This window comes from Lupinus angustifolius, chromosome LG12 (assembly GCF_001865875.1).
Source record: "Lupinus angustifolius cultivar Tanjil chromosome LG12, LupAngTanjil_v1.0, whole genome shotgun sequence".
Lineage (NCBI taxonomy): Eukaryota > Viridiplantae > Streptophyta > Magnoliopsida > Fabales > Fabaceae > Lupinus > Lupinus angustifolius.
In genome coordinates, this window is record NC_032020.1 from 2,541 (window position 1) to 116,439 (window position 113,899).

The 113,899-nt window shown below is 33.8% G+C and overlaps 12 protein-coding genes and 1 long non-coding RNA gene across 17 annotated transcripts; 6 read left to right on the forward strand and 7 right to left on the reverse strand.

Moving 5' to 3' along the window:
• LOC109362080 lies at window positions 2,530–3,314 on the reverse strand. The gene has a single exon (XM_019607648.1). It carries the CDS (start codon window positions 3,256–3,258, stop codon window positions 2,677–2,679), a length of 582 nt encoding a protein of 193 aa, XP_019463193.1. The 5' UTR covers window positions 3,259–3,314; the 3' UTR covers window positions 2,530–2,676.
• Window positions 6,081–8,051, forward strand: LOC109361679 (UPF0161 protein At3g09310). 2 transcript variants are annotated; one of them, XM_019607197.1, is made up of 5 exons: window positions 6,081–6,298; window positions 6,380–6,439; window positions 6,999–7,139; window positions 7,580–7,671; window positions 7,872–8,051. In XM_019607197.1, exons 1-4 carry the CDS (start codon window positions 6,109–6,111, stop codon window positions 7,645–7,647), a joined length of 459 nt encoding a protein of 152 aa, XP_019462742.1. In that variant the 5' UTR covers window positions 6,081–6,108; the 3' UTR covers window positions 7,648–7,671; window positions 7,872–8,051. The 2 variants fall into 2 exon arrangements, with proteins under 2 accessions (XP_019462742.1, XP_019462743.1); XM_019607198.1 differs by lacking the exons at window positions 6,380–6,439; window positions 7,872–8,051.
• On the reverse strand, window positions 9,897–18,037 carry LOC109363092 (delta-1-pyrroline-5-carboxylate synthase-like). Its single transcript, XM_019609273.1, has 20 exons — window positions 17,840–18,037; window positions 17,585–17,656; window positions 16,987–17,090; window positions 16,589–16,691; window positions 16,300–16,461; window positions 15,549–15,826; window positions 14,797–14,947; window positions 14,486–14,650; window positions 14,241–14,318; window positions 13,826–13,915; window positions 13,499–13,585; window positions 13,282–13,368; window positions 13,112–13,208; window positions 12,933–13,036; window positions 12,561–12,636; window positions 11,706–11,856; window positions 11,547–11,615; window positions 10,880–10,946; window positions 10,719–10,789; window positions 9,897–9,986 (listed from the first exon to the last, which is right to left on the reverse strand). Exons 1-20 carry the CDS (start codon window positions 17,984–17,986, stop codon window positions 9,905–9,907), a joined length of 2,241 nt encoding a protein of 746 aa, XP_019464818.1. The 5' UTR covers window positions 17,987–18,037; the 3' UTR covers window positions 9,897–9,904.
• LOC109361690 (RHOMBOID-like protein 1) lies at window positions 29,693–35,866 on the forward strand. Of its 2 annotated transcripts, XM_019607211.1 has the most exons (7): window positions 29,693–30,204; window positions 31,247–31,410; window positions 32,260–32,423; window positions 32,528–32,793; window positions 34,599–34,725; window positions 35,461–35,598; window positions 35,818–35,866. In XM_019607211.1, exons 1-6 carry the CDS (start codon window positions 29,873–29,875, stop codon window positions 35,581–35,583), a joined length of 1,176 nt encoding a protein of 391 aa, XP_019462756.1. In that variant the 5' UTR covers window positions 29,693–29,872; the 3' UTR covers window positions 35,584–35,598; window positions 35,818–35,866. The 2 variants fall into 2 exon arrangements, with proteins under 2 accessions (XP_019462756.1, XP_019462755.1); XM_019607210.1 differs by lacking the exon at window positions 35,818–35,866 and having other exon boundaries at window positions 35,461–35,802.
• Window positions 37,623–51,425, forward strand: LOC109362938 (ribonuclease II, chloroplastic/mitochondrial-like). The gene is made up of 13 exons (XM_019609036.1): window positions 37,623–38,107; window positions 38,241–38,354; window positions 38,440–38,517; window positions 38,587–38,718; window positions 39,530–39,751; window positions 40,184–40,366; window positions 42,033–42,095; window positions 42,177–42,283; window positions 42,362–42,511; window positions 43,510–43,669; window positions 46,881–47,276; window positions 49,460–49,684; window positions 51,184–51,425. The coding sequence occupies exons 1-13, from the start codon at window positions 37,676–37,678 to the stop codon at window positions 51,307–51,309; spliced, it is 2,388 nt and encodes a 795-aa protein (XP_019464581.1). The 5' UTR covers window positions 37,623–37,675; the 3' UTR covers window positions 51,310–51,425.
• Window positions 55,945–57,471, reverse strand: LOC109362384 (BTB/POZ domain-containing protein At3g09030). The gene has a single exon (XM_019608128.1). The coding sequence runs from the start codon at window positions 57,402–57,404 to the stop codon at window positions 55,998–56,000; it is 1,407 nt and encodes a 468-aa protein (XP_019463673.1). The 5' UTR covers window positions 57,405–57,471; the 3' UTR covers window positions 55,945–55,997.
• Window positions 61,351–63,480, reverse strand: LOC109362383. The gene is made up of 2 exons (XM_019608127.1): window positions 62,369–63,480; window positions 61,351–62,227 (listed from the first exon to the last, which is right to left on the reverse strand). Exons 1-2 carry the CDS (start codon window positions 63,471–63,473, stop codon window positions 61,599–61,601), a joined length of 1,734 nt encoding a protein of 577 aa, XP_019463672.1. The 5' UTR covers window positions 63,474–63,480; the 3' UTR covers window positions 61,351–61,598.
• On the reverse strand, window positions 66,347–69,311 carry LOC109362385 (putative E3 ubiquitin-protein ligase XBAT31). 3 transcript variants are annotated; one of them, XM_019608129.1, is made up of 9 exons: window positions 69,064–69,309; window positions 68,886–68,945; window positions 68,697–68,768; window positions 68,387–68,508; window positions 68,159–68,299; window positions 67,965–68,072; window positions 67,465–67,731; window positions 67,140–67,145; window positions 66,347–67,004 (listed from the first exon to the last, which is right to left on the reverse strand). In XM_019608129.1, exons 1-9 carry the CDS (start codon window positions 69,244–69,246, stop codon window positions 66,635–66,637), a joined length of 1,329 nt encoding a protein of 442 aa, XP_019463674.1. In that variant the 5' UTR covers window positions 69,247–69,309; the 3' UTR covers window positions 66,347–66,634. The 3 variants fall into 3 exon arrangements, with proteins under 3 accessions (XP_019463674.1, XP_019463676.1, XP_019463675.1); XM_019608131.1 differs by lacking the exon at window positions 68,886–68,945 and having other exon boundaries at window positions 69,064–69,311; XM_019608130.1 differs by lacking the exon at window positions 67,140–67,145 and having other exon boundaries at window positions 66,347–67,003; window positions 67,470–67,731; window positions 69,064–69,306.
• LOC109362387 (probable pectate lyase 20) lies at window positions 70,697–77,625 on the reverse strand. Its single transcript, XM_019608132.1, has 7 exons — window positions 77,415–77,625; window positions 77,256–77,312; window positions 76,628–76,696; window positions 72,434–73,076; window positions 71,921–72,024; window positions 71,564–71,702; window positions 70,697–71,373 (listed from the first exon to the last, which is right to left on the reverse strand). The coding sequence occupies exons 1-7, from the start codon at window positions 77,498–77,500 to the stop codon at window positions 71,155–71,157; spliced, it is 1,317 nt and encodes a 438-aa protein (XP_019463677.1). The 5' UTR covers window positions 77,501–77,625; the 3' UTR covers window positions 70,697–71,154.
• On the forward strand, window positions 73,067–75,201 carry LOC109362388. Its single transcript, XR_002109402.1, has 3 exons — window positions 73,067–73,193; window positions 74,153–74,154; window positions 75,191–75,201. It is a non-coding gene; the product is annotated as an uncharacterized LOC109362388 (long non-coding RNA).
• LOC109362607 (tetratricopeptide repeat protein 1-like) lies at window positions 83,253–86,986 on the forward strand. Its single transcript, XM_019608523.1, has 5 exons — window positions 83,253–83,459; window positions 83,763–83,942; window positions 85,268–85,394; window positions 85,697–85,810; window positions 86,684–86,986. Exons 1-5 carry the CDS (start codon window positions 83,268–83,270, stop codon window positions 86,797–86,799), a joined length of 729 nt encoding a protein of 242 aa, XP_019464068.1. The 5' UTR covers window positions 83,253–83,267; the 3' UTR covers window positions 86,800–86,986.
• On the reverse strand, window positions 88,596–99,430 carry LOC109362606 (sterol 3-beta-glucosyltransferase UGT80A2-like). The gene is made up of 14 exons (XM_019608522.1): window positions 99,159–99,430; window positions 96,066–96,247; window positions 93,914–94,150; window positions 93,216–93,327; window positions 92,750–92,920; window positions 92,548–92,611; window positions 92,330–92,387; window positions 92,061–92,238; window positions 91,465–91,595; window positions 90,417–90,519; window positions 90,259–90,335; window positions 89,996–90,043; window positions 89,762–89,911; window positions 88,596–88,832 (listed from the first exon to the last, which is right to left on the reverse strand). Exons 1-14 carry the CDS (start codon window positions 99,313–99,315, stop codon window positions 88,665–88,667), a joined length of 1,836 nt encoding a protein of 611 aa, XP_019464067.1. The 5' UTR covers window positions 99,316–99,430; the 3' UTR covers window positions 88,596–88,664.
• LOC109362414 lies at window positions 102,674–113,658 on the forward strand. The gene is given in 10 exon segments (XM_019608188.1): window positions 102,674–102,944; window positions 103,029–106,130; window positions 106,209–106,295; window positions 106,913–107,065; window positions 107,509–107,672; window positions 107,751–107,898; window positions 109,412–109,534; window positions 109,632–109,719; window positions 113,192–113,357; window positions 113,359–113,658. Coding segments are annotated over 9 exon segments (3,840 nt in total). The 5' UTR covers window positions 102,674–102,944; window positions 103,029–103,268; the 3' UTR covers window positions 113,408–113,658.

The window sequence follows — 113,899 nt, forward strand, 5'->3', positions numbered from 1 at the left end:
TGCTGGATACTCTTAAAGCTTTTAGTTTCAACCAAGTCTTCATCCACTAGATTGAGGTGATATTGAAGTCTGCAATGCTCTCTATTAATATCAATGGCAGAAGTGTTGGCTTTTTTCAGTGCAAGAGAGGGGTTAGGCAGGGTGATCCTTTATCCCCTTTGTTATTTTGTATTGCTGAAGATGCTCTGAGTAGAGGAATTTCCAACCTGGTCAGAGAAGGAAAATTTTCTACAATTTCGGGTCCCAAGGGTCTTCAAACTCCTAGCCATATTCTTTATGCTGATGATATCTTACTCTTCTGTAAAGGTAAGAAAGCTGAATTGTTTGAGCTCAAGAAGTTGATTAAAGACTATGCTGAGGCTTCTGGTCAGCATGTCAACCATTCTAAGTGTCAGTTCTATACTGCTTCATCTAGTCCTTCAAAAATGGCTTCCCTGACTTCCTATCTTGGTTTTTCTGTGGGCTCTCTGCCTGTTCATTATTTAGGCATCCCTCTGTTTAAGGGTAGGCCTAAGAAGATTCATCTTCAACCAATAGCTGACAGAATTTTGGCTAAGCTTGCCACTTGGAAGGGTTCCACTTTGTCCATCATGGGCAGAGTTGAACTTGTTAGATCCATAATACAAAGTATGCTTGTCTATAGTTTCAAAATTTATAAGTGGCCTGAAAACTTGTTGAAAATGGTTGACAAAGGAATGAGAAACTTTATTTGGTCTGGTGATATTGGAGTAAGGAAGTTGGTCATTGTTGCTTGGAACAAAGTCTGTGCTCCCCTAAAGGAAGGAGGGCTTGGTATTAGATCCACCAAAAATTTGAACAAGGCTGGTCTCCTAAAGCTAGCATGGGAGTTAAAAGCCTCTGATCAGATTTGGGCTTGCTTCTGTAGGCAGAGGTTTGGCTCAACAAACTCTGCTGCTAATAGACAATTTCAGTCCTCTATATGGATTGGAATCAAGATCAATTGGATAGAGGTGGTGGAGAACTCTTTATGGTTAGTAGGGGATGGCACAAAGATTAATTTCTAGACTGATAACTGGACTGGGACAACTATGGTAGACTCTCTGCAAATTCCTTTGAACTTGCACTCTAAGCTAAAGGCCAAAGTGGCTAATTTTGTCATGGACTCAAAGTGGTTAATCCCTGCCCCTATGATTAGAACTTTCCCTACTGTGGTCTCTAGCATCTCTCATATCTTGAGGCATAATGGTTTGGACAGATTGGTCTGGAGGAATTCTTGTGAGGGTGATCTTCACTCCAAGATTGCTTATGATCATGTTTCAACCAAGCAGCCTCTTATTGAATGGTGCAATTTAATCTGGTCTCCAAACATCCCTCCCTCTCAATCGTTCATCACTTGGAGACTTATGCTTGGTAAATTGCCAACTGATGAAAATCTCAAATTGAGAGGATTGGTCTTAGTCTCTAAGTGCAATTTATGCAATGAGTTCCAGGAGGACATGGATCATCTCTTCTTTAATTGCAAGTTTGCTTTGGCTATTTGGGACTGGTTTTTCTTCACCTTTGGTACTCATACAGCAAACCAGACTCTTCCTCAATTAATTTGTAATGAAAGTAGGAAATTCTCTAGCCAAACCAGGGAAATTTTTATTGCTTGTGTGGTGCACATAATTGCCACCATCTGGTACTGCAGAAACCAAACCAGATTCAATGACCACATCATTCCTATCAATCAGGCTATTGCTAAGATAAAAAGAGCATCTTCCTTTTCTGGCATATGCTCTAAGTCTACTTCCCTTTCTTGCTCTGTTGCTGAATTATTGATTCTCAGGAATTTCCAAACTCCCTTAAGGATAAGCAAGGCACCTCGAATTGTTGAAGTAGTTTGGGAAAGGCCTAGGGAGGGATGGATAAAAGTTAACACCGACGGGGCTGCTAAAGGTTTCCCTGGTTTGGCTGGTGTTGGTGGAATTTTTAGAAACAATCATGGGGAGTGTATAGCCTGTTTTGCTGAGTTTATTGATTATCAATCTGCTCTATATGCTGAAATCTTTGCTGTGATACAAGCTGTGAAATTAGCCTGCAACAATGGTTGGAACCAATTGTGGATTGAATGTGATTCAACAACCGTGGTGGAAATCTACAACAACAACACTAAAGTCCCCTGGAAGATCAGCACTGATTGGGAAATTTGCAAATCAAAGTTGTTATCTATGAATTGCCTTATTTCGCACATTTTTAGGGAGGGAAACTCTTGTGCCGATAAACTTGCAAACTACGCTATTCTTTCTAGGCACAAGTCCTCTTGGACCAACTATCCTTCCTTCATAAAGGATGAGTTCAATAGAAATAGATTAGGCCTTCCTAACTATAGGTTCATTAACATGTAATTTGATCCTCTTGACTAATTTATTCTGGGTGTAGTTGCACCTTTGCTTAAAAAAAAAAACCCTAATTATTCTTATTAATTTTTGTACTCTCATTAAAAAATTTGTGAACTGAACAAATAAACTTTATCCATTTTATTCAAAATGCTTTTGTTTCTTCTGTTCTTTGATTTGGACCTCTTAACTTGCACCACATTGACTTAGTGTTCATATTCATCTTCATTAAACTTTTATAAAAATAAAATTATTACAAAGATACTAAAACAACCCAAATTATACGAAGATACCAAACCAACTCAAATTACTACAAAAGGAATGAAATGCCATAAGTCTAAATTTTGTTAGAGGGATGATCCTTTGAATATAAGTCAATAGCAGCAGTTGAAATATCACTCATGAAAGCCATAAGTTCGTTCATATTTGAAATTGTACCATAGGCAGCATCATCTAACTTCTCTTTATCTAGCATACTACCGCAATTTTCAATCCCAACCCTAGCAAGTGTTGCCTCATTAAATGCACCTTCAGTATCTGCATCCAAAGCTCCTAGTGCACTTCTATAATGTGAAATAGTGGAAGGATAATCAACATTTGAACACTCAGCAATGGCTTTAGAATCAGTATGGTTATTTGCAAGTTCATTGAAGGTATTCTGATCTTCCAACCCTTTATCTATTGCATACTGCATGATGAACTTTGAGAGATCATGAAAATCAGCTGATTGGTATTTAGGGTCTGAGTTCAGAAACTTTAAGCAATCATCTTTGGTATGTCCATTGGTAAATCCAGTACTCTCCACTGCATTACATAGATCTTCAATGTCGACTTCATCCGAAGATGCAAAAGGGGCATGAGAAATGAGAATGATGGAAAGGGTATATAGTATCAAGATTGAAACTTTTGAGGAACACATTCTCTTTTGTTGAGGAGGGATGAATCAGATATATTGGCAAGAATAACTAGGTTAATTATGTTATGACGTTTGTAATATTTCAATAAAGCATTGGTATTATTTATAGATAATAATAAATATGTTAAAAATCACATCATAAATTATTTACATAATCATATTAAATTGAACTAAATCATTTGTAATCCAATAATATCTAAATTATTTATAAATGATATATTTTAAAGATCATGTATTTTAGTGATTTATTTTTGTGAAATAATGTATCTTTCTAACTTCAGTATATTTTTATTACCTAATCAAAATTGATTAACTAAAAGGCTAAATCAATCGGACTCCAAGAATATCTTAATTGTTTCTAAATATTATATTTTTTTATAAATCAATCAGACTCCAAGAATATCTCAATTGTTTCTAAATATTATATTTTTTTATAAAATAACTTTTACCTTTTCTTTTTGGTGAAATGATAGCCGGTGGTGCATCCTTCTTACATTATTATACTCTTGTTACCTTACCAAATTAGATTAAACTAAATAACAATCCAATATACTTAAATTGTTTCTAAATCATATATTTTTAAGAATGATGGGTTTTAGTTTTTTCTTTTGGAAAATCATAGCAAATGGTGCATCCTTCGAACTTATACTCTTATTTGCAATTCAAATTAGAATAATCTAAATCAGTCACAATGCAATAATATTAAAATAGTTCTAAATCATATATTTTTAATCATGATGACTTTTAGTTATTCTCTTGTTATGGTGATGTGAGCCGATTAGAACCTAATGTTAAGAAATCATACAAAGTTTTGAAGGCCCTATGACTAGGATAAGGGCAAAAAAGGCACAACAAGCATTTGACCATTTAGTTGAACTTCTTATGAATGCAAGCTCAAAATTAATGCATGAAGATTTCAAGTTAACAAATTACATTTGCCAACCAATGAGATGACATTCCAATTTATCAGCTTTTGAATCAAATTTTCTTAAAGCTCGTTTTCCATTGTTTAAAATAATACACTTGCATCCAAAGGCATGAAGATGAGATATATTAGGTTTTCGGCCTCTCAATAACTCCTTAGGAGTTTTTAAGAATTTTAGCCTAAGAAGTACTCGATTATGACATAGCAGACCCTATGTACAACTTCGACCCAAGAGTATTTCGGCACTTTGCTATCATTAAGCATGGTCTTGGCCAACTTCTCTAATACGTGATTGTTTTTCTCAACAACTCCATTTTGTTGAGGAGTTATAGGAGCCAAGTATTGGTGCAAGATACCATGTTTATCGCAAAACTTTTCGAATAGGTGGTTCTCAAACTCACCACCATGGTCACTTTGTATATATATAATTTCTAGGTTAAGTTGATTTTGGATTTGCTTGGCAAGACTTTTAAAAGATTTGAATGCGTTGCTTTTGGTATAAAGGAACATGGTCCATGTAAACCTAGAGAAATCATCTACGATTACCAATGTATAATAGCTACCTCTGAAACTCATGATTTGCTTGGTCCAAATAAGTCCATATGGAGAAGCTCCAAAGGCCTTGTTGTGGAGATAACATTTTTAGACGCAAATGAAGTATGAGACACGTGTCTTAGTTATTGAGTACAGGATAGGTAAACCTATATGCAAATCTCATAAGTTCTAAAAACTATCATATCATTTACATGAGACATGTCATCTAGATATTATATGTTCATGCATTAATCATACATGTTATTTGTACATTTTAGGCATAACATAATGGTAAAACATGTATAGTTGATAAACATAACATATATGTAGTTTACCATTTAATCTCTTAACTAAAAATATGTCAGCTAATCGATTAAGCAAGGCTTTAATCGATTAACGTGAAAACAATTTTAATCAGTTTTAACAGATAACTGAAAAACAGAATTCAGTTATTCTAAACAACCCGTTAATCGATTAAAAATGCACTTAGTCAATTAACTGAGCATAAAACAACTTTTTTTATATAAACTGTAATTTTACATCATGCTTCAAACATTCATTCATTCATTTTTAGAATTGTTAAGTTGCATATTTTGGTGCTCATTGTATGTCATATAGGCAGAGAGAATTGCATGTGAGAATAGTGAGACATAGTATCATGCTTAGGGATTAAAATGTCATACATCGGATGTGATTAAATATGTTAATCATTCTATCTTTTCTTGCATGATTCTTTCATTTCTTTTAGATATTTCGTATGGTAGAAACTACATGTTTCTTCATGATTCTGGTCTTATACATATTCTTGATATTTTGTGACATTTGTATAGGGTTTATAGTTTGTTCTTAATTGTAATTTCACATTACTCTGTTTTTTGTGTTGTTTTTATAACAAGGAAAGTCGTCCCTTGGTGTCGTACCACCAACGAGATACAAAGAGTCTTCACCGAGACTTGGAGGTCTTGAGTTTAGAACATACTATTGACTGGGGCGGGATCATAGGAAAGGCTTTCCTAGGCGATAAGTGTGTTCAAACTAAGATAGGGGGTCTGAGAATTCAAGAAGGTAACATTCGAAGTATTGTAATTGGAAGTGTGTATGTAATATACATTAGTTTCAGTTTCAGTGAAGAAAATCTCTCAAGATGGGGAGGACTAAATGTAGTTTTATAGTGAACCACAAAATGAACCAGTATAAAAATCTTATTGCACACTATTTTTTACCCTTATCTCTTTATTTCTGTTCATCAAATATATATGTCGTAAATTAAAAACATGATAGAAGCAAAAATAAATGCATTTAAAATTTTAAGCCTTGATTTTATAATATCTATAAATTGTAACCAAAAAAATCTATAATAGCTAAGGAAAGGATTACAGCCTTGAGCATGAGCCATGGCCACTATTCCTCTTCTTGTTCCTCTCAACTCAAATTGTTCTCTCCCTTCCTTTCCAATTTCCTTCAAACTTCAAAATCATAATCTCTCTTCTCTAAAAATCAACACCAATCCATGCCACACTTCCACGCTTCGCACCTCAATCGTTCATGCTTTGGATAGCGATTCACGCCCTGAACCAGTGCAAGGTTCTCTCTCTCTCTCTTTATTTCTCTCTCTGCGTGTGTATACTCTAAGCTAATTAACTTGTCAACGAATTTGTTTTTTAGATGGCGAGGTCAACAATTTAGGAGTTAAAGCTGCGCTTGCCATGTTGAGATTCTACAAAAGTAAGTAATCATTATTATCCTTTCCTTTTTATTTGTTAAATTAAAGTATCATCTCGGACGAGAATGATTTAAGTATTCGTCGTCGAGTTAGCTTTTGGAGATGAGTTAGGTATAAAAGTCTGATTCTCCTAATAGGCCACGCGTAGATGCCTAGTTTTGCAAACTTCAGGCTCCAGATGTCCTTTGCTGAGTGTGAGGAGGTGTTCCAAGATAGGTCCCACATTGAAAAGAGAATATGGTCAAGTCTATACTTACCTCTTACCCTATGGGATGACGTGTACAAAATGTCGAATGTTCGATTCCTAGGAGAGACAACCACATTTAATATAAGATGAAGGATACCCTTGGGTCAGTCTAATTACAATGAGTAACTCTGTTGAAGTGAGTTTAACTTTTGAAATGAAAGTGGTACTGATTGTAACATCATGATTTCCCCCCGAATTTCTGTTTAAACTTTTCTATTTCCGGGAGTTCGTATGATTTTCATAAGTCTTATCACTTTTGGTTGATGTTTGTTATTTTATTTTCTGGACTTGGTTTCCTTCGTACATAAATGAAGGGGAAATCTCACCAATCTTGCCAAAGAGCTGTCGTTACATTCCAACTTGCAGTGAGTATTCTATGGAAGCTTATAAAAGATATGGAGTTATGAAGGGTACAGTCTTGACTACATGGCGTATCTGTAGATGCAATCCCCTAGGTATTGACAATTAACTTCCATATGTGTTCTGATTTACTTATAGTAATGGTTCTAAATTACGGCAGCAATTGCATTATGGTCACAATATCGCCTATGCAATGACAATTGTGGTTGCATGAAACTGCATTTTCCTATCAACAAGGCGTTGGTTTAGTGTTATAGGCCACACTAAATCCTTAGAAAGACCAAAATGTCAAGGATTAGGCTCCTGAGAGCGACACTTGTTGGAAGGGACAATTACGCTCTCCAAAATGGTTTAGTTTCTTACACATAAGGTAAGGGGATAACCTTGGTAGTACAAAAAAAACTGCATTTTCCTGCAATTTGTCGCAACATGTCCACAACTGTGGCTGCAATTAGAATTTAGAACCATGCTTTAACTTTTAGTTGTGAATTTAAGATATATTATTTTGATGTTACAATTATACTCCTTGTACAAGGTGGCAATGGATATGATCCTCCTAGATGGTTTGGTGAGATTAGTCCAAGTGAAGATATTGATGACTGATAATCTCAGTTTGCTGATTTTAAGGTAATTATTGCTTTTTTGTAGCTTAAAATAATCACTACGTACTTAACTATTGCTATTTGGTACTAATGTGTGCTTGTAGTGATTTTAATGACTACAAGCACACATTTGGAGTTGATTGATGTGCATTTGTTTTATGTTCTAATGTGTGCTTGTAGTGATTTTAATGACTTTGTTTTTTGTTTGACTTAGTAATAATGCAAAAGAAGTGCTATTCTTACAAGGTAAAAGAAATAACAATATGATTTATACTATTTCGTTTTCAAACCAGAGTTACATTCAATCCTTAGTATACAACAAAGATTTGATTCACTACCAAAGATTTTCACTGTAATTTTTTGTACAGTCTCTGCTGGCTTTAATACTTAAGTATTTTTCACTCAGATTCTTCAGATTAACACTTTTCTGAAGTATTTTTACATATCATGTTTTCACACAGATTACAATAGAGATTGATTTTGTATATCATAAACACTCAATTGATCTAGCAGGATCAACTCAATGAATAAGCAGTTTTAACATCTTCATAGTTGTTGATTGTTTTTAGGATTCGCATCTCGAACAATTGAGATTTCTTTGTCCACACTCTAAACACTTAAATAGATCAGGAGACACACTCATTTGGTTCATTCACTAAATCATCATTAGTTGTTGTAAACATGAAGACATGGGGTGCAAAATACTTATATGGGTGTATTAAGACTTAACAAACTAGCTCTGTTCTTAAATCCAAATAATTGCATTCTCTTCTATTTATCTTTTTGCAATCAATCTCCAAGAAGGAGGCTTTGACCTTTGTCAAGGTTTGTTGTCACTTGGATTTTTTTAAATTTATTTTAATGGTATATTATTTTTAAATGATTTCTAAAATGGATATTAACATATGATAACTTTACTTGAATAGAGGAACCTCTAACAGTGCAATTGGTTTTGAACATTTGATGAAGACAACCTATGATGGACACAGGGTACACGCAAACCCAACTACAATATGACAAGAAGACTAGTCTATAAACAAGTATCAGCACAGTACATTTGTTCTTATTGCAATTTACATTTTGTTTAGGTCTAACGTGCTTGAGATTTTACCTTTTAGTCTTATTGCAATTACATTTTGTCCCATAAATTGTATAACTTCATATATCGTTGTATGTGATTAGTTGAAAAATGTATATAAGTTAAAATATTAATGATTAAACATTTTTGTGACCAATCATAAGTAATAGTACATGGAGTGATATATTTCTTGGGAGAGAAACTGTCCACCCAGTTACAATATGAGAAAAATCTCAAAAATAAATGATGCATAGTCAAGTTTGTAAAAGGTAATTGTTTTTAAAATGAAATAAAGGAGTATTTAATTTATTTTCCAAGTTTTAGATAAGCTTTACAACAGAACAATTCAAAGGATTGATCAAAAGTAACTAATTTTTCTTTATCTCAATTATTTAATCGATTAACTCGTCCGTTTTTCAAAAAAAAAATTAGATAACTGTTTCTTAGGATAATAAAATAGTTTAGACAATGTATGAGAAAAAGGTTTTAAGTTCTTGGTAGCCCAGAATAAAAACTCCACTAATTAAAAACAATTATATAAACTTAAGTGAAATTGAGTTTATAGATAGAGAATTGAAATATCTATTTATAATGGTTTATCCAACGTGTTAGGTTACATCTAGTTTCTTGACTGTGCCAAAATTCTACTATAACTTCAGTATTATTTGTACCTAGTCTCCCAAACTTAACGTTAAATAATGATTTGTGTTAAAGTAAGTTTTATAATTTTGAAAAGTCTTTTAATCTCACTCAAAAAGTGAAATAAATATGAAAGATAAAGATTGTGAATTTAATAGTTATTGTGATGTGATTATCAGTGTATAGTTGGTTACATGACATAGGAAGAGGTGGGAAGGGAAATTGTGTTGCTGGAGATATTTGAATTCAGGTGTTCACAAATTATTCTCACCGACCAAGTGAATCAAGTCTTGGGAAAACAAGAAGAGTAACTTGAGAATTATTCAACCTCATGGATGTAGTGAATAAATTTATAACTGTCGCAGCATTGCTGTTTTACAATCTCAGGAAATGATACTTTATGAAAGTGCAAAGTCAAATAAAATGACATACATATAATTATTTTCTCCCCTTAATTTACTACTTTAGAAAGGGGTAAATGATAATTAATAATTATACATGACAAGAGATGAGTATATTAGCTTAATCCCATGGATGCAAATTATGCTTTTAGTGGCAGTTCTGTGTGAGTATAATTGATGCCTCTATCACCATCTACCACTTGCCCATTACCTCTGAGTATCCTGCATTATAATCCAGAAAATATAAATATAGGTGAAAACATGATCTTTAAATAGTATAGTATAGCATACCATAAAAAACGAAATCACCCGAAAGGGTTTTTTTTTGTGACATGCAAATTTGATGATACAATTATAATCAAAGCCTTAATTCTACTAGAGAGAAAATAAAAAGTGGTGCAAGAATGGTAGACGGATGGAAATCAACAGTACTGTGAAACCAATAATGTTAAATCTGTAAAATCATCAGCATCAGGTGGAGCAAGCACCATTACATTTGTACAATCAAAGATTCAACAAAAAAAAACGTTCTTGATTCTCACTTGAGCAGACACTGTTGTATATAACAAAATCAATAATGTTTGTTTGAGAAAGTATAGTTGAATGTTCACTTTCTGTAGCAAGCATTGTTGAATGTCCACTTGTTAGAGAAAGTGTCGTTAAATGTACACTTTCCGCAGCGCTCACTTGAGAAGACACTGTTGAATGTTCATTTTCTACAGTGTTTTGAAATGTTATAGAATCTAACCCTACATTCTATCATTCTCTTATAGACAACATCCGAAAATGCTGTCAAATGCCAATTTTAAACATTGATGTCTTGCAATGGCATAGTGAATGGTGCGTTGATGAAGTCTAAACAGGAAACATAGCAAAAACCCCAAAAAATAATCAATGGTTGCATATGTGTTCAATGTAAGTTGTATTTTGTTTAATATAAGCAGAATTCAATACCATTTGTTTGTCAACAACCCCTCAACTCCCACAGGACCTCTAGCATGAATTCGACTTGTACTTATCCCAACCTGTTCAACAATTAATAGAATCAAGAACAAATGAGAACATAAAATAAATCAAGAAAAAACGACAGAAAGGCTTTCCAAAAAATACACTACCTCTGCACCAAGCCCGAAGCGTGCTCCATCACAAAACCGCGTGCTCGCATTGTGAAATACAGCAGCACTGTTTGTGCGCCAAGCAAATATGCATATGTTGCACAATCAACAACATCATGTGAGCAACAAGATTTATTCACATTGAAATTGTGAACAGAAACTCATCGAGAAATGAACGCTATTTAAGGTATAACTATGACGATAATGACAACAGAGTTTTTTCCCACTAGGTAGGGAGTAACTGATAACAGACTAAATAAAGTGGGTCAGAAAATCAGCCCTTTTTTGCTGAATTAGGAAAAATTCTAAACCATCACTCATGGGCAAATAAATCTAACAAGTTACAAATAAAAAAAACATTTAGGTAGTTCAACATCTAAAACTTTCTTTTCTCACCTTTATACTACCAACTTGATGGTATAACCAAAATTTAATCAAATTATATATGTGGAACTAAAGAAAGTATAACTGTAAATATTTGCATGATTGGATGGATGTTATGCCGCGATATTGACAAAAACGTATCAAACTTTGGGAACTAATTAGAGATTCCGAAAAATTAAGGAAATCTTCTGAAGTAACCTAATATGTGATCATGCTACATTAATATCCGTTGGAATCGAAGGATCTAACAAAGTTGCTGACCAAGAAAAATACTAACTCACACCTGTCAACTTGTCGTAAGAAAGTTTCAGCAACTTCACTGTCTTCTGTAACAATGCATTCAGTATGAGCGCTGCAGAAACCGCAAGGAAAATAGGAAATTTTAGAAAAAATAATGCTAATACTATCCATAATTAAAATGAAAATTATGCAGAAATCATGCCTTCCATGTTGATTTATGTGGTCAATGGCAGCAAATACATCTTCTACAATTTCAATTGTGCAAGCAAGTGAGCTATACTCATGGTGAAAAGAGCTTGATTCAGGAATTTTTAGTAAGGAACTGGCTCTAGGACCACCAAACAGTTGAACACCTGCAAGCCATATTTTCACTGTTTATACAAGTTTTCGATTTTTGAAAGCAACTGCAATGGACAACAGTGCTTGCACCATCAATATCCGAATAGTAAGTACATCAAATGCCAAACGTAATGACACTCTAAAAAAGGGCTGCTCAGTGCACGAGTCTCCCGCTTAGTAGGGTTTGGGGAGAGTAGATGTAAGCAGTCTTATCCCGCAAGCAGAAAAACTGTTTATAGGATTTGAACTCGTAACCTCATGGTCACTAAGTAATGATGACACTATAACAGACAGATGGCTTTCAATTTGTTTTTATGAATGTGGATCAACATTTTTCTCTTTAAAAGAAATTCTCTTTAAACACAATGCATGATTATTTTCTTTCGAAAGCTTTTCTCCATATAAAAATCATTTTTCTTCTTTCTTTTGAATAATCACTTCCAGAATCCAGTGGACTGATTATCTTGAATTCACTAAACATGCACATTTTAGTACTTCTTAGTTTCTCAGGAAAAGAGAAAAAAACAAATTTGAAACTACTTCAGTGTACAAATATCACACTCTTACTTGTGACAATAAAAAGAAGGAAAACAAATTTATATTGTAAACTGATATATCAAAATCTTTTCTAATACCATAACAGGGATTAACAAAAGAACAAAAAAATAATTGGAATCAGTCATCTTCATTATAAATTCACTAGCAAGTAAGGTCAAACCTTCGCGTTGGAGTTCAATGATAAGCTCATCAAGTCCACTGTTACTTGACAGATCCTTGTGTACAAGAAGAGTTTCCTAATAATATCATGACACATTATTTTAATGAGTACAATCAATAGTTTCTATTCACATCAGGTTCCTTTCCGGTATTGGAAAATGAGGAGAAAGAAGAATTTCTTTATTTTAGAGTTCTTTTATTAAAGAATAACTTAAAATCATGTCCGTTAAAAATCAAATTTCGTCATGTGTCAAAATCTCATTCAGTACTGGACTCTCCGGTACTTGAGAGTTGAGAGGATCTAAATTCGATAGATGGATGTAGATGAACATATTTTAGTGAGAGCATTGAAGAGGATGTAAATGATAATTACCATTGCATTGCATGCTGCAGGATAATCAGTTTTTGCATCCCTAACAATCTGCTTTGCCATATCAATGTTAGCAGCCTTGTCAAGATACACATGACAAATTCCATCTGCATAACAAAAATAACAACTTCAGCAAAATCCCTAGTCATTAACTACAAATACGAAGTTCATACGTGTATTACCAGCGTGACCAAGAACAGGAATTTTTGTTGATTCTTTAATCTGGGAAACAAGCTTGTTACTGCCTCTAGGAATCACAAGATCTATCACACCATCAAGCTGTGGAAAATTATGATTAGTGGAAAATCAGCACAACCAAACAAATATAAGGATTTTAACTCGTAATATGCACCTTGAGCAGATCTGGAATTTCTTCTCTTGAAGTTATAAGCCCAATGATTCGATCTCCGACAGTATCTGGCATGACTGAAGTAATGACCTACAATAAAGAAGAAATATTGAAAGATGGAAACATAATAAAAAATAAAATGAAGTTACATAAAAAGGTTCAATTATGGTTCAGATTAGTCTTATAGAACAGCATCCTCAACTAAAATAAATTGTTAAACCTTGTGTAAGACTGCATTTGATCGTCTTGCTTCCTTCCCACCTTTAAGCAATAAACCGTTACCACTTCGAATTGCCAATGCAGCTATCTATTAGTCCATTTCAACAAAAAGTTAACATCAATGTTCAAAACAACTAAGCCTATTCAAACAACATACTTGATCTGTAAAAGTAGAGCCATAAGATTGCACAGAAAGGACAGGCCGAGATTCGACAATACAGTGAAACAATTATCGGACGTGTTACAAAATGATAATTTGTAATCATGCTCATATATTTGCCATGATAGTAGCTTATTGAAAGAAGGAAGAGGGATATTTTAAATTCACCTGAACAAGGGCATCAGGTCGAGATTCAAATATAACCAGGAGGACACCCAAAGGACTTGATATTTTCTCCAGGATAAGATTATCAGCTAACTGGACAGACAGTAGCAACCAGAACTGTCAAAGTGAGTGTTGAACAGTAGGATGTGTAGATAATAACATCATTGATTGTTCATTTTTTCGTCAGAAAAAGTGAGTGACAATATATTTTTTTTCTTATATTAGTATTGGTGAACAAAAGTTAGAGAGCCCATTCCAGAAATTGTTACTATGTACAAAAGAAAATAGTGGAAACATATTACATACTCTTCAAAGTTCAAACAAGTTTAAAGGAAATGTGGATATTCCAGTATCACATGTTACTTTTCAGAATAAACTAAGATAAATAAGATGATTAAAAAGAGTTAGGGGTCTTAACCTCAGTTCTCTTTAAAATTTGACCAACTGGTTCTTCCATGTCTGCCAGCATGCGTACGGACTTTACAAGGCCGGAAATCTGTCAAGTACAATATTCTCAAGGTCAGGCAAAAACATGCTCACAGAGAAAACTTCAAATGAATAAGCTATAGAAAGTGAGAAAACATTCCGACAATGACAACAATGGAACGCTGGGCAAGTCATCCTACAAGATTTAACTCTAGTATGGAAACAATGAAGTCTTACCTTCTCAGGCTTCAGGGTTAAACGTGATATCAGAGATTTTTCGTATCCAGCTGTCTCAGCATCAGCAACATCAGCCTTATTCTCAAGTGTTATCGTACTTGTGTTTTTTTCCAATGCATCAGCCATTGCCAGCAATATTTTCTTCCTTTCTTCAGAACTTAGGACCTGAAACCAAAAACATCAATATAGTACAAATGATTACTTATTTCAATTCATTGTGTTGGCCTGTACGGAACAACAAAAAAGCAAAGAATGAGGCCAATGGAAGTAAGGCAGGCCAACAGAACTCGTAAATATGTAACTGTGCTTACCTGAAGTTGTCTAGAACCATCACGTGCTGCAACTGCCATTTCATGTGCGCTCACTTCCTTTATGTTGATCCACAAATGTGCATCTTTATGAAAGACAGTACCTATTCTCTCCCCCTGAAGCACTCGCATGATGTTGTTTGTAGCAAAGCCACTTCAAAGGAAGTTGAAATACAATCCAAAGTCATTATTAATGCAAAATATACAGCATGTTCAAATTATTGCTCACAAAATAAATCACAATCTTCTTTTTATCAGTTTGACAATTATCAATGCCACAAGACAAAAGTTCCATCTTTATTCTTCTTCTTTTCTCTGTGTTATATGCACCATGAGCTACTATGATAAAAGTGAGCATTATATTTATTTTAAACTGTTGTTGAACATAAGAGACACACTCGTATTTATTAATGGAACACCCGCACTCCATTGTCAGATCACTTTCATAAACAACTTTTAAGAGATGTTCTAAAAAGGGGGAGGAATAGGTGCACATCCCTGATACAATTTCACAACATATAAGAAGAACATTTGTGAACCAGTTCATAAGAGAACCTCAGTCATTACAGTCTTCCCTGTTTCTTTGTTTACAATTTCACAATTCAGGGTGAGTGCATGACTCCCTCGATGGTCAACCCGAAAATTTATTAATTAAAACAATTTCTCTATTATATAAAACTGAAACAAAAAAAATAGTTATCTTGTGTGCAAACACTTGCTGTATCATTAAAAGCACAACACAGAATGTAATTTACCTTGTTATAACCACAGGGATGCCAGCATAAGCAGCACAAACTGCAGCATTAACTTTTGCAGTCATACCCCCTCTGCCCAATCTAGACTTGTCTCCGAAAGTAATTTCTCCTTGATGTTTCTCTTTTATATATGTATGAATTAACCTTGAGTTTGGGTCACTTGGAGGACCATTGTAAAGGCCTTCAACATCACTCAATAAAACAAGGAGGTCGGCCTTAAGTTCAAGAGCTAATAGACCAGCCAAACTGTCATTGTCCCAGAAAATACCAGAAGAATCCTGCAGATAGAGCTTACAATCAAAGGTAGTTACATAATACAAAGCCACCATGTAGCAGATATGTTTTATTTTATTTTGATTAGTAGGATATGTTTCTTTTGTTTTTGTTGGTGTGTTTATCACAAAGCCAATAAAATCGAAGTAAAATATTGTTGGTGTAAACAGGAGTTTTTATTGGACCAGATCACGACCAGAGAGCCTCCCAACCACCAGAGGGTTCCATTGTTACCGGTATGGAAAGAGTGAAGAGTCGCAAGTGAGACATCATTCTTGAACCAAAACCTTAAGGCAATGGTTCATTGGGCATTTTGCATTTATAAACTCTTTCACTATTCCCCTCATATTCAATGTGAGACTTCACACTTGAATAAACCCAATAATTTTGACTAAGGCAATTTCATTATACAATGACAACAAACTAATGAAAGATAGTTATCAATTCAAATGAAACATTGCAATAAAAATGACCATACCTCATATGGAGCCTTCCTAGTACTAACAGCATCATTTTCATTGAAAATGGGAATAACCCTTAAATCTAATAATGAGCTCACTGTGTCGGAAAGCTGTTTTCTAAAACCTGCATCCCTAAAAAACCCATCATTCACAAGAAGTTGTGAAGAAGTCACATCAAGCTGCAACAGGAAATCCGATATCAGTATCAATATGCAGGAAACAATAACGGTGCCCGCTAATGTACAAGGGTAAAACAAACACATCGGATTCCGAGCATAAATGACAAGCAACTTAGGATTTATCCACCTGACTGAACATGGTATCATAGAGAGCCATGAGACAGCTCTGCCCGACAGCTGCGCATGCTTTTCCATCAAGCTCATTTTGTGGGTTTTGAAGATCAGAAAAGCTGCATAACAAGTAAACACTTTCTTTCAGGGTCATCATTCTAGCTCACTGTATATCTCAAATTAACAAAAAATGAAATTTGCATGAACTCCTTCAATCCTATACCAGTTTAAAACTAATTAAACAAAGATCAAAGGGCAAACATGCTTTGAATTAGGGATGAAAAAATACAAGTATCTTCAGTTTTGTTAACAATTTCATTTTGTTCAACACTGCATGCAAAACTCATACTTTTCTGGAGCTTTCATCAGTTTTCTCAAATTAAGGTAATGAAAAACTATGAACTCTTTCCATACCTGCTATTGGCCAATCTGCGATATCTAAGTCTTTGTCTGCCAAGACCAACAGCACCTGAAGTCACCAATATAACTTCATACCCTTGAGTATTTAGTTCTTTAAGCTGCCAACAATTTCATTACAAAAACAAATTTAAGTGAGCCAATAATAACTTATATAAGTGTGTTGGACCTATTAATGGTTGTTGTCACGATTACTGTCACGGTCACTGCATTGTGATGTAGAATGTCATTATTGCAGTGTGAATTTTTTGTGATTAGAAAATTATTTTTGAATTGATTGTCGTCTAATGCTGCTTGATACAGACCAAATGTGGTTGCGTTGTGGCTCAATACAATGAAATCATTATAATTCGGTATCAAACTGCAATTACGGTGTAATGTGGTTATGGTGGTCACCACAACCACAATGTTGTGACCACGCAATCCAAAATTTAAACCAATGGATGCTACGGTTATTGAATCAAACATCACATAAACGAAAAAAACTAAATACACACAGCTCTTTATATTTTCATAGACAGTTTTTTTACGTAGAAATTGAGCAAAGCCAATATATAATATATAAAGACACACACTATATAGTTATTATATGAACCTGCTCACAGAGAGCTCCTATTCTGCCCACTGCTAATCTTCCATCACTTCGAGTAACAACAGCAGTTCCAACCTTCAATAAAAAATCAACATTCAACATATAAATAAATGTGTTAGTTCCTAAACAAAATAAAAAACAAAAACACAACAACAACTGAGCCAGCATGTTTAAACTAGATCTAGAGTATGTCATATTAATTCTCGGAAAAAAGATTAAAAAAATGCATGATGATGATGATGATGATGATGGGAGTACCTTAACTACGAGACGCTTGACGTTTCCGACAAAAGCACGAGAAGGATCAACGTTGCACCAATCCTCATTTTCAGAAATGGAGTTAAGGTGATGAACTATACCATTCAAGTTAGGCAAAAGGTTAAGACCATTTTTCAAAGGTTCCATAACTTCTGCTATTGGGACAAGAACAAGAATGAATGAAGCTAACTTATAACAACTTTCTCTTCAAATGCTGCTTTTAAAGAGACTTTGAATTTCAGGATTTTATTACTTTTTATTTTCTATAAACAACCTTTCTTGTTTTATTTTTGCTTTCCTTTTAAACATCAAAGTGGGAAAATTATTAGTTTATGGGTTAGGAATAAAAATCATATCCCAAAATAATGTCATCATGTTTGTGTCAATCAATTTCATCCCGTAACATAAAATGTTAATTTATGTTTTTATAATTTTTTTTTTTAATTCAGTGACACTTTTGTATTGGACTGAGATAGAAAATTGGAACAGATAATCTATATTCATAGGTTAGGATCATTTTATTATGAGTTTAAAAGTTGTCTAATGATCGTAAAGTTTTTTACACTCACAGTCTATTATCCATTATTAATTTGTAATATTTTTGTTTGAAAGTTTATAATAACTAATATATTATATATGAATATGATGATTTATTAGAAGATTAGATAAAATTATTTTTCTAATAGACTAAAAGCACTTATTGATATTTTTAGTAAAATTATAATCTGTTATTTTCATTCATAATATCTTATTTTCAACCATATAATAACGTTTAATTTGAAAGAGTTTTCTTGCCACCTTCTGCACGTAACAATTATTCTCTGCTTGGCATCTTCTGCACGTGATAGTCAAGTGCCACTACATAAATTATCTTCTTTTTAAACAATGCAAATCGAGTATTGGAATTGTAACTATGTGTTTTTGAAACAATGCAAATCGAGTATTGGAATTGTAACTATGTGTTTTTGAAATATAATTTTGGTTTTGTGTCTAAAAGTTTTTTTTAGAAGAGAATGTAGAAAAATAAAAGACTTGGGAGTAATAAATATGTAGTTATAAAATATTTTGTAGTCTTCTATTTTCCTTTATTTTTCTCTAAAACTCAACTCAAAAACATATTTCTTATATTTTCTATGTGTAAAATAATTTACTTTGTTTTAAAAAAAGACCGGAGAAATAATTTTTAACTTATGCAGACAAAATCCTAAAATCCTGGTTAATATTCATTCTCTTAATAATAATTTTATTAAAAAGGTCTCCTAAAAATTTCTTCTCACTTATTACCTTGTTATTAATTAACTATGTATGTCATAATATTAAAAAACGTTTAATCTTTTCATTTTCAAAGGTAGAAATAAATTGAAAAAAAAAATTATCTCCTAATCTGTAAAATTATTTAATTTTCTCCCGAAATATTCATCTATTTTGAAATACTAAGTCGTGAATTATATAAGTTTACCCAAGGCGATGTTAAGCGTTTATTAACAATTCAAAAATTACGTCAATGAATTACTAAGTCGTGAATTACATTTATATTGGTAAATGGTGCATTAACTCAATATTTTAAAATTTTAAATATTTTATCTTCCAATATAAATTATATTCTCATCGCGCATAGAAATAAAGTAAAATTATTTAAGGTTACCGCAAAGGAATTTTGACCACATAAAAGAGAGATTTTTTAAAATAAATCTACTATACAATTCATAATTACATTTATCTAAAGTGTTATTATTTTCTTTTCAAAATCTTTCATTCTAAATTTCACAAACCATAACAACTACTCTTACAAGTAATTTAATTTTAAATTTTAATCATAATCAATTTGCTTACTTTATATATTATTATATAGAGAAGGGAAAAGTGTATATAATCCTCTCAAACTTGGCATATTTTGCAAATAAGAATCATCAACTTTATTAAATTATTAAATTATTTAATTTTAAATTTTAATCATAATCAATTTGCTTACTTTATAGGATATATTATTATATAGAGAAGGGAAAAGTGTATATAATCCTCTCAAACTTTGCACATTTTGCAAATAAGAATCATCAACTTTAATTTCATCATAATCAAACCTTAAACTTATTTTATTCATAAAATAGATCGTTCTGATAAGTCTTTGTTAAATTATTTAATGGTAAAAATATGAGCTTTCAATTTTTTTAAATTATAATAAAAAATAATAATAGTGAGAAACTATTATTCTTCACTACACTATTCCCTGTTTCACTTCTCTGGTTCCACTTCCCACATTCCAGTATCCATGGAGAAAATGAAACCAACCCAATCATGAAAGAGAACCCAACAAAATCCTAAAGGAAAATGACTCATCTACAAAGGCTAAAAGTGGTGTATTATATACTTTTACACTACTCTAAACATTTCTGTATATGCTTAACCCTTCTCCAATATCAAAGTGGTGGATCTGGATTAAAAATTAAGAGGGACAACAATATTTAATTATTATTTACGATTAAAATTAATTCAGTAATAATAAAATATAAAAAACATATATAATTATTTTGAAGTTTTAAAATAACATAATAATTATCAATAACATTAATTAACAACTAAGAATGTTAAAGAAAAATGTACATTCATTTAAAGTGTCGCTCTTCGTTCTTTTAAAGACGTAAACTCGTCAATGATTGAATCAGATGTAAATGTTTCAGCTATTTCTTTTTCAATATAAATCATCATGTTGTCTGCAAGAAATTCATCTTCCATCTTACTACGTAATCTTGTTTTGATTATCTTCATTGCTATGATCTTTTTGTAGTAGCTGTAGAAACCGAAAGAGTTAAGATAAGACGGATAACTTGATCAAGTAAGTAATATGCATTCACCTTCTCTGTTTTTGTCAAAGCTACACTTAATTCAGAGATGATTGAGATGTTCTTCAAATCTGAATGACTAACATCATCAAGAATAAAATGTTGAAGTTGATATCTCAAGTTAATCTTTTCCCGGTCATTGAAATCCATAGGATAAAATTTTTGCACAAGAATACATATATTATCAATATTAAATGTTTTATAAACATCATTAGGATCCAAAATAGTGCTCAAAGTTAAAAGCTCCATTGTTTGCTCACTGAACCTGCGATTCAACTCTTGTAATTGCTTGTCAATTGTAGTTAGAAATATGTTCACCCTAGATGATGCTCAAATGTGATGTGATCCTTTTGATGACAAGCACGCCCTTCACGTGCTATATAAGCGTTATTAAAATTAGGAATATAAATGTTATGTTGCTCACAAAATAATGTAACAGTTTATAATAAACTTTGTCGACCACTATCTCTCAACTTTTGAATAAGTTCTTTTGTAGTACGAACTAGATGCATGACATTAACTATATCTTGGGATTTTAGCTGCAAAGCTTGACAAAGGGAATCTATGATCCCATAATCTCTTTCATCATGTGTAAAATCAATATGAACTCAATTTTTTTATGCTTAGACATTGTACGTTTTTAGGTAATTTCATTAACCTGAAATTAATCGTATAGTGAATCATTAGAAAATCAAATTATTAGAGAATCTGAGTGTGGCTATAAAAAACATTGTGTTTGTCATAAATGTATCAACAATGTCAATAATTATGCCCCAATATGGAGTAATGATATTGCAATATTAATCATCAATTGAGGAAATATGAATATAACATAAAGAAAGTATTGGTGAAAAAACGCACCTGCAAATTATTGTTGTTATGGACTGTTCCTGTACAGCTTTTGCTATAGCATGAATAGTGATGAACATTAAGTAGGATAGTGAAATGTTGGATCTATATTGTGTTGCTGTGTGAATACTGAATAGAATAATGATAAAAGTGATAATGTGTGGCTTTTGTAGATATCTTGTGTGTCGTCCCTTAACAACTAGACCAACACATTATTAATATATGTACGTATAAATTTAGAGAAATCTTTTATACTTATTAATATATGTACCATTCAAATTTTCAATAATAAGAAATCACTATTTTATTAAAAATTATGCTAACTTGTTTCTAATGGAAGCGAAATTATATATTTTTATTGAGATGATTTTTTCTGATTCGTAAGAAAAGAATACGGAATATCTCTGTTGTAAAAAAAGAGCATAGGGTCCAAAGAAGTTGGTGACATAAACAACTAAAGAGAAGTTGTTGTTGAACCAAAATTACATCCGAACTCATTTGGAATATGTTGAAGGCGAGGAAAATAACATGTTCAATATTCTCAACTACTAAAATGCAAACAATTATTAGTTAATAATTTTTAACTTATTGAATCCATCAACGTCAATACTAAAAGTGATTTGAAATTTTACCATTTAATAGTTTCAATTGAACTATGTGAATATTTCTTCCATGTGCAGGTTGATTTGCAAATTGAAATTCATGATTTTTCTTTCTAATAAAAGACCAAGCCTTGGGACCCATCAAGAAATTGCGATTGGAATTTGCAAATAAATACGCATAGAATTTGCAAAGAAGTGACGTGATGGGTTTTGAGATCAAGTGAAGTTGATTAATTAATTTATGTTAATGACAATGTATCATGTATGATAGTGGGATTGAAAAATAGATCAATTTGCTAATTGTAATAACTGTAATGATAAAGAGAGAAATACACAATATTCCGTGATAAGGAGAAACAGGGCCAGCTTAAAAGTAAGAAAATACATAAAATGAACTCAATAAAATAAATTAATGGGGAGATTGTTTACCTTTTATTTGAAAAAAAATTAAATGTATCCTTGGAAAAATCCAAATAATTCATATATTTAAAGGGAAAAAAGACAGCAGAAATGAATGGGGATTAATAATGATGAAAGAACAACAATTATAACTAGTTCCCAAGCTGTGTGTTACACAAGTTAAGTTGTGGATCATCATGCAAAATTTACAGATATAACATTATTTAATTACAGTTTATAATTAAGATTAGTAAAAAATGTAAGGAGTGTCACAATTTTTCCAAAATATTCCAAAATAACATATTAATTTTAAGTAGAATAATTAATAATTAAAGATGTTAAAAGAAAAATATTCATTCATTTAAAGTATGTTAAAGTCATGATGATTGAATTAGAGGAAAAAATTTCAAGTTATTTCTTTTTCAATATAAATTACTATGTTCCAATAAATTTATCTTCTATCTTACAATATATATTTTTGGTTATCTTCGTTACTGAAAATTTTGTAGTACCTAAACCATTATAGTTAAGGTAAGAGATCAACTCAATCAAATAAATAATATACATTTACTTTCCTCATATTGTCAAAGTTACACTTATTTTCGAGAGATGGTTGGAAGTTTTTCAAACATGAGTGACGAACGACATCAACAAAAAAATATTGGAATTGACATATCAAGTTAATCTTATGAGTGTAAAATACATAGAGTACACAATACATATGTTATCAACCTTAAATAATTTATAAAAATCCTTATAATCTTATGACTTTTGCTACAAAGTTTGATAAAGGCAAACACCGATTCTCATAATCTATTTTATAAGTGTAAAATCATTACGAACTCAAACAAAATCATAGTATTAGAAGCAATATTAATATTCACACATGTAAGAAATCTTATTCGTTATTTATAATTTTTAGAAGTACCACACATAAATTATACTATACATATTTATTAAGTTACAAATTGAAGAGAAATGTATGAGCTCCAATGAGTATTTTCATGATCACATCATTTGAGTATAGTTAAAAAGATAAAAAAATAATATTTTAATAAAATTGATAAATAAATTTCAGGGAGACGATTGCTATTCTTCAAAGTGATAGTATTTAATATGCCCAATTAGCCGAGATTTGTAAATTAAGATGAGTGTCCAATGTCCAGCCTCTTGAGCTTTATTTGGGAATTACGAGGAAAAAGAATGAGAGTAATCAAATGACTAAGAAAGGAATGAAAAGAAAGGGCGGGTAAATACAAAATTTTCCATTATTTAGGAGTATGAAATTTAGATAGAGCGGGTAAACAAATGATAATATCAGAATATTTTTTACTTTTCTTTCTTATAAAGACCAAGTCATGAGACATTATTAAATTCGGATCGGTCAATGACTCGGTTAGGGCACTGAGTCAATGAGTCACTAGTTGGACTAGTGAGTAAATAATTATATCGGTTGCCTCAATTTATATTAACAAATATATAAAATTCATAATATTAGCTAACATTATTTCATAATTCTATATTCCAAATTTAAAAACATTATCATACCTTATTAAATAATTAACAAAAAATATTTCACTATTATGATATGTCACAAATAAGTTGAAAACATCGTCAAACAACATATAAATTATGCTTAAATTGCAAAAAAAAGTGCACATAAGTTTAAAATGTAATTAAACAACGAAAATTTTGCTATAACATAAGTTAAAAATGATAAATATAACTAAAAATAAGTTAAAATTATTTGATTTTTTATCTCAAAATGACATCATTTTAGTTGTTTTTAAAAAAAATATTTTCATTGACTCAGTCGGTTCAACTATTCGAATTACTAATTTTAGACTTAAACTAACTAAGTTGAATTGAGTCAATTCGAATTTGATATAAAATTGGTTAGATGAAAGGGTCAGGCGAAACCAAATTTATAACACTGCGTGATGGGTTTTAATATCAAGTGAAGTTGATTTTTATTTTGGAATAAGACAAAATATTTTGCAAGCATCAAATGAAGTACGGGTAAATTAGGTTATTTGATATAGAATATTGGATTGTTGATTTGTAAATATGAATAGTGCATGTGAAACATTTTATTGATTTTACGAATGACAAAAATATACTTACTCGTTGTACTCGTAATAATAAGACATAGCTAGGCAATGACATCTATAATAATATCTTCCATGCAAGTATTGGCATACTTATAAATATATATTTTAATTAAACATTTTATATTATATTTTTATTACATTAACATCATAATTATTATTTTATAATAAATTTTAGTAATTAAGCAACAGTGACAAATTTATCATATAGATATATTATTATTCATGTAATAATTGTATATAAATATATATATTGTGAAGAAGATCTAGGTCCTCACATTGATCAGGGTAATCGATTACACCCTTTTGAGTAACCGATTATACAATATGGTAAACAATTATTTTATTGAACATAATATTTAGGTAATCGATTATAACCTGTGAGTAATCGATTACAGCTTGTGAAAATCAATTACTTAGTTGGACAGACTATTTGGGTAATCGATTATGTCGATTAGGTAATCGATTACTAGAGTTGTTGCACCAGTTTTCAGATCAAACTACACAACTTTCACCTAAACGAAATAATTTTATTCCAATCAATTCCTGCCTTTTCATAGACATGTTATGGCTGATTGAAAATCCTATTTAAATGCATTGAAACTCATAATTCAAAAATATAACTCATATACACAATCTAAACTTTTCAGAAATACTTGTTCTGCATTTTTTGCAACGTGTTCTTAACTTTCAGATTATATTTTCTGAAGTTGCTTCAAGTGTGGTTTTTCAAAGATATTCAAACATTTTGAGCATTATTATTAAGTGTATATAAAAGGTTATTGGATTGCAAGAGTTAGTTTCAAATCTTGTAAAGGCAATCCTTGCCATAGTTAAAGTTTTCTTCGTTCAATTTGTTGAATTACTTTCTTTCACAAGAGTGTGATAAGAAAATGGATATAATCACTTGGAAAGGTTGTTTTACAAAGAGTGATTTAGGTATTAGATAGTGAGTAAGGTACAAGAAAATTTCGGAGTGAGAATTTGTAATTGCTACTCTTAATATCTAGTGAAGAAATCTCTTGTGCTGCAAGAGTACTAGACGTCGCCTTCGGTGGACAAGAAGGTGAATCAATATAAAATCTCTGAGTACTCTCTTCTCCTTTAACTCCTTAAATTTATTTGATATTTTCTACATATTTTTTTCGCTACTATTAACTCTTGAATTTTGCAGAAAAATCTGTCATTGTTTTTTAAATAACTAATTCACCTCCCTTTTAGTTGTCATCTCAGCCTTACAATTGACACCATAGCTTTTTTGAGTAAATTATTCTTAAAACCGATCATGTATCTAAGATGGCTGCGAGATCATTTATAGGAGAAGGTTCCAACATCAATCGCTCTCTTAGCTTTATTGGAAAATGCTATGACTTCTGAAAAATTAGAATGAAAATCTTTATAGAATCTCAAGATCTGGACATTTGGAACGTGATTGAGGAATGATCCTATGAACCTTTCACAATTTTCAATAGTATAAGGGAAGTAAAGTCAAAATTTTCATGGAATGATGAAGACAAAAAAAAGGTGCAATACGATCTTAAAGCGAAGAACATCCTTACTTCAACACTTGGTATCAATGAATTCTTTAAAGTATCAAACTGCAAATCTGCTAAAGAAATGCGGGTACTCTAGAGACTACACACGAAAGAACTGAGGAAGTCAAAAGGTTGAGACTGAACATACTCTCCCAAGAATATGAAATTTTTTGTATGAAGCCTATAGAGAACATACTAGATTTATAAAAGAGATTTACTTACATTACAAATCATCTTATTGTACTTGGAAAAATTTCTCCTGGCGAGAGGATTGGGTGTAGTTTACAAGTGGACCCACAAATGAACTAGGATAAATTTCTCATGCTTCTTCTTCTCTTCCCTTATCTCGTCTATTTTACGTCTATACATTCTTTAAAAAAATTTCTAGATTAGTTTTATTAATTTATCACTTGCTCATTAATTGATAACTGCATGGAGCATTCTGTGAAACTAATATGTTTCTGTGAAGAATTATTTTATGAGATATCGACTATGAAATAAATGTTTTCAGGAATATCAATAACTACCAGGATAATCGATTAGAATTGCCATTAATCGATTATGACATTACTATCTTTAATCAATCAAAAACCTTGATAATCAATTATACTTGATATTTTTCAGAAAATAAAATTAACCGGTAAAAATGGTAACTTTGTAGCGCGACACCTATTCACGTCCCATCTAGATGTGTTTATACTCTGATAATATCCAACAAAAATGATGTCATCCAAGGGCACCCAAATTTTCCTAAAGCTCTCACGACCAATATTATGTGAGGAAGTGTGTAAACTTGACCGTATATCAAACTTCCTATTGTGGATGCATATTCAATCTTTTGAATATAATTTATTTCAAAGTCATTTTTGAGGCACTATTCGAGACTAAACTTGTCTCTCTTAGCTCTGGGGTACCTCCTAGCTTTATCTTTCATGTCCAATCTATCCAAAATTTTATCAATATAGCTCTCATGTTAAACCCTTAGGATACTTTGAGACGATCTTTTAGTAGTTAAATATTAACACATCAAAATTTCCCGAAGATTTTCATTTCGAAATTCTTCATTAGAAATCTTATTGGTTTCATGAAATAGTCTCAAATCATTGTTGTCATGCAATATATCATCCCACACATAATACCAAGAATATAAATTTACTCCTATTATTGTTTTGTTCTGGAATATTGCTAGGAACAATAGTCTGGACATCAATGACAGATCTTGACATAAAGTTTAAGAAAGACGACAATGTTTAATTACAATTTATTAAGATAACTAATAGAGTAATAAAAAAATACAAAGAAATATATACAATTATTTTAAAGTGTCAAAATTACATATTAATTCTAAATAACAATAATTAAAAATTAAAGAAATCAAAGAAAAATTTACATTCATTTAAAGTGAGTAAAATATTCAACTATTTTCTTTATCTGTGAGAAATTCATCTTTTATCTTACTACATAAATTTGTTTCGTTGTCTTGGTTGCTAAAAATAATATCTATACAATATGCATTCACTTTCCCCGTATAATTCAATCAATAATAACTTAGTCAGACATATAATATGTACTCACTTTCGTCGCATTGTCAAAAGTTGCGCTTAATTCAAATTTTAGTGAGAGTTTTCAAACATGAATGATTAATGATATCAACAATAAAATGTTGAAATTGACATCTAAAATTAACTTTATCTTATCAGTGAAATTCATATGATAACATTTTTTCACAAAAATATATATTATCAATATTAAATGAATTATAAAAAATTCTTACGATCTTATGACTGTTGCAGCAAAGTTTGACAAATACAATTTATGATCTCACAATTTATTTTATGTGTGTAAAGTCATTTTAAAATAATAGTATAAGCAATATGAACATATACACTTATAAAACAACTCGATTTATTATCTATAACTTTTAGAAGAATCACACAAGTACATGAGGTAAAAAAATATTTGAAAAAATGTTTAAAGAAATAATATAATAATTTTTATAAAAGAATTCAGGGGGTAGCCCCTACCCGTCCTCACCATCTTCTGCCCCTGCTGGACATTATCTTCTATTATCAGAGTTGTATCTTGAACAATAATAGATACAAGAACTCTCACATATATCTTTAAATTTATGTATGTACCACATGAATGTTTTGTACTATTATATTTATATTATTCGAACTAATAACATCGAACATGTATATATTTTAATTAAAAAACAATAACAAACAACATTTGAGTTTTGGTAAATATTTATTATTTTAAGAAGAATAAGAAAAAAAACCACATTTGTACAATTAGAAAATACTAATTAAATTATGTATAAAAGACGACATAAAAGTTCGAATAGCTTCTAGTGCAACCCTTGGGTGAATTACCAATCATTTAAAGATCTTGAATTTCGTGAATCTCACATAATAAAATAAGAATATAAATAGTTATATATCCAGATTCATGTTCTTGATCTTTTATTGGTATGACTCAAAAGTATTGGTATGATGCAATCATATCATGGAGTACCTCATGAGGCTACATGTTTTTTCTCTGATGGGCGAAGAGAAAACTATTTTATGATTTTGTATGGTATGGATCATAACTATTCCAAATGTGTTAACAAATAGAGTTTCAATTATCCACTATGGATTAACACTTGTATCAACTTATTAAGCTTATATCAATTTCCAAAAGTTATATGTATTATCAAAATTAGACTACAATATTTTATATCCTTTAAATAAAAAATATAATTATACATGTACAAATATAATTAGACTGTTATTTCTTCCTTTAAACATGGTAATGTAATGAAGATGCATGTAATGAATATGTCATCCTCTTGAGATGGCTCATTCCTGACTGATATTGCTGCGTGTTAAGGAGTTACTAGAGACCAAATGTGCATTTATATTTATCTCCTCATCAATGTGATTTTTTAGTCACCTTATGAAACATAGATTATGCTATTTGGAAATCCAATTTTCATTTTTACTTAGGTAACACTTCCTTAGCATCTCCTTGTGTGTTTCAACATATGGCTCAACCTCGTCGGCATTATGTAAAACATATAAGTGCATTTGCTCCAATTCGGTTCTTATTATAGTCAATTTTTCATTCCTAATAATACATTCACCAAATGTTTTTTTTGCATATTGAGAGGCTTTGGAATGCCCATGAAATCACCATCAGTAAGATATCTGGTACAAAAATAAAAAATTTCTTCAATAACATTTCAAGCTCACACAAAGTCAAAATAATTTGTCTTTGCAATGCAGGTAATATTTCTCAGGGTTAATCACTTTGCTACAAATTGCCTTGAAGAAGAAGCATAACCTAATTATGGTTTCTCGAACTTTTTTAAGTAGAAGTGGCCGCATTCTAATAGGCAAGAAATGCTCCATAACTACATTAAAATAAGTTACATTCATCTTATACTATGAGACAAGAAATATATATCCGTTTTATATATTATTGCATTATTCATTATTTATGTTTTTTTATCATAAAATAGTTAAATAATTAAAAATGGAGTTTGAACAAAATATAGTTTAGTGTTCCCGAAGGGCCAAGTCCAAGCAAAGTTGGTGAACAAAACTCATCTTCCTCTGACTCTCTCTCTGATCAAACATCAAATTCCTCTTCAAAACATAAAGCAAAAAGAAACTCCAACAATATATAATTCTCTAGTGTTAAGTATTAACTATCCATGGCTACTGTAGATTCTTCACCTTCATCAGAGATACCTCTTAGCATCAGGGTCAACTCTAGAAGAAGCAACAACACTGTGCACCCATTTGAGATAACCTTAAACCAAACAAAAACAAGAACAAATGAATATAGGAAAGTGAAGAAGCATTACAAGAAATGGTTTCCTTGGTTGATACCATTCTTTGTTGTTGCTAATATCATTGTTTTTGTGATTACTATGTATGTTAATGATTGTCCTAAGAATTCTGTTTCATGCATTGCTCGTTTCCTTCATCGTTTCTCCTTTCAGCCTTTCAAAGAAAATCCACTCCTTGGGCCTTCTTCATTGACGTGAGTTTCTTTTTATTTTTGGAATTTTTGTTTTTGCTAAAAATCCATTTTATGGTGTATTTGTTGTGGACTTGTGGCTTATTTTAGGGGAAATAGTCACTTATTTTTAATATGTTTTTGTTAACGAACAAAGGGCATTGGTCTAGTAGTGTAAGATTCACTACGAGAAAGACCGAAATGGTCTACCACTACTAGAGAGGGATATTCTTGGTAGTACAAAAAAAATGTTTTTGTTGATACTGAAAGAGTAATCGACAAATACTTAAAGCATGTTGTGAAGAATGAGGTAGATGAAGTGAAACTTATTTCTTGATTTCAGAGTCCATATGGTTAGGCTTAAAAATAGTGCTCTCCCAAAAACATATTCTGTGAGAAGCTAAAAAATTCTGGTTGAATTTCGGTTTCAGCTACATTACTTTTAATCAGAAAACATTTTTAACCACTTCAGGTTCAAGTTTTATCTTACAAGTTTATTATTATGATCTTTAAGCTTCAAATTTTCAACCAAATAAGTTAATCCAATTACACACTCTAACTTGAAATCTAGGATCTGTTTGGATAGACTTAAAAAAAGTGATTCTTCTGTAATAAAATTTGAGAAGCTAGAATATTTGGGATGAATTTCATTTTCAGCTTTCTTTATTTTTTCAGTTAACATTTTTAGTCCCTTAAGCTTCAAATTTTATCCTACAAGTTTATTAGTTTGATCCTTAAGCTTCAAATTCTCTATATTTTAGCCCCTTCATACAATAATGAAGTTGAATGATGTGCCCACTAAACTTTATCACGCTACAAAAATACTTCGGATTTGAAGTTAGAGAAATGAAATTTCATGAAATTAATCTGTTAGAAGCTTTAATTGGTAACTAGCATATGGTCTTCTAAGGGCTAAAATATGGTTTTACTCTTTTGGTTTTTTTATGTAGCAATGAAAAGTTAAGGACATTGATGTTGTTATAGTGGATTTTCTTTAACTGACACAATTTAAATTATGAATTGATCGTTACTGTGATTAAACAATTGAGGCTTGTTTGTTGCTCAGGTTACAGAAGATGGGGGCTCTTGATGTAAACAAAGTGATTCATAGACACCAGGGGTGGCGCCTCATCACTTGTATGTGGCTACATGGTGGGGTTTTCCATCTGCTGGCAAATATGTTGGGCATTCTAGTCATCGGAACTCGGCTTGAGAAAGAATTCGGGTTTGGTATGTATGTTATTCTCAAAACTAATACCTTGTTTCTCATTTGGAAAATATGTTTTCTATGTACCTTGCAATTATATATTTCTTTCAGAGTTAATGCATTTGAAAACTTTATGATAATTGTTATATAATAACATATACCAATGACAGAAATAGAAGTTTTTGGTTCTTCTCTTAAGTCTTGTCTTCTACTATTCTATATTACTCAAAGTTCTTTTACTCTTAACATGGTTCTGAGTAGAAAAGTAAATCAGTTAAACTAACTAGATAGTAAGCATGATGTCAGAGATTCGATCCCAAATCCTTGTCGTGTGTAGGGAAAAAGGCTTTGTTGGTAGAGACAAAATCCACGTCAGTGATCCTTATGACTCAAAAGAATTTAGTCTCTCGCTATTTGTTAAAGGATACCTTGGTGCACACCAAAAACCAAAACACAAATACTCTATTAATTTTAGATGGAGAGCCTTGGAACAACAATAAGGTTGTTGCCTTGTGACCCAGAGATTAAGGGTTCAAGTCCTAGAAAATGCCTCTTCACTTGCGGGGTATGATTGTGTACATTTATCCTCTCTACCAGGTGGGAGCCTCATTACTAGGTCGCCCTTTAAACAATAAGAAGATTAACACTTCAATCTTAAAATTTAGCCACAAAAGTGGAAGCATTCAAAAGTTTAATTCAGGAATAATATTAGCTATACTGTTTTTTATCTATGAGCAGAAGTACAGAACAAAATGTTACTAAAGATAATACCTTTTTTAGTGTATATCTTTGAAGCTATGATTTTCTGATTTCATCTTATTATTTTCACTAGTGTTGAAGTCTTGACTAATTCTACTAAACTCATCTTACAGTGCTTGTTGGACTGCTATTTCTCATTTCTGGATTTGGGGGAAGTTTGCTTTCTGCTCTTTTCATTCAGTCAAACATCTCTGTTGGTGCTTCTGGTGCACTTTTCGGCTTGCTGGGAGGCATGCTTTCGGAACTTATTACTAACTGGTCAATATATGATAATAAGGTTGTCCTTAAATTTCTCATATTAGAACTGAATATATCTCAAAAGCAATGATTCTACTCCTCGAAACATACTACTGACAATCGAGATTTTCTTTTCAAGTGCAGCTAGCAGCACTCTTCATCCTTGTCGTCATCATTGTTATCAATCTAGCAGTCGGGATTCTCCCGCACGTGGACAATTTTGCTCATATTGGAGGCTTTCTCACAGGATTTCTTCTTGGATTTGTGTTTTTCATACGGCCGCAGTTCGGATGGGTTAACCAACAATACGCTCCAGTCGAGTATTCTCCATCACAATCACAAGCCAAGCCAAAATTCAAGAAATATCAATGCATCTTGTTGGTCCTTTCCCTCATCATTGTAATTGTTGGGTAAGCATCTAAAGCGTCTCTTTTTCTAAGAATAGACTATCCTAGGTAAAATATATGACGGGTAGACTTGATCATTATTAACCCTGTTGAAATATAGCATCTAAAGTGCATTATTAACCCTATTGACACGGGTTTACCTCAAGAACATGGCGTAGATACAACTTTGGGTAAGGGTCTGTTTGCGAGTTGGATTTTAGAGGGGAAGGAAAAGGGAAGGCTTGGGAGCCATGAAATACACTAATGAGATGACTCTTAAGCATTCTATTTCTCTTCCTTCTCCTCCAAAACTCAACTCGCAAATGGGCCTTGACAGAAAAATACATGTAACATCAAACACAAGTTTTGTTAAGGCAAAATCTAAAAACATATCATACCCATCAAAATATTGTGACATTTTAAAACTCATTTTCACTATACTAATACTAATTACTTAAGTTTTACAATTGTTTTTCAAATCAGTTGTTTGAGACTATTAATAAGATAAATATTCATATGCTTTCAAGGCAAGTTATATAAACAATGAAAAGAGTGGTACAAAAAGTAGGATTCTTAAAGATAATGATAGTAAGGGGGAGTGATATTTTGTTTTGAAAGAACTACTGTGATTTCATTTCGAGTCTCTGCAGGGTGAAGAAAACTCAAACTTGTGATTGAAAGTGGCACAAATGAAATAAGTTACTTGGAAATTTTGACCTATTAGCTACAAGTGGTAGATCATCAATTTTTGGAAACAAAACCATATAACTCTCTAAAACAGATACAAGCAAGAACCATAAACTGATACTTTGTCCTTTCTTGTAAAGTTTACTGTCTTCTATTTTTGCACATGGAAATTATGTTATGAGACATTACTGAATGCCATATTAGAGCCTCCCGAATAATGTGACAACATTTTCATATTTGTACTAGGCAGTGTTTTAAATTGCGGTTGCAGTCGTGATTGCGGTTACTACGATTGTGGTCATTGCGATGCGGATTGCGGCCGTTGCAGTGAGAATTATTTTGTGATTAAAAAAACTATTTTTAAATTCGATGCGGCCTGATATGGTCAAATGCGGCCCGATGCGGTTGTGTTGCGGCCCGATGCGGCCATATCATTGTGATTCGAAATCACACCGCAATATTGTGGCCACATCACAATATTGCGGCCACAATTTAAATAACTGGTACTACGTAACTGCTGCTTACAGCAGCAGAAGTGATATAGAAGATGGAAACTTCCAAAATATCACCAATCATATCAGCAAATATTGTCTTAATTAATAAAGGATCCTTGGCCTAATTCTAGTAGTCATATGCCTTATATATAGGAAGCATGAATGCACTCGATAAATTCAAAATATGCACTTTAGATTGATTACTTGAGCAAATGATTGCTAGGTTGCTCAAATAACTTTCAAGTATAGGAGGAATTCTCAGCTGAATTAGTTGCGCAAATTTTGACATATGTGACAATTATTTAGTGTTAGTTTCTCATCACGCTAAAGTAAATCTCGCTCGAATAATTGTTTACACTTTATAGTGGGATGAGGACTTACCAGGCACTACGATAGCCCGATTCTCTTGAAACATTTTAATGTTTATCCTTGGCCCCCATGAAACAAAGCAACACAAGGTTGATACAAGGTAGACTTACCTTATACTAATGTAAGTTTGCATGTATTTAAGAAATTTAGTTTTCTTTATGATTGGATTGCTATTTGTCCCAGACCGATCAGCCTTATTTGTATTTACGATTTTGTTTCTTTTCATTCTGTAATTCGAATTTCAATTCTGTTTATTTATGCAAATTGTCTATTTGAAAGGCTTTCTGTTGGCCTGGTTGCGCTTCTCCGCGGTGTGGATGCAAATGATCACTGCTCCTGGTGCCATTATCTGTCTTGTGTCCCAACTTCAAAATGGAGCTGCCATACTGAGGCTGCATATTGTTTGGTAAGCATTTAGTCAAATGAAATGAAATGCATTACATTTTTAAGTTGTAGGAGAGCTCTATGTGTATCATTAACCACTTTCTTGTATTATAATTTCAAAACCTATTTGCTGATCTCTAAAAGTAAAAAACATATAGCTCTTACCATTAGCTATACCAATTTTTTTATTACACGTTAATTTTTTATGATCACAGAGGCCATGTACTATCAACCAATGTTGTGAGGACCCACCAAATTAGGTGGTTCGACCGGTTTGATTGTTGGCTGGATTGGAAAAACGACTTTGGTTTGCAATCTTAACTTAATGAAGGATTGAATTGCTTTGAACTAGGAAAATCCTGGTCCAGCCATATTAAACACGATTAAACCAAAATAACACTGAAGTGAACCGAACAATTTAGTTAAAATTTATATATAAAAAAGCAACACCATAATTTTTTGTTTTATTCTATCACAAAAAAAATGAAAAAATGTTACTTCAATGTAATTACACATAATTACTAATTATATAAAATTTTGCATTTATAGATAATTATTCTGACCGGACAGTTTAACTGGTTAAATTTAATACATGAATTCTTCTGGTTTAATGTCCTATCTGGGTTTCACAATATTGTCGCCAACCATTGAAAAAATATTTTTATAATTCTCAATTCCTGATATTTATGCAGTCCTAAGTTGTGTTTGTGTTTTTTTGTTTCTGGATGTTAATGTTGCTGAAATACCATAACTGCAGTCCAATGAGCTTGGGAACCAGCTGAACATAACATGCTCAAGCAATGGTAAATCAAATATATACTACATTCAAGATCCAACCAATTCTCAGATTCAGCAATTGTGTACTCAGCTTTGCGCTTGAGTTTCGACCAAAAAGGTTATCATTGGAATGAGATCTTAGTTTGTTCATATTAATGTTCCAGGCTTTCTTGAAACACCATAGTGCATTTTAAGTTATATCTTATACATTTGCATTATTCAGGATAAGAAAGATAGTTTACATCTGATTGTTGTAGTTTTGTTTATCTCCTTTTGTGTGTATTAATATTGATAGGTTTTCATTTGTTGTTGTTGTTGCTACTTATTTTGTGCACAGAATCAAAGTTACACTTGCAGATGATTTATCTTGTAAAATAAAATTGAGTGTGATATCATGCACCGTTAGAGGAAAGATTCTTCCATTTCGATTTTTTCGTTTAAGAGTTAATGATAATTATATATGAAAGGCGGATAATACAATGACAATTTATAAAATTCATAATAATTTTTTTTTTCTCAATAAAATTTGGGTTCAATTTGCGTGATACCTAAACATTCTTATGTGTTCTTATAAGTTTGTGTAATTATAGCTACTGAGATTAATTAAAAAACAAACATATTTTTTTATTTATCTTATTGTTAGCTTTCAATTTTGTGTGAATATTTTTTAGACTATCAAGAACTCATCCAACATTAATATCTTAACTACTATTAACTTTCCGGACAGTTTCTTTATTAATACCACATTTATCAACCAAGTGGTGTAAGTGATTTCCCAAATGAACCCGACCTGTAAGAGTTTTGTTATTTTTTGGGAGACTTGTTCTTTTCTTTCGGCCCTCATCTTTCTTCTTTATTGGGCTACTCGCTTCGCCCCCGGGTTGGTTGTTAATCGGTGACACATTACCGAAAGATTAATACCCGACATGCCTATATCGTTGTCCATGCAAAGAGATCTTTGTTGGCCCTCAGCCATGCTACCAACTTTAGTCTTTGGACTTCAAGGAATGTGTTTCCCATTTAGACGAGGTTATTGGCAAGTTGCCCGAGCTACAAGGAGGTTTTTCCCCATATTGGTTGTGGGCATAAGTCTCCTTCATCAGCTCGAGCATCGAGCTCCACCATGTGTATACATTTTTTCCTTTTTGTTGGCAGTGGTCTTCTCTCTGGTGTCCGGCTAGTGTAGAGGCTCATCTGATAACAACTCTAGGCATTATGTTGATCTCCCTTCAGTGTACAAACTTAGAGATTGGAGGATAAAAACTTCATGCATAGATGTCGTATAGAAACCACTGCTTCGAGGTGGTTGAGAGTTGGGCGACCTAGAATGACATTATAGGCCGAATTGCAATCAAAGACCATAAACTTGATCTTGATTGTTCTGCATAGTGGTTGGTCACCAACGGTCAACCAAACTTCCATGTAACCCCATGGAGTTTTATCTTTGCTAGTGAACCTACCAATTGCCCATCATATGTAGTAGATTGGAACATAGTTAGGAAGTTATCTACATTAACCATTGATAACTGCACTACAGATTACCGAATAATTGAGTTATGTTGTGTATGATTTCGAGTAGATGATATATTTTGGGTGGGTAGTTGTTTCACATGCATTATTGTGCTCATATATTGAATTTGATTGTGGAGGATGTATTGTCCATTATCTCTAATGTTGTAGAGAGGGTTAGAAATAATGTTAGCTTTTGGACGGCAACGCCAAAAAGATAGAAGAAATTTGAGGAGACATTTAAACATTCAATATGATAAAAAGTTAGAACTTGATTGCAAAACTAGGTAGAACTCTACATTCTTGATGTTCAATGTTGCACTAATATATAGAGACATCTTACAAATATTGTTACTAAGATAAAATCAAAATAAAACATTGTCGATTGAAGATAAATGATAGAAGGCCAATGAAATTTGTAAAAAGTTGAAGTTATTTTATAATTTGACATTATTATTTTCTAGTACTTTTTTATCCAAATGTGAATATCCTTTTTAAAAAAAAAAATTGTGAAATTAAATTGACATTATTTGATTGATTTCAATCTACTAACCTTGTTATTCACCAAATGGATAAAACAATGTATGCCAAATTTGATAAGTATTGGGGAGATATAAGTGTTTTGATGGTTGTTGATGTGTGACCAGGATTGATATAATATTAAGGTAATGTTGAACATATGAATTATGAACTCATTCATGGCTGTTCGTGCCTTCAACCCTCGCTACTCCCTCTTATCTTCACCCCTCCGCCCCTCCTCCTTCCTCCACCACCGCCACACCATTCCCCGCTGCTTCCACTCCCTCCCGTTCCCTTCTCATACGCCGTTCTTCTCCGACTACGGTCGTCAAAGTCGCTCCGTTCATAGCCTCTTTGAGAGCGTCATGGAGGAGCTCCAGGCCATGCGCAAACGCAGGAAAACAGTTTCCAACGCTTCCAATTCCAAGTACCTTTATCTGAACATGGGATTGTTGAATGAAGAACTTGTGGAAGATAGGGTTGTCAACCATTCATTGCAAAAAGGGTTGCTTTTGGAGTTCAAGGGGGATTCTGATAGAATATTGTTAGCGGTTTCTCAAAGACCTGATGGCAAGAAGAAGTGGATGGTTTCTGATCAGGTTCTAGTAGAAACAACATAATCGGCATGTTTAATAGGTTGCTAGGTGTCAGAATTTCTTGTGTTTTTCTAAATGCTAAATATTGCTACATTTTATGTACTCTGATTATTCATTGTTTTTTATCGGGCTGAAGAATGGTGTCACTTCTTCCATTAAGCCACAACAAGTAACCTACATTGTTCCTGGTATTCACAATTTTGACCCAGCAGATATCGCAGATTTTGCTCAGAAAGCTCAGGACAACATGGTCAGTTTCAGAATAGGATGTTAATAGATATGCCAATTTTATAAGTTATTTATGTCAATAAGAAAAATTGGATGATATGATGCAGGATTTGTCACTACTTGAATTTGCTTGGGCTGAGCTCCTTGAAAAGAATAAATCTGTGACAGTTGAAGAGTTAGCAGAGGTAATTAGATTGCTGGACTAGATGTCTAAGTATGCTTTCTTTATCCTTACAAAAATATTTGTTTGGCAGATGATTTTTGGCAGTGCTGAGCCTCTTGAGAGCTATTCTGCTCACGCGTTGCTGTCAAAAGATGAAGTATACTTCACTGTGCTTGAGACTAAAGGACCTTGTTCCATCTATGGACCTCGACCAAGTAAGCAGGTAGACATATTACTTTCAGATTTAAGTATCTTTATCCGCAAAAAGCATGCATTGTGGCACTGGTTCTTGGATACGCTCAGTGAGCATAGCCAAGACCAACATAAATAAGTAGAGGCTCAATGTTGACCCTTAGTGGAGTTCTATGGCAATAGGAAAGTCCTGTAAGACTACGTTTTTTGTTCTCACACTTATCTTGACCCCATCATACATATCCTTAATTACCTGAATGTACAAAATTTGAACACCTTTCTTCTCTAGAGCTTTTCGCAAAACCTCTCTAGGCACCTTATTGTACGCATTCTCCAAATCAATTAAGACCATTTGCAAGTCCCTTTGGTTCGTCTTTTGTCTCAACCTCTACTCAATTATTCTCTTCCATTGCTTCATAATATGACTCATGAGCTTAATCTTCCAATAATGAGGGATTTGGCAGCTAAGCTACTTTATGGTTTCTTCTTTCTTCCTTGATTTTATTTTCCACTTTGGTTAAGGAGGACCCATTATCCTCCAAAGTTTGTTGTAATTTTCTTCCATTATTGTCATAGTAAAATAGGATAAGTTACATTTAGGTAGTTAAGGAGATGAATTGAGAGGTATGGGCTGGTGGGAATTATTTTTTTTTGCTTGTGATTTAGTTATCATTTGTAGTACAAATTCATTAATTGTTAATTGGATAGCCACAAAAGTGTAGGACTTTCTAGTTTATGGAGCTGTGTTTTTTGTTTGTTTTGCTTTTCTTGTTATATTGAGATGTCTAACAATGTTATAAAAAAGAAATATATATCTAAAAATATTCTTTTTGAAAAGGAAGGTTGAGGAGCTTATTCTTAGGAAGCTTGCAAAGGAAGCTTATGAGAAAGAATTTCAGGAATTTATTGAATTGCTGTCATCTGCAAAATCAATGCCTTCACAAGATAAACCTCCTAAATCTTCCTGGATGGATGAGGAGAAAATTCGGAGTAGAATTGAGTCACTTGAAGCATATGCTATCGATGCATGTAAAAATGACGAACAAAGGAAAACAGCTGGGATGGTATCTTCTTCCCCTAAAACCTTAGTTTTTTTTGGACTTAATGTAGCATTGCATCAAATAGTGATTTTCTCCATGTTGGGAAAATGGGGAAGAGTGGAAACAATATGACTGAAATAATTTAGTTAGAGTCCTTGTATATGTCTTTATCATATTAATGAATTGGATGTAGTACAAGTGTATTACAACTGGGGAAAAGCCTGCCTCAATAGCATTTGTCACTTACAGAAAGTGCTACTTTCTTAAAGTGTGAAATGCCAATCTTGGTATTCAGTTGTCACTTTTCTCGGAAGTTTTGAAGATAATCTTACAGTAATTATGTGCCAAAGGATTTTTTTATAATAAAATGTGTGTTTAAACTCATTAATAATTTTATTTATGTAATCAGAGTTGACTTGTTCTTCTACTAAGTTCTTCTTTTTGTGCCACAAGTAGATACTTAAGGATATTGGGCTGGCAAAAACAGCATCTTCAGCTGTGAATCTCCTGGCAGATATTGGGTATTTTCCTGTACACGTCAATCTTGATTTGTTGAAGTTGGGTATTCCCACTGATCATTCAGAAGAAAACATATCAGTTGCTCAAAGTCTTCTATCAAACTCATATGATCAAGATGAGGTGTGTTTCCTTTGCATTGCAACATTGCCAAAATTCAATGTGTCATATGTGTTCTTATGGATCGATTCTCTAGAATGATACTTTCAATTGCATACAATTAATATGATGAAAAATTGATATTGTTAATATATACCTTTACATTTCTTTCCATCAAAACCAAATATCACATGTACATGGTATAAAAGTAATGGTAATGCTTATGGGTGAAGGAGAAATTGTGTCTCAATTATACCATAACTAACTGAATTTGTATTAATCTAATACAATAATTTTGGTCATTGAATCTAGAAAAAGAGACTTGAATCAAGTGAAATACATTAAGGATGAAAATGAAAAAGTCTTGGTGAATGACAAAAATATTAAAGAAAGATGAAAGAATTACTTTCACAAGATTTTCAATAAGGGACATGATTTCTTGCTTTCGAATAGACTAAACATGAAAGAGAAGATAAAAATTAACTTTTTATCGTAGAATTCAAAAGTGGAAGTAAAAGAAGTTTTGAAAAAGATGGAAAATAACAAAACGATTGGATACACCTATCGAGGCTTGGAAGGTTCTAGGAGAGCAAAACATTAGTTAACAAAAAAATTTGTTTAATGAGATTATGAGGTCTAAGAATATCCTAGACAAGTGGAGAGGAAACATTTTAATCTCTATTTATAAAAACAAAGGCAACATATAAAATTATGCAAATTATAGAGGGATTAAGCTCATGAGCCATATTATGAAGTTATGAGAGAGGATAATTGAGCAGAGGTTGAGACAAGAGACACATATCATTGAAAGTCAATTTGGTTTATGCAAGGAGATCGACCATGAAGACTATATACTTATTACGACGATTGATGAAGATATACCTAATGAACCAAATGGACTTGTAGATGGTCTACACTGATTTGGAGAAGACATATATAAGGTGCCTAGAGAGGCTTTGTGGAAAACTCTAGAGAAAAAAGGTGTTTGGATTGCATACATTCGAGCAATCAAGGATACGTATAATGTGGTCAAGATCAATATAAGAACACAAGATGAGGTTTCAAAAAATTTTCCTATTGCCATATGACTATACCAAAGGTTAACATTGAGCCCCACTAGTTTATATTGGTCTTAGATGTGCTCATGAGCATATTCGAGCAATCAATGATATATATGATGGGGTCAAGATTAGTGTGAGAACACAAGACGAGGCCTCAGAAGATTTTCCTATTGCCATAGGACTATACCAAAGGTCAACATTGAGCCCCACTTGTTTATATTAGTCTTAGATGTGTTTATTGAGCATATCCAAGAACTAGTGCTACAATGTAGGTTTTTTGTAGATGATATGATCTTAGTGGATGACTCAAGAGAGGAATTTAATGGGAAGTTAGAAATAATTAGATAAGCTTTAGAAGTACATGACTTTCTTATAAGTCAAAGTAAGATAGAGTATATGAACTCTAAGTTTTGCAAAAGGTAGACAAATATAACTATGCAAGTAAAGATTGAGGATCATATCATACCATAAGTCAATAGAAATTTGACATGATTAACAAAGGCATCACTCAAGAATGCCTAGAGATTTGACATGATTAACAATTCCATACCCAAACAATTTATGCCTTCTATAATCTTTACTCTATATTTTGGTTGTTAGATACTTATATTGTGTTTTATTATTGTCAGATCAATAGGAAGAATCTTACTGATTTAAAGGTTTATGCCATTGATGTTGATGAGGCTGATGAGGTAAGCACTCAACCGTTTTTAATTGTTTGCAACATCTAATTTTCGGAGACTATAATTTTATTAACTAACCAATAAATGTAGCTTGATGATGCTCTGAGTGCAAAGAAGTTGCAAGATGGTCGAATTAAAGTTTGGATACATGTAGCAGACCCAACTAGATATGTTGAACCTGGGAGCATAGTGGACAGGTAGCTGGTTGAGATTCAATTCGACATATTAATAAATCTCTGCTGTTATGCCTCCTTATAATACTTCAATGCATGCAGGGAGGCTATGAGAAGAGGAACTTCTGTTTTCTTACCCACTGCCACATATCCTATGTTTCCAGAAAAGCTTGCAATGAGGGGTATGAGTTTGCGACAAGGAGAGCTTTGCAATGCTGTTACTGTATCAGTTGTGCTGCATAATGATGGCAGGTAAGTTCAATTTCACTGATTGCACGCTGTGGTAAACTCACCTGATGACAAACTAGTTATAGAAACATGAGATTAAGGGGAGTAAGGAAACCTGTTAGCACCAGTCCTGAAGTGGGGCTGTGAATAAGAGTGGGTCTGCTTACTCTATTCTAGCTTGGATATATTCTCTTATAGTTTATGTTTGATTTTGTGCTCTTTGATTGAGTATTTTACACTTGAAATTTGGATAAATGATGAATGCTAGACTTATTAGGATACTGGGTTGTATTTCAAAGCTTGTTGTTCTTCACCCATTGTGTAAGTCTGAAGCATTTTAGGGCTATTTCTAGTTAAGTCACTGAATCACATGGAGGTGGACTGTTTACAAGTCTCTGTTCTGCTGCCCGTGCATTTTACGGCTTCCAGCATCCTGGCCAAGCCCACTCCTTTACACAGCTTTTGTTGGCACTTGGGTTGGAAGTCCTCTGTTTCCCACCATCTGTTTGGAGGTCCTCTTTTTTTAGGAAGCTTCTCCGGCCTATGCTTAGCAAGATTCTTCTCTCCAATCTCTGTTATTGACTTATTGTTATCAATGTTCCTTGGGTGAGTGGTGATTGAGTTTTAAATTGTTACTCTTGAGTACTAATGATGATAATGTTAAATTGCTACTCTTGAGTACTAATGATGATAATGTTTGACATTCTCAGTACCTTTTTTAGTTGAGCATCTATCTATTGTTGTGTACTTTCCCATTTACTTGCTGCGATCCAGGATTAATTTCCATGGTGGTAGGAGTAGTTAATAGTATTCAGCAGTATTAAAGGCAGTTGCACTATGTTGGGTTTACTGCAATTGTGGAAAATGGGCCTCAATTGCGGTCGCGATGCCGGCATGAAGTACAATTTAAAACACTTAAGTAATGATGATGATAATAATAATATAATACAATAATAAAATTGACAACATGTTGATTGTTGAAGATGGCCTTCTGTTAATAATGTTCTATGCGGGTGTAACAGCATTGCAGAATGTTCAGTGGTTAACTCAGTGATTAAACCAACATACATGCTGACATATGAGAGTGCATCTGAGCTACTGCATTTGAACCTGGAGGAGGAGGGCGAACTCAGAATTTTGTCTGAGGCTGCAAACCGTCGTTTAAATTGGCGCCGTCAACAGGTTTATTTTTTATTTTTTCTCTACTCACTCATTTTTTCTGTTTCAAGGAGTTACGTTTTATTCTTGAACACTTCTAACAAAAGTATTTGATTTTGTTCATACTATCTTAGATCATGTAATGTGGTGCAGCTTGTAACTTGGTAGTTGAAATTGAAACTAATTGAAAAATTACACACTGTAATCACATTTATGGAAAAAATTTCAAACTTCACTGATTTTCTTGGCTTTACAGGTTTCTATTTTACTAAGTAGTCAATAGCGTGCTATAGCGCTGGGATAGCGGCATCACAGTTGTTGTTGCCCCTTCCACACGACAGAAAGGTGTGTAGTGGCGCGAATGGCTGTCGCGCCTGTCCTAGGTCAAGGAGCAACACTTCATGGGCCAAATCGCAGGATAGAACCTGCTACAAAAAGGCTGTGCGTGAAACCCTAATTTTTAAAGGGGAAAAGCCCTTTTGCCCTTACTTTTTAATACATGACATGTTTTTTAGGATTTTGGGAAATTTACCCTACCCTCTTCTATAAACATGTGAGCAGTGCCTGAAACCCTAAAATAAAACACATAAAACACTCTGCAGCAGTAACTGCAAAACATGTGAAACACTCTTCCCCTTCTTTCCCTCTCTATATGAGCAGTAACTACAAAACATGTGAAACTCTCTTCCCCTTCTTTTCCTCTCTATGCAGCAGTGAATAAGCTCTGCAATTTTAGCCACTTACTCATCTCAACCTCCCACATACATATTTCTAGGGCAAAACTTCTTTCCCTCACTTCCCTTCTCACATACCCACTTCTTTCACAACCATGGTCTCATCTCAACCTCCCACTACGACACCATTTTAGTATTTTAGGTGTATTTTCCCCTAGCTGTAGCGGTTATCCCGCCACCTGCTATCTCGCTATGATGTTTTATGGGTCGACCACTATACTCGGCTATCCACAATTGACTACCTAACTACTATATCTAAATGAATCATCACTTTTTGTTTATATACATTTTTATAAGCCCAAACAAATTTTACGCGAATCAGTGTATTTATATTATTTTTTAGATAAAAGAATATGTCGTAATGTAAATATTTTGTGTATCATTAGGAGAAAAAATAGCGGTTCAGTACATGATGCTCCCACCTAGTGGAGTCCGAGAAGAGTATATGTACACAATCTTACTCTCATAAGCGGAGAGGGTGTTTCCGATTTTAGTATAATTAGGAGAATCAGATAAATTAGAGAGATTATTTTCCCTTTTCTCTCTTTTTAAATCTCTGTATTATATTTTTTATTATCTTCTCATCAATGAGACAAGATGTTCAGTTTTTCCATATTTTCTTACATTGTATCTGAGCTCTAGGTTCGTTCCTAGGGTCTCTGAATATTCGAGCAGCCTTCATTGCGGCACATTTCTTTGTTTTTTCATCCCAGTGTGATTGAGATATCATCTTCATCATTCCTTCTTACTACAAAGATTTCTTTCTGCCAATGTATGCATTTATGAAATTGAAGGACCTGAAACCACTATCAGCATAATCCTAATAATGTCATAAGTAATTCTAGTTCACAAGCAATCCTAGTCGACATGAACAATCCAATACTTCCCAAAAATTGAAGATGTGCAGAATATTTGAGTCTCCTGTAGACTCAATGGGAAGAACTACTTGAAGTGTTTGCAACTCGTCTGCACATATCTCAATGGTGAAGTGCAACTTGACCACCTTCTTGGACATGGATCAAAAAAGAGTGATCCGACATTTGAAGCATGGGATGAAGAGGACTCCATGATAATATGTCTTGGTTGTGGGGCTTTACGAATCCCATGATTAGCGACACTTACCCTTACCCTTAAAAATGCTACGACAGAAGAGATCAATGCTCTCCATGTCCCAAATCATCTGCAAACCTTGTTTCCATTAAAAAAACTCATCCATGATCTTAAATGTTATGCTACCTTCTATCCATCATATTGTGTTTTTCAGAAACATGACTCAGGGAGGGGGATTGGTCTTACTAAAGAAAGAAGCAGTCTTTACCTCCTTGAATCATCTCAAAACCTTGGGAGAAATCTACCTTTCTCTTTTCCCTGATCCTCAAATAAAGATACCATTTGGTTTTATCACTTATGCACAACTCATCCATTAGTATTTTAAAAATTATTTTCTCCAACTGTTTCAAGGGATATGGCTAAGTTTCAGTGTGATATTTGTGAATTGGCTAAACATGCTTCCATATCTTTCCCTATAAGCAATAAAAGAAGTTCTCATCCTTTCATTTGATTCATAATGATGTTTGGGACCCCTCTACTGTACCTAATATTTCTAGGGCTTGTTGGTTTGTTTCCTTAATTGATGATTGCAGACGTTTTATATGGAACTTTTTCCTTAAACAAAAGTCTGATGATGTTAGGACTATTATTCATAACTTCCACTTAATTCAAATTGGGGAAAAATAAAATGCTTTAGGACAAACAATGGTAGGGACCACTTCAATCACACCTTGTCATCCTAATTTATATAACAAGGTATTATCCGCCAGTCATCAATGGTTTATACCCCTCAACAAAATGAGGTATTCAAGAGGGATAATGGTCATTTACTCAACACCACCCAAGCCTTACTCTTTCAAGGGAATGTTGCTTAAAGCTATTGGGGAGAGATTGTTCTTATTGGCTCATACACCATAAATAGACTGCCCTCACTTGTGTTGGGCAACAAAAGTCCTATGGAGATCCTTAACAACTTCTACGTTAACTTTAGAATCTCTAATGGCCTTATGCCTTAAGTCTTTGGGTGTATTGCCTTTGTTTATGTCCACAATCAACATGGAGGTAAGTTCGTCCTGTGCAATCATGTGTGTCTTCCTTGGTTGTTCATCCACTCAAAAGGGATACAAATATTATCATTCATCAATAGTTGTGTATACGGTTCCGGTTTAAACTGTGAAACCAGTGGGATGGAACAAAAACGTGATTCAATTCGATTTCTCGGTTCAATTCTTTTTTAAGGAACATTTAAGACCGGTTCAGTTCGCGGTTCCAGGGATTCAGGAATAGCTCGAACATTCAGATGCATTGGGTATAAGCAAAGCCATGGCCATCACACTCTCTTTAGAAAAAATTTAGATGCATGCAGTGTGACTGTTCTTTTTATCTATGTTGATGACATTTTATTTTGAATTATTCTGATACAAAAATTTCCATTCTTTGTCTTTGTTCAGGGTGCTGTTGACACAGCAACATTAGATGCTCGCATTAAAGTGTCTAATGCCGAGAGTCGAGAGCCATCAATAAATATTTATGTGGAAAACCAGGCAGGCCCTGCAATGCGAATGGTCTCTGAAATGATGATACTGTGTGGCGAAGCCATGGCCACATTTGGGTCCCGTAATGACATTCCTTTACCCTACAGGGGACAGCCCCAATCATATATTAATGTTTCTGAATTTGCACACCTTCCAGAAGGGCCTGTTAGGAGCCATGCCCTGGTCAAAGTAATGCGTGCTGCACAAATTGATTTCAGGAAGCCAGTACGCCATGGGGTTTTGGGAATTCCTGGTTATGTTCAATTTACATCTCCCATCCGTAGATATTTGGATCTTCTTGCTCACTATCAGGTAAGTTGTTTCCAATTTTATAATTTACATGAATAATAAATTGCATACTTTGATGCACACCTGCTATTAAGTTTTGATTTATGAAATCGGCAAGTATCAATAAAGTGGAAAGAAGCAAGAGACACAGAATGCAGAAAATACCACTCTGCCTACTTGAATTGTCTACCTGTGCTGGGTGGAATATAACTATACAAAATATAGCTGTTACATTCCCTGTTTTATAAAATTCTCATGTTGTGTTTGGATGCAATTAAATTCCCCTAATTTGTAAGATTTATTGTGTGGATGGTACTTGTGCAATTAAATTTTAAATATAATATCAACCAAGCGTTAGTCCTGTTTGGTGGGGTCAGTTACACGAATCGAACGACGTCATAATGCTATACAATAAATCATGTCCATCTAAAAAGCATTGATCTCTAAATCTTTCCTATTTGGCTACCTCTAAAAAGCATTGATCTCTAAATCTTGGCCTACCTCTACCTCTAAAAATTTGGCTAACCTCCATTTGATCTAATCTCCTTGGGGCTTCTAACAGTCTCCTCCACACATCCACAAACCTCCCGAAGTGCAATTCTATCATCTTTTCTACAATAGGAGCTATCTGAACTTTTTCTCTAATGCATTTATTCCTAATCCAATCTTGTCTAATGTGTCCAATCATCCAACACAATATTCTCATATCTACTACGTTAAGTTTATTCTCTTGTTGACATTTTATCACCTAACATGGAATATATTAGTTGATATTTATTATGTTTTGAAAACATAATAAGTTTCAAATGATTATTTTTAAGGAAAAACTAAAAAAATGAAACTCTTAAAGTATTAGAGTTTCAACTTCTTTTATAAAAAAATTCATCTCATTTTATACTGAAATATAAAATTAAACTTAGAAATCTTGGACAAGCCTCATATCTTGTAGAGCTACCAGAGCTACTTTGGTTGGCCCCAGTGCCCACCATGGAAAACCCAGTCACTCACCTGTGTCTGCTGCTGTCAGCAGCTAGAACAAGAAAGGGAGCAGGTGTTACAAACCTAACAACTGGAAAGTTACAAACAACCTGCTCATACGTTGTTTATAATTGTTCCATTGAAACCAATGACATCACGTTGCTTATCTCATGGGCTGTGGCACCAGTAATGTTGTCACCGTTGACGGAGTTTCTGTTTCTGGTTGCAAATGAGGAGGGGGTCGAATGAAATGACGACATAGTGAAGGGGAATGAGTGTAAGATTTTCGGAGTCCACTCAATTTGGTGGGATTTCAAATTCTTTGTTGAATCATAAACTACCCAGTAAAAGTACTCTAGAAATTTAAAAATTATTTATTATTAATTATTCAAACTGTACATCACTACATCCTATAATATGGCATTTCAAATCTTTCAAGCAAAATGTATAGCTTTCTTAAAATTCATCTGAACATGCTCTTTAGGGATATATTTGAGGGAGATCTGTGGGTGAAACCAAGGAAGCTAGTTTTTTGTCAGTTTCAGTTCTTAGTGTATTTGGTATGGGTGGCATGCCTCCTTACTTGTAGCTTGTGGTGAGATATGATTGTGTTTATGACTTCACTCTGGTGCTCTGTTCATGGTTGTCTTCACTTTTGAAGTTTAAATTTCTGATAATCAGAGACTGGACAGCTTTGTTGAGTTTCTTATTGTCTTTGTTGCTGTTTTTCTATATCTTCACTTTCTTCTGTTTTTGAGGACTTATGATTTTATCCATCCCAATATTATACTTCAATTCTTTTATCTTGACTTCTCTACTCAGTATGAGGGTGGCTTTGTTCTACCTTATAAACATATTTCCTTTAAGAATTGTTGTTTAGTTATTCCCCATTAGCTTCCTTCAATGAGGCATTTATTGATGTCCTGTGAAACTCATGTACTTGTAACATTAAGTAGATTCATTAATGCAAAAAGTTAAACACTCGAAGACTTGATTCTATAGCTTCAGAAAATCCTGTTTTAGTCTTTATGGATATATTGGTCATCATACCATCATGAGTTTAGCAATATTGAATGTGCAATGTGTTACTGTCGTAATGTTTAAGTTGTGGTCTTTGCTCCCTAACTACCTTCATAAGAATTTTATTCTATATGTATAACTGTAGTTGGTATTTATGCCACATCTTGGTATTTTTTTTCTAGGGTTTTTAAATATGTTCTGTTTTTTAGGTAAAGGCATTCCTTAGAGGTGAGCCTCCACCCTTTTCACCTGGTAAGCTTGAAGGGATAGCAGCAGTTGTAAATATGAAATTTAGAGCTGTGAGGAAGCTCTGCAGCAGTAGTCTTCGATACTGGATATTGGAATATTTACGAAGACAACCAAAAGAGAAAGTATATCGAGCATTGGTACTTAGATTTATTAAAGATCGAATTGCAGCTCTATTGTTGGTTGAGGTAAGCAGCTAATGAACCTATTAGATAATCTGTTTTGAAGTGCATGTCATTTGTTGATTGTCTCACTGGGAAATCACAGCATTGTATTAAACATGTAGATGGGATAGCTGCCTTAAAAGAGCAGCATTTCTGATTAATTGGGGATGACTTAATTTTTGAGATGAATAGTGAAACATGCCGAAGTGGAGCCTAAGTGCTACGATTTAAATTGTTGCCATGTGACTAGGAGGTTCATAGGTTCGAATCTGGAATCTGTCTCTTGCGAATGCGAGGTAAGGCTGTCGGATTCCAGATTCAAACCTATGAACCTCCTAGTCACATGTTGGGGAGCATTATAGCACTACATTTAGGGGCAGAAATGAGATGAGTCAAACTTGGCTCAACTCAGCTCGACTCGTTAAGGATTGGCTTGAGTCGAGTGTCGATCCGAGTTTGATGTCAAACTATTTTCTCAGCTCACGTTTGGCTCACAAAGAAGCTTGAAGAACTAGCATTTCGTTCCAACCAAATGCTCTACTGAACCACAAAGTGAGCAGATTGCCAAAATTTTAGGTTCCTGCTAGAGATAACGCCCCTAAACTTGATCCTCAGGAGCATCTTTAAATCTATGAGGCAAACCCACTCTTTACCAAAAACACCAACACCTTATTCCGAAGAAAGGATGCCACTAAGCAATGAAAAAACAAATGAGAACCAGTTTCCAAACTATATTTAGGAGACAAAGTAGTGGGAGGTCTTAGTACAAATCATTTTCTGTTAAGAAGAACTGTCCAGACAAACTATTTGCCCATAGGGGGGAATATAGGATGCAGGCACCTCTATAAAGCCTTTGAGTCCCAGTAGAGGCAACCCCGCTACGTTGTTTTTGGTGTCAGCTGCTCCGCAGGATTGACTACATCTCTAGTGTCTCGGCGTCCTATATTTTTTACATTGTCTATATCCGAGTGTGTGTTGTACCTGGTGTTCATGTTGGAGTCCATGCTTGATTTCTATATAAACTTATTCAAAAGGAAAGGACGTTAACCGTCCCACCTATTGGAGTGCAAATCATACTTACTATGCATACTTCCATGCTTGACCATTTTACTTAGTTTTTTTTCCCGTGAAAAGCTTACTATTAGAATCAACTGTTCTCAGAATCATTAGTTACGCTTACGCCAATTGCCCAATACCCAATTTTCCCAATGTTGTTTTGTTTGGGAGGAAATTGAATTTTGTATAGCTTGATCAAAATGTTTTCCCTGATACCAAGGTGCATATTGAATAACTGAGCACCTGGTAAAATTAGAAATATGTTTCTTATATGTAATTGAAAAGAATGACATTGTCAAACCAGTACAAAAATTACAATGATGTTATAATATTCTAGTCTTGTTTTACATGAATGTATTTATAGATGCTCTTCCCTCAGAGGTATTGCTTTTACTAGTGTTTTCAGTCCATATTTAATGTAGTTAAAAAGGTGCAACTTTGATACCTGGTTGATTCTCATTTTGCAGGTTGGATTTCAAGCTTCGACATGGGTTTCTGTTGGAACTCACATAGGGGATGAAATATTAGTTAAGGTGGAAGAAGCACATCCTCGTGATGATATTATTTTTCTGAAGGAGGTCATAAAAGGTTGACTTAAGAGTTAAGAAATGTTTTTGTCAACGACAGCGAACCAAACCATTCTCACTCAGCTTGGCTGCTAGGATGCTCCCTCATCTTTTGGCATCTTAGAAACATCACACTTCACTGGTCAAATTTTGTAGTACCATTCTGGCTGAGAATTTCAGAATAGTTCTAGCCAGCATTCCAGCCTTCATCACTCCGGCAGTGTACGGTCGTTCCCATTGTCTCCAACCATACAGCGGCGTAAAGTTGGCAGGTTTTCTCCCTCATAAACGAGTAAGCTTTGTCTTGATCTGGTAAGTATTTCCTTGACATGAGCTAGTTACAGTAATATGTCACCTTTTCTTCTTTAGAATTCATGGTTGAGATTTTATTCATTAATTTACATTCTTATATAGTTTTGTAACTTTAATAAATATGTAATTGAGTTTCATTATTGTAATCTTACACGCTTTGTGCCAAAAGATATAAGGATCTGACTTCCAATACAGGGTCATATGAAGAGACGTTTATAACTATGGAGACAACAGTTATGACCTGATCTTTAACATGACACACACCTAGAATGAGATTAATTTTTTACCTATAAAATGAAAGAATATCTTAGTTATAAAAAGAATACAAATCAAATCAAAAAAAGTTGTTCATTTCACATTAATGGTTTAGTTCATTTTTTTTCAAACTTATTCAATACAGATGGTTCTACAGTTTCACAATTTATGAAACCTTTGAAACCCAACAGAAGCATATAAACTATGTTTTATTTTTATTATTCTACTGTGTTTATTTGCGTTTCGTATTGTTTGTAATGTGTAATCTACATACTATAAATGACAAAATAGTAAATAGTTTTAAATATTGTAATTTGTAGTTAAATATAATTCAATGGAGTTAATTGTTCATTCTTATTTTTTTAAAATTGAATATTCAAATAATTGAATCACTCACAATTGTCTTTGTTAGTAAAATATATAATTAGGGCATAATTATAATAAAATTATTAAGTTTAAAATATAATATGTAAGATTGTCATTAAATGTTTGTCAATGATATTCTTATTTTGTAATAATGGTAGTTGTTGTGATAAATTGAGTAATGATTTTTATTTGATGTGATGAAATTGATAAACAAATATATTTTATTTTTAAAGTATTGTTATTGTGTTTTTATCCTCAATTACCTCCAATTAGCTTTTTCACTTTGCATATAAATCAATAGTATGAAAAAAGGCCCTTTAAATTTTTTTATTCAAAATGAGATGGATGGGGTAAGTTTTGGAGTTACATTACCGAACAACCTATATTATTATTATTTCTTTCTTTCTTTTGGACTATGCCTTTTTGGAGTAAGTTTAAATTTTGTTTTTCAGTGTTATATTTTGTATTTATATAATAGTAAGGTATGATAGGAATATAGAAGAAATTATGTCAATTCAATTACTTAATTATCCTTTAAGCATGTTTTGCTTTTACATAATAGTATAGATTATGACATTTTTTTATGGTGATTCACTATTCAAACTATATGATTGCAAGTTTACAAAATACAACCTAATTAAAATATTTGAAAAGAGATCATGAACACTCAGTTTTGTTATAAATTTCACAAAAATCGAATAGGCGAACGAAAAAAAGACAAATAAAAAATATACATCAAACGAAATTTATTAATTAAGTTGGAAAATAATCTAAATTTTTAATATGTACTTCTGTATGGAGAGTGAGAATGGGAAAATGTGCAATTATTAACTGAGTTGACTCTTGGTAGAAAATCTATTATTTTAAGATTAAAGTGAGTAATCCATTGAGCAATATTTTAAATTATAGTTATATATCCTTATAGTTTTTGTTATAAAAAATATGAATTTCCAAACAAACAAAAAATTCCAAGAAATTAATGTCATGACTTAATTTCGTGAAGATCCAAGCCATGTATTTCTGATTTTAAAGATTATATTTAGAGGCTATAAATTAGATTTTTGTCGTTAAAATAAGATCCACGTAGTATATAAGTTAATATGAATAAATATTACTTGTAGCTTGTAGACAAGATCAAACATGATTACAGTATGAAATCAATAGCAGTGCCTCTGAGTTTTCTCTTTGATTCTAAGATGCATCCATGATCCATGTGCTTTCAACATTTTCTTCTTAAAGCAATTTTCTAAAGATATAGCAAATCTGGAATTGATTTTAATAAAGTTTTGTAGGATGTAGCTCGTTAATCAGAATATCAACACGTTGTTGGTCTAGTTGTGTAAAGCCCAATTAAATCTCCATGAAGACCAAAAGGTCAAGGGTTCTATTCCTAGAAGTGACACTTATTAGGAGGAGCGGTCATGCATCCCGGGAAGGATTAGTTCATTACCCAAAAAGATGAGGAAATACTTTTGGTAGTACAAAAAAACTTAATGACCAACAACAATTTGCAGTTTGAGAACACCCTTTATCAATAGTAAATGATGGAACAACATGATTACCTAACAATCTAACAAGAATAGACAATGCCAAGTTACAGATAGCAATTATAATTCATAACCATTTCAACACAGAGACAGAACATGAATAGAAAAAGCGAATAAGAAACAGGACATAAAAGGTAACATTTAGCATATAAGCACAAGTAAAGGTAGACTGTTAAGAAATCAAAATACATACAAAAATATTCATTAAAATGGTCACAAAACAGTTTACTACATATATGTAGTGTTTTGCCAGGTTATTTATTTGACAGGCCATGTTGTGGCCAAAACTTAATTCCTCATGCAACTAAAATGTCTAAATCTCAACATTTTCATTATTTGCCAAGATTCATCAACATTTCTTTCTGCGCCTAAATAATTTCCTAGCCAACTAAACTCATCAATGGTACCTTATGGCAAGCTTTTGAGTTTAGACTTCGGATAAGGAGCATAAAAGAAAGCACATAAAATGCTAGTTCCTTATATCTTCACCATATCAACAAACAAAGGCTTTTGACAGGAAATACAAAACTATATATAAGATATAAAAGAAATATGCCATTTTTCAAGATTTGAACTCAACCTCCACATTAAAGGGCAAACGACCTTACCCTTACACCGACAAAACACAAAAGTATATCTAAGATATATGACCAAAATATCTTGGAAGAGAAATAATGAAATAATGGAGCTGAAAACAACTACCTGTAGTCATCCCATCCTAAAAAAAGTATAGCAAATCCTAAGTGGATAACATACAAAATAGGCAGATTTTCAATGTATTGCTTAGGGACTAGGTTGATCAACGAATTCAAATATTAAAGTGGTTTATGAATGATGATCAACAAATATAGACAAGGTACCAGTAATTATATATGTGACAGAAGAGTACCTGAAACTTGAAATTCTGGGAACAAAAGTAGGATTCAAAATTTCGCAATCAGTCAAAAAGCCAAGAACCTGAGGCTTCCATCTCATAGTTTTTGGCAGGGGCAAAGTAGAAGGGAATGCAGGACAGTATGGACAGAGGAAGGGAACCTTTCTTCCAGAAGAGGAAGATCGAACAGTATATGTATACTTACATACAAATGTATTAAAACACAAAATTGTTAAAAACATTACCACAAATAACAATGTTTTTTGTTGTTACAATTACAATAATAAACAGAGCAAGTGAAAATAACTAGCAACATTTCCATATAGGTTTATTGCTGATAAAAGATGATGTTTAACATAAGCACACACATTCATTGGGTACTTCATCATCCTTCACAAATGGTAATTGTCTGCCCTTAATATTAATATCGTATAGACTTGACCCTTAAACGTGACTACAATAGAAGAGAAAGGAAGCTCAGTAAAGCATCTATTATTAATATTAATATTGTATAAACTTGACCCTTAAACTTAATCAAAGAAAGGTTAACTAATTGAACATTAACAGTATAATAACCTCATTTCAGGACCATTGTTGTTTATTCACGAGGTCAGAGCTTTAACTATAAAAAATGTAATGGAAATGGAAGCAAAATAATAAAACTAAAATGACAAAGTATAAACATGGCAATCCATGTCCTAATAGGAAAGTGCATCAAATTTTCATGTAGTGCTGACAAATAAGCTTTAACTAATTTCACAGTTTTCATTGAAGAAGAAGAGTTTTACAATATTATATAAATATTCAAATTTGTACCTGCCAAAAAACAGGGCCCAATTCAGATCCTAAGAAAAGAAACTTAGTTTTGGTCCCTAAAAATCCCAAATGCTAGACAAATTAGCCCTTTACAAAACATATTTTGTGGACACATTAGACCTCCTTATCCGGGACTGTATTTTTACTGGCATATCATCTGAGATTTTTATTACCCTGTTTGTGGGTTGGTTTTGGAGAGGAAATGACAGAAAGGATCAAACAAATCTTTTCTCTTCCTCTCTGCGCACCAATTTTCAAACAAAGCTTAAGAGTTTGTTTGCGAGTTCATTTTGGAGGAGAATAAAGGGCTGGGAAGGCTTGAGAGTCATCTCACAACTACAGTTGCCAAGTACTTCCATTCCTTTTATTACCCTCCAAAAACCAACTCACAAACAGATCTTAAAGGATCCAGTTCAGAGCTAAAGGATCAAAATAGAGGTCGCATTCTTTCTTGGGGGTGAGCAAATCACAATTCCTATTCTTGGATTACAAACAAATCCTACCTAAAACTCACCCATGAGTCCATCACAATTCCTATTCCTGGATTACAAAACAGAAATGGCTCCAGCAGAATGTGAGCTCTCCCAAACTTCAATACCTTCAACATCTTCTCTACTAACGAACAACCTATCCCCACCACCTTCGATCTTCCTAATCGCCCCTCTCTCCGAATCCTCTCTTTTATCCACAAAATTCCTCCTAAACAATCCATCACCCTCACTGCCTCTCTCAACATTTGTCGCCTCTTCTTGCACCCTCGACCAAACCTCCAATCCTCCACCTCTCCCTACAAACACCTGCCCCTTGTAACAACTTACGACCATACTACTCCCTTCTTCACCATTCATCACCAAGCTAGGGTTCTTCTCCTTCAAATAAATCCAAGGATCATCCCTTAAACTTCTCATATCTGCCATAGCTAAATCCCCTGACTTAGAACACAATTTAAACAATGCCAACCCTTCCACATCAACATCAATTGCAGCAAATGAATCTCCAAACCTACTGCTTCGGCCCGCACCGGGTTCACTCGTCTCCCAAACCACCTCCCCTGATCGCGGATCCCACAACCGGATATAACCGGAATATCCAAATGCTCCACCAGTAACCGCGCTCCCAACGAGAATGCCGGTTGCTGGCACAAATGTAAGCTTTCCTGGAACTATGTTCTTCGCCTGGTTCCCGGATTGACGCCCTAACTGCGAAACCACCTGAATCTTCGTCTTATCCACTTGAAGGATGCAATTCTCGCGGTGCAGGCAATCGAACGAGGCGAAAACGGAACTATCCGATGCGGTTATCGCGTTGACTCGCGCCTTGAAAATTCGAGGATCCGTTGGATCATTCCACTGGACTGATCCAACGTGGCGGCTACCGGAAAAATCGTAGAAGTGAAGTCCGGCATCGGAAAGAGATCCAACCGCCGCGATCTCCGGCCAGACTCTGCAGATGGAGTCAATATCGTCGAGGTGAGTACGAAACGTTCCGGTGTGGAGAAAATTCCAGTCGTAGCTGGAAACCTGTCCGCCATGAGCAATCCAAACGGAACCGTTATCGGCGGCAGTGAACGCGGAAGGAAGGCCTTCGGAAGCAGGACGGATGGATCCGACGATAGATGCATCGATGCCGGAGAAGGGCGGAGGCGCGGTGGCAGAACGGAGGTGAGAGTCGACGCCATAGTAGAGAGCTTCATCGGCGAGTTCTTGTTTGGAAAAGCGGAGAGAGGTTGAAGGAAGGTGGTTTGTACGGAGAAGAGAGAGGAGAACTGAAAATATTTCAGGATCCCGGTCTATGAAAACCGGGTTCGGGTCATTGGAATTCCGGTTGGAGAGAGCGAAGAGGAGAGAGTCTGGACCGCCGGTTCGGATTGTTGAAAGTGTTGTTTCGAAGAGCTTACCGCCAACGTTCAGTTTTATGCGATCGGTTGACTGTGAACTGCTCTCTTCCTCCATCAATTCAATCTACTTCACCTTCACCTGCTTCTTCTTTTCATTCCTTTATCTATTTTACTTCTTTTTTTAACTAATAAAAAACATATATCCTTTTAATGATAAATTAAATATATCCTTAGCCCATCGTCGTAGGGTTGTGATCTTTTTTACTATCCAAAACCTTGTAAGTGTACCTTATTTAGGGCACAAGAAGCATGACCTAAATTTTGATCATCGTCATCCTAAAATGGGAGCATTTGTACCTTAAAAAGTGTCCATTCTTTAGTGTTTGGAGAATGTCATTACACCTCGATATCCATGTGCCACAAGGATGGCTAATTTCTATTTTTTATTCCCTTCGATGGGCTTAATCATATGGGTGAATTAACTCATGTGCACATTAATAATACACCATCGTATCACCAACATTCCATTTATTCATATATTTTATATCCAAACATGTAATATGCATTTCATGATCCAATGACAAGAGTGCTCATGAGTTAAAATTGATTTTTAAAGGTGATATTATTGGACTTGACTAAAATGATCCAAAAAGAGAAAATAAATCAGTAGCCTAGATTGATGCACCATAATTTTAAGAGGATTTACGGTTTTCTCTTCATATGGAGCTCCCAGTTGACAAAGACAACCTCAACCTCTCTATCACTCCTCAGGATCGAGAGGAAATAAATGACATAGAGAAAATAATTGGAGCTATTGAAGAAGCCAACTCATATGGTTTGAAAGATGTAAGTGACATATGGTTAGTCTCGGGATTGGTTGTGCCACCAAAGTTCAAAGTGCTAGCGATTAACAAGTATCAAGGAACATCTTGTCCTAAAGACCACCTGACTATATATACTAGGAAAATGACTCCCTATATCAGAGATGACAAGTTGTTGGTCCATTTCTTTCAAGAAAGTCTAACGGGAGCTTCCACCACTTGGTACTTGTGACTTGAACGCTCACAAATTCAAGGTTTCAAGTATATATGTGATGCCTTTGTCAAGCAACATGGTAACAACATTTAATATAGCTCCCGATAAGCCACAACTCAAAAATATGGTCAAGAGAGATGATGAGACTTTCAGTGAATATGACCAAAGATGGGCAGAGGTCGCTCAAGTGAAGTCCAAACTATCTAATGAAGATATTGTTTTAATGTTCATTGACACTCTCCAACCACCATTCTATGGTACGATGTTGGGATGTGTATATTTAGGATTCCATCAAATGATGACATAGGGGAAAGATAGAAAGTCACATGAAAAGTGGTAGAGGTGTGAAAGATCCAACTCACACATAACCCGAGATGAAAATGCATGTGAAGGGATGGAAGGTGATGCATCATTCATCGAAACCTTCAAACAACCTCAACGGTATCATCATCTCCAACAATATTATCCTTCTACTCACAATCAAGAAAGACCATCTCGAAAACGAAATAGAAAAAAGTCTTTATGATGTGGTCCCCATGTCTTACTTTGAGTTGCTGCTACAATTTGTTCAGGTGGGTTTGTTAACTCCCATTCCCTTTTAAGGAGGTGGAGCCTTCATATCCAAATGTCTTCAACCCAAATGCTCGTTATATGTATCATGGAGGGATAGTAGGACATCCGACAGAGAGTTGCAATAAACTAAAGGGCAAGGTACGAGACCTGATTAATGAATGGGTGATCAATTTTCAAGGAGATATTTTGAAAAGGATATAAGTATTAATGCTCAAAATCATGTATGCATGCTAAATGCTTCCTAAGTCATGTTATGTATGAAATATCTCTTTTATGAAATATGTTAATATTCTAATTACGTGAAATTTATCAAAAGGTTCATCCAACTTAGATTTTACTCATTCAAAGCATCTTAGGATCCAAAAATAAAATAATTACTCTTAATTTTGATGATTATGTCTTGAAACTTGAATATGATTCCTTGTTGTTGTTGTTGATATGTCCTTGTCTTTAAGTTTTAGGCTTTGTCTTCATCAAAATCATGTTCTTGCATGCTAGCATTCACATTACTAACATTTCACTTTTTAGTAAGATGACTTGGAACATGATCATTAATAATGATAAGTTGTAGTATAGAGTCCTGGAGGATAAGTATCTAGAGGGAATTCTATGTTGTTTGCTCCACCTAAAGCGACAACGTCCTACACCGAAGAAGTATAGTGAAGGCTACTCAATATCTCAATGAAGGTTTCACTTTGCATCTAGGAAGCAGGGATAGGTCCTTATGGTATAGTAATTGGACAGGTTTGGCAAGTTATGCAACTATGTCATTTATGTCAACATTTCCAATTCACAACTCCAAGTGCAAGATCTTTGGAATGAAGCCCACTAAGACTATAATATTCTATACAATATGGTTTCTTATGAGGATAAAGATCTCATTTGAAATAAATATTCACCTTTTTATATTGAGGAAGATGGGTGAATTTGGGATGACCATGCTATGGGAAATTATACTACAAAGTCATGTTATTATTGGCTTAACTACTTTGTGGAGGATTGTAACTCTACATCAGATGTTTGGAGGATGGTGTGGCGAGTAAGGACTCCTGAGAAAGTTAAATTAATGTTTTGGCATGGTTTTTATGAGGTTTTACCTTCAAATGATTTACACTTCGAAAGGAATGTGGCCACAAATCCAAATTGTATTTGATGTCTTGCGGGTGTTTAGAATGTTATGCATATCTTCAGGGTCTGTCCGGAATCCTCTATGTTATAGACAAGACTTGGTTTGACTTCTCCTTCCTTCTAGGTCCCCCAGTCCTTTTGGAGTTGGTTGTTGGAGAACTATAAGCACCACGATGGGCTTCTCGTTGTTTGGTGGGTGTGAAGATGGAGGAATACCTCCATTTTTTGCGACATTACTTGGGACATTAATTTAGTTACACGTACTACGCATCAAGATTATTGGGAATGGCGCCATATGGGGCAGTGTTACCTTGGAGGATGATCTTCCCCTGGTTCACTAGTGTTGCCCATAATAAGGTAAGATCAAACTTAATGTTGATGCTAGCTATAGTAGAGGTTCCAATATTATGGGAAGGATGGTGTTATTCAAGTCCATGCAAGTCGGTGGTTGCGAGGGTTTTCTGTTAACTTCAGTGAAGACCTAACTATCTTGTCAAAACTGTTGGTTATGGAGCAGGGGTTGACTTCAACTTGGAATTTGGGTTTCAAAAAGATTATTCTAGAAAGTGTTGTATTTCTGAAGGAGATCAAATTTGTTTTTATCACATTTTGAGTGTTGTGACTCATGTCTGCACATGGCTAGCTCATGACTGAGTCGTTGAGATCAAGTTTGTTGTTAGAGAGGTTAATAAGATAGCTTATTTTATGACTAAACTAAGATAACACTCTTCTGCTCAGCTCAAGAGCTGAACCATGGTTCCAGTTGTTTGTCAACCCTATGTTGACATGGATCTCCATCCTTTGTTGTAGTCTTTGTTTTTTCTTTGTTTCGAATGTACCAAAAAATTCATTAAAACTAAGTCAACTATATGCTCAAACTACTTTTAAGACATATGTTTGTATACATATATTTTTCAGTGTTAATTAACACTCTAATAGGGAACAAATTCCTCATATCAAGAAATTAAGCTATAATTATTCTACTCCTAAGGAAAGTAATAAAACTAAAAGATAATGTTCATATTTTATTGATTGCTTCTCATTATGGATGACAAAACACTATTTAAAGAAAATAAAGAAACTCTAAGATGATGATGACCATATAAGTGTCATCATCTCACAACACTAGAACATTCTAAAATACTAATATAATATCAAATATTAAATTTAAATAATCAACTATCATATTTTTAATGAACCACGTAATAATACATATCCTATCACACTCTTAACCTAATGTTCCAATGGACAAATAGGGAAATGAGAGATTTTACAATAAAGAGAATGAACTATTACACCAAATAAATTTTCTGTTCATTGTTATCTAATCAACTCAAGTGGGTTACACAGTTACACCCTCTACTTACAAGGTCAAGAACACAGTTATATGTATCTCCATAACAAAATATAATAAACAAGGATATATATTAACATTACATAATATGTATTTTCTAGTACTCTTGTAATTATGGTAACTCTAGGATAATATATATATTTACAAGAAAATGGCACTTTCTAAGAAAATAACATAGGCTAGAAATTGTTAAGAATGCCCTCATTATTTCAACAATAACTACCTTAAGTCCCTCATAATATCCTCCATGAGATCATGAAAAACCAAGTCTTCAACTTCCAAACCTACAAGCTCAGCAGATAACTGAAGATTCATCCACCCATCATTCTTTGCTAGATCTCTACTTACATGAAAATCTGTGGTTTGGTTAGACTTGGATTTCAAGTTCAATGACTGGCTCATATGATTCCACACTTCATGGAGAATGTGATTCCCTTTTGGCATTGGATGAATGTATGAAAGATATGATAATTGTTTTGGATAGTAGCAGCAACAACTTCCATAAATTTCCAACAATGATTCATTAATTAAATCAAACAACACATGGTGATTACAATTGTTGCTATGTTCATAGCTACAGAAATCAGGGTCACTTTCCATTTCTTCATAAAGTAATGGATCAAGTGGTTGTTCACTAGAATGCCATGCTGAGATTGATTCATTACTTGTTAGTCCTGATATCTCAAGTACATATTTCACATAATTAAACTCAGCTTTGTATCTTGTGTCCACATGAAATTGAGGAATCTCATAGTTTAAGTGCTTCTTCAGAATCTCACTCACTTTGTTAGCCTCTTGTTCAACCACATTTTCCAATCTGTCAATGGGTCCAGACTTTGATTTTGAATCTATGGCATTAACATATGCAATGCAAGTTAGTAACTTCATCTGAAATTATTTACACATTTAGTATCACTATTTCTATTATATTCACATTTTATATAAGATAGTTATAAGTTCATGCTTATAGAGTTTGGTTGAGATCAAACCTGATGCTGCTAGTGCAGTCTTGTCTTCATATTTTAGTCCTACATCTTGGTCATTAAAAGTGCCACCATTTTTCAAAATACTGTCTCCAAAATCGTCAATTATCACGCCCACCTTGCTATTAATCTCACTTATAGAATCTGATCTTGATCCTTCAATGTTAGTACTAATCAATGCATCATTTTCACCTACACCTACATTAAGGCCAACCCTCCTTTTCGGATAACCGATACTTTCCGAACCCATAGTTCCATCCATAGAAGTAAGGATTGGTTTAGTAAGAGATAGGACATGAGAAAAGTCCCCATTAGGATAAGAATAGTAAAAGGATTGGAGATCAGGTAATGAAAGAATTCTTTTAATGGGTTTCGGCACGATCAATGGTGAAGTTGCTTCTTTTGTTGTTAAATTTAGTTGCTGAAAGAGATGGGAATAAGTATCTAGTGGTTCTTCAAGAGAGGAGGTTCTTCTTATTGGGTGCTTAGTAAAGGAATGAGTCCTAGTCCTCCCATTAAAACTTGCGCAACGGTTTTCAACTTTTGTAGAAGCAATAGGATCTATCAGTTTCTTTAGAATTTCCTTCTTCAAATCATCTGAAATCCCATGGCCTTGAGGAATTTTATCAATCACAGAATCAAGAGTAACACGAAGCTTTTCTTTCTCTTTCTCCTTCTCATTCTCATTCTCATTCTCATTCTCTCCCGTTATAGGCACTATTTTCTGTTTGAGATTCTTAATTTTTTTCATTCCCTTCTGATTCCGACCCTTAGCAGATCCTGAAGATTGAACATCTCTTACAATCATTCCATCATTCATATCTAGATTTCCATGTAATCTCCATTCAAATAGAGCACCCTTTTGTGTTTTATTGCAAAAGTGTAATCTTCCTACCACTTTCGGTAGAGAACCATTGCCTGATATATTTTTCATGGATATGGAAGCCTTAGATGAATGAGGTAAAGGAAATGACACAGACCTAGTCAATGTCAAAGCCTCTTGTTTATTGAAGTGATAGGCCATAGGACAAACCGGGTCTTGCATATATGTTAATAGAATCTCCTTCTTCATGTTCATTGGATCCAAACTCTTAACAGATGTTGGTTTCATTGAATGTCTTAACTTATCTTCGAGATTTGTCTGCTCCAAATCACGAGCCGGAGGAGGACAAGTGGAACTCCTATGATGTCTACTCCTCTTCTTCGGTATCCCTTTGATAATAAGTGCTTTTATCTGGCTTCTTACTGTGTTTTTTGGTACTGAACAACACATTCTTACATTTTCTTCTACCTGACAAGCTTCAAATTAGAAACAACCTTAATTTATGTCTCAGTAAATGAGTACACTCATTCTGAATTAGTAAGAAAGCAACACATGCAAAAGGTGAGAATGTACATATGAGTTTGTTGTCCGAGAAAGGTTGTGTCCTCCCTTCCTTTTGTTAGATGAGAAGCCATAATCTCTTCCTTCAGGTATGGTTCCTGCATGATGAGATGAAGTGTTATACATTCACATATACTATTACAATTTACAAAGAGGAGAAAAGTACACATACCTGGACCATTTCTTTCTCCACCATCCTTCCTATGTCCAAGTCTTTTCATGAAATGACGCAGAGGATGGTGCTTAATAATATGAAAAAGGCTGCTACCACAATCTCCATCATTATTATTTTCCCAAAATGAATCCATATGTTTCTCCTGCTTCTTCTTCTGTCTTCCCATCATTCACCTTTTAAACCTCTTTGATTGATTTTGATTTTATAATAATGCAGCTACAAACTTGTTAAACCTGATACAAGTAACAAAATATATATATGTATATCAATCTTCAATGAATGAACAACTCAACACCCAGATACGAACAATTCTCACATTTACTCCATAATAAAGCTATAAACTTCTAATAAGAAATTTAAAACAAAGAACATTGTTCATTGCATGCAAACATGACAAAATCTACGTAAATTTTATTTTCTAACAACATGGATTATTTTGATTGTTGATTGCATGTTACTAATATAGAAAAAAAAGCCTACCCAGTAAATTAAATATGAGTATGAAGGTTTGAAAGATATAGAATAAGAGAGGGTATAAATTAATGTTACCACCTTTTTGAAGAGAATTGTATATGGCACCATATTCCATGCAGTTATTCATGAAAAGAAAAAGGTGACAAAGGAAGTTGTTGATTATTGCTTTGTTTTGGTTGTATTTGACTATTGATTTGTTTATAATTCTAGTGGAACATAAAGTGGAGGTGGATAAAGGATAAATAAAGATTGAAGCGTTTTACCAACAACAAAAGTCAAAAACAGAAACATTCAACCACACTTCTCGGATTGTTATCTCTTTGGTTTGTTATGTCCTATTTTTATATTTTTTTAAATTAAAATTTTATTATTATTGGAAATTGGAAAGTAAATTTGTAGAAATAAGAGAGAAAACCATATTCACCATTGTTATTAATATCTTATCAATGTGTATCAATATCTATGATAGTTCAACTAGTGGCTAAATGATTAAATTGTATACTAGTGAAGTTAGATATACATACATATTATACTAACATTAATGTTAAAAAATTAATAACTACTTTTATTTATATTATTTGTTAGAATAAAATGTATCACTTTGTGGTAGATCACATTTTATAAGTATAAAAGATATAACAATAGTTGTGTATTGGATCTTTCATACCAATATCTTCGTAAACTATTAAGTCATTTAATTAAAAAATAATTTTAAATAAAAACTATTATATAGTTTCGAATGATATAATTGCATGACCAGAATAATTGTTGTATCATGCAAATATTAAGATTAATTCAACGATTTTTCGGTTAAATCAATCGGCACAAACCAATTTTTACAACACTAACTTAAATAATTAAATATGTAGCCAGCAAATCGTTAAGATGACTATTTGATTTACAAATTGAATCAAGGTCCAATAAAAGTCGAAGAACATATCTATATAGTGACTTACAAGGGAAGACACCCCCTAGAGACAAGAAAGCGTATAAGGGTCGCTATAGACTTAAATATGAGTTTGTCAAACTGACTAATTGAAAGGGCAAGAGCATGGCATCAACCATGCGTCACTTGACCTTTATTCGGTGTAAGGTAAGCTCAACTCACTTAGTACAAACAGAGGAGACCATTTATATAACAAGTATCTTCATCTCTTTCACTTCACTTTATCTTAACTTTCTTGCATACACTTGCACTCTATATATACTGACTTAAACGTCAGAGTCCCTTTTCAAGTATACACCTAAGGTGGACCATGATCGGACCTCCACCCCTTTCGGTAACGTTAAGGAACTCAGGGTCCTTCCTTAACTTGAATCAAGGTCAATTTAGTCAACTCAAAGTTGGCTTCATCCCGGTTTAACCTAGAGACACCACTGCCACATCATCCTTCTCACATCATGGTAACCATATGTCTCATTGATAGAGCATAAAAAATGTAACATCTTCCCATAATGATCCATCAAAACACCAAATATCACACATTTAACCCTTTGAAGGTAACTGAACTCTTTTGGTTAAGAGCACCACCACTCGCTCTTCGAAACACTCATACACCCTCCAACTAGGAGCTTGTGGCATGGTTACAACAATGAAAATTGATACAAAAAGAAGCTATACTTTTGTCTCAAATACAACAATCCCTAATAGTTTGACCCTACCTACATACCTCATATAACTTGTTCATACATCTGGAAACTACTCAAAGAGTTGAAACCAAAGGTGAATCATGAGCTATGTCTTGTAGTAATCCCACATATAAACATCGACCTAGATAAGAACATTGCCCAACCTTTGGAGTGTAGGGAAAAACATTCATTCATGGTTGATATAATGTCCTTACAATTAAGAAAGATTTAGATATCAATGTTTTGTCAATTGACATGTTTATAATAAAGCATTATGGAGTCGTTTGATCCATGTAACCGACCCTAGACTTTGATGTCGTAGTATCATGAATGCTATATATAGTAGACATTTTGTAACAAAAAGAGCCAAATATCTTTGCCATTCCAACAGACTGACAATCAGATTACAAAGACTAAACAAACCATTTAAGAATATAGCTCACCAATTGATCTTGGTGATCCTTCAGACAACTTGAAAAAATGAATTCAAATAACATACTGATGCAACTAGCTACTCCACAGAAAGTGTAGAACTGCCATTCATAACAGTTTCCTTCTGTTTCGGAAGCAAAAAGTCGAAAAACAATTATCAAGTCTTAAAAAACCCTCATTATTTCTCAGTGCCAACCTTTCCTGAATTGCAGCCTGCAATCCTTCCGAGTGAGCCCATGGCTGACAAGCCCTTAAAGCTGCTGCTCCCTTCACTGAAACTTGATTTTCTCGATTTCCTTGGCTCTGTAGGGCTGGATTCCGCTTCATCTGTATCACTGCTAGTCTTAATCTTGGCTACAATTAATTGAAGAATAGCACCTCGGCAAAATGGACAAACTGGTTCGGCAGCACAAGCAGTGGCAGGATCAGGTTTCTGATGGCAGCATAGAGCTAGGGTGCAAAGAGCACACATTTGATGACCACAAGGTCTGACCTCGATTGTGCACACTTGTTCGAAGCATATACAGCATAGCTCCATATCACTGTCCTATACGCCGAGAAATAATGACCAAATAAGTAATGCATTAATTTTAGGGGAAACACATAATCATGCTCAAGCAATCTATTATGTCATGAAAGCTATTGCATTCAGACAGCCTCTGATTATCCACGCCTAAGGGAAGGATTTACTTTTAATGACAAGGAATGAATTTATACTAAAATTGGGATCCTTGGAAAATCTACAATCAAGATCCAAATTTAATGGTTATGCATGAGTGAACCAAACAATATCCACTATAAGGTTCTGTCATAGTCAAACACTTAGCACTTACTAGTAGAATACAAACGTCTTAAACAAGTAAATTGCCTAAAGATTACATTGCATTTTCAGATGACATAATTTTCATGGACACCAAAAAACATTGTCAAGGTCTCTACCAAATTGTGATATTTAACCTAACCCAAGATAAAACTTACATATTTATATAAGTCGGATAAAGAAGACACTGTACCTCAGACTCGGAGGCAATATCATCGTCTTTGCTTGCAGGGTGTAGTGGAGATGGAGGCATGTCAGCCTCCATTAGTAGGGTATTTTCTCTCTCCATGTTAGCTTCTAGCAAGGCTTTTTCTAATAAGGCTTTTGTTTCCTGATTGAGCTCACTGATGACCTTCAATGGGGATGGCCAAACAAGCATTGATGCGTATGAAGGATCAAGCAGGGCAGCACATGCCTTATGCTTGTATTTAAGAGCAACAGAGAATGGTATTCTCCTACAAAGAATCGGTTACAACACAATTTTAAACCAGATCTTAACAAGTTGGTTTTAATTCTTTTGTTATGCATAAAGTGAAATTAATAAAACATTCAAAATTACAATGACTATCAACTTGGCATCTATACAGTAATTAGTCACTGATCATCAGTGTTTTCCTCGTTTTCAGTACACAGCAATTTTAGAATAATCACATGGTTTTAGAAAGAGTTGAACAAGATTATTACTTACCCATAGGGATCTAATTGAAGCCTATCTGCTCCCGAAGCAAGCAACATCCGGACACATTCCACAGAACCACCATGAGCAGCCATATGAAGTGGTGTGCTTCCATGATAACTGCCAATGGTGTACTTTGGGTCAATCTAAATGAAAAACCAACAATATTCACCTAAGAATGTCTAATATATTCCGAAGGCAATTACCCATATCCACCAGTGGTGGCACAAACAAGAGCCCCACGGTCTAAAAGGAAATGAAGACACTCGGTCTGTCTTTGACGAGCAGCAAGATGCAGCGGGGTTTCACCATTTATATCTCTTATGTTCACAAATCTTGAAAACCCCCTGGCAATATCATTGAATGATTCGGAATTAGTATGTTTTTGTACTTGCATCAATGTGAAATTTGAGTTGTAGGAGAGAGAATCTAACCAAGAATCTGCAACCCGTGTGGAATGAGCAGTGGAAAGAATAGCCTTAAGGCAACCTAAATGACCATAATAAGCAGCATAGTGCAAGCAGGTCCTTCGACTTAAAGAATCAAACATCAATATCTGAAACATTATCATTCCCCAATCTGGTTAATCTATCATCAAAAACTCTCAAGAACAAACTCTGCCCGGAAAATAATAATTGAAAGCAAAATAAGCTGATCCAAACCATAGTTATTAGGTTCCATCAATAATCTTGTATAGTTGCATACTGTGTACTAGATTCAACTATCAGCATAAGATAAACATACATTAGCTCCGGCTTGAATAAGCTTTTCCATGCAACCAGTCTTTCCATGCATCACAGCTAACATTAATGGAGTCTTAAAAAAAGACACAAATAAGTAACATAGAACAAAACAAGGATGCAAAGTGCAAAGTACAACAACCAAAATTCACAAAGATTTACAGCTAAGAAAGACATAAGAAACAAAACAAACCTGTCTATGTTGATTCACGATATCCACGTTAACATTGTGTTCCAACAACATACAAAGCATCTAACCAAGATAGAGAAAAAGAACACCATAAATAAAACACAATGTAGCAATAAACACATAACAAATGAGTCCTATAGTGAGCTCAGTCGAAAAAGAACACCATAAAAGAAAAAACAACCTCGATCCGACCATTGGAAGCTGCTACATGAAGTGGAGAAAGCGAAGCACGAGCAGTGGCATGTTCCAAAACAGTTGGGTGAATTTTCACTATGGCTTCAACCATTTCCAACTCTCCATTGGCAACTGCACTCAACAGATCATTCTTCTCATGGTTTTTCCTGCAACTTACTTTCTGACCCATTGCACCTCACGCGCCGCCTTGCACGGTGGTGGTTGTGATGGTTGGTACCAGTGAGGTTGTTTAAATCAAGACTTGTCTATTTCTATGTTCTATGTTCATACTTCCACATTCAAAGTTGTTAGAGGAAAATATTAGTTTAATTATTCTAACTTTTTGACCAAAGATATCTCCAACTATGTAGCTTCTCGTGAGATTCCTAATTATCAGGACATTACAGATATATGATGCTTGGCTCAGCTGAAAACTGAAAGAATAAAAGATAAAAAGATAAAAGAGGAATCAAAACAATATTTTTCAAAGTTTCATAGCATATAATAGATATCATCCTAGTTAGGGGTGACAAAATTATTCATTTCATCTAAATTCATCCAAATTAAATCATCTAAATTCATTCGTCGTTAAAATTAATGAATTCAAATTGATATAATCTAATGGATAATATTAATAATGGATTGATTTAAACTAGCATTGGTAGGTTATGTCAAACACTTTTAGAAGTGTGAAATCATCATTTTTGGAGACACCTTTTTCTTTTCCTTAAATTATGCCACTAAAAATTTGTTAAAACTTTCCTTTATCAAACATTAGAGCATATCCGGCAGAAAATAATGTTTTCATTTTTGTCTAAGTCTCATACATTATTTTATAATTTATTACTTTTTTTCCACAATAACAAATATCATTTAATTTTTATTTTGGTCTTCCAACTTACCCAGATTTTTATATTTTACAATAAATATAACAAATTATTAAAAATAATAACTCCTATATTTATTAATAAATTAAAAATCGCTATAATATAACTAAAAATATAATTTTTGTTGTAAATTACAAAAATAAAATAAGTGGGTACAAATAAATAAAACAAAATATTGCATTAATTAAAATAAATTAAATGTAATTTTAAAATATAATAGAAATTACAACATAGTAAATTAAAATATAAATAAAATACATAAAACAGATAAAATATATCATAACACATAAAAACATATCTCCTCACCAAGAATTGTTCTTATTTACCAAGAACTTTTTTTATTTAAGAATAAAACTCAATAAATAAAAATGTAACATTGGAGAGTAAAAATGTTCACGAATATTTTAAATTCAAGTTTAATACTTCCAACAATTTCTTACCATTTAAGATATTGATAGTTTTCTATTACTAGCTTTTTTATCTAGAGAGTTGAAAGTTTATAAATTTGGTGTCAAAAACATTTTAAAAGTTTATATCAAGTATCCACTAGGTATTTTATTTGTGTGAGTTGGTCTTAGGGGATTTGCTCTATCTATCTTCAACTTAATGTTGTTCATTGTTGGGCTACAAATAAAACCTTCCCAATATCTATCCAAAGTCCAAATACATCTTTTTTAGTAAGTCCAAATAGATGGTTTTATACATGTAAAGCTGAATAATAAAAACATTTAAAAAAGAAATGAACACAAAGAGAAGAAATTGACAACTGTTTAACTAATACATTGTTTATGCCCATTCATTAGGGACAAATCATTGAATGACATACAAACAGATTCAGAGGGTACTACTAGTAGACAAGGCCAAAGTCTAGGCATAGTTTGGAAGAAGAAGAAAAAAAGAAGCTACTTGGAAAATTAAGAGAACTTTCTCTCACAAATAAAAGGCTGGGAACTGTTTTTTTCTCTAAGAAATGACTATTATCAATTTGATAACCTTTGGCATATGTGAAAAATGTACAGATTTTTCCACTATCTAAGAGGGACTAGACAAACAGAGATTGTGACCACAATTGCCATGAACTCACTCAATACATCTATAACAATCAAATAATAAGGGGAAGAAAGAATGAAAACTTTCCTTTCTTCCTTTGTTTTTTTGCTATTCTTGTGTTATGTCTTCTTTTCTTTTATGGTTGGTGATAGTGTTTTGTATTAACACATTGTGCCCCTGCGGCAGTTAAGAACACCTGCACCAGAAGTGAGGGTTCCAACCAAAGAAGAGGATTTGGCACCAAGACTTGAGGCTCTGGCATAGCTTGCAGCAGTTCTGACTCCTGAAGCAGTGAAAAATGCTCCATTCAGTAGTAAGTCTCCCTCGGATCTCCAATTCCAACCTTTCCATTGGTCCCCAGCATCCACCCTATGTGTCACCTGCCCACATCAATTTTCCCATTTTTAAACATATAACTTCATCAGTCAATTGCCGATAATAACAATTAAGCTATAATTACATAATTCTCTTATTCATCGTAAGTACTGCGTACCAAGTTCACGGTACCACGTACTTGTACTGTGTCACAGGTAAGTATGAATTAAACACTTAAAGATGTTAACAAGTTACCTCCTTAGCGAAAGGGTTCAGAGGCGCAAGGTATCGATTACCCTGGCTGTTAATTGTTGGATTAGCACTGCCACCAATTGCATACATTTCCCAGTGGGTATAATCATTGTTTACAACATGGAAATATCCATGTCTGCACCTGCATGATGAATAACCCAACTTCATTGTTTATAGATGTTCATAGCATCCATGAACCTATTAAATAAAAGCATTTAATATATTCTCCTATGATAGTATTCAGCCACAATCAAATCAGGTATAATCTCTCTTATGTGCTGTTGCATTTGTTGTAGTGTAAAATGAAAGCATTTCCTTTTATTCTCGTTAAATGACAATGATTTCCCTAAAAGATGTTACCTTGGCATTCTTTGAATAAGGCCCTCCCCAAAATGGTTGTAGGCAATGGTCACCTGCATCTGCTTGTCTCTGACATAAGTGTCACTGTGACCCAGTAGCATCACCTGCATAATTTTGAAACTTCAGCTCTTCCATTTATGTTAAGACTTAAAGAGTCATATGATGTTTCCCGTATACTAACTACCTTATAGTTAGTTGAGTAATTTTATATCCTTCTATAAAGCAAATCTAAAAATCATTCTAACATATGAAAGTGATATGTGTCACTTTGAGTGACAAATGTCAGCTTCATGTAGATACAAAGTGACACATGTCACTTTCCTATAGCTCGGAGAACTTTTAGACTTGATATGAGTCACTTTGAGTGACAACTATCAACTTCACGTAGATACAAAGTGGCACATGTCACTTTCATATAGTTAAGAGAATTTTTAGGCTTGTTTTTTAGGCGACAATAATGCATCTTCCTAGTTAGTTACCTAAGACATTGGTTGAATCATAAAATATGGGTACCTCATTGTGGTGGGTGAAGTAGTTATTGGAAACTGTAATGGCAGTTGATCCCATAATGGCATCAATAAGGCCATCTGCACAATTAGACAATGAATTGTGGTCAATCCATATATGGCTTGAACCAAATATGGAAATTCCATCTCCATCAGCCATAGTCCTCCATCCATAATGTGAGGGTGAACTACGGACCATGGCATTGCCAGTAGGCTTGCAATCATGGATATGAAGGCCATGGATGATGACATTGGTAATGAACTGGATTGTAATACAAGCACCATAAGCAATGTGCACATTGACACCACGAGCATCTATGGTCTTGAAGCTATTCATAATCAGCTCTTGCTTCAAAGTGATAACCATGCTCCTCTTGAAAACAATCCATAAGGGCCTGTCCTGAATAACAGCATGACGGAGGGTACCTGGTCTGGGGTTGACAGGGTCATCATCACCTGGATCACTCACAACATAGTACCTTCCATCACGGCCACCGATGGCATTGCGCCCGAAGCCGATGGCGCAATTAGCCAACCGCTTTCGCCGAGCATACCAAGTCTTGTCACAGCGCCAGCAGTCATCAATTGGGTTACCAGTCCCACATGAGAAGAAATTCAGATTCCTCCTTGCTGTGTAATTGTGAATGCTCCTGTGTTCAAATTTATCAAACTAACATTAGCACCAGCACAATCTTTAACTGCATTATGTTTTATTTGATTGCATATATTATAGCTATTGTTTTGTTGCACTCTCTTAATTGGCCTCCGTTTGCGAGTTGAGTTTTGAAGAGGAAGAAAGAGAAATGGAAAGCTTTATGGCTATCTCGCAAATGTATTTCATAGCTTTCAAGTGTTCCTTTTCCTTTATTTCCCCTCCAAAATCCAACTTGCAAACAAACACATGAACATGACCTTCGAATCATAAAGCATGCAACTTTACTATTGTGAAGGCTCTACTCTTATTCTGATACACTTATACATTAATAAATGTAAACGGTATTGATAGTATTTATTTTAGAGCTAAACAAAAATATATATAATATAAAACAAGCTAATCATTGAACTCTAACGGATATTACAGCAACATATGAAGAAACAATTAATAGTTTAACATGCAAGTTACAAACAAAGCATGTGGCACTATTTATGTTTGTGATTATAAATCTCCAACCAGAGCTAGACTAGTGGGTCACGTGGGTCTGCAATTATATATACGGACAGGATGATACGGTCCATACGGAAAGTTGGGGTTGACAACTTACCTCAACTTCTCGACAAGCAATAGATGCCAAGGACCAAGGGTAGGCTAGAGCTAATTTCTGCCAAGACGGACATAATTCTCTAATTCACCCAACATATTGCATATCAAATTCACACCATCTAATGGTATAAGGCTTCTTTAAATTTTTAGAAAGACAAAAAAATTGTTCAATTCTTAGGTACGCAGTAGTTGAGAGAGGCAAACGCACACCTCAAAAGGGATTATTTTCTTACCATAGGATGAGCTGATACCCTTAGTGGTACTAGTGATTTAAATTGTGGATCACATCACCTAATGTGGTCGTAAACCCCATCACACCGCAATTGCGTGTGACTCCGATTCATAATGATGCAGCAGCATCGAACCATAACGCAACCGCATTTGGACTGTATCAAGCCCAACGAATTGAAAATGTTTTTTTAATCACAAAATAATTCACACCACAACGATTACAATTTAAAATAGCAGTACCTAAAAAATTCATGGTACGACATACCGCGTATTGATAGTGATACTACCTATCAACTATCAAGTAACTATTATTTAGCTGTCGGTGGTGATTCATAACTATTAACTTCCCAGCAATTAATAAGTTGTAAATGAAAGACAAACATATATTTGTGTCAGATACAGAAGTTGCTAGATCTGCCAAAATACAACTATGTGTAGAATATTTTTGATTAAACCCAATCTGATAAATGTGCAGTTTGAAGTTTTTCTCTCATGGACAGGCTGGAGAGAGGTAGCACATTCATGTGACATACCCTACCTGGTTGGATAATGTAGAATTTGCATGTATAAGATCTAATACCAAGTTTTCTATAGTATAGTAATTTATAATAACATGGTAGGACCAAAGAATCATGTGCAATAGATTGTACTACAATTATTGTATCCATGTGTACTGAAGACTTGAGGTATTTTATGATTTGCATGCATCAACCATTGAATCCTCTGTATTTTGGGCAATTTCATATGCAAGTTTGTTCTATTGTTTTACCAACCATAAAGGTAAACGACAATAAAAATGATAGAACATCCAACCGACACTCGTTTGCACTAAAAATTATCATTCTACCAATATTTATATGTGGCCAATATTTACTTTCAAGATATTAGAATTGGTAAATCGTATAAAAAATGAGTTTTTTTCCTAATAAAAGTTTAAGTGGGTTAATTAATTTGGCCTGTTCATCTAGGTCTAAGTAGAACAGATCTTACAATTCTCTGAGTGTTCACATAAATGTAGCAGATTTTACAGAGGTCCTGTTTTCATTACTCCGGGATATGATTTGTAGCAATAGATTTTTATTTATCCTACCAACAAGGCGTTAGTCTAGTGTATGATTTCACTGGATCCCCACAATAAATCATTCAATTCCTGTGAGCTATACTTATTGGGAACTACAACCACAAACCCCAAAAGTGATTAATTTATTATCCAAAAAGTGAAAAGATACTCTTAATAGTACCAAAAAAAGATCATTATCTATCCCCACCTAGCTAGTGAGATTTAAACTCACATCCTAATGGGCCATGAACCAAACAGGTTTCTCATGTTGATATTTTTTGAATTCTATTAATTGGTATTGGACTTAGAAGAAAGTAACTTGAACCTACTCGACCAATGAATGTGATTTGGGAAGCAATCAGGGGGCCACAAAAATGTAGATGGAAGGAGAAAGTTAGATCCATAATATGCATAGGAAATGACTTGAATGAAGCCATGTGATGTGGATTTAGGTATGAAGAGGTATTCATACTTGGAAACTAAATTCGGATAACGAAAGGAAAGAAATATCTTATGAGCGATAGGGGACATTAGCATGTGGTTAAGTTGGCAAATAGAATATGCTTCAACTTGTTAATTTAAAGAGATAACGTTTGCAAAGATCATGGTGGTTAATTTCTAAGAACCATAGAAGAAAACTTGGAAGGTGAATGATTAATTTAAGCAAGCATCTTATAGCATCACCATCCATTGTATTCTTTATTGTGCCTAGATGAAAAGGAATAGATGTCCTCATGTGACAGGGAATGGATAAGCCCTACATATAAACTTTCATTAGATCGATGGTTAATGCTCAAACAGTTCTAATTGATCTTTGTGGGGGTAATCCAAAGAATGTAACTACGATTCTGCACCTAATTTTCGTTAGTGTATTCCTAATTAAATATAATCTTATGAGTGATTGTGTTTAAGCTTAAAGGAAAAGTAATGTTAATTGGTAGGTTCAGGAGTGGGTTGGACAAAAGATAAAAAGTAGAGCAGCTTCAATTAATATTAACACTTGGGTATACCTCTTTGACCGAGCTTTTTCACATAAGGCAAGTAATAAAGGATGAAAGGGACATTCAATATATTCCAATAGTGGAATCATAACATGTTCTGTTGAGTTCTTATCTTAAGCCCAAGACAAACAAAAAAAAATCTATTCCATGTGCATAATAGAATGTTGCCTAATATGATTTTAGCATGAGTGGTAGAGAGAATTAGAAGTTTATGAAAAGAGAATAAATAAATAAAAGAAGGTTAATTCAATTTCTAAATATAAAAAGGTCAAAAAAAAACATAAAACAAAACAATTAGAAAATATTTAAAAACTTATATCCAAGACAAAAAATAAACTATTTCACATATAGATCATAGAATTGTGCTTTATATAGTTTCAACATGCGGTAGAAAATGTTGGAAGTTTATGTAAAGGAATAAATCAAATAAAATTTAATTCAAAATTTAAAAATAAAAAAGTCAAAAAAGCATAGAGCAAAATAATTAAAAAAGATTTAAAAAAATTATGCTTAATGATTTATAATATAGTAAAAGCACATGACACATGATAAGGGGGAGAAACAAATAGTAATATATTATAAGTTGAAAAGTGATAAACATAACCAATTATGATAGGTTATAATATATCAAAGGAAGAGAGAGATTACATTTCAACCATAGAAGCTATCTCCTCTGGGTTATCAACAGCATGTTCATTTAAATCATCATCACCTGATCTGAAAAGTTGTAACAAAAATATCAATGCTCAAATCAATAACAATAAATTGTCCATTCTTCAACCAAAATTTGACTGAAATTACAATACATTGCTCATTTCACTTAAATAACCTACTTCAGACACAAGCAACATTTCTTAAAATGCCACTCAATTGAGCTAATGGTTGAACATAATGTAATTTTATTTAAATAACTATTTTAAGCAATAAAATTATTTTTAGCACTTATAAATGGAGAGTGTAAGTTTAGTAGATTTAGTAATAACAATGTATAAAAATCATATATTTTTTCTAATAAATAAATAGCAAATTCAAATTTTATATATTTTTTCTTGGAAAAATAAAATAACATGAGCATATTAAGGAATCTGAGATTGTTCAGATCGGATCTCAATGGCTCAGATTGATCCTACACCGCATGCTCGAACAAATCCTAATCCAACGGTTCTCTACGTCTAAATATCCATGATCACAACTTTCACGACGTCGTTTTGAAGATCTAAACCGGGAACGCTGAATAAACTCGAAACAGTAGTAACTACTAGTACTAACTACTAACCTTTCCACCATTGAAGAGTTCTTCAATCTCTGCAACCTCTCCATACCTACATTGTTCCTGTTCACAGCAGCATCAAAGTTCATATAACTAATATCACAAACAAATTCCATTTATAGAAACAAAACAAAAAAAACTGTGAATGTAGGAAAATTCACACACTCATTCTCATTGATTGCAATGACGCAAGTTGAAAGCAAAGCAATAACCATAACTAAAAACGTGAACCAGTTCGTGGAAGACTCCATTTTTGTTACTTATAGTTTCTCTCTGGTTGTGTTTGTTGTAATAATGAAAATGTGTTAAGATGAATATGAAGAAGAAGAAGAAGAAAATGAAGGGAAAAGAAAGAAAAGGAGGTAATTATTATGCGGAGAAGGAGGGAGTGTGGGTTTATATAAGAATAATAGCATGGCATGCGAAGAGGGATAAGTATCTATTGTCTCAAACTCTGTCTTAAACCCTGTCTCAAATTCTGTCCCAAACCAATCATAATATATCACGTTAATAAAAAAATATTCATAACTTTATCAATTTTACTTCATTAGGATCGATTAAGGACAGGGTTGAGGACAGCAAGATGGTAGTGCATGTGAAGAGAATAAGAGAGATAAAGAGGGGAACGTGATACATTGTTGTGGGACTAAAGTCTGCGCTGTCCAAACATGCCTAACCACAGATCTTAACCATGGTTTAACTCAATATGCCACAATAATAACTACATCATGTATTACAATAGAAAGCTATATTTGTGAGTTTGTTTTGGAGGAACATAAATAATGAGTGGAGGGAAAGAGGAAGAGAAGTTTTGAAAGTTTTATCAAGTCTTTAAAGATCTTTACATCTTCATTTTCATAGTGAGTACAATAATCATTACCACAATCTAGCAAAAGCCATTAACTGTTTATAATTTATCTCATCTCTTACTAGCATGCAACGTCGTCAAAAAGTAAGAGACTGCAATTATTTGATCCAATACAAATTTTAGATAAGGCTTAGTTTAAAATATGAGCAACTATATTGTAACATGTTATTGTCACTTAGTGTAGTTGGTATATATGTTTTTTATCTTAAGCTAATGTTTTGAATTATTTTGGTTAGCATTGTATTGAACTTATCATTTAATTGATTAGTTAATTTTGATTGTTAAGTTAATTAGTTTTCATTCCTTTTATATAAAGTATTTATTGTAATTTTTCTATTCAACTTTTCTAATCAATTCATTCTATTCATTGAACTCATTCAAGCAATGAAGATACACATTTTTTCTTCTTGCTCTTTGCTTTCTAATATTGTATCAAAACAAAGTAATTGTGCTTCCATGGTATAGAGGAAGAGAGTTGTTCAAGGGGTTTAAGGAATAAGTGTTGGGAGAAGAAAGTACAATTCTTCAAAGGGATACTTACACTTTTGAGTTCAACAGCCAAATCTTCTTGCTCTCTTTCTTTATCATTCTCTTTCACATTTTTCTCTTGTTATTCTTGAATAAAAATTACTCATATTTCATCATATATTTTTCTCTTGTTATTCTTGGGCAATATTCCTCATATGTCATCATATTATCCTTGTTATTTTTGAGAAAAAATGCGCATATTTCATCATATTATTCTCTTATTATTTTTGAGCAAAAATTTGATAACAATATCTAGAGGATGCCTTTGTTTTAAGTTCATTTTTTGCTTGAAATTAGAGGTTTTAAATATTTCAATTCAGTTTTGGGATTATTTAGGATTTTAGGTCACTTTTTGGTTATATTGTGTGTAGTAAATGGTTTAAGGATATAGGAAAGGGTAGGCGTATGGATTAGGGTATCGGTTAGGGTAATTTAGGTTAGGGTAATTTAGGTTAGGGTTTGTAGTGAGTTGGCTGTGGAATGGTGATGTGGGTTAGGGTGGCGAATTTGATATTAAAGGTCTTGGCTTTATGTATGTAGGGTAGGATTTTGTGGTTGTTTGGTTTGAGGAATGTGTATGAAGGATGGTGATTGATAAGTGGATGATGATGGTGGTGAATTGGATAAACTTAGGGAAGTGAATGTCACAGTTTGATATGGGATTTATGTGAATTAATTTGTGTTGTGTGTAAGGCACTATCAATATGGAAAAGATTGAAGGGTGAGGCATTAGAAGTATGGATACTTGATAAGCCAATATTATTCGTTACAAGTTAGGAAGCTTGAAAAAGAATTTATCAATAATAGTCAAGGTCAACAATAATATGGTTTAGGAAACACTCTCAACTAAACAAAAATACAAAATTTCTTAACTTAAACTAAACATTGAAAATGTAACTCTTTAATTATGGGAATAATTATATGAAGCTTGAAAGAAGCACATTGATGATAAACCCACACTAAAGGCTTGATTGAAGCTAATGATTTGAAGTTCAAAACAATTTATAAAATAATAAAAAGTGCGTTTCCAAGCTGTTGCTGACGATACAGCCACGTGGAAGGTAATGATTTGAAGTTCAACAATTCATAGACTCATGCATCGTGTATAACGAAAAAACAGATATTATTAATTAGTCCACTCAAAGGTGTCCTTACAGGTAGTGTAGTGTGTTGTTAAGTTTCAAATTTGTTGTATCACCGTTTCTGGAGCTACCTGTCCAAAATTTTCTTCTTAAATAAGAACGTAATATTCTTGTATCGTTAGTTAGTTGAAAGATTTATATATAATTAGTATATTATCTATTATTTATTCATATTATTTTTTTGAAAAGTTAATAATGATAAAATATAAATAATAAATGATATAATTAGAAATAAAATTCATATACTATTAGTATATACATTTTTTTATTAAATATATAGTAAGTACTTTTGCCCCAAAACTTTTATATCTAATTTTCCATCTCAATTTCAATTTTGCAATCCAAGTTTAAGGTACATTTTGTAAAGTGTTTCAAATCCAATTTGCTTATTCATTTATTAAATAATAAAGAGACTTCAATTAAATTTAAATGTGTAAAATGCTTAAATATTTGTTTAGTCTCGACATAATAAAACTATTTCGCTTTTGTATCTCATAAGGCCCCATTAGATACTCGGGATGACTAAAATGTTAAATGTTCAATTTACACTTATTTGAAGGTACACTCACTTATCCAAAAGAGATTGGTTCATTAATCATAAGGTGAAGGGATATATTGGTAGTACAAAAAAATGTGTTCCTAACTAACATGAAAGTTATTGCCTCACATATATATAGACTAAATTATTTTGAAATTTTATAAATTTTAGTAAAATTGCACAAATCATTTATATCTTTTTTGTACCTACATAAGTCATCTCTAATTTATAGTTAGGTACACTGACTACCCATGTAGAAGAGATAAATGTGATCTTTTAAGCAAAAAATGGTAATGAGTATAATTAAGTTAAACAAAATATGATATATTATAGAGACAAATCCAAATAGTATAAGAGTTAATATTTATTCATTATTTTGGTTCATTATAATCTGCATCGATAATTCTAAGGAGATGTTTAAATCACTCTTATAATATACTATAACAAACCAAAAATAATAAAGTGATATTGGTATTATGTTTCATCATGAGTGAGTAATTCTCTTTGTTTCTATGATTGGTGCTATGCCCTTTTACATTCAATAAAAAATTGTTCTTATTTCTATTTCACTTAGTGTTGTGATCTGAATCATTAAACTGATTTTTATTCGTGTGAGTTGTCTGGCCAACAAATTACACCTCTTAGATACATTAGGGAAGGACTGGAAGGTGAACCATCTGACCATTCAGTTATTCAAACTAGAACCCTAATTCACGAGAGTAATATTAGGATTCTTGGGGATTTCTAGAATTCACATTGGGTTGCTATGAAGTAATTGGATAGAAAGATCTAAGTAAATGATTCGATTGATAACCGTACCACGAGAGTATGTCCGACTTCAATTGAGAACACATGTTGGAACTCGAGAGAGGGTGACACATATCAAAGAGCAATTCACCATCACAACTTAAAGTTCATGAAAAGAAGCAAACTAAGGATTTGTAAATGTAAAGGCGGTAACCCTTATCCTAAGAACTCTTCCTAAATTAGATTTCAATTTCTTTTTACTATTTTTATAATTATTCTTGTCATTTGTTCAATTGTTCCAAAGTCATTTTTAATTCATATTCGATTTAAGTATAAAGTAATTGTTATAATTAAATGAATTTTTTGGTCCATGTGGGATCGATCTTTTATTACTTGACATAATCAAGTACTTACGATTTTTCCTATCAAGTTTTTGGTGCCATAGCTAGGGACTTTGTCAAAATTTCTTTGATTCTCAGTTAATTTATTATTTTACTCTAGTGTATTACGTATTTTCCTTTTTTATGGTACCTCTACAGGTTGCCCATTTGGTTTATGCAATGTTCGAATTACTAATCAGAGTCAGAAAGGACTTTTTGTAGAAGAAGAAGCCGAAAAGAGAAAGAGCAAGAGAAAGATGTGCGCATATACAAACAATGGCTCAATGAGATGAAAAATCACTTCCCGACTATGCAGCCTCTAATGCTCGTAGTTCACATTATGGCATAGTCTGACTAACCATTGAGGTAGAGATCTTTTCTGTGCCATATGTTCTGATCCAAATGGTGATGCAAAACCAATTTGGAGGAGGAACTCATGAAGATCTGAATACCTATTTTGATCAGTTCTTGGAATTCTGTGAGACTGTAAGGATCCATGGGGCTTCTAAAGATGTTATTCATCTCCGCATGTTTCCATATTCTCGTCGGGATAAAGCTAAGACGTGACTAAGGAATCAAAATGCTGAAATTCAAGCAACATGACAAACTTTGGAGGAGGCTTTTCTCAACAAATAATTTCCTCCTTTCAAAACTATGCACTATAGGCACCTTATCCAAAACTTCAGCCAAAAGAATGGGGAGTAAATTACTAAGGCATGGGAAAGATTAAATGAACTAACTGAAGCTTGCCCTCATCATGGTATTCCACCTTGGATTCTGGTTAGAACTACTACATTGGGCTAGACTTTCCATCACAACAATTGCTAGACTCTCCACTAGTTGGTGCCTCTATGTGCAAATGAAATGATGTTGCTTCAAAGATCATAGAGAATGTGGTTTCTAATAACTGCCAATGGACGAATGAGAGGAGACATCATACAAGGAGAGACTCTGGTGCACAATATTCATGAAATATAGTGGAAAAAGTAATTTCCATGCCGGTTGAATCAGTCTCAATATTGATATGATACAATAATTATATCGGCTATGTAATTATACCAGTAAAAAATGGCCTGTTTCAATTGAACCGTATCGGTCATACTAGCCGATTTTTAATTAAAAGTATTTTTTAATGAAAATAAAAAAATATTGGTTTTTTTATTGATTTTTTAACATTAATGTTAATATATAATATATGTAGTTTAATTAGTTAACCACCGGTTAAACCGCTATACCACTATACTAATACCTGACCGGTTTAATGACCAATATGATATTAATAACACTATCTACTTATCTTTTTAAAACTAATTTTTATGGGAGAAAATTTCCTTACTTCAAGAGTAAGTTTAATGATATCTTGATTATCAATTATAGAGAAATCCAACGGTTTGAACGAGTAATATATCTAAACTATTAGATTTCCCTAAAATTGACTAAGATATTGAGTATGTTTTTTAAACATACTCTTCGAACAAGTGAATTCTCTCATTTTATTTACTTATAAAATATACATTATATTGTCTACGTGATATTTCACCCAAAACTATTAACAAGTAACCATAGGAAAAAATTATTTATTAAACCTTTAAAATTGAAGGGACTAGAAATAAAAAACTCGAAAAACTAATTTAAAAAAACTTATTTTAGAGTAATTAAAGTTTGACCGAAATAAATAAAATACGTAGTTTGAAGACGATGTCGTTTTATTGCATAGACGATTCTGGAAAGAAACTTGTGAATCCCTTAAATACTAATTTTTTGGCATATAAACTTATTCATCACTTGTTACTAAGTTACTATCCGCTCATCCAAATGGTGGAGATTGAATTTCAAGAGACTGAGGAAAATGAATGCACTGCGAAGGAAGCTTCCGATGGCTTTGAAACCGCCAGTGATGCCGAACTAGGCAGTGATGATGGTGGCGACGGAGGAGATGCGGCTCAAGAAAAACATATTGTTCGCGATGATTCCAACGATGTGTCGAATACTGAAGAATTGAAACAGGTTCTATTCGGCTTCGATTTTTTTTATATTTTTTTAGGGTTTTTTGTGATTGTTTCAGGTTTATAATTGAAAAGGTTTTCATGAAATGTTGCTTCCGTACACTTATAAATGCCACTAGTTTTCTTCAATTTAAAACAATTCTATTCTACGGTTGACGTTAATTTATCGGAAAAGCTTCAGTGCAATTTATTTACATGTAAAAATGATACTCAATGTTGTGATATATATATATATATATATAAAGCATGAAAGGTTCTTTCTTAAGAGTAGAAAGTAATTCAGTGCTGTTGCATTATGTAACAGAAAGGATTGGCCGAAGCAAATGAAGCAAAGCTTGAAGGGAATAATTTTTTTGGAGATGGGAAGTATGAGGAGGCACTATCACAATATGAATTTGCTTTGCAAGTTGCACCAGATGCACCTTCGTCCGTGGAAGTACGTTCGATTTGCCATTCAAACCGTGCTGTCTGCTTCCTGAAACTGGTATGCTTTTTTTTTATCTTATGAGTGAGAAAAGAAATTGTCAATTTGTTGATGCGTTATGCTCTTCCGCATACTGTTTAATAAGACAGAGTAATCTCTGTTTCTGCTAGACAGCTTAGTGGTTCTACCTTGGTTCTTGACATTGCTATGTTCAAATTCGATTCTGTTTGGAAGTATAGATTGAAGTTTTATGTTGGTTTTGGTCTCAGCTCATCTAGATTTTCTCTTACATGTGTGTTTAATTGAAGCTCAAATTTGGTTTTGCCATTTTGGTCTCATCTCATCCCACCTTCTAGAAGAGTAAAAATCAAACATTATTTGGCTAATTGAAAATTTAAGATTAATACATGTTTATATTTATTGTTTTGTTTGTATGAAATATTTTTGTAAAATTGGATAAAGTAGAACTGCGCATAAAAATTGAGATACAATAACATGAAAGTTTTCAACAATGCAACAAAGTTATTTACATACCAGAAATGGAAACTCCATTTAAAAAACCATGACCAGAGCAGGAAAGTGAAACTTGAAAATCCTATATGGTTACAAGTTTAAGGGCAGTGATACACCTTTGAATATGCTAGCATTATGGACCAAACATAAGCAACATTGATTAGCATTAGCTGAAATAAAGCAATATTGGTTAGCATTAGCTGAAATGAAGCAATATTGGTTATTATTACCTGAATTTGTTGTAAGTAGTTTGTTACTATAAGCTTATTTGGGTATTTACATATTAATTATTGCAAAATAATTTTTTTTGGGACCAAGTAAAATTTGATCCGGATTTTACTTCAATCAAGGAACCTGTTTAAGCAGAAGACAAAATAATTTGCTGCTAAATACCTTAAGGATTCAATTACTTATTAATCCTATATTGTAGGCACTTTACATAGTAAACTCTTATTCAAGGTAAATCTGCTTAGCAATCTATCTGAATCCATCTCCCTCCTGTTATGTTTGTAACTGATTTGATTTTGATAGACACACAATTAAACATCTATATAAAAGAAGAGTAAACAGAGGCAGTACTGAGCAGAAATTAAATGTGTATATCATAAGATTAAAGTAGGAGTTGGGGGTCAGATATTCTTGAACATGGAGAGGTTTTGGGGTGGCTTCATTTAGGAAAAGATAACACTTGGCAGTTTTGATTTTCTTTCTTTCTCTTCTACCTTCATCTCTGTCTAGGTTATTCTTCTGCCATTTTCTTTGTAATTGAAGCTTTGCTCTCTAAATTTCCTTACCCAGTATATTTCGGATTTCTTTTAAATATGTCATGCCTCGTGAGGATTTTAATTTAAAATATGACTAATATACCTCAGGGAAAATATGAAGACACAATCAAAGAATGTACGAAAGCATTAGAACTAAATCCTGTGTACGTTAAAGCTTTAGTACGAAGAGGAGAGGCTCATGAAAAGCTTGAACATTATGATGAGGCCATTGCTGGTGAGTTCAGATTTTACAGTATTGTGACTATTTGTCTTTAATTGTATAGTACTAGAGGGTCACAATGGCAAGTTTGCCACTTTGTGACCTAAAGGTTTATAGGTTCGCTTGCTGGGGTAACGTTGTGTATATTTATCCAACCCAGATTGTATGGTGCTTCTGTCATATTCATATACATCTTCCTTCTTTTGCTTTTATGTGTTGATACATGTTTTGCACACTGACAGCATTCAAAATTCTTACAAACTTCCTTGTGCATTTTCATTCTGTTCTTATCATTCAATTTTTTTTTTAAATGGCAGATATGAAAAAGATCTTAGAAGTTGATCCCTTGAATGATCAAGCTAAGAAAGTCATTCGCCGACTGGAGCCCCTTGCGGCAGAAAAGAGGGAAAAGATGAAGGAAGAAATGATTGGTCAGTCCTTTTGTTTTCTCTCTCATTGTTGTTGTTGTTGTCTTATTTATCTATTAAACGGCCTGGTACAAGCTCATTGCATTACCTCTGTTCTACATTATGCCTTTTGTGATGTTATCTATATAACTTTCTTTGGTCTGTTCAATAAAAAATAATTCTTGAATTTGTCCTTTTCTTTCTCTCACTACCCCGAAATTAACATGCATGATGATCGATGTCTAAAAACTCTAGCCATTTGAGGAGAAAATTCTGTCTCAGTTGCTACTGTGAAGACTGTCTGTTCCTGAATATAATTTTTTATGTGCCCATTAAATTCACTTGATCTCAAGTGGTTTTTGTAGATGAAGTGAAAATCTTTTTTTAAGTGAAATACGATAAATGTTCCGAAGGAAATTATTGTAGCAATGAAATCTGTGGATGCCTTGGTGACAGACATTGGCAATCGCCTGGGACATACAGCTTGCTGATGCCTGTGTTTCATCCTGTAGACATAGGTTGTCCTTCATTGTCCTCAAGTGCTCAGAGTGGTGTGATGTTTGTCTCCTTTGCATTGGACATAGGTTGGCTTTCGTTAATTTGGTCGTGGGATGGAAGAGAAACCTTAGGATGGTGTGACTGTATATATTTATTTCTAGAAAAAAGTTAGTCTTGTTTTATGTCATAAACTTTCTGGATATATAGTTGCCTATGGTTTCTTAGTTGCACCCAGGGTGATGAAGTATTTACATATGGCATAAGCATAATTTCCTATGATACATTCTATTACATAAACATCACTAGTTCTATATGCATTTGTTAATATTTCCATGTGATTTCTAGCATATGTTTCACTATCCTCACTCACCTAGATATGTAAATGTATCTTGAATGCAGGAAAACTGAAAGAAATGGGAAATTCGGTATTGGGTCGCTTTGGGATGAGCGTGGATAATTTCAAAGCTGTGAAAGATCCAAACACTGGTTCTTATTCTATCTCATTTGAAAGATAAGTTTGGTTATGCAATCATAAAATCTCATTAAGGAAAGAAAGATGGTGTTAGGAAGAGTCTATAATGATACATGTTTGTTATGAAAAAAATGAATGATACATGTTTGAGTGTGAAGGGCATGTTATTTATTGTTCTTGTGAAGGGAATTGTTAATGGTTAAAGTCTCTAATAATCTCTGTTTACATCATATAGTTTATCTTTGTCTCTTTCGACATTTCATTGCAATGTTATTAAAACTGGACTAGGCATGTAAAATTGTACACATGGATTATTAATAACAATTTGCATCCCCTCCCCTTGGATCTTTTGTCCGCCACTGCCATGAAATTTCTTCTTCTTTGACCTTAAGAAACTACATTTGGGTGAGAAAATAGAAGGCAATAACATTAAAGGTTTCGTAATGATACATACATTCTTTCATCATGGTAAATTAATTATTAAGTTAAATTATCTTAATGTAGCAATTGATTGTTTTCTTAATACTCTTATTTTGGCAAGACTTTTGATATTTTATGTTTTGATTGATAACACAACTTCTATGATTTCATTAATGCGTGTTTTTTGTCTGGCTATATATTTGACTATCATTAACTGTAAGGATTAGGAAATAAGTGAAGTCACCAAGATATTCAATAATCTATCTGAATGAATGTTATCAATCTACATTAATTTCAATGTGTACAGGACTGTGTGATTGGGAACAATGCATTGTGAGAATAGTTAATATTGGATCTTATTTAACATTCAAGATTGAAAGACACATATACATGACTACCATGTTATAAATAACTAAGTTTTAATTTTTACTATTTATGATTGATAGTAAGGTGTATATTTATTGGTCTTACATTTTTTATATGATAATTATTTTCATTTGTGTTTCTTCCAATAGAAATATATATAATAGATATGAAAACCTGTTTACGAGCTATACAAAAGGAAAAAGAAGATTGTACTTCATTTGAAGACACTAAAGCAAGTGTGGGTCATAGTCATCTTCATTTGAAAACCTGTTTAAAAAGAGAACATATATAACATGCTAAAGTTTTTACTCAATCTTAAATATTGGTTGTCATTTTCTAAATCCAAACTTATACTTGAAAGTTAATCTAACCATAAAGGTTACCTAAATCTGATAAAATATATTTTAAATAATTTTTTTAATATTATTTATTATTAAGGATTATAGATATTTTGTTAAATATATATATATATATATATATGCATTATTAAAAAGTTAGACAATTAATAATAGTTTAGACCAAAGAGATATCATTATTTTGTGTACAAACATAAACATAACTAGTTTATTCAACCTAAATATTGACACTGACACGTTCTAATTTTTAAAACTGAACAAGACTCTAGATCCAATAAATCTAATTATATCTAGGTTCAGTCATACAGGTCAAGTGGGTGTGGGTGTGGGTATAGTCAGACCTTGCTATCTCTTAACTTGCACAAGCAAATGCAATATCCTTGGGAGAATACTTAATTGAGCCACAAGTAACTTGTTGAATAAAGGATCCTTCGTTGTTTTGAAGCCAAGAGTGACTAACGAAAGAATATTTAGTTTGAATAACAAGTGACTTATTTAAGAGAGAATCTTTACTTGTTGTGGAGCTAAAAGTTGCTTTTGAAGAATTTAACCAACATGTGGTCATGGCAACAAAAACATATACTGTCCATAAAATAAAGACAAAAGGCCATTAACCGAGAGCATTTGATCTTGGTGAATATCAATTAACACAATACAAAATTTACATAAAGAAGACACTCATACGCAACTATAAAAGGGAAGTCACAAATCCAGTTCATCTCAAAGACACAGTAACAATATTGAGATTTACAACATAGATTAACAATCATGAACAGCCAAAGCATCTACATATAGAGAAAATACCGGATGGAAGCGGTTCTGAATCAGGCTCTGGTTTTTTTCGAGGAAGCTGCTTAAAAAAGGCTTTCACAGCTCCTGTCACTCCATCCTCATTCTCCATGGCCTTGGCAAGTTCGGTTGCGCGCTCCTTCACCTGCCATTGCATGAAGAAATTAAATTTAATGTTTATCTTCAGTTATAGCCGACCTCACCTAGTAGGATAAAACTTGATTGTGGTTATCTTTAGTTAGATTGCAACCAACAAAAACTATGGACGAATTCCACCAAAATTGGATTGCATTGCACAATGTCTAAAAACTCAGCAAGCTCCACTGGGGATTATCCCTTAACAGGCACAGTACATATATCACCAATTTCCCCATCAACCCCATCCCACAAATTTAAATCTCAACATACTAAACTAAAAACTTGCCATAATGGTTCAACAGTTTCCCGATAGCATGTGAATTAACTACTAATACCCAAGGATCTGTACAAGGAGCTCAAGCAAACCTATATATGACACCTTATACCCTTCCCTATAGAGGTTGTTTGATTGAAGGGATGATTTTTCACTCCTGAAAATCAGACTCCATGGCAAGATATTCAAGGATGATACCCCTGAGAGTGTATTAATCCCTTGTTTGGTTACTTCGACCATTCCAAATTTGTTTAACAACATTCCATAATACATAGCAAAATATCAACTTTAACACAGTTTTCTCTATCACTTTTTACATCACAAACTTGTGAGGTTAAAGTTACGTACATGTACCCTTCCCATACTCTCTAGGAGGGAGACTCGTGCATTGTGAGCCACTTTTTTTATAACTTTTCAATCCATGTAGTCAAGTTCACTTAGTTGAATTAAGGTTTGGTTGTTGTTATTTCTTCAAAATCTCCCTCAAGGAACTATTTGATTATAAGTTGTTTTCAACACAAAATACTCTATAATCCAAAAACGCCTATATTGACAATGCATAAAGAATCTAGCTTCAATATTTACTTCCAAAAGAAGCAAACTCCTTTGTCCTGCTTATTAAACATTTAAAAGCATTCATATCTCAGGAATATGATTGTTACCTTGGGATCTAGCATAAAATTAATTGCATCAACCAACTTGGTAAGTGAAAACTCGTCAACTGGGATAGGTGGAGGACCAACTCCTCTAGCATGAACTCTGTCACCCCAAAATGGTTGATCACCGAAAAATGGAACTATGGTTGTTGGGCACTACCATAAAACATCCCAATTAATTGAAGCAGAACCAGATGATATGATAATTATTAAAGATTCAAAAAGCTATTAATTTCTTACAGCAGCTTTCAGCCCAGCAGCTGTTGTTCCTGCACCTCCATGATGCACCTGAAAACAACAGGTAAAAGTATAAGTACAAAAATTTGCATATGATAGATAATCGAAACCTGAAAATCCAAACACCAAGACTAATAATAGAAAGTACTTCAGATATGGATGGGCTTATCCAACAATCACAAGACCATTAATGGAAATTGTTTGAAGACGGAGAAACAACAAGCAATATGAATATGAACTACAAGCATTGAACTATTTGATCTCACCACAGCCTTGCAGTGTAAGAATAGCCAGTCATGAGGGATATTATCCAACAAATATATAGAGTCATTTGGTTCTGCCACTGGGAAGAAACATATTTAGTTAACAAAAAGGAACTAATAAATTACTACAATAGGAAAGCAAGAATAAGCAATATTCATACAATTCCCAAGACCTCCCCATCCTTTATTGATGATTCCCCTCTGTCCAGTTTTCTTCAGTGCTTCTACAATTATTTCTGTCATCTTTTTTGGTTCTTGAACAGGCTGTAATAAGAATATGAGAGAGAGAGAAGCAATAAGATTAAAGAGCTATACAATCAATCATCCTTTTTGAGAACTTCACACAAGAATTACCAAAGTCATGGAATGATTGAAAAAACTAAATATTAATTTTCCATAAGAAAGTAAAACATAATAATAAATATTATTTTTACAAAACTCAATGACACTAGAAAATGGCAAAGACAAACAAGGGGAAGAAAACACGGGAAATTATACTGACTTGTCCGGAGGAATGGCTTAATTATCTTGAAATCCTTCTTGTTTTCGAAATTATGCTGAGCTTTTTGAGGTTTTTGTTGCCTTTAAACTTACATCCTCTGACATTAACTAGTCATTAAAATTATGCTTATTCCCATGTTTTTAGGAGTATAGGGTGTAATACCCCAAAACCTGGAGATCAGTGTAATTATCCTTTCAAAATTGAACAAATTCAGCTTCCAACCAAAAAATTAAAGCAAATAATGAAGCATCTAATTTCCTTACCTTTTCGCTAACCCACTTAGTTTCTTGTAGGCACCTAAAATTGATCACCCTCCTAGCCATTGTGTCTATTATTTCTATTGATTTACCCCTAAGAGTGCCTATATTCCATGTTTCGATTCGTATCCTAGACCAGAGAACTAGCTTCTTTACCCACACATTCTCACGCAAATGTGGGAAACCTTGCTTATTTTTCACTACATCCAGACGGCGAAGCAGAGGCCCTTGCTCAAATGACATTGTACTCGAGTGATACAACATGTTACTTCTCGGCAATGACCTAGCATTAACATTATCACATCGTTGATTCATATCATTGGGATTTACAAAGTTTATGTTGGTTGTCAACTACCTAATACAACTTTCACCTTTTACCCAGGCTTAAGACCAACTATGTATAACATCAAGCACACATAATAAATATACGACAGAAATAAGTACACTCACCAGGCTGCCAAATCCAATGTAAATAGGCTCGTCACCATCTTTGAGCCATTTCACAAGGGACTCCGGAGGTTGAAAGCTTGACGCAAGATCAAGGAAGCAAAAGCCTACTACATCAATTTTGGGTCCCCAATCTGCAAGCCAAAAACATATAAAAACAGTATGGATCACTCAACCAAGAATCAAGTAAGAGAAGATATAGTATAAGTGGTTATTTTAATTAACAGTTAAAAATTGAGAAAAGAGAACTTCAGCTTGTACCAAGGGCATGTGCAATAACTCATTGATTAAATTACTATCAGTCAGGGGAGTATAGAACTTCGTTCTGGAAAAGGGAAAGGGGCGAACTTGTTCAAAAAATGAAATTACTTTTTCACTAAAATTTTCTATTGTTCATTGAATGAAATTTTATCAAACATACCAAGGGAAAAAATGAGTATAGATAAGAGGTTTGAGCTCTTGCTGAAAAGGACATGCACATAAGCACAACTAATTAAAAACAATTAAGGAACAGTGCTCCGCTATATTATGAAACACACAAAGGGAACTGCATGTAATAATGAATACAAACTGTTAAGATTGAGATCTAATGTAACCACCTTTGGGTTTAGGAACAAGGTGAGGACTCCATATATAAGCATGCGGCACATCAGTCTCAGAGCCTTGTGAACCACTTAAATATGTGACCGGTCGTAGCTTCAACTTTTTCTTCCTAAGATCATTAATCATGTCTCGTATTCCCAGCCATATTAATGAGTCAACTATTTGATATGATAGCTGAGGAGTCATTCATGACCAAAATTTAGTTCAAACGGAGGCATAAAATTTAAGAGGGATGACCAGAACCAGCAGTAATTAAAGAACTCACCCTATAACCAGCTTGTTGCTTTACACGGGACAAAGGATGAGGAAATTCATTAGTTGGCCTGGGACAAAAAAACAAAGTACATAAAATGCAGATCTCAATCCCCAAAAAAACTAAAACTAGCAACCAATTGTTAAAGCACTAAAAGAAACAACAATGAATGAGAAAATAACTTAAGCGAATATGAAACAGTAAGATTACATTACCAAAATGAAACTTACGTCCATGGCATTGTGAAAAAAATATGAATTGGAATTTTTAGTGCCTCTGCCACATGGGTATGCCCTAAAAATGTATATTACAATGTCATTTGCAAAGCACAAGAAAGATATGAATAAAACTGTTACATAAAAAAAAATATGGATAAACATGTACAGTGAATTTACCATATCCTGAAACTGTAACTGGAAAAAACTAACGTACCATAAGCTGGGGGATTTGCAATGATTGCATCCGCTTTAAAGGGGACACCAGAATCAATGTCGGGTTCCTTACAAGCTGAAAGCAGAGAGTAAATAATTTCTTTCATCTGATTTCGCTGAATAGGTATCTCAGATGGTCCTGATGGCAAAAAGCCCTTGTTTTTAACCATATCTGCTCCAAAAAGAATTTAAAGGTTCAAAGTAAAATAATAGAACTCATTTCACCCAAAAAAAATTAATAAATAAATATTTAAATAGAACTCAAACTAAAAAGAAAATTAATAAACTTTCATGATCTTGTTGGAATTAGTGGTTAATAATTTCTAAGCTGCCATATTTTACTCAGAATTCATTTTTCTGTAACTTTGCCAAACAAAACACATTGGAGGAGATTATGGAATAGAAGAAATTAAGAAATCACAGAGACAACAGAAGAACAAATTTGTACATGGGTACATGATACGTACAACCAGCTAGGACTTTTGGATCACCACCTAATGGATAAAACTCCAAACCAGCTGTCAATACAAACTCCTTAAAATTTGAATGTGTTGCTAACCTAACGCGGTGGCCATAATCCTGCACATAAATGCGTATAAAAATTCCTCAATTTTACGTCAATAGTATTTAAAGACAAATTATAAACATAACTAAAAATTTCAGTTCATATACTTTTTACCATGAGAAGACCGATCTGAGCGATATTTTCAATATATGTTAGAAAGGTGACACTAGAAAGCATGTTTGTCTGACGAAGCAATAGAACTGGGAAGTCATAAAGAAACTAAACATATAGCCGAAAATATACCAAATATTTTTTCTATAGTGATAAAAAAAAATACAGCAGCTACAAATACTAGAGATTAGTGAAAGCAGTACCACATGTGGAATCCAAGTTTATATCTTATTTCTCAACAATTGTTTAAATTGTTCTTACTAGTGACAGTTTATGAGGAAAAAAGCATGCTAGCAGACACACACGTACATACACTCATACATATATGCATACATGAGAATGGAAAAACAATCAATTAGAATGTCTCCATACCTAAAGTCCTGTCTATTTTAACAAATGGCCACATATATCTCCATGTACCACTATAAGCATAATATATATTATAAAACAGGAAAGAAGAAAATTGAGGCATAAAAAAATGCTTCTTACTTGCAAGCGTTTGCCAATTGCCACAAACGGCTGCACATCTCCTCGTGTACCAACAATAAGTATCACTATATTCAATGGTGGGATGTAATGCTGGTCCATAGCATCAAGTGAATCATCAACAGCATTGTCCAAATGTCTAGATCGAACCCCAAGAGCTTCAGTTTGAAGATTTCCTGGAACTTCAAATTCTACAGTTCCATCGTCTTTTACAGTAGCTATTCTGTTCAACAATCTAATCTGCACAGTTGTAAAAATCATCTGAGTCACAGACATGTATGCTTAAAAACAAAGATAAAATGATGCTTATGATCACAAAGAAATAGAAGAAAATACGGCATGGTTGAATGTAATACAGGAACCATGATCAAGGCAACACAAGTTATGAGGTTGGTGAACCCTGCCTCCATTCCTTTCTTTATAAAAATAACTTTTTTTATAGCACGAGTCATGAAATGAGAAAAAAACATGAATCGAAAATAGGCATTTTCAACTCTGCTTGTTGCTGTACTTTAAAAATGGGAATATGGGAATGAATGAGAATAAATGGGAACATGGAATGGATGGGAAATAGGCAATTGGCACACTACTGGTAGCTGCATGTTTAGTGGGTTTTATTTATATTTATTAATAGTAATAATTATTAATTATACTCCAATTAAGCATAAGGAATTTTATATCTTTATTTTAATTTTTATCCTGAATAAATAGGTTTAAGTCCAATACAGTGCTTGCAGGTCCAGGAGAAGAGAAATAACATAAACGAATAAAAAAAACAGAGCGGTGAGTGGGATGTCTAAAAATATCTTTACTTAGACCCTAAGCATAGCACCATATACTCCAGTCCCTTAACCAGAGCATCCCCTTCTACTCATCTCCCCCTCACTTAGGCACACCATTACTGCACCAAATCTGGCCCGCAGTGCCAGCACTGACCGCCCAGTGTGACAATCGCGGCTCCCCTCAAGCAGGTCCACTTCTAGCTCATGACTCCCCCCATCAATCTTGTTCTGCTTTTTCCTTTCAAGGTTTGGAACGCTTCTCTGAGCGTTTTGGATCGAAAATGGTCCAAGTTGGGAATGCAATGCAAGTACCATAGCGCGAACTGGGTTGCGGGGTTACTTTTTTTATTGGCACATCATACACATGCAAGTGGTGAGTTTTAAGCTCAAACCTTTCACATGGCATCATTTTTGAGAAAGGCAGAAAACGACCCAAGTTTGGGAATGCAATGCGAACTGGGTTGCAGGGTTACTTTTTTATTGGCAAATCATACACATGCAAGTGGTGTATTTTAAGCTCAAACCTTTCCCATGCCACCATTTTCGAGAAAGGCAGAAAGACGAAGATTCCATTCACCGAAAAATCATTCCAAAAGGACCTCGTTCCCTTTTGTAAAAGGATGTAAACTAGAATAGTGAGATGCAAAGACAGAGTTTACTGAGAATCAGAAGCTGTAAAGTTCTATTATAATTCCTAAAATGATTACAATAGAGTATAGGAGTATTTATAAGCTGTTGTAACAGCTGTCATCTAATCAGTACTAACTAAGCCTAACCGCCTCTGCTGCCATTAGCAGAGGACAGCAGAGGCTTGCTTCCATGACCATGTAATACTTAAAACTGATTTCTAGTCATATTTCTCTAATCTACTCCCCTGTAACCGAGGGTGGTTGGCTAGCCTCAAAAAATCAACAACTCTGAGTTGTTGCTTGAGACAAGCAAATCAAGTTGTTGGTAGAGGCTTAATTTGTTAATAAGGGGGAGGAAAGGGAAGGAGGGTACAGAGATCAGTTAATAAATTTCCTTCTCATTGTTTGGATGTATGTAATCCTCAGAAGTTCTCCACATTAGGGAACTTTTAAATGTTCTTAAAAAATTACTACTGCAAGTCTTGGGGATAACGTGATAATCCCCATTTTACTCACCTCAATATAAAAGCCTCCCAACAAAAATGAGCTTTACTAAAACCTTCCACTCCTGTCATTTCCCTTACCATAACTCCCATCTAAAAATAGCCTATAGTTTCTTCCTTCTTTTGGAGAGCACGACAAAAATTTCTTTTTAACCACAGTCGTTCAACTACTGCAGACCCAATGCCACCCTGACAAAGGGGGAAGGAAAAGCAAGAGATATCATAGATCACAATAATGTACCTTCTCCTGGACAGGAACTTTGTCATCAAAAATTTGTGCTGCATCTTCAGGCCTTATATGTCTGTGCTTCTCTGTTTTTGACCTTTCCCACTTAAATGTATTTGAACTTGACTCCAATTTATCTCCATGTGATATATCTGCTGGCAGAGTAGTCACTTTAGACAATCCCTTGCTAGGAACACCTGAATAAGGGGATAAAGCAAGTTTATCAAAATATATCTCAGAAAAGAATAATATTGAAATTAAGGCATCAAATACTTGTTCAGATAAAATATATGTACTATATTAAGAATGCCATGAGATGCTTGTCAGTCTATTACAGGAAATTATAGAAACAGAACACTAGCAGAATTGGAAAAATGAAGGATGGTATTTCATTAAGGTAATCTGCTCCAGCAAGGAAAACCCTCCAAAATATAAAGATGCTTCCAGAATGACAGTTCACACCTAAATGACTCTCCTAAATACCCATTTACATCCACACCCCCTAACAAACTCAACAAATAAAGAGATGTGTAATATGAATTATGCTAGGAATAAAGAAATATAGAAATAAAACCAACTTAGTTAAACGGTGTTGTTTGCAAAGCTGAGCTGAAAGCAAATCTACAAATTCTGGAAACTGACAAGCCAATCTATAGTACTCTATCCACGTGGCAGCCTCTGCCGCTACATGAGCCCACTGCATCAGTACCTCTGTGACTACTGTCCCTTTTTTCTGCACCATCCTTTAAGCTAAAACTTAGTCAGGTTGTAGTTCAACTGTTCAAGTATCCTCGCGATCATTGATTGGAGGTAAAACTAAATACAACTGTTTTGACAAATGTTGACGCTTGAGGAGGCAAACATGGAAGACATCGTATATCTTAGAGGCAGGGACCAACCTATGTTGCCTATAGGGAGGGCATGTCCCCCAAAAACTTTTATTTGTTATTTACTTACTACACATATATATACATATGTTTGATGCTTCCCCCAATGTATATACACATACAAGCATTATATTTGCACTGAAGGCTTTAATTATTTGGTCATTTCTACAGGTGGTAGGCGCGTACAACCATACAAGTTAACAACTACTAGTCAAATATTTTGTCCATCCCATAACCCATTACTATTTCTCAAAAAAAAAATATCCCTGATAAATTATATTTTGTGAACACAGAACAAGTACACATTTAAAAAGTTATACAGAACATATTTTGTTTCCTGCTAGCATTGGCGCATACTTTCAAGCTTCAAAGTTAGGTTGAGTATTTTGTTCTTTATAAAATTGGGGTTATTTTTGTAATGGTGGGTTAAGCTCATCTTTTATTTTGGGACTTAAACTTTACCTATTATAAATCCATTTACCATTACTTCTTGTTTCTCTAAATGTCAAGGTTAATTCTGGTTATTCTTATATTTATTTTAGTTCTAGCAATGAAGAAGTACTTCAAAAGAAAATAAACATTGGAGCAACCATCTTCTCCTCCTACTCGAGCACTAGTTGCAATCATATGATATATTTTTTTATAAACAAAAACATTAATTACTAATATGAGTACAAGGGAGAGATGATTGGTGTTATGATGTGGATTGTTTTTTTCATGCCTGAATCAAATATTCTATTTCTGAATTCTGACCACTAATGCAAGTAACTCTTTTACCACACTAAAGTATGCAAAGGCCCATGGCTTTACAGAAATCAAGTAATCGCAGTACCGGGGCCTTTGTGACAGTTGTTTAAGGGTTGCAAAGGCCATTTCAACATTTTCATCCCAATTAACAGTATCCAGTTTAAGCAGCTGTATAAGAAATTTATGAGCATAACATAAGAAATTAAAAAAAAAACTTCAGAGGCATCATAAATGAGAACTCAGAAGATGATCCCTACAACAAGTTTTAGGGATCAAGAAATTTATACATGTTACATAGAGTGTGTGTGTGTGTGTGTGCGGTGCGCATCTAAAAATTGAGTGAAGAATACACTCACCTGACACCTCAACCCCTTTTAGAAGGAAGTCATTCTAGAATCTACTTTCATGTTTAGTTTGTGGTCCAAATAGAGTGGTCCAAATAGAGACCATCATGTGATTTCCTAAAAGCAAAATCGTTTCATACCTTGTAAAATAAATTCCACTTATTAGCCCACATTATGTTAAATTCTCACACTGTTGATTGCATAACAATTTACAAGAGTGAATAGCCAAATTCATCTCTGCAAGATATGATCAACTTCACACAGTGACCAATCACATTTTAGTCCATTAAGTGTACAAATAATCAGTGAAATCTATCCTTTCTTACAAGGGTGGAAACAGGTAGGTCGTCTATTAGGGGTCTATTACCTAGCCTATAACAGGTTAGGCCAGGTTTTTTTGTGAACAAGTCAGATTCGGGCTTTTCAAAAGCCTATTTAGCTTGACAGGTCAGACTTTAGGCCATCTGAAATGCCTATTAAACTTAACATATTGACCTATTTAATTATATTATATAATAATATTCATATTATATTATTTTAATATAAGAATATTATGATATATGTATTTTTAATATAATAATGAAGGCAAAAATATAGTTTAATTGTTAGGATTATATGAATCTAATTAAAAGTAGCCACATTAGCATATTAAAATGTAGGCATGATAGCATATTTCAAGACCATATAGTATAACAGACCTTTAAATAAACTAATAGACCAGATCAAACTATTAAACAGGTGAGACTAGATTTTGAAATTTTTTTAAACAAACCATACTCAGGTTCTCATATATTATATAGGCTTGGTCTTTTGAAGGTAAAGTCTGGTCTGGCATGTTTCCAATCTCACCGAGTTTAACACATTTTAATGGTCCACTCGAAGTTCCAATGGTGATTTTGAATCCAAAATTTTAGTCTTCCTCGTCTACTTCCCATGAACAACACTAAACCAAACAAACAACTCAGAACACCAAAAAGCTAAAACCAAATCAACAACCAAACACAGTTCAACTTCACAAAACAACAAGAATCTCACTATTCCGCTTTCATAAAAATTGAACTCCATAACTTAATTCTACACACAAGCGAAGAAATGAGAAAAATCAAGAGAGCTAAGAGAATTGTACTAACCTGAACTACTGCTAGCGTTATCAACAACGGAGCTTCCATTGTTTTCAACTTCCTTGCTTACGATTCCATTTCTTGCACCTACTTCATGCTCTACTCTCACCGAGACATCGCTCGAACTGGAAGATGAGCGTTGCCGATTTTCCGGCAACTCCGCCATAACCGCCACCGTATCCGACGCAATAACTTGTCGGCGATAACCTAGATTCGTTGCAATAAAAAGAGAGAAGAAATTGAATTGAATTCAATAAATGAGATTTGAGAGAGAGAATATGAGAGTGAAGAAGATGCTAACTTTATAAGATGGGTTTTCCTTCACACACCAGAGGTGATATAAAAACCGCTCGGACCCGGTTCGGCTGCTTATAAAACCGGGTTCGCTGCATTGTTGAACCGGGTTCGGAACTTTGTGTTTGATGGAAAGTGGACACGTGTACGAGAAAGATATTTTTTTAACAAAATAATAAAAAGTTATTTTAGAACCTTACTTTACAGGCTGTGGCATTCGATTCAATTTGGAATTTTTTGGACAAATTGATAAAAAAGTAAATGAAATAAGTCCATGTAGAAAAATAAATATTTTACTTATAATCAAATTCCAGGTGTATTTGATTTGCTAAATAAAATATAATATATTATTGTTTATCTCATTTTGGTTTTTATCTTCTTCTTTTGTCTCATTTCTATCTTTTAACTTTACTTATTGACTAATTTGCATTAAACTTTAGTAACATCATAAAAAGTATCATGTGTATTTTCGCCTATAAAACTACATTGGTATAGCTTTCTCTCCACCAAACTTTTTCCTATACTCACACTGAACACATCTTAACCATAACAACTACCACCAATTGTCACAACCAAAACCTGTTTCTTGTCCTTCCACTTATGTGTTGTACTTGCTCATGTTATTGACAGAACAAAGTATTCTTTTTAATTGTTTCCCTCAACAATAACTTAAAAACTTGGTGACAATTCACAAATTATGAGTTGAGGATTGTTAAATTGGCAATTAGGGGTAAGAAATATTACCTATGGTGTCATAAATAAGTAAAAGGGTAAGGGGTTATCGTGTCCATAAGGATTGACTAACTCGACCTTTCAAAATCAAATTAATATCTTAAGCTAGTTTCAAAAGGAATTTTCAGTTGGTTGGTTGGTTTGGTGAAATTTTTTGATAATAAATGTGTTGGAGTTAGGATGTAGGATTAACTCATTATTCATCTTAGTAAATTGTCAAACAATCAAGGAATGAAACAAATATAATTTTATACAATATTCGACCTTAAACACACTAAGAACCAATACTTTAGTAATAATTAATTATTTGTTTTAACAAGGTTGTGGTTACATTTAATTCTATGCGGTTATCGAGTGTATCATTTAATGACGGATGAAAGTGGCGCTAATATCTTTTAATGATCCATAATCGACTCACGAGTAATTGTACGTTTTGACCGCAAAAACATTGGTAACTCCAATCAATTTGACACGGGCCTCCTTTGTATCAATGGTAAGTCGATGACTTCGCCAATCGAACCAAAACATCACTCCACTACGTAGGGTTTTGTCGTGTCATCCCTACTACACTAATGAGTGATCCAAGAAAACCAAAATATCCTATATGTTCCAAAATGAGCACACATGGGTAAGAGAGAAGGGGACAAAGAAAAAAAGAATGGACCTGAAGAGATAGCTAGAGAAGATGATTTCTAGGATTTTGAGGCTTTCTTGTCTCGTTTGGTTCACGACCTCCTTTTTATTTTCTTTTTTGCTAGTGGATGCTTCCTCTTTCCTAGGGTTTTAGTTAAGTGGGGCTTTTTATACCCCTTTAGATTAGGGTTAGGGTTAGATTATAATCTAGGGTAATTATATTTTGGTCCTTGTAAGATATTTTTTTGTAACACATGCCTAAAACTCTCTATCTAACATGTATACTCTTTTTTATAAAAAAAACACTATAGGATACATTTTTTAAAGTGTTGTAGCAAAATTAGGTTTTCACATAAAGTAACCGTAATGAAACTCTAGGCACTAAAACATATATAAATATATGGAATTTCAACAAAATATAATAAAAATTGCATTTACATAAATTGAATAAAATTGATTACATTGGTTGGAAGCTCCTAGTTCGCTCTAAAACATCTTCCATGCTCAATTGCTCCAGTTATAAGCCATGTCTAAACATGTACAAAACAAAGCACAATTCATTTTTATATAAACTTAAGGATTATGATAATCTTAACATTCTCATGGTCAAATGAGTATAATTTGATGTCTCGATAAAGTGTTCGACCTCCCATTATTATTGAGACCTTCGGCCATGGTCCATCAACCCATTAAATGATCAAGTAATGACTCAAACAAAACCTATATAAACAGTACTCAACATATATCAACATATCATATCAAGGTAGATATTATTTCTCATGTAGATATAATCCTTGAATTAAATCATATGCAATTATGCCTCAAATATGCTCTAATTTGTAGTCTTAGTACCAATAGCTTGTATAATTTCGTGTTGGCCATGTGTGTTATGAAAATGTAAAATGTGATATGTTTTCATGTCTCTAAAGTCGATCCATGAAAATCTATTAGTTCTAGAGCTTGCTCAAATATTAAATGATGACCGTGAAACCAAAACATCGTTGGGACCTAACACTAAACTCATGGGACCCTAAAATTAAAACTAAGGAAATAGATGAAGTGATTCAAAACATGAAACAAAAACAACATGCAACATGAAATGATAAGCTTCTTTAAAGTAACCTTGAAACTAAATAAGAGATATCACCATATTATTTTTATTGTTATTTAACATATAATTTGGACACCACAACTAATTTATACATTTAGATGGAATAAAATTCTAGTTGGAACACCACTATCTTAATGCTGCTTGGGTCCCATATACTTATTTATTTATTGAGAATGTCTTCTCCTTATTTCATGCTAACTTTCCAATTCATTCCCTTTTCCAAGTATATATATATATATATATTTATTAGTTTCTTACTTTATTTTAAAACAACGTAAAAATCAAAACGTTAATGTTCGATTTTTGGGATTAACACTATTCGGAGTTTGAATGGAAATTTGAAGTTTTTATGAAAGAATGTGAGCACACCACGTAGGAAGAGGGAGAAGAAAAGAAATTGTTTGAGTTTTTGTTTATAATTTTTGCCGCACAATTCTCGTCAATGTCGCTCTCCGATTGAACGCTGTTGGCGCAAGCCACGTTTTCCCATTTTCCCCTTTCTCTCTTTCTCTTTCATCATCACTTCAATCATTTTCAATTCCCTTTTTCCCATTTCAATTCTTTCATTTCTTTATTCTCTCTCTCTGAAGAAGCCTCAATTTCCACTCCGATTTTTATCACATTTTGATCCAATTTTGGAGATGGAAAATAGAGGTGGAACAGAGGAAAATAGAGTCTTTTGATCATTATTGCTTTTATTTGTTTCCAATTTCAGGTTCTCATTTTTGAATTATTTCAAAAAAATAATTATAAATTTCTAATTTTGATTGTTTCCATTTTGTATTATTGCGTAGTTGAATTGGTAAAGTTCTTATTTTTAATCTTGTTTTGTTTATCCTGATTTGCTCATACTTGTTTAGTAATTTTGATGAAGGTGGTGGTGCAATTTGATTGATTTTGATTATTGGGGTTAAAAGGGTTCTCAATTTTGTTGGAAATCTTCATAATCTTGTTGTAGTTGCTCTTTTGTGCCTTGTCAATAATCCAAGATTACTTCATCTGTGTGCTTATATATATACAACAAGGTAAACTTGGATCCAGTGAGAATTTTCCCATTTTTTTTTACTTTGTGGGGTCTAAATTGAGTATTTTTTGTCGCTGGGTCGCAGTGTATCTCTCTTTGGTTGCGAAACCATAGGTGATTTCTTGCTGCAGTTCGGAAAATATTGCGTCAACTAGTAATTGGACATCAATTTTTGTAATTACATGTTGAAGTTGCTGTTTCCATGAACTTGGATGACAATAGTGTAGAATGTAGGTTGTTCAGCGATTAGTACTTCTCGGCCTATTACTGTCTCGGTATTCTGTGAAAAGAGTTTGCAGCTTGAGAAGTTGAGAAGGTATTATTTATGGCAGTGAATAAAGCAGGAAACCTCTTAGGTACCAATACTGAGAAGGATCATTGTTTGTTTCGTAATGATGGAATTGCGTGTAGAAGAGTTCCTGTTTCACCTGAGATATTTGGAAAGCATGAAGATAGGTTTGGGTTGAATAGGGAGAATGGACACATCAAGTATGAAGGTCTTACAAAAATTTTGGGGTTGAGGAGAATGGAATCTGAGAGTTCTGAGATAAGCGACTTTATTTCTATGAAAGAGCCGACCCAGGAGATGGAAAATGGGGCTTTTGTAAATAGTCTAAACAAAAGCAATAAAGAAGCTGGTGTTTCCCATTCCTCAAAGAAAGCCGTTGATGAGTCTATTGGTGACATATCTGGTCATGGGCCAATTGTGTCCCCCCGTGTGCAATATGAATATGAATCTACTTATTCGAATGATCATTCTGGTTCAGGAGTTGTAGATGAATCTCGATCTGAGAAAATGAAGTTTCTATGCAGCTTTGGTGGGAAAATATTACCAAGGCCCAGTGATGGGAAACTCAGATATGTCGGAGGACAGACTCGAATGATATCAATCCGAAAGGGTATCTCATGGGAAGCACTTATCAAGAAGTCTTTGGGTTTTTGCAGCCAGCCTCATACAATCAAATATCAACTTCCGGGGGAGGATCTTGATGCTCTAATATCTGTCTCCTCTGACGAGGATCTTCAAAATATGATAGAGGAATACCACGGGCTTGAAAGACATGAAGGATCTCATAGGCTTAGAATTTTTTTAGTTCCTTTGGGTGAATCTGAAGAGACATCTTCATTTGAGGCAAGCAGCGTTCAGCAGAGTGATGCTGGCTACCGGTATGTTGTTGCTGTGAATGGCATAGCCGATCCTACTCCTGGGAAAAGCATTGGAGGGCAGTGTTTGACAAATGAGGCAAGTCAGTTGGATACAAGTTTGAATCTTGCTCCTTCTCCCAATTCCCCTTATACTTCGGATGCCAAGAGTGGTGGTGGTAATGCTTTAAATTCAGATGGAACTTTTAATGGTTCGCTGATTCTTCACGGATCTCCCAATCAATCTCCACTAGTTTCCCCAATTCCAATCGAGGGAAGAGGTTCAAGCATCGGTTATACACAGTTGCTTTGTAATAATTCATGCCAAGGAAGTATTGAGAGCAATACATCATTTATCACAGCTCAGCTACAACCAGAGAGCTCCAGCATAAGCACTGCTGATTATAGATACCCTCAACAAGTACCTGTGACTTTGTTAAGTGACAGTCTCTGTAATCAACATGATGATGTTGTTAAGCCAGAGAAGCACTATGGAAAGCATTTTCGTAACAGCAATCCCGACAAGGAATCAGTGACTCCTTTATATATTAATCCAAGTGAGGGCTATAGTGATGGACTTTTTGGTAAAAAGCCCTTGCATAAGGAAAGAACATTCCACTCTGGAAATCCTCCTTCATGTTTGGATGATCTAATCTGTCAACAGGCTGAATCTGATGGTATTACTTACATCCCTTTTGTAATGCCTCATGCTTTTTCGGATTCGCAGTTGCATGAGAGTGAAACTAGATCTGGTTACTGCTCACAAGAAGCAACTGGCTTATCTTTCTCCTTGAACCATGCAAAGGCTCAGTCATCTTCAATGTTATTGTCTAGTGTCTCACAAGGGGGGCTTATGGAGGTACATAATGATTCCATTCTCCTTTATCCTCAGATACAAAGTATGCTAACAAATAATACCGAGTCATCCGAGTTGCACAAAAGGCAGGATGTTGCATCATCTTCTCCATATTCAGAGTCATTAGGAGTGAATGATCCTGTTCATAGGGATAGCATTTTAATTGGAAAAAAGTACCCTGTTGCTCAAACTAATCTAAGTGGATCTAGCTTTGTAGTGAAGCATGCTGAGGACAATTCTTTGACTTCAGAAATGATTAAGAGAACTGAAGAAAAGAATCCTACTGAAATGAAGGATAGCATGATTTACGTGGGCAAAACACCTGGTGCTAATAGGGTTCTTGTCACTGAATTGAATCTTTTGGACTCCTTCCCATCTAATAATTTGAATGCCAAGGTTAATATGCAAAATGTTTGGGAGCTACCTCCCGAGGATAGCATTGCTGTATCATTAGGCACAGTAGGAGTCGGCAACAATAATCACATGGACAAAATCCCTTCTCATTTTGACCCTAGCCAAAGGACTGGTGATAGTAAGAAATGTGCTGTGAATGAAGGTTTGAATGGTGAACAAGGTACTGGGTTTTCGTTGGCAAGAAACTCTGATTTAAATGGCCCAACTTTCAAAGGTGGAGAAACCACTCGTGACAAAATTTCTCTTGACGATATGTTTGAACTATCCATTGACTTAGATTCTTATAAAGCTTCACAAGTTCAACCTTCCATGAACCCGAAGAGTACAAGTCTTCTTGAAAATCCAACTTTAAGCTCTGCATCTTTGTATGATGCTGTACTTTATGATGGTCATGGTCCAAGTTCAAACTTGCCTATGAATCACCAGCCCAGTCCAAAGAAGAATACTTCTTTTAAGAAAATCCCTTCCTTGATTGATCATGACTCGATAACCAGTTCTGAACAGATAATAGTTGATCAGGTTACCAGGGGACATTTTGCTGAAAAGTCAAAAGTTAGCGATGTCATGTCGGAGCAATCAAGAAGACCAGAAAAGTGCAATGATGTAAATCAAGTGGAGGCATTTGTTGTAGTAGAAGAAGTGATTGGTGTAGTTCCTCCGGACATTTATTCTTCATTGGCAACCACCCAAAATATTGTGGATGAAATTGGAAGTCGTGTTGTATCCTTGTCTCCCATGGAGGAAGAGAGCAACATCCTACAGTCTGAAAATGAGGTAGGAAAAACTTAAATAAGATTGTAATCTTAGCTAATTTCCTAATGGTTTCTGAATATTTTGCTTTTTTATTTATAGGATTTTAAAGACGATGAATCAGACAGGAATGAATTCCTTACTGATGCAATGATAGCAGAAATGGAAGCAAGCATCTATGGTTTGCAGGTTATCCATCATTGAAATTTTCCATTTTTGACTTTGATGTTTTCCAATATCAGAACCTGTTTTGTTTTTATGCTGATTATCATCTTGCTAGCTTCAAATGCACTTTCACATCCAGCTAGGCAGAGATGATGCTTCAGAGAGTTGCGTAGTCGGTCATCTGATGAATAGAAATCCACAGCCTCCCGATAATTTTCCTTTTCTGGAATAGAACCCTCCATTTACTACTTTTTAAGTTGCTGTGCAAACTTGCAATTTTGATGAATTCTCCCAAGTTGAAGAGCTTTGTGATGCCTAGTTTTCTATAATCCCAGATGTGAATGTTCTGCTGCCACAGTGAATAAACAAAAAATATCTTTTTACTTCAATGAACCATAAATGCACACTACCTTGCTACTAATGTGACAGAATTAACTTCTACGGTTAAATAGTCCTAAAGGCCAATAATTTTGTGTTTTCTTACAGAATCTTCAATCACATTGTGTGTATTCTTATTATAGGATCGTCAGTGTGCTTACGACTGATGTTAAATCATTTCCCGTTTTCTGGTGTCTTTGTACTTTAGATCATATAAATAGTTTTCCTATTGGCTATAACTGACTTTTTAGCTTGTAATTCAGATAATAAGGAATGCTGATCTTGAAGAACTTCAGGAGTTAGGCTCTGGTACTTATGGAACGGTTTATCATGGAAAATGGCGGGGATCAGACATTGCTATTAAGAGAATTAAAAAGAGCTGCTTTGCAGGGAGATATTCTGAGCAAGAAAGATTGGTGAGTCTTTTGTGCAAATCACTTCTCAACACCATCTTATGTATGTATAATATGTTTTATATCTGTATCTCGGTTTGGTCTTAAGCAATACTTCCTATAACCTTATGTTTAGGAGGGTGGGGTCCCAAAGCAAAACCGCAGTCATTTACCTGCTAGAACAATGTTTGTAGACTTTTAGACACCACATTACCAAAATGCAAAACCCAAATCCCTTTCCTTAGTAGGATGTTATTGATTTCCCAAGTGCGACTTAATTTAAAGATAAGCTGTAGAATCTATACAGACCAAATGAAGAAATGTATTGCATACTATTTTGAAAATATTATGAATTTTTATGTCTCAATCTCAAACCTAGCTCTGCGCATCTATATCACGAAACAAAAAATAATAACAAAGAAAGCACTCTGTACATAATACTGATTATTTTTCTTGGTTTTGGTTAGACAAAAGACTTTTGGAGAGAGGCGCAAATCCTTTCGAATCTTCACCATCCTAATGTGGTTGCATTTTATGGGATAGTACCAGATGGATCTGAAGGAACCCTGGCGACCGTAACTGAGTATATGGTTAATGGTTCCCTTAGGCATGTCCTCGTCAAGAAAGATAGGTAGCGTTTGTTCTTTTTCTCTGAAAATCATTTTTTTTGTTATTTATGCACATACCGAGTCTGCAACTCTTGGTGCAGATTACTAGATCGTCGTAAAAAGCTAATAATTGCCATGGACGCATCTTTTGGTATGGAATATTTGCATTCGAAAAATATTGTCCATTTTGATTTGAAGTGTGACAATTTGCTAGTCAATCTAAGGGATCCACAACGGCCCATATGCAAGGTAAGAATTCTGGAAGTACAGTTTCGTTTCATTTCACAAATGAATACAGATTTTGTGATTAATTAGTGCCCAGAATGATTGTACACATGTTAGTGAGGTCCAGCTTCGTTGTATATATTTTACTTCATATCTAGTAATTAACGAAATTAAGACCCATTTATATATTACATCAATTAATATATAGTCAGCTTACGTGATGTGGTGGAGATGAGAAATGGTTCATACAGTCCCAGATTTCTGTCTCTATCAACAGAGATAAAATCATAAAAGCTTGCCACATTAAATTCTTTGCTTGCCTTTACTAATTAAAATGAGCTATGGATGGCTCTGAACAGTGAAAAAGCAGGTTTGAGAACCCAAAAATAGAAGTGAAAACATGCAGTTATCTTTTTGGTTGGAAATGATTTGACACAGGGCAAAGGAGGATGATTATTACGATGATTTGATTTGATTATATTGATTATTTTATCGTAATTTTCTTAACAATTATTTTCACGGGTATTATTTGTTCTTTAGTTATTTTAGGGTAATTGTCAGTTAGAATTCTACTAGGTATGAATTAAGGAAGCTCTAGAATATTGCTTACTTGCCAGCCAAGTTTTATTTGGCTACAAAAGGGCCAACTGTGCCAAAAAGGATAGAACTTCTTTTACAACACAACTAGAAGGAAGATGAAACTTCCTTCCTTAAATTCTGCCTCGAACTCGAACATGGAGATAAAAATAGGGCAGCCCAGTGTTATTGAAGAAGATGGTCAAGTCATAATCAGGGAGGAAAGAGGACTTGTAGACTCAAGATAGGAATCAACATTATTTGTTGAGAAGACCAAGAAAGAAAATTCCAAGAGCAAAGCAATATTGGAACCCAAGGTCTCTGGGAATATTTAGATTTGATCCAAAACAACCAAAGGCTTATCTCATTACCGGGGTTGGCTGCATAGTTCAAACGATCTATGAAAAATCAAACTTCAATAATATCCGAAAATTGGTAAATGTTAGCTTTATTTGGTTTAGTGTGCTACTGATGCCAGGATAAATTCGGAGGGGGGAGGGGGTTGTGTCAATTCTAGGTATGTTTTTATTTTGACAATTTTATTGTAATCTTTATCGGACATTTTTTACGAAATTTTGTAAAGGCAAATATGGTAGAATTAGAGTCCTATTAGAAGATTGATAAATGCTGGTCAATATTTATTAGGAATGCCAGAAAGCCTGCTACTCATCAAACTTGATTGAACTTGTTTTTTCACTTACCATGATTATTCCAAGAAATTTTCCTTTTAATTTGGTTAATTCCAAGTTTGGGAGTTTTCTGAACCCTAGAACTCCTTTTGTATCATTTCCCTTGTCTTTCAACCCTAACTCTGTCCAGGTTCAGATGTTTGTGTCTTTGCACTGTGTTATGGTTTTCAAGTAAACTTCTCTGTGCTAATATTTCTTTATTTGATTTTACTGGTGACTTCATTATTGTTTGAATTCATGTTTCCTAATTTGACCATATCATTCTTTTCCAGGTTGGAGATTTTGGATTATCAAGAATTAAACGTAATACCCTGGTATCTGGTGGTGTTCGTGGAACTCTTCCATGGATGGCACCGGAGCTGTTGAATGGTAGTAGCAGCAGAGTTTCTGAAAAGGTTAGTTACATCATTCATAAAAGTTTAACTATTTGAATGATACAAAGGAATCAGTGAATCTTTTGTGGGTATTTAGCTTGTGGAATGAAATTTTCAGGTTGATGTTTTCTCATTTGGCATCTCAATGTGGGAGATATTGACTGGGGAGGAACCTTATGCAGATATGCATTGTGGCGCCATTATTGGTAAGATTATGTAAACAATTTCACTCTTACCAGTTCAGTTTTTTCTGTGCTAATAGTTTCTAATGTTTTTAATTATTATTCACTGACTCAATAAAAACTACGATAATCACAGATAAAAACCATGACTGCATAAGCAGTTGGGAATTTAAGAGCATAATCCAATGTTTTATCATATAAGAAGAAGCTTTTCACAAAGGAATGGAGTAGAAGAAAATTAATCTCTTTTATTATAGATGCTTATGTTACTTGGTCTAGCTATGACGGTTATCTGAACTGGAGATTTGCATCTTTGATATATTGATGCTTTCTTCATTTGTTGCACAAATCATTTTTCATTGTAAAGGAGTTTTGAATTGCTGCTCTTATGGTAAGATCCTTGCTTTGGTTAAAGGACGAAATGAACAATGTTGTTTCAAAAAGCAAATAATACCACAGGGCAGGACTTGTTCGAAAATGTAAATAATACCCCAGCTTAATGTTTGAGTCTTACATTGAAGTATAAATACAACAACAACCATGCCTTGTTCCTAGTAGGTGGAGTTTGCTACATGGATCAAACAATGCCAAAATGTTTGATCCTAACTCATGTTCAATAACAACATATTGATATCTACATCCTTCCTAATCATTTCGTTTATAATTTTTCTTAGCCTCCCTATGTGTTTAGAAAATGAACTAGCCTCCCTTCAATCTACTCTCCTCACTAGGGCTTCTATCAGTATTCTCTACCACATGCCCAAACCATCTAAGGTGAGCTTCTAACATCTTTTTACAATAGCAGCTACTCAACTTTCTCTGGTAGGTATTCATTCCTAATCCTATCTTATATAGTTTGTCCACTCATCCAACATAAAATTCTCATCTTTATTACATTGAGTTTATTCTCTTGTTGACATTTTATTACCCAACATTTGGTCCCATACAACTTTGCAGATCCTAATGTCATGTAGTAAAATTTCTTTTTACTCTCGAGTGACACCTTTCTATCACATATAATACCTAGAGCACTCCTCCATCTCATCCACCCCGCTTGAATCTTATGGTTTACATTTTCTTCAATTTCCCCATTGTTTTGTATGGTTCACTCAAGATGCTTAAACCTTGTGAATGTGGTACATTTATGACCACATTATATGGTTAAATGCCTTGGATAACTTGCACTTCCATAATTGTTTACCCTCCTCTTAAAATTGCTGTGTAAAGCACAGATTTGTTTGTTTACTTTTCCCTCCATTGATGGCTATAATCTTCGATATTATGGGCATAAAATAATTTTTTTTATATGTAATAATAATATATACGTAGAAACTTTCAACTTAACTGGAATACTTGCAACTTCCCATGATAGACTCCTCTTTCTTCTGTTTCTTGTTCATTGCTGGTTCTTGATAAATGTTGATAACATTGAGCTTGTACTATAGGAATTTGAGATTTTTAGGCATAGAGGTGTCTAAACTTGGTAAGAATATCATACCATACAGTTATCAAGCTATGATTTTTTCAGTAGAGAAATGGTTAGCTGGGTATAGAAAGTGTCCACTTCATGAGAAATGTGGTTATGCTATTGCATGGCTTAACTTTTGGATCATCAAATTTTTTATCCTTTTGCACATGCTTCACAATTATTATCTGCAATGCATATGAAGAGTTTCAGTTTTGGATGACAAATAATATTTGTTGGTTCTGTGTAAGCTCTTGACATATATGTTATGACATGGGAATTTGTTATGTATTATGATATCCGTGATTTAAGCTTTTCACTTCTGTTTCATATATAATTTGCTTATTTCCGAGACCCACATTATATATATGGGGCATATCAGGAGAGAGAAATGTCTTATTATGAGAGATGATAGGACTCAATAATAACCATTGGATTAAACTCAACGGGCCAGATTTATTCCACAACTATAAACCCGCATGGCACTTGATTTCCCATCCCAAGCGCGAGTCTGCACAACACATCTCCTTCACTAACTGCATCCCTGTGTTCTGTCTTGTTCTCCTTCTTTGTTCATATCATAGCCTAACAATTATCAATTTCCATATTTATGTGTTTATTAATGAATTGGTAAGCTTATAGGAATAACAATTAACATTGGTTGCGCTGAGGGAAAGCACATCCGTACCAATCGCAGATCTTGACTGCTGAAACTTGATTGCAATTGTTGTTACAAATCCATGACAAGACACCCTTCAAATAGAAGTCCATTGGGTCTCTATGAATCTTCTCTAAATCCCAATCTAAACTCCATTTTTGGTTCATCTGAATTTCATAATTTGTATATTTATTGAAAAACACGGAAATTATATAGAAGGCTTGTTGCTTTAGGGTAGGTAGGATGAAGATGTAGCAGTAAAAGCAATGCTGCGAAATGGTCATTGTTATGGAGGGATGGATATGTTAACGAACATATTGCACAACCATTGGCTTATTTCAATAATAATAATGATCGAGTCCGAGGTTGTGTGTTCTATGATTTCAGGCATCTAGAGGATCATTCTCATGCTGGGTTTTTTGTTTTTAAAAAGTGTTATTTTTTATCCCTTTCATTTTTGAAAGGCATTATGTCCGTTCTTCTTCCATTAATGAGTGATTATATAGATTGGAGAAATTAGAAAGTAATGGAACTTCAATTTGAAGAGGATGTAGAGGAAGAAGATACCGTGCAATTTCGTAATATCTAAAACAATGGAATGTCTTTGAAGCTTCTGGTAATAGGTATCGGTATTGGGAATCATCTTCATGAGAGGATAACATGGTCAAAGTGTTTTTGGGAACAAGATGTGGACGCCCGTGGGTATAAAAATCAATTGTCACATGGTTTTATAATTGTTGATTTAATCTTGTCCGGTGATTTTGTCTAACGGTAATTATTGAGTCCTCTAATCTCTCATAATAAGACATTCCTCACGTCTGATATGCCCCCAATATATACATTGTGCTGCAAGTGTCCATGAAGACCAAATGTGTCATTTGTTTGTTTTGTTGTGCTTTAGATTTAAGTTGTTTTCCTGTGTGTACTGTAGCTGCTGTAATTGGAAAGTTTCTTCCTCAGTGGCATGATAACCTTATGAAAATTAATGATGAATGTAGGAAGATATCTGAATAGAACAAATCATGCAAGAAATAAAAGAGTGTAATTTTTTTCAAATTTTGATGAGATTCCATCTCTGACACTCAATATACTGTCCAACTTAAAAATGATTAGATGTTTCGCTACTTTGGAAGTTCAGTTAGTCTAGGATTTGTCTTTCATATTTAGCACAACATTGCATTCTGAAGCTAGTTTAGTTTAATAATAGAAATTGTTAAAAAGATTGGAAAAATTACAGTGAACTTATGTTGCTAAATTCTGTATCATTTGATGTGTCTATATACTCCCAGTTGGCCAAACTTGGCCACTAGAAGAATATTAGATTTATGCCTCACATTTTTTTACTTTCTCCCTTTTTCATCATGTTCTTTTAGGGGGGATTGTAAAGAACACTCTTCGACCACCTATTCCGGAACATTGTGATACTGAATGGAGGAAGCTCATGGAAGAGTGTTGGTCACCTAATCCCGAAAGCCGACCATCATTCACAGAGATAACACGGAGGTTACGATCTATGTTTATGACCCTTCAAGCAAAGGGATTGTCAGGCATGTCAGTTAAGGCCTAGTGCTTCATCAGGGTTAGCATAATACTTGGCAATTGTTTGTTCTCATTTTTGTTAGCCATGGTATCTTGATTTGTTTATTCTTGGTGTATAGTAGATTGTATCTCTCAATTTTCTACCAAAAGAATAGAGAAGGAAAAAGGTTTGTTTAGTGTACATATGGAGAATTGTGCTTGTAAGATATGTTGTGGTTGATGTGAGTTTTCTCCCTCTCCTGCCATGTATTCTTCTTCTTTTTTGGGGTCAGAATATTTATACAATTTTTGAGTGTGACTATTTCTATCAAGATAATTCTATCTTTCATCCCTTTATTCAAATTATTGAATTATTGAATAAAAAGTGAGTATAAGTAATGATCTGCTAGTTACATTACTGTAATTGATAGTTTTTGACATGCATATTTACAAGCAAGACTAACCTAGTAATTAGGGGTGAGCATACCTGACCTTACCCACTGGGTTGAATATGGTCGGGTTTCATTGGAGGAATTTTAATTTTATCGGTTTTGCTAACCTCA

Coding starts and splice junctions, on each gene's coding strand:
- LOC109363092 (XM_019609273.1), bottom strand. CDS start 17,986: ATGGAACCTTTGAAAAATGGTCTTAACCTTTTGCCTAACTTGAATGGT. Junction 17,657..17,839: donor TCAAGCGTCTCGTAGTTAAG/GTACTCCCATCA, acceptor TTTTTATTGAAG/GTTGGAACTGCTGTTGTTAC. Junction 9,987..10,718: donor GGGTTGTTGACAAACAAATG/GTATTGAATTCT, acceptor ATTATAATGCAG/GATACTCAGAGGTAATGGGC.
- LOC109361679 (XM_019607197.1), top strand. CDS start 6,109: ATGGCCACTATTCCTCTTCTTGTTCCTCTCAACTCAAATTGTTCTCTC. Junction 6,299..6,379: donor ACGCCCTGAACCAGTGCAAG/GTTCTCTCTCTC, acceptor TTTGTTTTTTAG/ATGGCGAGGTCAACAATTTA. Junction 6,440..6,998: donor CATGTTGAGATTCTACAAAA/GTAAGTAATCAT, acceptor ACATAAATGAAG/GGGAAATCTCACCAATCTTG.
- LOC109362938 (XM_019609036.1), top strand. CDS start 37,676: ATGAACTCATTCATGGCTGTTCGTGCCTTCAACCCTCGCTACTCCCTC. Junction 40,367..42,032: donor ACTCATATGATCAAGATGAG/GTGTGTTTCCTT, acceptor TATTATTGTCAG/ATCAATAGGAAGAATCTTAC. Junction 42,512..43,509: donor GTGCTGCATAATGATGGCAG/GTAAGTTCAATT, acceptor CGGGTGTAACAG/CATTGCAGAATGTTCAGTGG.
- LOC109362383 (XM_019608127.1), bottom strand. CDS start 63,473: ATGAAACCAACATCTGTTAAGAGTTTGGATCCAATGAACATGAAGAAG. Junction 62,228..62,368: donor GACTGCACTAGCAGCATCAG/GTTTGATCTCAA, acceptor TTAATGCCATAG/ATTCAAAATCAAAGTCTGGA.
- LOC109362607 (XM_019608523.1), top strand. CDS start 83,268: ATGGTGGAGATTGAATTTCAAGAGACTGAGGAAAATGAATGCACTGCG. Junction 83,943..85,267: donor CTGTCTGCTTCCTGAAACTG/GTATGCTTTTTT, acceptor AATATACCTCAG/GGAAAATATGAAGACACAAT. Junction 85,395..85,696: donor TTATGATGAGGCCATTGCTG/GTGAGTTCAGAT, acceptor TTTAAATGGCAG/ATATGAAAAAGATCTTAGAA.
- LOC109362384 (XM_019608128.1), bottom strand. CDS start 57,404: ATGGAGGAAGAGAGCAGTTCACAGTCAACCGATCGCATAAAACTGAAC.
- LOC109362080 (XM_019607648.1), bottom strand. CDS start 3,258: ATGTGTTCCTCAAAAGTTTCAATCTTGATACTATATACCCTTTCCATC.
- LOC109362606 (XM_019608522.1), bottom strand. CDS start 99,315: ATGGCGGAGTTGCCGGAAAATCGGCAACGCTCATCTTCCAGTTCGAGC. Junction 93,328..93,913: donor CAATTGGCAAACGCTTGCAA/GTAAGAAGCATT, acceptor ATTTATGTGCAG/GATTATGGCCACCGCGTTAG. Junction 92,612..92,749: donor TGCAAATCCCCCAGCTTATG/GTACGTTAGTTT, acceptor ATACATTTTTAG/GGCATACCCATGTGGCAGAG.
- LOC109361690 (XM_019607211.1), top strand. CDS start 29,873: ATGGCTACTGTAGATTCTTCACCTTCATCAGAGATACCTCTTAGCATC. Junction 32,424..32,527: donor GGTCAATATATGATAATAAG/GTTGTCCTTAAA, acceptor TTTCAAGTGCAG/CTAGCAGCACTCTTCATCCT. Junction 34,726..35,460: donor CTGAGGCTGCATATTGTTTG/GTAAGCATTTAG, acceptor CCATAACTGCAG/TCCAATGAGCTTGGGAACCA.
- LOC109362387 (XM_019608132.1), bottom strand. CDS start 77,500: ATGGAGTCTTCCACGAACTGGTTCACGTTTTTAGTTATGGTTATTGCT. Junction 73,077..76,627: donor ATAGCTTCTATGGTTGAAAT/GTAATCTCTCTC, acceptor ATTTGAACACAG/GAGCATTCACAATTACACAG. Junction 71,703..71,920: donor CTTATTCAAAGAATGCCAAG/GTAACATCTTTT, acceptor TTCATCATGCAG/GTGCAGACATGGATATTTCC.
- LOC109362385 (XM_019608129.1), bottom strand. CDS start 69,246: ATGGGTCAGAAAGTAAGTTGCAGGAAAAACCATGAGAAGAATGATCTG. Junction 68,509..68,696: donor TTATTCAAGCCGGAGCTAAT/GTATGTTTATCT, acceptor ATAATGTTTCAG/ATATTGATGTTTGATTCTTT. Junction 67,732..67,964: donor CTTCAATTAGATCCCTATGG/GTAAGTAATAAT, acceptor GATTCTTTGTAG/GAGAATACCATTCTCTGTTG.